At 43.3% G+C, this 144,179-nt stretch overlaps 2 protein-coding genes across 2 annotated transcripts in view; both read left to right on the forward strand.

The window, feature by feature from the left end:
• Positions 1-24,565: 24,565 nt before the first annotated feature.
• On the forward strand, positions 24,566-93,565 carry Ednra (endothelin receptor type A). Its single transcript, XM_052166888.1, has 8 exons — positions 24,566-25,034; positions 28,906-29,389; positions 63,539-63,666; positions 80,216-80,414; positions 83,832-83,984; positions 88,166-88,299; positions 89,224-89,332; positions 91,445-93,565. Exons 2-8 carry the CDS (start codon positions 28,937-28,939, stop codon positions 91,583-91,585), a joined length of 1,317 nt encoding a protein of 438 aa, XP_052022848.1. The 5' UTR covers positions 24,566-25,034; positions 28,906-28,936; the 3' UTR covers positions 91,586-93,565.
• A 39,000-nt stretch (positions 93,566-132,565) lies between these two features.
• Positions 132,566-144,179, forward strand: part of Tmem184c (transmembrane protein 184C) — a 14,515-nt gene continuing 2,901 nt past the window's right edge. The window contains exons 1-7 of the mRNA XM_052166668.1: positions 132,566-133,100; positions 136,467-136,597; positions 136,700-136,736; positions 138,320-138,525; positions 140,138-140,212; positions 141,891-141,984; positions 143,575-143,687. Coding sequence (XP_052022628.1) covers positions 132,978-133,100; positions 136,467-136,597; positions 136,700-136,736; positions 138,320-138,525; positions 140,138-140,212; positions 141,891-141,984; positions 143,575-143,687 — 779 coding nt within the window. The 5' untranslated portion in view covers positions 132,566-132,977. The remainder of the gene's footprint in view (positions 133,101-136,466; positions 136,598-136,699; positions 136,737-138,319; positions 138,526-140,137; positions 140,213-141,890; positions 141,985-143,574; positions 143,688-144,179) is intronic.

Here is a 144,179-nt window from a genome sequence, read left to right on the forward strand (position 1 = left end):
TCCGCTTCCATCCAGACAGTCTTCACTACCCATCTGCCATCTGTCTGCCTGTTTCACTGATAGTCTAAGGCTCATTCTTGTCAAAGCCGCCAAGACCTTCCTCTTGCTTTTACCGAGATCAGTTTAGAATTCCCACCAGTTTCTCGGCAGCACCGGACATAGCAAATTACTTCTTTCTTGAAATGTATTTTCTGAGACACGTACTGTTCTCTTTTACTTCAGAGACTGCTCCTCTGAAGCTTCCCTCCATTGCTCTGTACCTCCATGGTGTGGAGCCCAGGCTGGCTTAGGCTTTCTCCGTTCTTCACCTTGTTACACTCTCCATAGAAGACTCATTTTTACAGATTTAAATTAAATTACACAGATGAAACCTAGCACATACTCCAACGTATCCTTTCTCTAGACTGGGTAATTCCTCTATAATTTACATGGACATCTGGCATCCAGCTAGATACCACTCATATATCTTGTTGGTATTTTAAACTTACATACAGACATAAAACTGGGCCTTGAGTGAACTTGCCTTTCTGAATGTATTCTATCTCCGTGGATGAGGACAAACATCCTTACCTCCTCTTGTATCTTAGCTCCGGCTCCAGATTCTCCCAGAATCTTGTCCTGTCTCATGATTTTTGTTGCTTCTAATGTAGAACAGTCTTTGTGTTTGCACCCTGCAGAGTCTTACTAAGTCCTCTGTGTTTCACAGAGGAAAGTTGCATTTTAATAACCAAGTCAAACCATCTGTGTCTCTTCAAACCCTTCCAAAAGCAATTTGCAACCCTTTTCACCATGCTATAGGATATACCACAAAGATTTTTCAGCCATAGGATCATTATGGCCCAAAGACCCTTGAAATACATTTGAGGTTCACCTCTGTTTGCACTAAACCCACCGTTCCTACCAGATGATTCCAGACAATGACCAATACAAAGCAGATCTTGGGGCATATATAAGTCCTATGCTGGTCATGGGCTCAGGAATCGCTGATGACCTTACATACCTTCCTGCACAACAGTCTATTATACACATGCTCAGTTGTCTTAAACTAATCTCCTTTTATCAAAACCTTTACCTTCAGTGCATATCTATAACTAAAACTATGCTATGAATATATTTTGTTCCCTGGGGATTAATCTATAGTTAGTGTGCATTGTCTGCTGCCTAAGACACAGCAGAAGGTCAATTACACAAAATTGGTTCTATAAAATATGGGATATTTATAATTCAATCATGCAATGATTAATACGTACTTTAACTTTATAGCCTTTAGCTCTATTTGTCCTCAGCCAAAGTACATGTGCTGTAATTAAGATGTCATTTGATACACTACTACTGCTACTGTTGCTACTACTGCTGAGGCTGTTGCTGCTCCTATAGTACTCCATTGAAAAATTCTGACCCTATAGCCTAGTAATGATTTGTACAGGTTATCAATGAGGTGAGAAGAGCTCTGGCTACTGATATCTGGCGACAAAGCATCTGGAAAACCAATGTTGCTGGAGAAAGTTAAGTTTCTTCTGACTGGTGTCAGTTATAAATTGCATTTGTAACTGAATGAATTGAAGATGTAAGAAAGAGTGAACTTAAAAATCTTTAAGGTGGTGTGTGTACGTGTGTGTGTGTGTGTGTGTGTGTGTGTGTGTGTGTACACAGACAGGATCTCTTGACAAAGCTAGAGCTCACCAGTTTGCCTAGGCTAGCTATTCAAATGAATCCAAGGATCCTCCCATCTCTGCATCCCAGTACTGGAGTCAGAGGTGCTCCCAGCCTACCTGGCTTTATGTGAGTACTGGGCAGTGAACTTAGATCTTCACGTTTGCCCAGCAAGCACTTTACCCACTGATCCATCTCCCCAACCGATAGTCTCTTTTTCCCAAAGAATACTGCTATGAGAAACTAGTCTGAAACATTAGTCATGTCTGTGACTAAGTTCCTACTACACTGCTGAGAGAGAGAGAGAGAGAGAGAGAGAGAACAAACTTTTTGAAATGTTAGCTGTAAACACATTGTTAAAGCTGTTTCTTTCCTTTAGTGTGGTAAATGAATTAAAGACTTCTCTCCAGAAATATCAACTAGTGCAGCAAACTAATCAACTCTGAAAACATTTCACCTACAGCCTGCAGCCTGATCAACCAGTCATTTAGCATTTCCTTTTCTTGGGTCCAGGGACTATTCCTACTGGCTTTTTGGGGTGGTGGTGGTGGTGGTGGTGGTGGTGGTTTGGTTTTCTTATTAAAAACCCTAATGAGGAAAGGGAGTTATAGTTAAACAAGCAGTTTTAAAATCTAGGGGAAAAAATGAACACCCTGGGGCCCAACGTCAGTGGAATTCCAGGGTGTGTCTAGAAATAGCCCACTAGAGCATGCGTCAGCTGTGAGCGGATCGTGAGAAGGCACTGCTGAGAAGGACACGGGCAGGTGCTCAAACTGCTGACAACTGAAAGCTTGACTCCAGGGCAACAGGTAAAAGGAGAGCGTTTATGCAAAAGTGGTCAAGTACATTTGCCCATCTAAGCTCAGAGAACAGCGCAGGCTCAATACGGAATGATACCTATGCCCCATAATTAATACAAACAGTGGGGTTTTATTTTGTATGGATGAGAGAGAGAAAGCAAAGCCTTTGTTTGGTGGTGTTCAAGGGAGGAAAAGATGGAATGGGGTGTTCGTCTTCCTGTTTGTGTACCCCTACTATCTCCCACCACTTCCTGGGTTGAATTCTCATGGTAATACATTGTACTAGGAAGTGGGGCGTTGGGAAGGTGATTAAACCGAGGGGGAGAACCACTCATTGATAGGATAAATGGTCTTTCTGGGAGTGGGGAGCCAGGAAAGGGGAAATCATTTGAAATGTAAATAAAAAATATATCCAATAAAAAAAAGAGAGAGAGGCCCAAGGGAGCTTTTGTCTTCTACAACTTGGCGACTCAGGGGACAGCTCTGTCTATGAACCAGGAATGGAGTCCTTGCCAGACATCAAATCCAACAGAGAGAGGTTGGCCCTGGACCTCCAGCCTCTGTCTTTATAAGAAATCTCTGTGGTTTACAAGCTGTCCACTTTACACTATGTTTTTGCAGAAGTTTAAATGGACTAAGTTGTCGGCACAGTGGTTCTGTAATGAAGACCTAACTCAGAGAAAAGACAGGAATAAGGGATGGAAATAATCTTTCATAATGAACTCTTCTTAACTTCTTAACTCCAATAAGATATTAAGAATAAGGACAATAGATGTTCTGGAAAGTCATTAAAATATCTGAAACATCTCTAAGAAGCAAAGTAGATAAGAGTAAAAAATAAAATTATGTCTAAAAGTTAACAACCTTAAGATATGACTGATTTTCAATCTCACAGAGACAGAAACCACAGTACCATCTTAGTAAACTTCCATGGGGGGGGGGTGGTTCTGTCTCTAAAGCAACGAGTACAAACACATAACTACTTCCTCTAGACGCACATACATCAGCGTGTCTCAATATTCTCTAAGCACTATTTAGGAACTGTGATGTGCTGATGAATCACGAACCTAGAGTCGTGATACAGATGGAAGCTCAGAGCTGGGTGACATCACTGCTGGGGAAACACCCAAACTGAATACTTGTATTTGAGAAGACACAGGCGTGAACACAACCAAATAAAGTGGGAAATACTCTTGTATTTTACAGATACAGGAAATCAAGTACTTCTTGTTGGTGTGACTTTACATTTATTTTAAAAATATTTCAGTAGAAATATTTTTATGTTTATGAAAAGAAATATATACACTTATGAAACAGATAAAGTAAACCATAAATTTTTTTTCTGTTTTGATATTTGGCGTTTTCTTTGTTTTATTTTGTTTTCAAGAAATGGATTTTTTGTATAGCTCTAGCTATCTGGAACTCACTTTGTAGACCAGAGTTCTCCCTGACCCTGCCTCCTAAGCAGGGTGATGACACCCAGCCATGAACATTTTGAGGTCATTAAAGCCCAGAGGTCTGTAGAAGAGGCAGCAAACCATAGCAGAGCTATGGGGCCTAGAGTGTGATTGGTGTGCTATGTATGTCTCCAAAATACCACACAAGGCCAAGTACAAGTGTAGACATTGCTTAGGATTGAGTTGTGTCCCTGTACATTTCTCTTTTGAATTTTTAAATGCCAATCCCTCAGAGCACAGCCATACTCACAAAGAAGACTGTGTGTGGTCCTTTAAGTAAATGAGATCTTGAATGGTGTGACTTGCCAACCTGACAGCTGTCCTTACAATGAGAGCAGAGCACAGAGACACAGACACCTGCAGGACAGACAGACTTCCCACAGAGGGAAGACCCTGTGAGGATGCCAGAACCAAGATCCATCGGCAACCCACAGAGGAGACCTCAGAAGAAAGCTGACGGTTTGGAATTCCAACCCACAGAAAGGTGAGAAAGCCACTTCTGCCTGGTGACCCACACAGCCCGTGGGGTTACGTTGCAGCATCCCTAACAAACTCCTAGGTATGTCTTTCCAAGGACAGTCAAACCAGAGCACTGTAAGCAGAGGCCCTTGAGATGCTGTTGAATCTCTCTAACATATTTTGACAAGGATGCCTGAGGTTGGGGAGCTGGGGAGCGATGGGGTAAGAAGAATGTGTGGGAGGAATAGCTAATACCCTTGAAAGCTGCAGAGGTGTTGGGAATAGTACAATGGAAAGAGGATTCTGAAATCAGAAGTCCTGACTCTAAATTTGTTTTGTCTTCTGAGACAGAATCTTGTGTGCCCCAGACTATGTGTCAAACTCACTATATCCCCAGTGATCACAACAGTCTGAATGAAAGCAGCCCTATAGACCCATGTTTGATTACTTGGTTCCCAGTTGTTGGAACTGTTTGAGAAGGATTAGGGTATGTGACCTTTTTGAAGGAAGTGTGTTATTGGGCTTTGATGTTGCAAAAGCACACGCCAATCCCAATTCTCTCTTTCTCTCCTCTCCTCTCCTCTCCTCTCCTCTCCTCTCCTCTCCTCTCCTCTCCTCTCCTCTCCTCTCCTCTCCTCTCCTCTCCTCTTCTCTTTCTCCTCTCCTCTCTCCTCTCTCCTCTCTCCCCTCTCCTCTCTCCTCTCTCCTCTCTCCCCTCCCCTCCCCCTCTCCTCTCCCCTCCCCCCTCTCCCCCCTCTCCCCTCTCCCCTCTCCCCTCTCCCCTCTCCCCTCTCCCCTCTCCCCTCTCCCTTCTCCCCTCTCCCCTCTCCCCTCTCCACTCTCCCCCTCTCCCCTCTCCCCTCTCCCCCTCTCCCCTCTCCCCTCTCCCCTCTCCCCTCTCCCCTCTCCCCTCTCTCCTCTCCCCTCTCCCCTCTCTCCCTCTCCCCTCTCTCCCTCTCCCTCTCCCTCTCTCCCTCTCCCTCTCCCTCTCCCTCTCCCTCTCCCTCTCCCTCTCTCCCTCTCCCTCTCCCTCTCCCTCTCCCTCTCCCTCTCCCTCTCCCTCTCCCTCTCCCTCTCCCTCTCCCTCTCCCTCTCCATGTGTATCCAAATGCGAGTTACTGCTCCAACAACACAACCTACCTGCTCCTCGGCCTGAGCGTCATTGACTCATTATCTGAAATTCTTCTATAAGTTGTCTTGGACACGGTATTCTATCACAGCAATTGAAAAGTACTAAAACATGACCTAGAATTCTTTCTTTAAAGAACTATACAGTGTTTAGTGAAATAGTGATAGCAACTGAGACTTCAACCTTTTCAGAGAATACCATTTGAAACAAATGATACAAATTTTACAAATTCTTCACTATACCCAATTAAAGTATTTTTTTATTGCTTATTTGTTTTTTTGTTTTGTTTTGTTTTGTTTTTCGAGACATGGTTTCTCTGTGGAACCCTGGCTGTACTGGAACTGACTTTGTAAATCAGGCTTGCTCGCAGAGATCCTCTTGAGTTCTGGAATTAAAGGCATGATTCACCATGCCTGACTTACTAAAATATTTTTTATACATGAGTTCCAATTTGTTTCTAGTGCAATCTACTCACAATAAAAAATGTATTTCATACACACTAAAAAGATCTTATTTTAAACAACTCTCAACAAAGCATCTCTTCAAATGAGAAAAAATATTATTTCTCATTTGCATTTTTATTAAGCTTAATATGAAAATATTCTAAAATTCATAGTTGGTACTTACATCATCTAAGTAAATTTAGATGGTATAAGTCTAATGCCAAGTGTTATTTATACTAAAGAATAAATGACAGTTACCATCACACAAGAATAAGAACTTGTAATTTTCCTTTACAAAATCAACTCTTATAATTTGAAATGAGAATCAAAATATAAAAACACAAGTAGCTAGAATCTACTCTAAGTTTATGAGTGGTTAGCTATGGTAAGATAGCATCATCAGTTGGGTTATTTAAATCTAAAGTTTTCATTCACTTAGCATAAGCTTGCATGGCTTTACCTCTACTTAAGGAGAGCAATTTTGAAAACAAGTGATGTGAAAGATGGATCATTTAAGTAGAGGCATAACTTCAATCCTTTTAAAGTGAATGTTTTCTAAAACATAGATTTTTTTAGTGTAAAATATGAGAGGATTCAATTAGTAAAACCTTCATATTTTAAATTAATAATAGTTAATTCCTTTTTGCTGTAAAATACTTCTGGAAAAGATATGCAGCCATATAGTACACTGGTAATGTATAATATGGCTTACCTAAGTAATTTCCAAGAGAAAATTAGTAAAAAAAAAATTATCTTAGTAGAAAATTGAAAGAGCAACACTCTCTTAAAGCTCTATCCCAGCATTATTCTAGGTGATGTCAGCTTTCAAATTCACACAATGATTTCAAATCAGCTAATAGTTATAAATTGGCTGTTGTTAATTATCTTTTTTATGTTTTTATTGCATATTTTGTTTATTACATTTCAAATGTTATCCCATTTCCTGGTTCCCCCCCCCCCCTCCGGGAAACCCCCTGTCCCATCCTCCCTCACCCTGTTTCCATGAGGGTTTTCCTCCACCCACCCCACTCCTGCCTCCCCACCCTCAATTCCCCTACTCTGGACCATCCTATCAAGCCTTCATAGGACCAAGGACCTCTCTTCCATTGATGCCTGACAAGGCAATCCTTTGCTACATATGCAGCTGGAGCTTCGTGTACCCATTGGCTTAGTCCCTGGGAGCTGAGAGGGGTCTGGTTGGTTGATATTATTGTTCTTACTATGAGGTTGCAAATATGTTCAGCTAATTCAGTCCTTTCTCTAATTCCTCTACTGGGGATCCCACTCCGTCCAACAGTTGGCCGTAAGCATCCTCCTCTGTATCTGTAAGGCTCTGGCAGGGCCTCTCAGGAGACAGCTATATCAGGCTCCTGTCAGCAATCATTTCTTTGCATACACAACAGTGTCTGAGTTTGGTGACTGTATATGAGATGGATCCCCAGGTGGGAAAGTCTCTAGATAGCCTTTCCTTCAGTCTCTGCTTCATATTTTATTCCATATTTGCTCCTGTGAGTATTTTGTCCACATTCGCAGAAGAACCAAAACAGGAACATGTTGGTCTTCCTTCTTGAGCTTCATGTGGTCTGTGAATTGTATCTTGGGTATTCCAAGCTTCTGGGCTAATATCCACTCATCCGTGAGTGCATACCATTTGTGTTCTTTTGTAATTAGATGATATCATCCTCACTCAGGATGTATTAGATGTATCATCCTCACTCAGGATGATATTTTCCAGTTCCATCCATTTGCCTAAGAATTTCATGAATCCTCAATCATTCATTTTTAATAGCTGAGTAGCACTACATTGTGTAAATATACAACATTTTCTGTATCCATTCCTCTGTTGAAGGACATCTGCATTCTTTCCAGCTTCTGCCTATTATAAATAAGGCTGCTATGAGCATAGTGGAGCATGTGTGCTTATTACATGTTGCAGCATCTTCTGGGTATATGCCCAGGAGCGGTATAGCTGGGTCCTCAGGTAGTACTATGTCCAATTTTCTGAAGAGCCGCCAAATGAATTTCCAGAGTGACTTTCAATCCCACCAGCAATAGAGAAGTGTTCCTCTTTCTCCAAATCCTTGCCAGCATCTGCTGTCAACTGAGATTTTGATTTTAGCCCTTCTGACTGGTGTGAAGTAGAATCTCAGGGTTGTTTTGATTTGCATTTCCCTAATAACTAAGGATGTTGAACATTTCTTTAGGTACTTCTTGGCCATTTGATATTTCTCAGTTGAAAATTCTTTGTTAGCTCCGTAGCCTATATATAATAGGGTTATTTGGGTCTCTGAAGTCTAACTTCTTCAGTTCTTTGTAAATACTGGATATTAGTCCTCTTTCAGATGTAGGATTGGTAAGATCTTTTACCAATCTGTTGGTTGCAATTTTGCCCTATTGACAATGTCCTTTGCCTTACAGAAGCTTTGCAATTTTATGAGGTTCCATTTGTCAGTTCTTGAGCGTAGAGCACAAGCTATTGGGGTTCTGTTCAGGAAATTTTCCCCTGTGCCCATGTGCTTGAGGCTTTTCCCCCACTTTCTTATTAGTTTCAGCGTATCTAGGTTTATGTGGAGGTCCTTAAGCCACTTGGACTTGAGCTTTGTACAAAGAGAAAAGAATGTATCGATTTGCATTTTTTTGCATGCTAACCACCAGTTGAACAAGGACCATTTGTTAAAAATGCTATCTTTTTCTCCCTTTAGCTCCTTTGTCAAAGATCAAGTGACTATAGCTGTGTGGGTTCATTTCTGGTGCTTCAATTCTATTCCATTGATCTACCTGCCTGTCACTATACAAATTCCATGCAGTTTTTATCACTATTGTTCTGTAGTACAGCTTGAGGTCAGAGATGCTGATTCCCCTAGAAGTTCTTTTATTGTTGAAAATAGTTTTCGCTATCCTGGGTTTTTTGTTATTCGAGATGAATTTGAGAATTGCTCTTTCTAACTTTATGAAGAATTGAGTTGGAATTTTGTTAGGGATTGCATTGAATTTGTAGATTGCTTTCAGCAAGATGGCCTTTCTATATAAACCCTGCCAATCCACAAGCATGGGAGATCTTTCCATCTCCTGAGGTCTTCTTCAATTTCTTTCTTCAGAGACTTGAAATTCTTGTCATACAGATCTTTCTCTTACTTGGTTACAGTCACACCAAGATACTTTATATTTTTTGTGACCATTGTGAGAGGTGTTGTTTCCCTAATTTCTTTCGCAGCCTGTATATCCTTTGAGTATAGGAAGATTACTGATTTATTTGAGATTATTTTATATCCAGACATCTTGCTGAAGTTGTTTATCAGGTTTAGTAGTTCTCTGGTGGAGGTTTTGGGGCTCACTTACGTATATTATCATATCATCTCCAAATAGTTATAGTTTGACTTCTTCCTTTACAATTTGTATCCCTTTAACCTCTTTTTGTTGTCTACTTTCTCTAGATAGAACTTCAAGTACTATATTAAATAGAGAGAGAGAGAGAGGGTAGCCTTGTCTAGGCTCTGATTTTGGTGTGATTGCTTCAAGTTTCTCTCCATTTAGTTTGATGTTGGCTACCAGTTTGCTGTATATTGCTTTTCCTATGTTTAGGCATGGGCCTTGAATTCCTGATCTTTCCAAGACTTTAAACATGAAGGGATGCTGAATTTTGTCAAATGCTTTTTCAGCATCTAATGAAATGACCATATTTTTTTTCTTTGAGTTTATGTAGTGGATTGCATTGATGGATTTCCATATGTGAGCCATCCCTGCATCCCTGGGATGAAGCCTACTTGATCCTGCCTGGTGAATGATCATTTTGATGTGTTCTTGGATTTGGTTGGCAAGAATTTTATCAAGTATTTTTGCATACATATTAATAGGGAAGTTGGTCTGAAGTTCCCTTTCTTTGTTTGGTCTTTGTGTGGTTTAAGTAGAAGAGTAATTGTGGCTTCGTAGAAGGAATTGGGTAGTGTTCCTCCTGTTTTCATTTTGTGAAATAGTTTGAAGAGTATTGGTATTAAATCTTCTTTGAAGGTCTGAAAGAAAGCTCCACTAAATCCATCTGGTCCTGGGCTTTTTTTGTTTGGGAAACTATTAATGACTACTTCTATTTCTTTAAGGGTTATGGGACTGTTTAGATGGTTTATCTGATCCTGTTTTAACTTTGGCACCTGGTATGTGTCTAGAAAATTGTCCATTTCATCCAGATTTTCCAGTTTTGTAGAGTATAACCTTTTGTAGTAGGATATGATAATTTATTGAATTTCCACAGTTTTTGTTGTTATGTCTCCCTTTTTATTTCTGATTTTATTAATTTGGATACTGTCTCTGTGCCCTCTGGTTAGCCTGGCTAAGGGTTTATCTACCTTGTTAATTTTCTCAAAGAACCTGATCCTGGTTTGTTGATTCTTTGTATACTTCTTTTTGTTTCTATTTGGTTGATTTCATCCCTGAATTTGATTATTTCCTGCCATCTACTCTTCTTGCGTGTATTTGCTTATTTTCTAGAGCTTTAAGATGTGGTCTCTCCAGTTTCTTTTTGGAGGCACTTAGAGCTATGACTTTTCCTTTTAACACTGCTTTCATTGTGTCCCATAAGTTTTGGTATGATGTGTTTTCATTTTCATTAAATTCTAAAAAGTCTTTAATTTCTTTCTTTATTTCTTCCTTTACCGTGTTACGATTGAGTAGAGAGTTGTTCACTTTACATGTGTATGTGTGTTTTCCATTGTTTTTGTTGGAATATAAGGCCAGCCTTACTCTGATAGGTGATCTGATAGGGTGATCTGGTAGGGTGCATGGAATTATTTTAATCTTCTTGTATCTGTTGAGGGCTGATTTGTGACCAATTTTATGGTCAATTTTGGAGAAGTTACCATGAGGTGCTGAGAAGAAGGTATATTCTTTTGCTTTAGGATGAAATGTTCTATGCATATCTGTTAGATCCATTTGGTTCATAACTTCTGTTAGTTTTACTGTGTCTCTGTTTAGTTTCTGTTTCTATGATCTGTCCATTGATAAGAGTGAGGTGTTAAAGTCTCCCACTATTATTGTGTGGGGTGTGATGTGTGCTTTGAGCTTTAGTAAAGTTTATTTTATGAATGTGGGTGCCCTTGCATTTGGAACAGAGATGTTCAGAATTGAGAGTTTATCTTGGCAGATTTTTCCTTTGTCAAGTATGAAGTGTCCTTCCTTATCTTTTTGGTAACTTTTGGCTTAATGTCAATTTTATTCAATATTAGAATGGCTACTCCAACTTGTTTCTTGGGACCATTTGCTTGGAAAATTGTTTTCCAACCTTTTACTCTGAGGTAGTGTCTGTCTTTGTCACTGAGGTAGATTTCCTGTGTGCACCAAAATGCTGGGTCCTGTTCATGTATCCAGTTTGTTAGTCTATGTCTTTTTACTAGAGAATTGAGTTCATTGATGTTAAGAGATATTAAGGAAAAGTCATTGTTACTTCCTGTTATTTTCATTGTTGGAGGTGGAAATATGTTTGTGTGGTCTTCTTCTTTTGGTTTTGTTGAAAGATTACCTTTCTGCTTTTTCTAGGGTGTAGTTGCACTTCTTGTGGTGTTTTCTATCTAATATCCTTTGTAGAGCTGGGTTTGTAGAAAGATTTTATGTAAATTTGGTTTTGTCATGGAATATCTTGTTTTCTCTGTCTATAGTAATTGAGAGTTTTGCTGGGTATAGTAGCCTAGGCTGGCATTTATGTTCTCTTAGAGTCTGTATGACATCTGTCCAGGATCTTCTAACTTTCATAGTTTCTGGTGAGAAGTCTGTTTAATTCTGATAGGTCTGCCTTTATATGTTACTTGACCTTTTCCCCTTACTGATTGTAATATTCTGTCTTTGTTTAGTGCATTTGGTGTTTTGATTATTTTGTGACAGGAGGAATTTCTGTTCTGGTCTATTTGGAGTCCTGTAAGCTTCTTATATGTTCATGGGCATCTCTTTCTTCAGGTTAGGGAAGTTTTCCTCTATAATTTTGTTGAAGATATTTACTGGCCCTTTAAGTTGGGAATCTTCACTCTCTTCTATCCTTCTATATTATCCTTAGATTTGGTCTTCTCATTGTGTCCTATATTTCCTGGATGTTTTGGGTTAGGAGCTTTTTGACTTTTGCATGTTCTTTGACTGTTGTGTCAATGTTTTCTATGGCATCTTCAGCACCTGAGATTTTCTCTTCTATCTCTTGTATTCTGTTGGTGATCTATGACTCCTCATCTCTTTCCTAGGTTTTCTATCTCCAGGGTTGTCTCCCTTTGTGATTTCTTTATTGATTCTGTTTCCATTTTTAGATTCTGGATGGTTTTGTTCAGGCCCTTCACCTGTTTGATTGTGTTTTTCTGCAATTCTTTAAGAGATTTTTGTCTTTCCTTCTTAAGGGCTTCTAGATTTTTACCTGTGTTCTCCTATATTTCTTTAAGGGAGTTATTTATGTCCTTCTTAAAGTCCTCTATCATCATCATGAGAAGTGATTTTAGAACTGAACCTTGCTTTTGTTTGTGATGGTGTATCCAGGACTTGCTATGGTGGGAGAATTAGGTTCTGATGATGTCAAGTAACCTTGGTTTCTGTTGCTTATGTTCTTATGCTTGCTTCCCACCATCTGGTTATCTCTAGTGCTACCTGCCCTCACTATATCTGACTGGAGCCTGTCCTTCCTGTGATCCTGGTTGTGTCAGAACTCCTCAGAGTCCAGCTGTTTCTCTGGTCCTGTGATTCCAAGATCCTGTGATCCTGAGATCCTGGGAGTCAAGCTGCCTTTGGGGCCCTGAAATACTGGTGTGACCAAGCTCCAGGGATCCTGGGATCCTGGGCATGTGACATCGCCTAGGTGTTACGGGACTGGCTGCAGAGTTCAAGCCAAGGTCTACCTTGAATTCTTGATCCTCTTGCCTCAGCCCCTGAAATTCTGGGAATATGGGCACACTGCTATGTCCAGCTTACTGATTCAAAATCCTTCACATCATAAAGCATATCTACTTCAGAACTGTCGTCTAAAAGCTTTAGATAGCAATAATGAAAAATTAGTAAGGATTTTCTGTAGAGCACATCCTATATTAAATGCTTTTTTTGATTAGAGTCTTTAAGTATACATTAAGAACTAGAAGGCTCAGAGCTAGAGAGGTGGCTCAGGTGTTAAGAACACATCCAATATTGCAGGTTCTTGTCCTGACTCCTGTATCAGACAAGTCAACAGCAGCCAGTTCAGGGGATCCAATGCTCTCTTCTGCCTTCATTGGCCCTTTATACTCATGTGTGTGTGTGTGTGTGTGTGTATGTGTGTGTGTGTGTGTGTGTGTGTGTGTATGTGTATGTGTGTGTATTTTTTGTTGGTTGTTTTTGTTGTTTCTTTTTGTTTTAGAGGCACAGTTTCTCTTTGTAGAACAGGCTGGCCTAGAACTCACAGAGATACATCTGCCTCTACTTCCTAAATGCTAGGATTAAAGGTGTGCACCGCAACCACTGGCTAAAATTTAAGGAAATAAAAATTAGAACTAGAAGGATCCATTATTATATTTTTAACACAGACCTTGGAACTGACAACCTGAAGGTAGAAGATTGTTGTGTGTTGCAGAGACAGGTCTGAAGAACACATGTGTGCTGCATGCAATGATAACACAGAAGCTTGTGAAGAAAAATATGTGTTAATAAAAAAGAACTCATTCAGGATAACAGAATACATCTGGAGATTCTAAAAAGGTAAATTAGACATTAGAAAAGGGCTTTTGCACACACAAGACCTGCACAGGTTCAAACCAGACAAAATCCCAGCATTGAGAAGGACAAGACACCCCTAACCATGAAGCTATTTGAAATTAATAGATGCTAGAAAAAGGAAAAATCAGCTTTCTCCAGCGGAATGTTACTGAGTATATCAATCATATTCCAAGTCAAATCTCATGCCCAGGAATAGTTGGCCAACACAAAATAGATTCCAAGGTAAGGGTTGTTGTTTGGTTTGTTTGTTTGTTTGCTTGCTTGCTTGCTTGTATTTGCTTTGTCATTTTTATTTTTCATTTGTTTATTTTGAGTTTCATTTTTGGGGGTGATGGTGTTTAGTTTGAGAGAGAGTGGGAGAAGAAAGGGGGCAGCAAAAGGGTAAGATTTGTGGGGGGAGTTGTTGGAGAGGAAAGACTGTGAACTTTTATTCATATTTTGAATAAAAACAATTTTAATTAAAAAAATAAAGAAAAAAAGAGGTCTTTGCTTTAAATCTTATTTTATTGTCTCTTTTCTCTCTCCTCCAGAAAAAAGTATAAGGAGAATGTTTCCCAATAAATCTTTTCCCCAAAAGTTACCAATAATTCTTTAAAAGCTTAACGCAGATGCAAATTATAAAGGGTGTTGACTTTCCTCTTCCAGATGACAAATATAAATCTAGTGAAAGGATTTATACTCAAACAAAGCAATGAGGCTGTGTGTCTTTTGGCACTGTTTCTAATTACTCGGTTATTTTGAGTGTGTGTAAAGCAGCAGAGTGTACCTAAAGGCTAAGCCTGGCTTGCTTAGAACAATATTCTCCACTGGCCATATCCAAGGCCACTCACTCTTCCCTTCCCTGACCTCTCAGGACCACCCGTATTTTCTCCTTCCTCCATGTCTCAGATGCTGCCCTGCCCTGACTCCTTCTCTGGTGTCTCTGTTTAGGGGTAAGCTTTTAGCTGTTGCTGCAGTAACTGAAAACTTGGCACAGGGCTCATTCTGGTCTCTTTGCCCTTTTCTTTTTCACAGTCTGTCTCCAGATGAAATAAATTTGACTCATGGCTTCAGTTACTAATTACCCTGCTCTCCTGTTTCAAGCCTGAAGCCTTTACGTAGACCCAGGTCTAAACGGGTATCAGCCCTCTCCATTTGACTGTCTGCAAACTGTTTCAGGATTGAATTATTCCTTTATAATCCCCTGAGACTTCCAAACCTGGCTTCCCTTTGCATGACTCTTATGTCCTCATAATCTATCCTTCTTATCCACCACTCAGTATAAATACAGTCCATGGCACGTTTATGCTGTTATAGAAGTGAATACAGTAGTTTTAAGAGAGACCAGATCATCTTCAAAACCAAAAATATCTTCCTCATCAAAAGGAATATCCACATGTAGCTATCAATTCTAGAGGCAAAACCTACACATTCTCCCAGTAAAGAATGTGCAGAGTCGGGGTGGTTATGAAGACTAGAGGCAGAGCATTTACTTAGCCTGCACTAATCTCCAACACCACACACACCCTCCAAAGAAGGAACACCATTGTTCTTCATGGCCCTGTTTTAAAAGTAAAAACTGAAGAACTTCAACATCTGGACAGTGTAAAATGGTTCCCAGAGCCAGCAGGGTGTAAGCCTTCAAGAGTGTTGACAGTTGCATTGGGCATAAGGCTTGTTTGTGTAATAATGTACATATTTTCATGTTCCTCCTTTGGGGGTCTGCTCTCTGCATTTATGTTAATGACTTCAAGATAATCAACCCATGACAATCAGAGATGGCATGAGTCCAGAAGGCAAGGATGTGGCTAATGTCTCAGCAAAATGGTAAAAGTTGAGACCTTGAGGACAGCCCTTAAGGCTGTGGGAAAGAACTCTGAAAACATGAGTTCAAAAATAAATAATTTCTCAACCATGCAAAATATAAGGATGCAATATGAATTGCATAATGAGCTTCACAGATCTAAAGGAACAGAGGCAGCTGCTTGGTGAGCAAGCTTGTCAGAAAGATACTAAAGAAAGAGATAAAGAGATTTAGGTAGTGCTTATCTTAGAGCAAGATCCTACCCAGCAAAGTTTTCTTGTTTGTGCTTAGAAACCTGATGACACCTTCTATTTTAGTACCCTTTCTAGAAGGTATTGATTTAACACCTTCATAGTCACTGTGTTTTGTATTTGTTTATTTGATATAAACAAGGTTACACTACCTTATTTGGTAGAGTTATCTTTTAATCTCCACTTAAGTATGTATCTTGGCACTGTGTTTTCATGTCACAGGTACAGAACTGCCAAGGACAAACTTTAGCTTAGAGAGGGGTTCCTGAGAGAAGGGGTTTCTGGGAGTGGTGAAACTAATGACTCAAAGTCAAGTCATGGGAGGATAACAGCCTATGTTCCACTTGAGACAGCTTTTCAGACTGCTCTCTATATGTTCTGCTCAAGACAGCTTTTCCTTGAAATTCTAAAAACTCTCTGGATAGTTCATCTCTTGCAGATCAAAAGCCCAGTTTCTTATTTACATATCAATTCAGGCATTACCCCAAGTTCCCTTTTGATTATTCCATGAATCAGCATTTCATGACCCCAGCCTCTTGATTCTTAGAAATAGCAAGCAAGCAAGCACTTAAAAAAAAAAACAAAAAACATTCCAAATGAATTCAGAGATCTACATCCAGCTGTTTTACGTGCATGCTGGGAATTCCAAGCCCAGGTCTGCAGGCTTGTACAACAGATGCTTTAGTGACCAAACTTTATAGACCAAGGGGGTCAAATGAAGGGTTCATGAGCTCAGACTCCTGGCTGATCTCGCTCTGGCTATGCTCTAATCAATTTAAACGACATAAACACTGCCTATAAAAGCAAGACAGATGTCAAATAAGTCTTTTTATTTTTTTCACAAAGTTCTTGCCCAGTACTTTACTTTGTTTTAAGTGTAAATGTAATTTTCCCTTTTTAATTTGGACAGTTTTGCTTGGATTCCATTTTCTCTATCTCTAAGCCAAAACATCTTGTTTCTTGTATGAATTGAAAAGGAACAATTGATCTTCTGTGGCTATGGTTCTCAACCAGCCACAGATTATAGGTTCTGTTTTGTGTTCATTAAAGAAGAGACTATAGATTTTTAAATTTTTCAAGGAATTACTGCTATTAGATTTTAAATATTCAAAGTAGTTTGAATTGATATGTATTCCTATAAAATGAAGGTAAACAAAGTCCCTACTCTCTTGGCCAACAGAATAAACCAACGGAATTAGGAGACAGTTTCCTGCAAGTGTGACAAAAAGCAAGCAGATGACAGAACCTGACATGGAGCTCGCTGTTGGGTGCAGAAGGCAAGAGCCTGAAAGTTCACCAGACAGCTCAACAGACATCCCACCAGACTGCTCACCAGACCTCTCACCAGAAAGCTCACCAGACTGTTCACCAGACAGCTTACCAGAAAGCTCACCAGACAGCTCACCAGACAGCTCACCAGACAGCTCACCAGACTACTCACCAGACTGTTCACCAGACAGCTCACCAGACAGCTCACCAGACTACTCACCAGACAGCTCACCAGACTGCTCACCAGACCGCTCCCTAGACTGCTCACCAGACAGCTCACCAGAAAGCTTACCAGACCACTTACCAGAAAGCTCACCAGACTGCTCACTAGAAAGCTCACCAGATAGCTCACCAGAAAGCTCGCCAGACAGCTCACCAGACCACTCACCAGACAGCTCACCAGAAAGCTCACCAGACAGCTTACCAGAAAACTCACCAGAAAGCTCACCAGACAGCTTACCAGAAAACTCACCAGAAAGCTCACCAGACAGCTTACCAGAAAACTCACCAGAAAGCTCACCAGAAAGCTCACCAGACAGCTCACTAGACCACTCACCAGAAAGCTCACCAGACAGCTCACTAGACCACTCACCAGAAAGCTCACCAGACAGCTCACCAGAAAGCTCACCAGACAGCTCACCAGAAAGCTCACCAGAAAGCTCACCAGACAGCTTACCAGAAAGCTCACCAGACTGCTCACCAGACAGCTCACCAGACAGCTCACCAGACAGCTCACCAGAAAGCTCACCAGACAGCTCACCAGACAGCTCACCAGACAGCTCACCAGACAGCCAGTCTAGCCAGTTAATTGGCTCCAAGCTCGGTTAGAAAAGCTGTCTCAAAAAAATGAGGTAAGGGGACTGGAGAGATGGCTCAGCCAAAGAGTCCTTTTTTCTCTAACCAGGGTTTGCACACATGCAAGGTAGCTCAAAACTACCTGGAACTCCAGATCTAGGGGATCTGGTGCCTTCTTCTGGTCTCCTCAGGTATCTACATACGTGTGTACATGCTAATACAAAGAGGCACACACACACACACACTCACTCACACTCACAACCACCACCAACAACTAAAATAATCAAAGAAAATAAGGGAGTTGGTATCAATGATAGAATTCCACCCATCAGTTAATAGCTTGGTTCATTTATGTTGTGATAACAAAAGCACACCTAAGCCTAGGCATTTGTAAAAAGCAAATTACATCCCACAGTTACAGAGGCCAGGAAGCTGAAGGTCAAGCACGTGTATGAGGTCTGCTCTCTAGACCCAGGTAACGCCTGTCCCTGAATGCTCCAGATGAGCAGATAGACAGAAAGGCTTCAAGCCTCAGTGGCTAGTTTCTCTAGCCTCTTTCAGAAGAGCATCTGTCTACTCATGAACACATTGATAACTTAATGACCCACCTCCAACAAAGACCTCATCACTTAAGGCTACCATGGAGATTAAATTTCAACATGAATTTTGGAAGGGGTACACTCAAATGGCATGACCTTGGACAAACTGCTCAGCCTCTCTAATTTTTGGTTTTACCAAAAGCAACGTGAGACTATAACAAAACTTGTTCTACAGAGATGTTGTCATAGCAGCAGAAGACAACACGCACAGAATATTAAACACTGCATGCATGTGCAGTGCTATTAATAGTAATTCATAAAGACTCATTACACTAAGCAAGTATGCAAACATAAAAAGGGCCTCAAAACAAATTGGAAATCAACTGCAGAAGGAATAGGACCACAACAAATACAGTCAAAAAGACTTTAAAGGAAAGTTCAATAAACCCACCTACAACCAAGGGTGTCCAACTTTTTGATGTTTTAATATGATGCTATCATTCCAAATTGGCCACATTTATATCTATCCTGGTACTCATGAGCCTATGACCTCATACCCACAAACAACCAGAGAGACTGGATAAAATTTACATATAAATTTACATATATGTACCATATACATATAGATATATATGGTGTTATCTATAATAACAAAATAACTTAGACTAGATTTCCAAGGTAAAACTAGAAATGTATCTTCCTATAATTCTGGAAGCTGTGCAATCACGATTTGCATGACAGTGTGGTCAAATGCTGATGAAGACTCCCTGGCATGCAGATGGTCACCTCCGTGTGTCATCGATGGTAGAGAGACACCTAGCTCTCTGCTGTCTCTTGGAATGGGGCTAATCTTCCATGAGAACCTGGGCCTCAAGACTACACTGAGCTCTAATTATCTGCAAAAAGCTTGTTTCCAAGTATATCAGATCAGATGCTAAGAGATGAATAGATGAATGACAGGGAACACAAAAACTCAAGCCACAACTTCCTGCCCTGTTGCCCCTAAAAATCCATGTCCTTCTTACATTAAAATTTCTTTATTCCTAATAGGCCCCAAAGTCTTAGCTCGTTTAATAAAAAGTTGAAGATCATTTAAATATCATCTAAGTCAGAGTTAAATGAAACCAAAAGAACACTTGGTCTTAAGGCTAATTCCTGTGCAGTTGAGTCCCGGTAAAGCCAGACTAGCTGCATGCTTCCAAAACACAGCCCTGCAAAGGCACAGAACACAGCTCCCATCCAAAAGAGATGGCAGCTTCCAAGTACAAAAGGTAGTGAGGAGAATTCTAAAGGATCTCAAGGCGAAGTCCTCTAACTTTGGTTTCATTCTTTGTCTTCCAAGGCTTCTTTCATATCAGCATGATCTCAACACCTCTGGAGGCAATGGGGCCCAGAGGCAGCAGAAGGCATCACAGAGGCCTGCTCAAATCCAGAGGCAATACCAGTAGCTGACAATGAGATGCTCACAGACTTCCTTGGGTCTGTGGTGACAGTGGTGGCTCTGACTTGATTAATGGTCTCTGCATCACCTCAGGGGCCTCCCTCCCTTTCCTTGAACAATAACTCACAGTAGCTGCTGAATAGCTCTACTGTCCTTCAGTGCCACCCTTTGGCCTGGGAATAGTCATACGTGTGTCAACCTTGGTAGTTCTTTGTCCCCTCTCGCTTTTAACAACTCACATTGCTTTGTTTATGCTTTAGTAGTGAAAACAATCTATAAAATATGCAATTATTTTCCTAACATACTAAGACAGTATTTTAACATTTAATACATTTCAGAGTGGGCCTGTGTATGTCACATGAGTAGAGGTCAGAGGTCAGCAGACAATCTCTCAGGCACCCTCTGTCTGTCTGTTTGTTTGTTTGTTTGTTTGTTTGTTTGTTGAGATGGGATCCCTCGCTGGCCTGTAACCACTAGTAGGCTAGGTTAGTTGGCAAAACTTCCCAGAGATTTCCTGATCTCTAATGTCCCAGCCTTGGGAAATATACCTGTCAACCCATCTGATATGTTTCTTTCTTTCCTTTTTCCTTTCCTTTTTTTAGTTCTTCTTTTTTAAAACTGTGTTGTCTGGGGCTATAACTCAGATTCTTGTCTTTTCAACACATTGCTGACTATGCCATCTCCCCAGCCGAAAGCCAGTAAATTCTTAACACTATATAAGACTGATTTCAAGTGTCCAAAACAAACAAAAAGGCTGACCTTTAGAATTGGTTTTCTAAACCTGGCCCTAATCCAAGACAATGCAAATGTCCTGATCCTGTCCTGTTGTTCTTTAAATCCCTTTAGCTTGGAGAAAGGACTCCTCTGTCCTGACTGGCTTGCTGGCGGTCCTGGTTAAAGTCACACCTTCGAGCTGTTTGCTCCCTCACGTTATTTATCGCTCCTCCTGTTGCCTCTTCACTCTCTCTTCTGGAAACAGACAGCTGAAGCTTGATCATATTCAAGTTCCTGCCCTTAGAATGGTACCACATAGAATGGTACCGCCCATACTTAGGGCGTGGCTTTTTCTTCATTTGCTTTCTAGAAACGCCCTCTAGACACGCCAAGAGGTAGGTTTCCATGGTGACCTAGTCAGGTTGACAATTCCCTGCCACCATGCCCTTCCCACAGAGAAGCTGGCACAACCTTCCTTCACGAAGTTGCTTCTCTCTCTCTCTCTCTCTCTCTCTCTCTCTCTCTCTCTCTCTCTCTCTCTCTTTCTCTCTCTCTTAAAGATTTATTTATTATATGTAAGTACATTGTAGCTGTCCTCAGACACCAGAAGAAGGTGTCAGATCTCTTTAGGGATGGCTGTGACCCACCATGTGGGTGCTGGGATTTGAACTCATGACCTCTGAAAGATCAGGCCGTGCTCTTATCTGCTGAGCCATTTCTCCAAGTTGCTTCTTGTCAAGCATTTGGTTACAACAATGAGAAAGATAACTAAAGAGGGAAGTTCTGTCCCAACTCCTAAGTTGTTTGTCAATTGTATTTGCCTTTGAAAACAAAGCACTTCTGGACAATTCTATTTCTTATTTTTTTATTTTTATGTTTGTTTGTTTGGTTGGTTGGTTGGTTGGTTGTTTGGTTGGTTGGTTGGTTTTTCAAGACAGGGTTTCACTGTGTAGCCCTGGCTGTTCTAGAACACACTCTGTAGACCAGGCTGGCCTCGAACTCAGAAACCCACCTGCCTCTGCCTCCCAAGTACTAGAATTAAAGGCATGTGCCACCACTGCCCTGCATGAACAATTCTAAACAACTCGTCTCAGGCCAAAGGTGCTGCCTGGCTGTCAAACCCTGCTCTTCACAGGACTCAAGATGAACACCATGGTAGTAGCTGCCAGCTTCTTGTTGCCTTCTCCTTTCCTTCCTTTGTCTTTGTGGTTCTCTGAATCCTTCTTGTTCTCCTCCCTGCCGAAAAAAGAAAGAAAAAAGAAAACATGCATATTTTATTCTCAGATAATGCTCAGACTTGGGTGTTTTACTGTGGGCTGAGTTTGAAGATCCTGGAAGTTTAGCAACTGTGAGATGGATTTGCAGATCTGAACTATGAAATAAACGTACGTGAATATACGCCTTAGGAAACAGGAGCGGTTGGTTCATAAGTGCTGTCTTGAGTATGTCTTAATCTATGGTTGTTTATCAAATCAATACAATTCCCTGCCAGGCAAAGTCACTGTAAGTGCCAAGACAGGAATGTTCACTCAACAGGCTGGTGGAGGCAGAAGGAACACAAGTTTCCCTGAAGTCTAGAAAACCATCAAGCCTGAATGTACCTTTTAGGAAAAACAAGCAACGTTTGAAAGTCGAGCTTGGAAAACTTGGCAAAGATGTACTAACTTAGGATGTACTAAACAGGAAGTACAGAGCAGTAGGCAAGAATATTGTCTTGCTGCAGAGAGGGGGAAGCTGGAATAGATGTCAATTTGACCAAAGAGATTAATTAGAGTGGGGCCATGGCCCTCAAAGTAAAACAGAGAAAAGAAACTAAATTTACAGCCACAAGGAGAGCCTCCGGGGTCTCACCCATAATGAGGCAGGGTTAAGCTTTCTAGCTGCAGGTCTGTTTGGAGGCTTCCATCAGCACGTTTATTGGCTATGAAGATCTTTCTTAATCAATTCACTTTATAGATAACAGAACATACAGCAATGTGGGTTTTTATCTTGACATGAAGAAGATTTGTTTCCTCCTGGCAAACCAGGCTTAGTGATTTTCAAGTGCACAGTTCATGAGCACTAAGCATGTCACCGTTGCTGTGCAACTCCCACCACTGAATCCCAGAGCCTTGGCCTCACTCAAGCTAAACGTCTTAGACACACAAAACAGTAAACCCCCTTCTCCATGCCCTAGGAGTCACTAGTTTACCTTCTCTGTGGTTTTGGCTCTTCTAGGTCCTTTCTATCATGGTGTTAATTAAAACAAGCGAGCAACAACAGAACAGGAAAGAAATGCATTTGAAATAAACTCACTCAAGCTAAAGTCCCTGTCACTAAGCAGAAACTAAGCTGTCATCTGACCTTTTGGGGAATCAGTTAAAAGTCACAGGTTCTTAAGATAGCTCAGTGGGTGAAAGCGCTTGCACTCTTGCCTCACACCCAACTTCCTAAGGTTCCCTTTCACTTTCACATACACACTCACACACACTCACACACACACATACATACACAGACACACTCACACACTCACATACATACACAGACACACTCACACACTCACATACTCACACTCACACAGATACACACACTCACACACACAGACACACTCACATACTCACACACACTCACACAGACACACACACACACTCACATACACACACTGACATACACACACTCACACAGATACACACACTCACACTCATAGTCATACACATATACACACACTGACACACTCACACACTCACATACTCACACACACACAGATACACACACACACTCACAGTCACACACACACACACTCACAGTCACACACACTCATACACACATACTCACACACACTCAAACACAAATAAACACACTTTCCTAAATAGCAGCCCCACCAATCCAGCTTATTTTCTAGTTTTATTTGACTGTCCTAAAAGGAAATTTTTAATGTTTAGTTCATACCACAGTAGGATCAGCAAGAGGTAGGGGAGCCTAGGGATTCTGTTACAAAGGCTAGCCTGACAGACATGTGTACAGATGGTACGCTGCCCTAGTGCCTGATCATGGGGTGAGCAGGGCCTGGGATCCAGTACATTTCGCATACCAAATCATGAGCAGTCTTCTGGAAGAAGGCAGTGACTTTTCTTCCTGGAAAATAATGTCAGCTTGCCAAGCTGTCGCCACAAAAGCTTACCCCTTCAGAGCAGACTGAGACAATTATTGCGGTCCGTCCTGGAGAAACTCTAGATAAACACTAGATTAGTGGACAGGGTAATGCCTGCTCCAAGAGTACCAGAAGAATATTAAAATCCTTTCCACCGAGGTGTGCTGCTGATCGCTGTGACAGTTTTATAAAATGGCCCCTGACGTGTGGGGTCTTGTGCCCTCCCCCTTTGAACTGGGATCGGTGGCTAACAGAATTGAGCAGAAGCTCCTCTGAGCCACTATCTAGACCTAGGCCTTAAGTAGGTGACAGTTTCTATTTCCTCTCTCTTGGGACATTTATTCTTGAAATCTAGTCACCACACTGTAAGGAAGCTGAAAATTCTTTCCCAGGGGGGAGATATAAGTCCTGTCTCCCTCTTCTCCTAAAGTCCCCGAACAAACTGAGGTTCGATTCCATTATAGATACGGTAGGGAACCAATGCTGTTCTAGGACGTCTGTACACCCAAGAGCCCTGGTGTTTGGCCCTTATCTCTCCTCCCATTCTCCCATCTTACTATGACTTGACACAGTGAATCATAAAGACACTGTCTTCCGAAGGGTCTCCCCATTGTCATTTCAACTTTCAGACGTGATCATTTCTCTGAGCACACCCTAGACCCTTCCGCAAACTCCCTGATCCCCTCTTTGCCTTGGGCTAAGGCTTTGCGGTCTTACAGGGCACACTTGAGTCAAAGACTTGCTGTCCACCTGGGTTCCATAACTTTCTCTACGGTGAGGTGTACTAAGAAGCTAGGCAAAGTTGAGAGGGGACAATGGAGACGCAGCCCACGTTCCCAGGCTTCCCCTGCTGATCAAGCTCTCCCGCATTCACTGCTCAGAGTGAGTGCCTAGAGTGTCTTCCTAAAACCTGCCACACCCTTGAGTCTGGTTTGTTGTTCTCTGCTTTCAACTTTGCCCCTTCTAGACTAACCCCCAACTTCTCAGGAAGGAAATAGTTAAAGATCCCTGCCCTTCGGGGCCTGGCGGGGGCAGCAGCTTTGCAGCTTGGTGGCTGCTCCCCTGAGGGCAGGCGGGATAGCTCTGCTGCAGTTCGGTCCCGGAGTCGAGAGGAAGGTCTGGGAGCCTGTGGAGCCAAAGGAAGATCGCGGGAGGCGTGTTCCTCCGGAGTTTGCTTTTCCTTAGGAGCCTCGCGCGCACACCCATCCCCTCTAGTCTGGCAACTGTGTCTAGGAGGTGGGGAGCCTCTCTCCGATCCACTGGACAATCGCTGGAGCTTGGAAGCTGGGCGAGATCTCCCCTAGAGAAGACCGGCGATCCGGGGAAGTTTCCCCTAGCCTAGACTGCGCTGCAGCCCCGGTCACCCGCCACCCGGCGCGCCGCCCGCCCGGTCCGTGTTCTCCAGCTCAGGCTCCGTGTCTGGCCCGGGCGCAGACCTGGCGCCGTTTGCGTCCGAGGAGTTCTAAGGTCGGTGCAAGTCTTTTCAATTGGGAACCAGGGCTGGGACTAGAGACAGTGTTGCTACCCGGGCAATCTGCTGGGAGGAGCAGGGGTGTCGTGCAGAGCCTGCTGAAACACAGCAGCCCGGCCTGGCACGTACCTGCCCAGACAGACCGACGTCCAGTGTGGGGGCGCTTTCCTGGGAGACTAGCGCTGGGGGGTGGGGGTGGGGGACATCGGACAAGACGATTGAGCTTTGACTCTTTGACTCAGATTTTTAGGAAAAGGGAGCCTGGGCTTGAGGAGATGTCTTTTCCTCCACAAGAGCTTTCAGGAGCATCAATGCCCAAGGCGCTAAAGCCTCCTAGTGAAGTTGCTCTCTTCTCTTCCTCACACACGTCCTGTGTATGTAGCCAAGGACACTTACTGTGAAGAGCCAACCTCTGTGGAGTCCTCCTCACACCACAATGGTAGCTGGAGTTGGAAATAGTGCTGCTGTTGGAGGTCTGGGCCGTTTGCTCTGTGCTGTCCTGTCCTTTAAAGGGCACTTGTTGCCTTTCATGTGCAGAACCCTGGAACTGTTTGTAGATAACCCACCTCTGATTACACCACCCTAATGGCCTCATGCAGACCAATGACTTCTGCAGACCTGGGGCGAAGGCATATTAAAGTCAGAGCATACCCCCAAGGAGAGTGAATAATTTGTCTTATCCAGAGAGCAAAACCACAGAGAACTTGAAAAAAAAAAGTTCTTAGTTTAAATTATTTCTCTACTTGTAGTTGTTTCTGGTTCCCACACAGCCACCAACTCATCTGTTTTTAAAGATTGGCTAACTGTGAAACACCTTGGCAACCATATCATGTAAATTGCCTGCCCTAAACATGTGCAGTCTGGGTGCCGTTGGAATTTCCAAATTACTAATGGCAAGTGAATATTTGTCCTGAGAATCTGATGCATTAAATAGGGACAGCAGAGTAAGGGATCAGCTCTTGTGTGCCACCAAACTCTAGACCCACAAAAGGAAAAATGCTGACTCCCTAGACGTGTCCTTCTGGTCTGAATGTGAGCTGCTTCTCTAGAGCTCTGGCTCACTACAACAGATGATACCCGGCAAAGCTTGACTAGAATCTACCCAAATGAGCGACAGATCTGTCCTCGGGAAAGCATGTATTTGAAAGCGGTTTCTTTTATTTGGTTTTGTGTTTTTCACTCTGTGACAATATGTCATCCACATGTTTTTGACAGATGTCCCTTAGATGTGGTTAGCTGACAGAGGTGCCATGAGAAATGAGTTCTTGGTAGTGTCTTTGTTGGAGGGAAGTAAGGGAGGGAGGCAGGGAGGGAGGCAGGGAGGGAGGAAGGAAGGAAGGAAGGAAGGAAGGAAGGAAGGAAGGAAGGAAGGAAGGAAGGAAGGAAGGAAGGAAGTTTTAATGGCAGCTGGCTCACACCATGTTAGGAAGCCATGGCTGTAGCTTTCTCAGTGCCTGTAGCATTGAGGACCACTGAGCTCTCCTTGAGTTGTGCAGTGACTGTGACAACCCAAGTGGCTCCTGAAGTCCCCTCTCGAATGATTCTAATAGACGGTGAAGCTACTCTGTTTATGGGAAAAACCTCTGTCTCTCATTTTTAATAAAACTATTACTAAATATTCCATTCCCACTGGGAAACTGGGAACCATTAATCACAAAGCAATCAAGAAATTAAAAGAATTGTGCCTGCCCTCGCTATCCTAAGAGGGATGCAAATTGTAATAAGCTTTGTGCTTGGCATTCTGGTTTCCATCTGGGAAAGGAAATGATGGTATCTTGTAGGCCTACTAATAATTCAGCCAGTTATTCTGGACTATAAGAGATGGGAGAGGAAATACGTAACTACTTACAATTAAGGGTGAGCAGAAGTGACAGGGGTGACAGGGGTGACAGGTAAATGGCAGGTCCATCACCTTGAAATCACAGCAGCAAGTGAATGCCTCCAACCCAGCTGTGAGATAAGGCGACTGTCCAGCCACCTCTTGGCTGTGAAACCATAGTCACCTCACTTATTCAAGACTCCTTCTGGCATGTTGTAGATGTTGTCCTGTCTGTATAAATGGCGATGCTCAAGTCAAGAGCCTGTGAGATGTGATGTGCTGATTGGGAAGGCAAAGGCATGTGGGACTTGCAGCCGCTCTTCCCCTTACACTTCTTCCGGCCTGTCAGGATCTCTGATTTGGTCCACCTATTGACTAAGCCTGAACTTAATAATGTACCATGACAACTGGCAAGACTCCTAAATATGCTCCGCCTTGAGCAGAGTCAAGAAAAGTTGAGTCTTAAAATTTAGGATTAGGTGTATATACCATAGGTACACAGACCACTGCACATAAATTAAGTTTCAGATTAATAAAAGAAAGATACAAATACCCAAAGGAGAGGAGCAGTCTACCTTAGGTGGTTATTCTCTCGACACCAGCCTTCCTTCCATTTTCTACGTGGCTTTAAGCATAAGAGGAGAAATGTAGAGTTACTGAGCACCACGAACCACGTGCCCTTAGAAAGTGATAAAACATATAAATTCCAAACAGTCTTTGATAATACCTGAATACCCGACCTAATCTGCTGCCTCATCCGAATTCTGGAGACATCCTCACTATGTTGTTGGGGTAAATAAAGCATGAAACTGAGAGAGGCGGGGTTGCCCAGGGGCTAAAGCTCAGTTTTGGAGTCAGATCAAGCTGCCTCGGAGCTGTGGACTCACCACGTTTGGCCTTCATGAGCTACTGAGCCTTCCTCTCAGCTTCCCTGTCCTCCTGAAGGATCTGTGGAGGACTTGATTGTATCACTGCACTAGACAGCAGCAGCACATGAAGTATTTGGCACACTGTCTGCTCTGTCCTAACTAGTTAGGAGACTCGCAAGATACTAAGACACCAGATAGCTGTTGGCAAACCAATATGGCAGCCTGAGAAAACCTGTCACCCACAGGACACCATTGACAAGTATCATGGTGGTTTCTGAGGGACAGAAGTGGGGACTTAAAAATATGTGGATTTAGCTGGGTGGTGGCAGCGCACGCCTGTAATCCCAGCACTCTGGGAGGCAGAGGCAGGCAGATTTCTGTGTTCAAGGCCAGCCTGGTCTACAGAGTGAGTTCCAGGACAGTCAGGGCTACACAGAGAAACCCTGTCTCGAAAAAAACAAATCCAAAAAAAACCCCCAAAAATGTGGATTTTGCAGGGTTTCGAGGGTTTCCAACTAAATCTCTTCATCAGTGATCTTTTCTTTCCCTCTGTGATGCTGGAGATGGAACAAGTGTGAGTTTACTGAGCTAGGCAAGCGCCACTCCTGCGGCAAACCGTTGCTTCACGTTCAGTTAGAACTTGGAAAGGTAGATGTAGCTACAGTGCTAAGCGGACAGTTGGCTTTAAATGAACACTTAAAAGCTATAGACAGCACCACCACCACCACCCCACCCCCCACCCCCACCCCCCCCCACCCCCGATCCTGCCACATGCAACCCAGCACTCACAGGGGAGCAGGATTTTTAGTCAGAGAATTAGATTCCTGTATTTTGTGCCTCAGTCTGAAGCAATGTTTCCTCTTACCACAGACTTTTCTGTCTCATGTCTGGAAGATTGGGGCTATCATTGGACTGAATAAAGAGGAAAAAAAAGCTGTTATTTTAAAGGAAAGCTGACATATCTTTTTTCCATATTATGGTCTATACAGATATAGCTGTGGATACAGCCAGGCCTGGGGAGATTTCTTGCTTTAATAGATTTTTGGTCTTTTCTATTTTGATCTGATTGGCCTATATTTTTATTAAATCAGTAAACATTCATTAACTACAATCTTTTAGGGCAGCTAGATTTTGTAGCTGAAAATAATAATAATTTCTCCTACTTTTTTTTTCCTCCAGGTGAAAAAAAGAGAGGCGTGAGACCACCATAATGAGGCAGATGTCTCTTCAACTCCACATGAGGAAGGATGTCTTTTGCCTTGCGGCGTCCTTTTGGCTGGCCCTGCTGGGAGGCGTAATCGCTGACAATCCTGAGAGATACAGCACTAATCTGAGCAGCCTCACGGAAGACTTCACCCCTTTTCCGGGGACAGAGTTCAACTTTCTGGGCACTACCCATCGACCTCCTAATTTGGCCCTGCCTAGTAATGGCTCAATGCACGGCTATTGCCCAGAGCAGACTAAAATCACGACAGCTTTCAAATATATCAACACTGTGATATCCTGTACCATTTTCATCGTGGGAATGGTGGGGAATGCGACTCTACTAAGAATCATTTACCAAAACAAGTGTATGAGGAATGGCCCCAATGCACTCATAGCCAGCCTGGCCCTTGGAGACCTTATCTACGTGGTCATTGATCTCCCCATCAACGTGTTTAAGGTAGGGAACTCCTGGGGGCTTTTTCGACGGCTGACTCTCCCCTGTGCTCTGGCTGGGAGGTTTACTTCTGCTGTCTTTCAGCTTGTTGATGTTTTAAGAGTTTTACTGTTGTGTATTAGACTATTTTCCAACTTAGTTGTTTATGAAACAGAATTTCCAGGGCCACCCTTAATATGCTCCTACTGCCCAAAGTAGGTCCCCACGCCAGGCGTCAGCTTCCTGGATCCTTGGTGAGTCTTGGGGCAATCCATGACTGGAAACTGTTTGAAACACAGTTTTTAAGGTAAGACGTACCAAGCTACCAAAGAACGTAAGGTAAATAGACTTGCGATTTCAGTTATCTCTCCCTGAGGTGCTGCTCAAGGCAGCTAGCCACAGCAGAGCTGACAGCTTCTATTTCAGTCTCTGGGTGCGTGGCTAAAGCACACGGCCTTGCCAGCTTCTCTCAGACTCGGAGATAATGAAATCCATCGATAGCAGGCCAGGACTGAAACACTAACTGAAGCCATTCAAAATCGGCCTGATAACCCCTTCCCGCTTTGAGCTATAATGTGTGCCCAGCCCTGAGCTAAGCCACAGGGCCCCAAAGACAATGGAGAAAAGTTGGCGTTTTCATGGGAAAAGACGTGGACAAACGTGGCCGGGATTGCCTTGCCTTAGAGACTCTTTAACCAAAATAAACTAAATCCGATGGGAACAAAATATTCCATATTTGCTGTAGTCATTGTGAAGGGAAAAATCCTTGAGAAAAATTTAAGTACAGTGAAAGTCAAACAAAAATTGGTATATGTGTGCCACATTTTAAATAATGTCTTCACCCTGAACCAGAAATTGCTTTTCTCAGGTTTTCCTCTCCCCCTTCTCTTCCCCTTGTTCTCTCCTTCCTCCTTGCCTTCCTCCTTGCCTCCCTCCTTCTCCACCTTTTCCTCCTCCTCCCACTCTCCCTCCTCTTCCTTTATCCTCCCCTCCTCACTCCCTCCCTCTCCTTCCTCCTTCCTCCTTCCTCCCTCTCCCTCTTTCCCTCCTCCTCCCCTAACCCCCCCCCCCCCCCGTTCACTATCCCCCTCTTTCTCCTCCCCCTGATCCCTCTCCCTCCTTTTTCTCCTCTTTCTCTCCTTTTTCCCCCAGCCTCCTCTAGTCTCAAGTCAGGCTCCTCCCCTTCCTCCTCCCCATCCTCTTCTTTCTTTCTCTTCTTTCTCTTCCTCTCACTCTTTTCCTCCTCCCTTGCCACAGGAACAAATGATTCTAGGTCAGTAGTTCTCAATCTAGGTGTCTTGGTGTCTCATATCATATATCCTATATATCAGATATTTACATTGCAGTTCATAACAGTAGCAACACTACAGCTATGAAGTAGAGACAAAATAATTTTATGGTTGGGGGTTAATCACAACGCGAGAATTAAAGGGTCACAGTATTAGGAAGGTTAAAAAAAACTCTGTTGTAAGTAACACAATTCTGAAATATTACTTTAAACTACTTTTGTCAGTTAAATTATGAGATGCAGAGCAGCCTGGAGTAGCCTCCCCTGTTTCTAGAAGACGCACTTTAATCATAGTGAAATCACTTGAAGTTACCACAGGCACCAGCATCCTAGCACTAAAGATGACCGCATGGGTTTTGTTGTTTTGTTTTTGAGACTGGGTCTCTCTATGTAGCTCTGGTTCTCTTGGAGCTCCCAATGTAGACCAGGCTGGCCTTGAACTCACAGAAATCTTCCTGCCTCTGCCTCCTGAGTGGTGGGATTAAAGGCATGTACCACTACACAGGATTGATACTTTTTTGAATGTTAAAAATCTTTCAAAATTGTAGGTGTACTTTTTGGAAAGCTAGAGACAGTAGACGAGGAACAATCAAAAGACGACACAGTATTTCTTCCCTTGGAATACGTATGAATGCCCAGGAGTTCAGTTTGAACATAAAAACAGTTTCAAAACCAAACTGTGAAGCACAGTTGAAAATGCATAATTAATTTAAAATGTTGTTTATCATCAAAATTCGCCTTTTCTCTTAAAAAGTTCTTAATTTTCCATTTATGAGTTGTCGTGAGTGCTTACCACTTCATTTTCTAGTGGTTTCCTTCTTTAATGAGAGATTTTAAAAGATTTTTATCGCTTTTGATCAAAATTTGACTCTTTAGTTTCAACTGATTATTATTATTAATTCTTGATTTTCGATGCTTCGGCACTGGTTAACTAGCTCCTCCTTTTTCAAGAGAATAATTGACCACCCCTGAGCAAACTCCCTGCTTCTGTTCCAACTGAAACATTTTCTGTACATTCCCAACCTGTGCAAAGCAATAGGTGCAGCTGAGCGAGGGGGTTGAGGGTGGGGGATGGGTGGGGGAGCTGGGGGCAGGATGGGGGCTAGTTATCTTTGAGTCACTCCTGCCAGTCACCACTCTAAGTCTCCTTTCTACTCCATGGTTGAGTCACATTAGCTGAGAGACTTCTGAGTATTGTGGAAATCCAACTATAATTTTCTTTGCGTTCACATAGCAGTAGACGGACATCCATACATGGCGACCCAACTCCGCAGTTCTTCACTCTGGGGACTCTCACGATTGATGTCACTTGTTATCTGTATTGAAGCAATATGGGCATTTGATCATGGTACTTTCGTATCCCGTGACTACAGTTGTTCAATTCCTGTTTTTTTAAATGTCGTGAGTCACTGGACCAATATGTGTTTTAGATATTAAATCTCTCAAACTATTTAAACTTACGTAATTGCCTCAGTCCTCTTCAGAGGAGAGTTCTGAGCTTGGAGGCCACAGCAGAGAAGAGTTATCTCCCTGTTTGCCTGCCACACTCTTCTTTAGGTCAGAATATGTGACCTCTGGCTGTTGCTCTGAAATTCTACCCAGGCTAGTCAGGAGAAATCCTTCCAGACAGTGTGAGGCTGGCCGCTGCTCTCCCCCTCCTGCCTCCTGCCTGAAGGATTCAATTTTCTCCCATATCAGACCTGGATGCCTCTAGGTTCATCTAGTTCACTAGGTCAGCGCTGTGTCTCTCTTAATTGCTGCATTTACATAGCCAGGAAGATGGCGAAAAGGTTTCACGGAGGTTGGATCCCTGAGCTCTTCCTCAGCCTCATTACCAGAAGAATGAGGTTGAGGGGAGAGTCCCTGACAGACCTGCCAGGCTCTTTAACTAGTTGAGTTTTTCAGGGCTGAGGATGAAGTGCCAGGACCCATGTTCAAATCCCCAGCACATGTGCAAAAGCCAGGCATGGCGGCGTATGTCTGTAATCTCTGTGAGGTAGAGATGGGTGGGTCCTAGGCACTCGATGGCCAGTCAATTACACACACACACACACACACACACACACACAACGTGAAGTTCAGTGAAGATCCTGTGTTTGAAAAGAGTTAGAGATTCAACTGAGGAAGACAACCTAATATCAACCTTTGATCTTCCTTTGTACCTGTTATGGGCAAGCTCACCCACATACCCACTTACATACGTGTATATATTACACACACATATACATACACTTACATACACACATATATACACACTTGCACTCACACACACATATACACACACTCACACACATGTATACACACACACACATACACACACAGTAACACACACTATTCTGTTTAGCAGTCACATCAGATACATTTTTTAACCCACCACTCACATTTCATTAAATAAACAGATTTTAAGTTGTAGGATTCTTTAAATGCTTTCTGTTGCTTAAAAGTGAGTCAACCGCTCTTAGGCCTTCAGTTTCACTACGTCTGTTTAACATAGGGGACACACATGTGTGGGGTAATCAATGTATGTCTTCATCCAGGAATCACATGCTTCAAACCCATGTATGCAAAGTCTGCTGCACCTGTCCCAGTGTCCAGTCAAGGCCCAGCCACCTCAGACGCTACACACACACACACACACACACACACACACACACACACACACACACACGTGTGGACCCGGTAACTGTCTCCCTGGGGAAGAAGCACTGTGTAAATGCTTCTTTTATCCATACATTTTACGTTTTTGTTCTTAGGCCTTTCAGTCCAGCATGCCCTATGTGATGCACCAGAAGGTTTCTTCTGCAGAAAGTTGATATAGCTAAGCTCACAGCCTGCTTTGAGGCACTAACCCTCGATTGGAGGCTACTGCTTGAATTAAGACTGTACTTCTTAGCCAGGCGGTGGTGGTGCATGCCTTTAGTCCCAGCAGTTGGGAGGCAGAGGCAGGCAGATTTCTGAGTTCGAGGCCAGCCTGGTCTACAGAGTGAGTTTCAGGACGGCCAGGGCTATACAGAGAAACCCTGTCTTAAAAAAACAAAACAAAACAAAACAAACAAACAAAAGACTGTAGTTCTTGGGCTGGAAGGATGGGTCAGTGATCAGAGCACTTAAGAGAACCTGGGTTTGTTCCGCAGCACTCACGAAGCAGTCCACAGCCGGGGACTCCACCCAGGGACGCAGCACCTGCTTCTGGTCTCGGCCGGTGCCTGCATGCACATGGTTACTGTCCTGTTTGTTAGCGTTGTGCCTCTCTGGTCTCACTTAGGAAGGGTCTGTAGAGGAGTGTCCCAGCAAGCAACTGCTGGGAAACAAGTACCACATATCTGAGCTGTTCCCATCTGCACCGGCCAAGCACGTGGCCGTGGTGGCTTCCATGGTCTGTGGACCTGAAAGAGGCCACTGCACAATCAAGTTTTAAAAGTTCCTTAACTGTTCTCACTCTCTTCAGAGTTCTTCCCACAGCATCTCCTTAGCTTTGTTCTGCCATCACTTCTTCCAGTAGGCCAGTGAACTCGCATTGGTACCACTGAGGCCTGTGTTCTCAAGGCTCCCAAACTCTGCCATACAGTACCTGCTTATTAGCACATATGTATGCAGAGAGGGGGTGAGGGAGAGAAATTATAAAGGATATTCAACCTCAGTGAGCTTGGACATATCATATTACATATATATGTGTCATATATCATAATATGCGTTATATTATATGTCACACACACACACACATATCAGTGAGCCTGACCCCAAATTGTCAGTTTTTGTCAAGACATTTAAAGATCTTAAATAAAAAGCTGGGTTCGGTCTGGAGTGGAGCTGTGTCATTAAAGGAAAAAATAAGTCAAAGACGTTAAGAGAAATGGCTCCAGACCTTGCTTCCGTGCACACACTCACCCGTGAGTGACAGGAGAAAAATCACAAAATCTAACAAAACAAAATGAGAAGCAGATGGAACACAGAAAGCACACGGACGCCAGGCGCCTTCTGGATTTCAGACACACAAGGCAAGTGGCACTGATGAGGGACAGCTACGACAAACTTCAGCAAAGGACAACTCTAATTTTTAGTTGCTCAAAAATCAGATATCATAATTGAAGAGCAGACTAATGGGATGGAGAGAGGGAGGGAGGGAGAGAGGGAGAGAGGGAGAGAGGGAAGGAGAGAGGGAGAGAGGGAGGGAGGGAGGGAGGGAGGGAGGGAGAGAGGTAGGGAGGGAGGGAGGGAGAGAGCTCTTCTGCTCTTCTGTAAGCCCAGGCTTACAACCACATGGGGTACACTAGAGATGGATTCAGAAGAATCTATTGTCAGAAGAATGCATTGTCTAATATCCCAAATTCAGGAAATAAAACATGGCCAAGTGCATTAACAGTGTTCACAGAGCATTTGCATCTTAGGGTGGCAACACAGTACAAACACCTTCTCTGCAGCCGAGGAGCAAACCTAATCCCCAGTTAACGTATTGGATAGAAACACGGAGTGTAATGATTTTTTTCCTTTACTTGTGAGATTGTATTTACATCAGGTAATGTAGCCTGTCAGGATATAAGTTATGATTTGAAATAAAGTAGAAACCTCAAAAGTGAGGTTTGTGGGTGGGCTAAAGCTTGGCAGAATGTAGTTTCTGGATAATAATTTACCCAGATGTTCCCATAAGCCACTGCGCCTAGCCTTTTAAGTAGAAAACATATGTCCGAGAAAACCTGGGTAAAATGGATGAGAGTTATGGTCGAGAAAATTGAAATTGGTAGCACAGGTCCTCTGGTAGCAACAAGCTGAAACTGGGCATGTTCTTCAGGTGAAGAACCCCGCCCCACCCTCCCCGCCCCCACCCCCGCCCCATTTAGCACACAGCAAAAAGTAGATTGGTGAGGATCTCAGGGACAGAATGCAGTAACTGTGGTGAGTACTGACTCTGCGGCATTCAGTGGGCCACCCCTTCAGAGAGCAGCAGCCAGGGCGAGCAAACATGGCTTCTGTTTGAAATGTCAAGAGGGCTTGTGATGAGAAGCCCAGCTCCCAGGGTGTCTCTGGCAGAGGGTGTGAGTAGGGTGAGGACCCAAAGCCACCTTCTCTCCAGATTCCCCAGCTCCAGCATCTTGTACTCATGGAATCCATGTCATTTCACAGCACAGTCGGTCCCTCAGAAAGAAGTTGTCATGACTTATATATCAGCTGCCTCAAACATAGATGTTCAGTAATGCTTGTTCTGAATTGACGTGAGCCTCGGCTGTTGAAATTAGCTTCTAAACAGATTTCTTCAGATGATGATCGTGATATTGAAAAAATGATGGTGATGATGATAATTGTGATGATGGTGATGTTGCTGTTGTTGTTGTTGATGATGATGAAGATGATGATGATGATTTCACAAAAGGATTCTTCATTTATAGACTAGGCACCTGTGGTCTACACATCCAATTCTCCAAGTTAAATTCCCTGTGTAGTAATCATTCTGTTTCTCTTTCACTGTATCTTCAAACAAATAGAAGTAGTTTTTCCATTCACTGCAGTTGTAGTGTTATAAACCATGAAATTAGTTTTATAGAGAAAACCAATTCCTTTGGTGAAGATCTTTGTCCCTTGCTGGTGTACAATATCCCAACCATACATGTCTCCTGTCCAGCATCTCTCCCTCCTGTCCAGCATCTCTCCGTCCTGTACAGCATCTCTCCATCCTTTCCAGCATCTCTCCGTCCTGTCCAGCACCTCTCCCTCCTGTCCAGCATCTCTCCATCCTGTCCAGCATCTCTCCCTCCTGTCCAGAATCTCTCCCTCCTGTCTAGCATCTCTCCGTCCTGTCCAGCATCTCTCCATCCTGTCCAGCATCTCTCCCTCCTGTCCAGCATCTCTCCCTCCTTTCCAGCATCTCTCCCTCCTGTCCAGCATCTCTCCCTCCTGTCCAGCATCTCTCCGTCCTGTCCAGCATCTCTCCGTCCTGTCCAGCATCTCTCCCTCCTGTCCAGCATCTCTCCGTCCTGTCCAGCATCTCTCCATCCTTTCCAGCATCTATCCGTCCTGTCCAGCATCTCTCCCTCCTGTCCAGCATTTCTCCGTCCTGTCCAGCATCTCTCCCTCCTGTCCAGCATCTCTCCCTCCTGTCCAGCATCTCTCCGTCCTGTCCAGCATCTCTCCATCCTGCCCAGCATCTCTCCCTCCTGTCCAGCATCTCTCCCTCCTGTCCAGCATCTCTCCCTCCTGTCCAGCATCTGCCATCCTGTCCAGCATCTCTCCATCCTGTCCAGCATCTCTCCGTCCTGTCCAGCATCTCTCTGTCCTGTCCAGCATCTCTCCCTCCTGTCCAGCATCTCTCCGTCCTGTCCAGCATCTCTTCCTCCAAGCTTCAAGGACCTGACCTACCCAAGATCTCAAGGTGGTCCATCCACTTCAAATAATGTTCCTTCGAGCCTCTTCTGGGCTTCTTACACTTTGTATTTCAGAACTCAACTTAAGCATCTCCCTGTCCAGCTGCTGTTCATGACCCAGACTAGGTCTCCTGCCCTCCATGTGCTCCCACACATCCTCCATTATCCCCATGTGCCCCCCCACAGCATCCTCCATTATCCCTATGGGGACATCAAACGCATGCTCCCTTTATGCTCGCCAAGCTATTTACTTGCCTGTGAGCTCCTTCAGGCAAGATGCCTTCGTTCAAAACATCATTGCCCCTCCTACATCTTGCTTAAAATATTTGATGAATGAGTGTGTGTGTGTGTGTGTGTGTGTGTGTGTATGTGTGTGTATATATATATATATATATATATATATATATAATTTTGTAATGAGATAAAATGGTTTATAATGAGGATAGATGATAGATAGATAGATAGATAGATAGATAGATAGATAGATAGATAGATAGATAGAAAGATAGATAGAAAGATAGATAGATAGATAGATAGATAGATAGATAGATAGATAGATAGACAGACTCTATTAGACTTTTTCTCCCATACCTAAAAGCAGACTTGTTTACTAAATATCTTGATTTTCTAACTCTTCTCCCCACGTCTGCAAATCAGCATGACTTAGGGCTCATAAATCTGAGAAAACTTTGTGAGAAGCACGACAGCACACTGTGTCAAGACAGACCCCATCCCTTTGTTTCTGGAGGCCAAGAACTCTTTCCCTGTGATTCAGGAATTATGTTATATGATTTCCTCTCTCTTTTGGGTTGTATAGTCAGTCCAAGGGTCTTTCCACAATTACCATGCAATAAACATACTTAAACTTAGATTTTAATTAAACATATTTGTGATGTGATTTAGATAAATATATTAAACCTACAAGTGATTTAGAATATTAAAATCAACATTCACATGACAAAACATTTCGTTTGCTCTTTGGAGAATAGAGAATGAGTTAAGTTTCTGGCAATGTGAAAACATGCACATTGCAAAACTCCATCTAAGTGGCTTCTATAGGAATAAATGTATGAAACGACAGAGTGATAATTTATTAGCCAATTTCTGCTGGTTGTGAGGAAGTTGCTGTCTGGACAGACTTCAGAACCCTGCTCCGTTCTGCCTCCCCTCTCACTGTTCATTTCCTGTGTCTGGGAACCTCATTGCTTTCTCTCATGGTCACGTTACATAATTATTCTCATGTGGGTCTGCTCTGCTAATCCTTGGCATTTGCCTCACAGCACAGCTTTCCTGTTTCAACTATGGGGGATGGAAGCCATCCGTAACTGCAGAACGTTCCCCTGGCCAAGGAAGGGAAGATGGTTCCCATTACTATTGGGAAATACTGAGAGGTAAATGGAGTCCTGCCTTATGGGATTCCTCCATCAAAGAGTTCACCTCATTACCAGAGTTTGCTTTATTCCATACTAAACATAAAATACACATGTGGAACCAGTCTAGAAAATAATTTGCACATAATGTACCATTTGTGGTATGTGTGCATGTGGTGGTGGGGGGGGGGATAGTTGTGTAGTTAGTGAGGGAAGTTTTTGTGTGTAGTGTGTGTATGTGGGGAGAAGGATGGAGGAAGTGTGTGTGTGTGTGTCTGTGTGTGTATAGGGAGTGGTTGTGTGTGTGTGTGTGTGTGTGCATGTAGGGAGTAGTGTGTGAGGGAGGTGTCTATGTGTGGTGTGTGTATGTGGGGGTAGAGGTGTGTGTGTAGTATGTGGGGAGGTTTCTTCTGTGTGTGATGTGTGTATGTGGGGGAGGGGTGTGTGTGTGTGTGTGTGTGTGTGTGTGTGTGTGATCTGCTCTGCCTTGATTCCAGTGTTCTCAGTAAAGCCTGTGGCCTGGCTTTCTCATTCTGATGCGGTTTTGCAGTGCACGCTTACATGCTGCTTACGGTGTTGCTTAGAATGAGTTGTGCACAGTGAGATGCTGGATCCACCACGATCCCTTGGGAGTAATGATGGTGAGTTTCTCTATCTACAGTTTTGTTTTTAACTAGGACTAGTTGTTGTAGAGAAACTGTTCTGCACTAAGAAGTTAATTGCAGAAACTAAACACAATACTAAATCTATTGCTCAGTGTAAATTGTTGGTGGCCTTGCAATTAAATTTGAACCCCAAAATTTCTCATTTGAGTTTGAAGAGTCTGAAGCTCCCCCTGCTGTGGCCTGTGACTTGGGGAACCAGAATCAGACACACCCACAATGTCTCATCAGAATCAGACACACCCACAAAGTTTCATCAGAATCAGACACACCCACAAAGTTTCATCAGAATCAGACACGTCCACAAAGTCTCATCAACTGCACATCTTTTAGTGTAAATTTAGGTCCTCTAGCTTTCTGATTTCTTAAACAGCTTACTTTAGAATAAAAGCACAAATAATGGCAGCAAGCCTCAACACTTTAGTAACTCTTACTCAAATACAAAACTTGGAGTGGAGAGATGGCTCAGTGGTTAGCAGTAATGACTGCTCTTGCAAGGGACCAAAGTGTGATTCCCAGCACCCACATGACAGCTCACAGCCATCTGTAACTCCAGTTTCCGGGCCTCCAACACGCTCTTATGCCCTCATTGGACAGGCGAGCAGGCAGGCAAGACACTCTACACATAAAGTGGGCAGAGGAGGGGCCGGTTAAAACTAAACAGGACTCCAATTAATTCAGGCTTGTATTCACAGGCAAAAGATAATTAACCATTTGATTATTGCTTTTCATTAGGGCTTTCTTCCTTAATTTTTTTTTCATTTGCTATATGATAAAGACATCGGGGAAAGTAATAACAAACATCGCAGATAGACACTCTCATCCTCACAGAGCTTAGACATGACAGGAAACAGAAGAGGAATAAGTAAACGTGTATGCAGGGCAGATGCTGAGGAGGGGAGAGAGAAGAAGACATTCATTAGGAAGTGGGTGGAGGACAGGGCTCCAAATAAATCACAGTTGGACAAAAGTTTATCTGGGGAATGGAGGATGTGATTTACGGAAGGTCTTGTCTGGCATGCCCGAAGGTCAGGATTTGTCTCCAACACCACATTTTTTTTCTTTGGGGGTATTTTATTTTGTTTTCTGGGCTTTGGAATTTTGTTGTTGTATTGTTTGGGGTTTGTTGTTTGGGGGGGATTGGCTTTTGTTGTGATGTTTTAAGAAAGAACTTGAAGTTGGGTAGATAGGGAGAGGGAGAGGATCGGGAAGGACTTGGAACAGGGAGAGATAATGATCAAGACACAGTTAAATTTAAATGTTGTTTTAAATAATGGATAGGTTGATGATAGATAGATAGATAGATAGTAGATGGATGAATGATAGATAGATAGATAGATAGATAGATAGATAGATAGATAGTAGATGGATGGATAATAGATAGATAGTAGATAGATAGATAGATAGATAGATAGATAGATAGATAGATAGATAGATAGATAGATAAACTGTGGAGGCACACACCTGTGGTCCTAGCACTTGGAAGGTAGAGGTAGAGGCTCTGGGGTTTAAGGTCTTTCTCAACTACATATAGAAAATTAAGGCCCAGCCTGAGCTAAATGAGACCCAGTCTCAAAAAAGAATAAAATAAAATAAAATAAAAAATAAAAAAGTTAAAAAAATAAGAAAGGAAAAGAGAAGAAGGGAAACATGTGGGGGTGAAGGAGCAAACCTCGCTGACTGTAAGACAGAAGTATTCAAGGCACAAGCAACAGCAAATTCAGAGGCCCCAAGATAAGCTTGTGCCTTGAAACTTAAAGGAAAGCAAGGATCATGATGGCTTAGTGGGAGGCTAGAGTGGTGCTGAGGTGACAGGGATAAGAGAGGGTGACAAGGGGTAGGTAATAGTCATAAATCAGGAGTGCCCTGGACAAAGTCGAAGAAAAGCCATCCGTCTGTCTTCTGCCACGCTTTGTAAAGCCTGGGGCTTTTCTCTCCTAATGAGCTCGAAAGTTCGAGACAGTGTGTATAGGTAAGGAATGGTCAGACTTAGGCTTTACCAAGGACATCCAGCTGCTATGTTAAGTAGCTTCTCCATATTAATAAAGCGGAAATGGGCTATTATGAAAGACGGTCCATGTGCCCAACTTCTCACAGCCATTTACTTGCATTTTGGTTTGTTTGATTATTTATTATGTGTGGTCTCGTACCATTGCACAAGTGTGGTGGTCAGAGGACAACTCGAGGAAATCAGTCTCCTTCCACTATGCGGGTCACCAGGATCAAACTCAGGTTGGCAGGCTTGGCCGCAAGCAACGTTGCCTGATGAGCCGTCTCGCAGGCCCATATACTGAAATTCATTCTGAGAATGACATTGTCTAAAACGTAGTGTTTTCACCACTCTCTGTTAGGCTCACTAAGGTGTTCTCCCTAAGAAACTTGCGATAAACAACTGTTAGATGACAAAATAATGCCCAGAATGTTTACGTAAATCTCCTTGAGTTCAGGTAATATGCAAGCAGCAGGGTCGGCCAGCAGCAGTGTTCTTGTCCTGGAACTTCCTGGGATGAGAAGTGTAGCCAGTGCCACCACTGTCCCCTAAACATGGCTCTGAAGACCACAGTGACAGAGGTCATCTATCCTCCTTCTCAGGTCCCGTTTTTAAACTTTAATTTCTTCACTTATCTACTTGTGGCACCGGGAATGGAATGGAGGGTCTCAGATATGCCCGACATGTGTTCTACCTCAGTCTGAGCTGCAGTCCACAGCCCCCAACAGTGTAGTTCTCTATTTAGAATGGAGATAAGGTGCTCTTAAGGAAAATGTGAACTATGCAGAGATTTCTCCGCAACACTGACTCTGTCGCAAGGCTTGTACACTGCCTCCGAGTGCCGAGTAAGCAGGATTCACGCATCCCGTATTCATTGTCATGATTGTGAGATAAACTGACAGAATAAAACATGGAAAATAAGATGTAAACGAACAAACAGAGAGAAGGCTGAGTTCTTGGATGGATTCTTGCCTAGACACATTCTCAGTGGAAAACTTGTGGCCAAACTAATAACTAATGTCTTATAATGTTCCATTTAGCAGCTGAAAGGCCAGGCAACTTGTCCCTAGACACAATGCAAAAGTGTGGGTGTCTGTGGCTCACCCATCACGTCCGCTGAGAGAGAGACACCGCGCTGGGCCTGACACAACTGAACGATGTCTGTGCTGACTTCCTTCCTTAGGCTTAGGAATGCACTGGAATTTAAAGGAAAACATAGAAACATTTACAGGCAGAGGGTAGAGAAATGTCTAACCTGATTATTAAAGTAAAATCAAAAGTCCTGCGTTTTAAAGGACCTTTACGTCGTCGTGTGGTTCCTGTATGCCTTGACGCAGTGGAGAGGTGCTTCAGGACCCACGCGCACACATTGTGTGATGGTTGAATCCCGTTACCTGCATCCATCACCCTCGAGTGTTGTCGGCGTTCAGAATCCTCCCTGCCTGCAACACTGGCCTCTCACTTGAGGCCCACAGTTAAATGTTGTCGGACGCCCTTAGGGTCCAACACGTTACACGTTGCTCATCCCCAGCTGCCTCTGTACCCTTGGTCCCACTCTGTCCCCCATTTCTTGGTAACCACTCTCTATTTCTGACTTCATCTGAGATCATCATTTTCCAGATTCTAACATGATAAAATGCGGTACTTACCTTTGTCGTAGAATATTTTGCTTAACTTTGCACCTTTAGTTCACCTATGAACAATGGGACGAAATTTCCCATTCTTGTAGGGTTTACACATAAAGTATACCCGCTACGAAATAGTTCCACTGAATCAAACCGACGGGGAACTTTATTATTTGTCTTTACCTTTAACAATAAAAGTCTTGAGCATGTTCACACTGTCCAAATTCATTGCCTGGATGCATGTGCATTTTCCAAGTATGGAATATTGTACCTCCATATCATATATATATTATGTCAGATAAAGGAATTTTGCAGCAAGTACAAAAAAAAAAAAAAAAAAAAAAAAAAAAAGGACCTGATCCCAGTGAGGATTTTGGGTCCCAGTGAGGGTTTTGCTCACAGTAAGTTTTGTGTCTTTATGTCTAGAATTCACTAGTATTTTTATTTTAAGATGCTTCTCAGCCATCCAAAGTTCTTCAGATGAAAATTCTTTGTTTAGCTCTATACCCCATTTTTAATAGGGTTATTTGGTTTTCTGGGGTCTAACTTCTTGAGTTCTTTGTATATATTGGATATTAGCCCTCTATCTGATGTTGGTGAAGATCTTTTCCCAATTTGTTGGTTGCCAATTTGTCCTTTTGATGGTGTTCTTTGCCTTACAGAAACTTTGTAATTTTATGAGGTCCCATTTGTCAATTCTTGATCTTAGAGCATAAGCTATTGGTGTTCTGTTCAGAAACTTTCCCCCTGTACTGATGTCCTCAAGGGTCTTCCCCAGTTTCTTTTCTATTAGCTTCAGAGTATCTGGCTTTATGTGAAGGTCCTTGATCCACTTGGAGTTGAGCTTAGTACAAGGAGATAAGGATGGATCAATTTGCATTCTTCTGCATGCTGACCTCCAGTTGAACCAGCACCATTTGTTGAAAAGGCTATCTTTTTTCCACTGGATGTTTTCAGCTCCTTTGTCGAGGATCAAGTGGCCATAGGTGTGTGGGTTCATTTCTGGATCTTCAATCCAGCATTGATCTGCCTGCCTGTCACTGTACCAATACCATTCAGTTTTTAACACTATTGCTCTGTAGTATTGCTTGAGGTCAGAGACACTGATTCCCTCAGAATTTCTTTTGTTGTTGAGAATAGTTTTAGTTATCTTGGGTTTTTGGTTATTCCAGATGAATTTGAGAATTGCTCTTTCTAACTCTATGAAGAACTGAGTTGGGATTTTCATGGGTATTGCGTTGAATCTGTATATTGCTTTTGGCAAAATGGCCATTTTAACTATATTAATCCTGCCTATCCATGAGCATGGGAGATTTTTCCATTTTTTGAGGTCTTCTTCCATTTCCTTCTTCAGAGTCTTGAAGTTATTGTCATACAAATCTTTCACATGTTTGATAAGAGTCACCCCAAGGTACTTTATTCTGTTTGTGGCTATTGTAAAGGATGTCATTTCCCTAATTTCTTTCCCATCCTGCTTATCCTTTGAGTATAGGAAGGCTACTGATTTGCTTGAGTTGATTTTATAACCTGCCACTTTGCTGAAGTTGTGTATCTTCAAACTATTCCACAAAATAGAAACAGAAGGAACACGACCCAACTCCTTCTACGAAGCCACAATTATGCTGATACCAAAACCACACAAAGATCCAACAAAGAAAGAGAACTTCAGACCAATTTCCCTTATGAACATCGATGCAAAAATACTCAATAAAATTCTTGCCAACCAAATCCAAGAACACATAAAAACGATCACCCACCATGATCAAGTAGGCTTTATCCCAGGGATGCAGGGTTGGTTCAATATACAGAAATCCATTAATGTAATCTACTACATAAACAAACTCAAAGAAAAAACCACATGGTCATTTCATTGGATGCTGAAAAAGCATTCGACAAAATTCAGCATCCTTTCATGCTTAAAGTCTTGGAAAGAACAGGAATTCAAGGCCCATACCTAAACATAGTAAAAGCAATATACAGCAAACAAGTAGCCAACATCAAACTAAATGAAGAGAAACTTGAAGCAATCCCACTAAAATCAGGGACTAGACAGGGCTGCCCCCTTTCTCCTTATCTTTTCAATATTGTACTTGAGGTACTAGCTCGGGCAATTAGACAACATAAGGAGGTCAAAGGGATACAAAATGGAAAGGAAGAAGTCAAACTATCATTATTTGCAGATGATATGATAGTCTACCTAAGTAGTATTTTTATTTTAAAGGGTCTTTCCTCAACCATTTCTATAGATTTTTTTATTTGCTTATATAAGCCAACCCTATAAAAATTACAGTAGTATCCCATCAGCTAAGTACCATAATTCAAGCTAGATATCCTGTAACAGAATAAATACTGAAAAATGTGCTCGGTGATGTCTCTTGGATCACATCCACAAAGTGAACAGATGTGCATCACTATAACCAAGAGAGAATGTTTTCAGCTCCAAGACAGCCCCAGTCACCAGCCTAACTCTGAAGAAATCCCCTTCCTGACTTTTAACCATGTGAACGTGTTCTTTGGTGTCTCGTTTCTGTAGATTCCACTCATGTGACCTATTTTGTGCCTGCCTGCTTCATCTCAGCATCACACTCCAGAGTCAGCCACACTGTGGTGTTGGGTTGGAGAGCATCTCACTCCATGAAAAGGCACTGAGATAGCTTTCAGCTGTAATGAGAAGCACCCCTCTGTGTATTCTCACATGCATTCTTGTGCACACATATATACACGCCTGTTGCATGTATATAGATAAGTATATACTAAATGGACACTTTTAACATAATTCTTCATAATACATTTATATTTTAATTAACAAGTTTGGAGCAGTATACCAGAACATAGTACTAAACTATAAATGAGGCAGAATTTGCTAAGTAGAATTCTTTTTCTAATTCAACCTTGGAGACACATGTAGCCTATTATAAACTGCCCATTACACTTCTTGACCTTTCAAGAAAATCCGTTATTTCTCTCCATCTGGATAATTTCTAAATCAACTCATATGCTGGCTAAGCATCTGAGAAAAGAGAGAGAAAGAGAGACTGTGGGGAGCCGTGACTTCAGGTTACACAGATTCTCTGCTGACAGGCAAGTGATAAAGTTAGAATCCCAGGGGAGTTTTTTAATCTGTTTATTTGTTCATTTGTTTGTTTGAGACAAGGCCACATTACATAGTTCTGTCTAGCCTGGAACTCACTGTGTAGACCAGGCTGTCCCCTAGCACACAGAGATACAACTTCCTCTCCCTCCCAAGTATTGGCACTAAGGGCCACCTGGTTTGTTGAACTTTTTGAAATCATAGGACATGGAAAAAATTACTACTTTTTAAATGTAAAACACCTAAAAACATTTCTTTGAAAACATCTCTTTCTCCCAGAATAATAGATCAGGCTAAAATTTCAAACAGTCAAATTAATCTCAAAATATACAGAAAGAGATAAAGTTTGGCTTCAGTATTTCCCCACTGCTGATATACCAGACAGCATTCCTTGTGGGCCGTAAGGCACACTATCAAATGTCGGTTTAGAAGCACTGATTACAGATACCACATTCTCTAGCAGTTGGAACTGGGTTGGTGAGGTTCTCCAGACAATCTCTCTGAGATTATTTTTGTAAAGTGATATGTCCCAAGTCTGCCCGTTTCTAGGTAAACTGGCTAGGTTTATCTGTGATCTGTTCACCATCATGGTAATGCAAGATGACCACGACCAGGAAGATTAGGAGTAGAAACTTTCTAAATTGTTAAAAAAAAAATTAGTATGAATCTGAAAAGAAAAATTCTTTTTTAACAACCAACAAAATTTACATCACAGCATCCACAAAGCCCATCTCTCAAAATGCTGGCCACACCATAATTGGAAGTATCTTGAGATACATTTAGTAACTCGACAAGATTGAATGAGTTTTCGACACTTGGTCAACTACTTAGCTGTGTCCATTTCAAGTAACTGGGAGAGCAGCACACCAGATGGCCAGGGTCTTAGGTAGGCATCCATGATTCAAGTAAGGAGGAGAATGGCCCTTGGCTTTAGAGAAGCTTCCAGCTGAACTCTAAAGCTCTTCAAGGATGAAAAATAGACTGAAGCCCTCAGGATGAAAATTGCTATACTTCATATTTTTTCGTGTGGGCCAATTAAATTACGCGGTCATAATTAAAAGAACTGAGTAGAACTGAGTTTTCTTCCACCAGTGCTGAAAAGGTAAGGGACTACTTACAAGGCTGCAGGAAGGCCAAGTGACAGACAAAAGGGGCGTGGCGTGGAGGTGAGGAACGCCTGTGTTTCATTTGTTTAACACTGTGTGCTCATGCATGCTTAGAATTCACTGATGCTGATGTTCTTGCTATACACACACCTGTCCAGACCACTGGGGAGAAGGAAGGGAATCTACAGGGGATGGAGGGAAGAACGCAGAGGCGGGTGATAGACAGATAGCTGTCCTAGGATTCGCCTCTGAGATGCAAGCACTCAAAAGCAGCCCGTGTGGCTATACAGAAGGTCAGGTGTGGGGTATGAGTGTTGACACACATGGTTCTAGCTACAAAAGGAACTTGAAGAAGCAGAGCATGTGCGTTCCATAATGACACATTTATAATGGTCGCAGAGGTGGCCATTCCCATCATCCTTCGCCTTAGTTACTTTACTATTGTGATGAGACACCATGACAAAGGCAACTTAGAGAAGAAAGTTTATTTGGGACTTACAGTCTAGATGTCATGAGTTCATGACATCACAGCAGGGAGCATGGCAGCAGGAAGGCAGGCACGGTGCTGGAGCAGTAGCTGAGACTTTACATCTTAATCTGCAAGCAAGAGGCAGAGAGAGACTGGGACTATCTTGGGCTTTTGCAAACTTCAAAGCCCACCCCAGTGACACTCCTCCTCCAACAAGGCCACACCTACTAATTCTTCCCAGTCAGTTCCAGTTCTGTCAAATGGGGAACAGGCCTTCAAATACATGAGTCTGGAGCTGGAAATATGGTTGCATCTTTTAAAAGTAAATAATATTTTAAAATTATATGTAAGTATGTATATATGCATGTGTATATATACATTTTATTTGTGTATATATATGCATACATGTACATATTTACACACATGTGTATGTGTATGTGTATGTGTGTATGTATATGTGTATGTGTATGTATATGTGTATGTGTATGTGTATGTGTATATGTATGTGTGTGTATAATGAGCCTTTGGGAGCCATTCTCAAATCATCACAGTCATACTTGCAAGTGTAGTAGCTCAGTCAGCCTCCAGTTGCCGCACCTTCCATGTCTCCTGTGAATGTGAAATGCCTTCCTTGCTTTTCAGGGCACTAGTGAACTGTCTGAAGTGAGGAACATCTAATTTCCTTGCTAAATCTCAAAGGAGAAAGCAGATTCTGGAACTAACGGTATCTGAAATGTCCTTTCTGAGCCAGCACTGTTGGAGAGCCGATGAAGACAGTGTTTGCCACCAGGCTGCGGTTTAGGGTCTGTGATTCTTGGTCCAAGCCCATGTTTGGTTCAGTCTCCTTTCTCTGTGAATGCCGTACACTTTCTCTTCTGCTAGCCGGTGCTCTCTTGTGCATGTATGTCTTCTCATCAAAAGAAATTTTCAGAGAAGATTCTAATTTTCTTTTTACAAATAGAAATAAGGAATACATTCACACACACACACACACACACACACACACACACACACACGAGAATGGTATGTACATTGAGAAGCAACCAGTCTCCTCATTTCAGTTGTTTTTACATAGTTAGCAGTAGTTTTGTTTGTTTGTTTTTGTTTCCTTTTGTTTTGTTTGCAATGGGTTCTTACTCTGGACTTAGATTAGGCTTGACTTGAACTCATGGTAATCCTCCTGCCTTAGCTTCCCAAGTGATGATCTACCATGCCTGCCTGTCCTGTGTTTTAAGTTAGTTAGTTAGTTAGTGTGTTAAACTACCCCATACGTTTAACATTCTGTATTCCTGTTTCTTAATCAATATTCAGCATCTTGGTCTTTTCATGTGTCATTATATCTCAGAGATCTTTGAGAATATATACATCCTACTTTATTCTTTTTAGTTTCATACTTCCCCAGTATGAGAGAGAATCATAGTTTATATAATCCTTTGTCCCAGTCTTTTCCTTTAACAGACAATACTATGGCTATATATGTAAGTATGTGTGTATATATATATATATATATATATATATATATATATATATACGCCCTACTTATCAGTATAGTATGCGTAGGATGACTAGATGGGAAGTTTCCTCCCAGGATTCCTGAAGCCAAGGGTTACCACACAAATCGCTTTGGCAGCTGTCTCCCTAATAGCTATACTTTCTTGCACTCCACTAGAACGGAAGGGTCTCGCTTCCTAAACTCTGTTTTGTCCTTTTGTTCAATGCCAAAAAAAGTATTGGGAATATAGGCCAATAAATAAAACACTTGCCTCAAGTATGAGGGTCTGAGTTGGAATTCTCAGAACCCACATAAAAACCAGAAACAGCGGTACACATCTGTAAGCCTGGTGCTCCCAGGATGGGTTGGGAGGGGGAGACAGGAAGATCTCCAGGACCTGTGGGCTGGCATACACAGCAGAAACACAACAAAGAAACCTTGTCTTAAACAGGATGTGAGACAAAGACTTGCTCTCTGAATTCTAAATTCCACATGTGAACTGTACCGTTCTCTCTCTCTCTCTCTCTCTCTCTCTCTCTCTCTCTCTCTCTCTCCCTCCCTCCCTCCCTCCCTCCCTCCACCCTCCCCCTCTCTCTCTCACACACACACACACACATACACTAGTGTTGCTTGTAAAAATAGTAAAATAAGTCGGAATAATTTAGTAAAATAAGTCGGAATAATTTTGGGAGATATATTGGGTCTTAGAACAAAATGTTCAACATGTCATTTGCTTATGCTTAAAAATGAAAAAGATACTAATTCAAGAAAATATAGTATAACAATAGACGTTTCCTACTCTGGCGCAATCAGTAATGTACATTCAAGTCAGTGAATTCTACACTCTTGTTCTTTCAGAATTCATTCACCTGAGAATTGTCAAATCCATTTGTCCTTGTACTAGATTATTGTTATTAGAAAAAGCATCTTTGGCACATTTTCCAATCCAGTGCATATCATAAAAATGTTAAAAATGGAACCAAATTACATCTTCCTTGAAGAGATTTTTAATTTTGGATTGAAAGTAAGGTGAGCGTGCACACTAGAGATAAAAATTCAGCCTTTTTTTTTTCCTGTAAACTACTTTGTGAATTGTCACAACTATTTCCCAGGCAGTTGTCACTTGCATTTTTGACAGAGATCAGGAGAAATCCCAGAAGCCCAGTATCAAACCCAGTGCAGACCCTCCTGGCGGCTGGGCCAGGACCAGGCAGGAGCAGAGGACTAATGAAGCAGCTGTCAGTCACCTGTGGTAACAGGTTATGGCTGATGTCATGTGGTAGCCATGGGTCCTCTGAGTACCATGACTAGCCTGACTCTGGGTCTCACTGAACTGAGCCAAGTGACAAGAAACCCCCAATGCACCCGCTGGGTACACTGAGGCCCAGAGCAAGCACAGACCTCAGGAAACAAAACATGACCAGGAAAGCCTTCTGTTCCCATGCAGAGCCCTCTGTATCCGTGAGCCCAAAGACTCAGCTGCCTTTACTAAGCTGCCCCTATGTCTCCCCTTCACTGCCCACTACCGAGTCCTGTTGAAAGTTGGTGGATGCGTCAGACTGTAGCCGTGTCAGTTAACACTGTAAGATCATTTTCTTACTGTGACAACAAGGAAAATAAAATATGGCCAAGGTATTTATGTAATCTTGGACAAGTTATGTAGCGTGTCTATCTGTCTGAGTACTCTGGTCTTTCAGAATCGTGAGAGCCAGCAAGACGACTCAGTGGATAAAGGTACTTGCCACCAAGCCCAAGTCTGACAATAGGAACCCACGTGGTAGAAGAAAGAACCAATGTCAGCAAGTTGTCTTCTTGTAGACAGACCAGAAGCATACCACACACACACACACACACACACACACACTACACACACACCATAAACACACAAATATACACATTCATACATGCTCCATACATACACACGCTAGACACACCACACACATCACACACACACACACACATATTAAACACACACAGCGCACATACCCCACACACCATAAACACACACATACCATACACATACATATACTCCCAGGTCTCAGGACCTTTGTATTCTTACCGGTTGCTGAAGGGGCTGGAGAGATGGCTCAGCAGTTGAAGGTGCTTACTGTTCTTTCAGAGCGCCTTAGTTCAGCATCCACCTCAGACAGCTCACAGCTCTGGAACTCCAGTTCCAGGGGATCTGGTGCCTCCTTCTGGCTTCCTCAACCACCTGCCTACATGTGCGCATGCTCACAGACACAGGCACACATTAAACAGCTAGCTTATGACTATTGCTATGCACCATATTACCAGTAAAAACTGGGAATTCAACAGAATATATGGGCATTAATTCACAAAAAAGTAAGGTACCCATTAAATATTAGGTTATTTTTATAGAGAAAATGATGTTTTAAAGCAAAAAAAAAAAATCCTGAATGAGAAGAATAGCATTAATTTGAATTTTAATACACCCCTCTAATGTCTACCTTAATAAAATGCATTCCAGGTTGGCTCCACTGTGTTCCATTTTTATGGTTTAAATTCGTGACCACATCTGGCTTCCCTCCAAGAAGTAGTTAGAGAAAAAAAAGAGAACATTGATAGCTTTTTCATATAATTATGGCTATTCCTTGGTATGTGACTGCCATTGGCAATCTTTAAAGATTGGCTCTGACATTATGGCTGGGGAAGTGCTAATTAGCTTTCCAGACACAATGCACTGAAAACGGGTCTTTAGAAGCGCATGGCTTTGTAACCTCTGTCAGTCGGCAAAAAGAGTTTTGATTCATACACATCTTCTCAATGTCGGCCTATTTGAGATACAATATCAAAAAATGCATCCACCACTCTCACCAGCCTTTGTCAGCCAGGTTAGAAGGCTCACACTCTCCGCAGAGCTTGAAGACTGCAATCAGGCTGCCCTGTCCGTGACCCGTGTGACCTTGTTATTTCCCAAAGATGTTAATAAAACTCATTTTCAAAACTTTAAATAGGTGTAATGGTATAAAACAGATCCTCGACTAGGAGCCTAAAATTAGTAATTGAAATTTTCTTTCAAGTCACTATCATGGTTACACTGTCATGTTTATAGCCCACTGAGTTAATTTACTGTATAGTTTAGCTTTCCCTTTGAAAGTCATAAAATAGCCTTCACGCATTCAAAACATACTGTCTTCTGGCTTCATCTGTGGCATTTCCCAAGTTCTGACAACCTGGATTCTTCGAGGAGAGGAGAAAACATAGGAATAAAAGACTATCGCAGTCAGTAGGAAGGATTAAAGAGCACATGGGGGGAGAGGGTTTGGGGGAGGAGGTGGTCAAGCTAAGAGGACGGACACGTGAGTTTCAGAGGAACCTATCCCAGTGGGATGTGGAAGTAATATACAGTTTAAGAGCTTCCTGAGAATTTTGAGGGATCTGAATCCAGCCCAGCCAGGTTTCCCCCATCCTCCTCCCTCGGTGTTAAGAGGCCTTCAGTGCCTCTGACATTCCGTACACGGCACATAGTTTTTAACCAGGCCCCTGAAGCTGGATCGCGGGACGTGTTAAAACACATATCACTCGCTCGCGGTCACTTCGTAACGAAGTCCTCATGAACAGTTCCTTGTAATGCCTCTGCCTTTAGAACCGTGTGATTTTATTCTCTAATGAGCTCCGGTTGCTAGATACACCACCTCCATCTTCCTCCCCACATCAGCCACAGCACCAGTGGGCCTCCTCTGCACACATCTGCCATCGGTCTCCTTCTGCCACATACAATGTCCTTACGGGCTCATTGTTCCCACATACACACAAGATAATTGTGACCACATGGCACACTCCACAGTGGGCGCTAACTCAAGCTCTAAAGAATTTGCACATTAAGTCAGTGCATCCCAGCATGTTTTCAAACATGCTGCATGGCTTCCGTGTTTCCTGATTGCCACCTCTGTCACTGAAAAGTTTTGGGAGATGACTGCCTGACTCTACACCGTGGATCTCTGCAATCACAGACTTTAATCACAGGCTTATGATTAAGCTAAAGTCTAAGGTTTCCCATCGGGTTCTAGCCTTGCTCCATGTCCTTATTTCCTGTCGAGGACACTGCTTGCCTTTTGTCCCAGCAGGCCCCAGGCATTCCGTCACAATGTGACATCCTCTCTCCATCCAGACAAAGGCAGGGCTCACTCTGCAACATGAATCTGTTATGAACTAACCCTCCAAATACTAACCCATGCATTAGCTGCTGGGTAGTAAAATTTCAACGCTGACATCTTGGTTTTCTGCTTTAAAATTATATTCTTCCCATCCAATGATCTTTCCACATTATGTTTGCAGAACTAGGAAGTCTCAGGCCCTTTATTTAATTTCTGCATCAGTTTCTTTGAATCAGTTATTCAAGGAAACATCCTGGTTCCCACCCCTCTGGTGCCTGAAGCTCAGTGATTAGAAGATTCCTCCAGAGAAAGAAATCCTCTAGCTCTCAAACTCCTGGTTTGTTTCGCTAAGTGGCCCTGGCTTTCCTAGAACTCACGCTGTAGACCTCACCCAGACCTCAAAGCCATGAAAATCTGCCTGCCTCTGCCTCCCAAGTTCTGGGACCACCACATCCTACACTGGGTCTGTCTTTAAAAATTATTTTCTTTCTGTTCCATTCTCTCTTCCCCCTCAGTTATTATTAATATCTATGTGTTTTAGATTCCAGAAAGTGAAGTCCTCAGCCAAAAACAAAAAAAAACAAAAAAAACACAAAAACTGATCCACTAAATATTCAGAAATAAATGATGTGTCAATTAGTTAAATAAAAACAGTGGCAGCGATTCCATGCTTTGCAACACAAGTTGGAGGAATAAGGCAAGTCCTCAGCGTCTGCTGTTGCAGGACCAACGTGTACCCCTTGCTGTATGCTGTCGGCCGACCCCGTAGGACTCATTGGTTCTATCAGCTTATTTAAGACATCAGCCACATAGCGCGGATAGTCTTTTATCTGCACTTTACGCTGAGGAACAGGGTGTGTGCTGGTGGAAATAAAACCACGTGGTCTCTCCCTCTGCTAAGGTTCTGGTGAGAAGCTTAGAGCTTTGGGTGCCAATTGACTGTCTTCTAGACAGTAAATTCCTTGAGATGGCGGCGGCCTTTGTTCTGTGAGGGCTGCCACCACCCGGTACTGGATACCTGCGAGGTGTTGTTATACCATGGGCTCTAGTTTGGATCTTAAATGTCCCTCAGCGGCATTAATGCCTTAATTCCCACGGCACCCACGGCATCTACTGTAGGGTAGAACAGCTACAGTAAAAGTCTACTAGAAAAAGTTCGGCCATTGGGTCATGCCCTCAAAGAAGATTGCGACTTTGACTCTCCTCTTCCTCTGTCCTTCCGGTGGGTCATGGCTTCCGTGGAGTATGCTGCTTCCTCCAGCACATACCCCCTGCCGTGAAATGTTGCTTCGCCTTAGGCCCAAAGGCAATGAAGCAGAGTAGCCACTGCCTCTGCAGCCCTGAGCCACCGGAAACTTTATCCCTTCCATTCGTTCTCTCCGATATTTTTCTTTTTTTTCTTTTTTTTTTTCTGTACACAAGCAATTTCTTTTTTCTTTTTTTCTTTTTTTCTTTTTTTTCTGTACACAGGCGATTTCTTTTTTCTTTTCTTTTCTCTTATTATTTTCTAAATTCTTTGTTTACATTCCAAATGCTTTCCCCTTTCCCGGTTTCCCCCTCCCCTCATGTCCCAGAAGCCCTCTTCTCTCCAGTGACAGAAGCTAGCTAACCTCCTTAGCAAAATGAGGCCAAGAGACAGAGTTAGCCATAGGTTATCCATGGCTGCAGTTCACATTTCTAGACCTTTCCTTGTGCTAAGCTCTCTGTGCATTATCTCCAGTGCTGCTTGTGATAACCAGTTGAGGCAGCTACCATAGCATTCATGATTTACAGAGGAAGACCCAAGAAGACAAAGGAGTAACCCAGGGTCCTTAAGTCATGGGTCAGAAAGATGGTGCACCAGATCAGGTCCACAGTTGACATGAAGCTTCCTCTGTCCCATGTCACTGAGAGCGCACACAGTCAGGCCAGCACACGCACAGTCAGGCCAAAACAGCTCCTTCTCTGAATGTCACATACTACAAGCTCTTGGCCTGTTCAGGAGGCAAGAGGAGCCTGGCAAAGAAAACTGTGCAAATGCCACAGAAGTCAGTTTTGGTCACACTGGTGTGAAAGCTTTGCCTCAGGCCTGAAGTAATTAGAGCGGGATGCAGGAGCAGATCCCATTCCTGTCAGGAGATCAGGAGCGGGATGCAGGAGCAGACTCTATTCCTGTCAGGAGATCAGGATGCAGGAGCAGACCCCATTCCTGTCAGATCAGGAGCTGGATGCAGGAGCAGACCCCATTCCTGTCAGGAGATCAGGAGTGGGATACAGGAGCAGACCCCACTCCTGTCAGATCAGGAGTGGGATGCAGGAGCAGATCCCACTCCTGTCAGATCAGGAGTGGGATGCAGGAGCAGACCCCACTCCTGTCAGATCAGGAGCTGGATGCAGGAGCAGACCCCATTCCTGTCAGGAGATCAGGAGCGGGATGCAGGAGCAGACCCCACTCCTGTCAGATCAGGAGCGGGATGCAGGAGCAGATCCCACTCCTGTCAGGAGATCAGGAGTGGGATGCAGGAGCAGACCCCTTCCTGTCAGGAGATCAGGAGCAGGATGCAGAAGCAGACCACACTCCTGTCAGGAGATCAGGAGCGGGATGCAGGAGCAGACCCCACTCCTGTCAGATCAGGAGCGGGATGCAGAAGCAGGCCCCACTCCCTGTCAGGAGATCAGGAGTGGGATGCAGGAGCAGACCCCATTCCTGTCAGGAGATCAGGAGCAGGGTTGATTTTATAACATCTGACTTGAGATCTGCAATAGCCAGAACTCACGCTCTCACTGAAAGCCCTGGCCTGAGTGTCTTGGGCTTTGTTATCACCTCAGGCTGCACTGGTGGGCGTGTATTCTTCTTTTCTACAACTTTTACATCCCACTTCTCTACAAGAATGAAGGGAGAGAGTAACAGAGCAAGGAGGGGAGGGGAAGGGAGGACAAGGGGGGAGAGGAGGGGAGGAGAAGACAGGAGAGGAGAGGGGAAGGGAGGGGAAAGGGGAGGGAAGGAGAGGGGAGGAGAAGGGAGGGGAAGGGAGAAGAGGGGAGGAGAGAAGGGGAAAGAGGGGAGGGGAAGAGGGAGGGGAGAAGAGGGAGGAGAGGAAGGAAGGGGAGAGGGGAGGGGAAGGGGGAAAGGAGGAGGGGGAAGGGAGAGAGGAGAGGGGAAGAGATGACAGGAAAGGAGGGGGAGGAGAGAAGGGGAGAGGAGAGGAGGGAAGGGGAGAGGAAGGGAGGGTAAGGGAGAGGAAAGGAGGGGAGGAGAGGGGAGGGAAGGGGAGGGGAAAGGAGGGGAGGATAGAGGAGAAGAGGGGAGGGCAGGGGAGGAGAGTCAGAACCCTGCTCTTTGAAGACTATCTATCTGGTTCCAAGTGACCCATAATCAGGCATGTTCCAGAGAAGAGCACATTCTTTAAACGTTGAGGCTTTTAGCTACTGCAGACTATATTCATAAATCCTTCATTGCTGTCTGGGATGGGCGGAGGGAGACAAAAGGAAAAAAATCTCTAGGCCTTCACAGAGGAGTGGAAGGAATCAGGACAAAGAAAAGCCTGCTGCTGGTTCTCTAGTGACGGTTTTAAGATGTGGGGACAAAGGCAGAAACAATGTCAGCGTGATGAGAATAGGGAACTGCAGATGCTAACATCTGGAACAGGAAAACACTGGCACAGTTCTGCATCTTGTCCTCATTGAAGTCATACATAAATAAATGGTGCGCACCTTTCAACTTGGGTTTACAAATTATAGCAAACCAAAATAACAAGTATGGTATGTATGTGTTCCGCTGGCAGGATTCTCACATTGTCCTGCGTGAGCCTCCCAAACGGCCTTCACCCCACTGTGGCAGGTGTCAGACCACCCCTATTTGAAGAGCATAGAAAAATGGTTCTGACAGGTTAGGTAGCTTCCCCTAGGTCACACAGCAATAGTTACCCTCTTCCGCCTGTCCTGAATTTAGGGAATGGATACATAGCCTCAGGCCAGTGGGGCCCAGACACCAGCGTCCTTACTGTTTTGTTAAGTCTCTCTGTGCTCACGTCCTTGGACAGTGAGGGAAATGAGACGGGAGCTTCACAAGCTGCTCAGTCCCAAACTTTTGTGACGGGTTCTCCCTCACGGATGGAGTGTGTGCTTGCTTGGTTGATTTGGGCGGGGGGGGGGGTTGTTTGTTTGTTTGTTTCCTGCTCGTCCAGGTCTAACTGGATACCAACTCTTACTCCCGTTGTCCGAGGTACCTCTAGAGTAATGAATCTCAGAGCAGCAGCAGAACCTCTTGTGAGTTGTTAGGAATGCCAATTCTTAGGCCCATCCGCAGAGTGTCTGAGTCACAAGCTCTGAAGATACAATACAAGCAGTACTGTCAGGAGCCCTTAGGTGCCTCTGATGCTGCTCAGTGGCTGAAACCCCCCCCCCCAACCCTCCTCCATCTTCTGTTTCTACATCGGTCCTCCAGAATTCTGGTGCAGTCTCAGGGATGCGTGTTTCAACCTCAACAGCCTTAATATCTTGCATCCTGGTGGTTATTCGGGTGGATATTAGCCACACCCTTAGCCTCTACTCCCCAGATGCCAGGAACAGCCCTACTAGTTAGTCCTTAATACCCAGAAGAATCCAATATTGTTACATATTCCGCAAAAACCACATAACCCCTAGTTGATCAGCAAAGGGTTGTGGATTATGCTCTAAATGCTGGATTATTTTTTAGCTCCCTTAATAATCCTTATTTCAAACCAATATTGAGATCTCTCTCTCTCTCTCAGAAGTGTTTCTGCTGGTGATGAACTTGAATCTGCAGCAAGTTAAAGAATAAAACCTAAGCATATAGCATTGGACATAAGTAACAATAAGGCAACCTATAACAGAGATTGTTTACCTACCATGACTAGAAATCACCATGGCATAATTTCATATCATCTCTCCAAGTCTAGACTTTTCCCTTGCTGTCTGGTTCTCAGGCATGGTCCAACAGCACTGACATTGTGCATGGTGAATGAGGCACCACTTTGCACACACACACACACACACACACACACACACACAAAATTTACAGACGTGGACATAAAAGGAGCCTAGGGGCGGTGGTGGTGCAAGGCCTTTAATCCCAGCACTTGGGAGGCAAAAGCAGGTGGATTTCTGAGGTCGAGGCCAGCCTGGTCTATAGAATGAGTTTCAGGACAGCCAGGGCTACACAGCTACACAGAGAAACCCTGTCTCGAAAAAGCCAAAAAAAAAAAAAAAAAGAAAGAAAGAAAGAAAGAGCCTGGGGACGTAGCCATTCTGAAAACAGGCCCAGGTGTGGTAGCAATTGGTGCAAGTTTGTAGGTAAATCCATGACTGGCAGGGTTAAGAAAGAGACGTCCTTTGTGGTGTTGGTTTGTGATGTGGACTGTGCAATTGGTTTAAACAAGGCAAACGTCCCCTCTGAGACGAAGGTACTTGGTTGTCTCCAGTGCTCTCTGAACTCTTCTAGAGACAGATAAAAGAGATGAGGGTTTACCTGTGGGACATCTCCTCTCCAGGCCTTCCCTGGACCTCTTCGGAAGCTCTGCACCTCTCATCCAAAGCAGGGTTTGTGGCAGACAACCCGGCTTGTGCCCTCGGCTCTGGTGATAAGAAAATCAAGGCAGGAATGGCTTTCAGAGCCTGTGTACTGCCATCGCAGACCATGAGAGTGCGGTCCTGAATTCCTGAGTTAGAGTCCGTGACTCTGGTGATGGAGCAGCCGGGGCCTCTCTCTCTCTCTCTCTCTCTCTCTCTCTCTCTCTCTCTCTCCCGTGTCTCTCTCTCTCCCCCCTCTCTCTCTCTCCCCCTCTCTCTCTCTCCTCTTTCTCCTCTCTCTCTTTTCTCTCTCTCTCCCCTTTCTCCTCTCTTTTCTCTCTCCTCTCTTTTCTCTCTCTCTCCCCTCTTTCTCCTCTTTTCTCTCTCCTCTCTTCTCTCCTCTCTCTCCTCTCTCTTTTCTCTCTCCTCTCTCTCCTCTCTCTCTCCTCTCTTTCTCCTCTCTCCCTCTCCTCTCTCTCCTCTCTCTCTCTCCTCTCTCCTCTCTCCTTCTCTCTCTCCTCTCTCTATCCTCTCTCCTCTCTCTTTTTTCTATCCTCTCTCCTCTCTTCTCTCTCCTCTCTCTCTGCCCCCTCTCTCTCTCTTTCTCTCTCTCCCCCCTTTTTCTCTCCCCTCCCAGGTACCACACAGGCTTCTCAAAGAGACATGAGTATGAGGCTCTCATAGCACAGGCCTTTTTAGGGCAATGAAAATAACCTGGTTCCTCGTGCTCCAAAATGATCCTTTGAGCCAGTTTGACTTGACAGATTTCCAGAGTTGTTTGTTTATTCTGTCATGGAATCCATTATTGCTGTTAAGATTAAAGAAACCAGCAGTCATTTTTCCATGGTCTAGATATCATACTACACAGCTGCTAAGCAAGTGTGGTCATGGTTTAAACTGTTTCATCAAAATGATTTTAAAGACACGACCTTTTGCTTAGACAATAGTGCTTTCCATAAAATTACTCCAGAAAGAGAACAGAGTAAACTTTTTAAAGTATTTTTTTACATATGTTCCCATGGGTTTAAAAAGAAAAAGGACACTGTACAATGTAAGTTTCCTAAAAGAAAACATCACCATCAGCAAGAGTGGCTTTTGGGTGGGAAATCTAGGCTGTGAAGACTCACTGTTCAGTTGTTGTCGTCATTATCTAAGCATCAGATGGATTCAGTTTTACTATTTCAAAACATTGTAGTTTTAATTTTAAGTGTTAGTAAATAATAGGAAAGAAGTGCCTCAAGAAGAAGAAGAAGGAGAAGGAGGAGGAGGAGGAGGAGGAGGAGGAGGAGGAGGAGAAGAAGAAGAAGAAGAAGAAGAAGAAGAAGAAGAAGAAGAAGAAGAAGAAGAAGAAGAAGAAGAAGAAGAAGGAGAAGAAGAAGAAGAAGAGGAGGAGGAAGAGGAAGAGGAGGAAGAAGAGGAAGAGGAAGAAGAAGAGGAAGAAGAGGAAGAAGAGGAAGAAGAAGAAGAAGAAGAAGAAGAAGAAGAAGAAGAAGAAGAAGAAGAAGAAGAAGAAGAAGAAGAGAAGAAGAAGGAGAAAAGGGAGGGAGGGGGGAGAGAGAGAGAGAGAGAGAGAGAGAGAGAGAGAGAGAGAGAGAGAATGAGAATAAATAAATAAAAAATGAAATTTAAAGAGAAAAATCTGTGAGTTAGACTGTTTGCTTCCATTTATACCTGATTTATTGCTAGAGACAGAAAAAGCAGGAATATCTCCCAAGTCAGCTCACCATTCACCCTAATACTGCTTGGGAGAATGAGATTAGCATGCAGGCCTTTCTTAAGGTTGGGTGGCTAAGACAACAGTTTGGGTTCCCAGTTTCAGGAGTCAAACCTGTGGTCAGTTCACCTCCCTGCCTTGAGTTGCTAGTGAGGCAGCATTTTACAGCGGCAGGGCATGGAGAAGGGACTGTCCACCTCCAAGCAGACAAGAAGCCAAGAGAGGAGAGGCTCGCTTTCAGGATCCCTTCCAGTGGCCTAGAGGACGTGTGTGTGTGTGTGTGTGTGTGTGTGTGTGTGTGTGTGTGTAAATGGCCAAATCACACCTGGGACACTGGAAACTTGCCCATTATTCAGTCCATGTGGCTGCGTCCTCCATAATCCTACTCTGGTGTTGGATCCCAGGGACATTCCTGGAGTGCTGCTGGCCTCCTGGCAGAGGCAGCAATCACAGGGTAAACCAGTTGTGGTGGGGGTGGGGGAACAAAAATGGCATACTAGCAAAAGATAAGAATTCTGAAAAATGCTTTTTCTAAAATCTGGGTTCCTCAACCTGGAAGTGTTAGAAGAGGTGAGCCTTCCATCTCAATCAAGGCAACAGAACAGTTCCTCAGTTGAGGCCCTCTACTCAATTGACTCTAATTTGTGGAAAGTCAACATAAAAAAAACCACAGTCCTTGTCTTGATTAGAGTGATTTGCCCCAAAAAATTGTGCCTTGTGCCTTTACTTGCACCACACAGAGTCATATTATTTGAGTTTCAGGAAGATTGTCAGCATTCAGAGTTGTATGTTAGCGGAGAACCTGCTGATAAAACTTATGTGAAAATTTTGATAAGCCCATTAGGACTGTTCATTGTGACATGATGAAGAGACAAAGTCAAAGAAAAAGATTCTTTCAAAACCTATTCAGTATGACAAGAACTTCAAGTCTCTGAAGAAAGAAATCAGAGAAGATCTCAGAAGATGGAAAGATCTCCCATGTTCATGGATTGGCAAGGTTAATATAGTAAAAATGGCCATCTTGCCAAAAGCAATCTACAGATTCAATGCAATCCCCATCAAAATTCCAGCTCTTCTTAGAGGTAGAAAGGGCAATTTGCAAATTCATTTGGAATAACAAAAAAACAGGATAGCAAAAACTATTCTCAACAATAAAAGAACTTCTGACAGAATCACAATCTCTGACTACAAGCTGTATTACAGAGCAATAGTGATAAATAAAAAATAAAAAATAAAAACAACTATATGGTATCAGTACAGAGACAGGCAGTTAGATCAATGGAATAGAACAGAAGACCCAGAAATGAACCCACACACCTATGGTCACTTGGTATTTGTCAAAGGAGCTAAAACCATCTACTGGGGAAAAAAAAGGACAGCATTTTCAACAAATGGTGCTAGTTCAAATGGTGTTCAGCATGTAGAAGAATGCAAATAGATCCATTCTTATCTCCTTGTACAAAGTTCAAGTCCAAGTGGATCAAGGATCTCCACATAAAACCAGATACACTGAAACTAATAGAAGAGAAAGTGGGAAAGAGCCTCAAATATATGGGCATGGGGGGAAATTTCCTGAACAGAACACCAATGGCTTATGCTCTAAGATCAACAATCAACAAATGGGAGCTCATAACTTTGCAAAGCTTTTGTAAGGCAATGGACACTGTAAATAGGACAAAACAGCAACCAACAGATTGGGAAAAGATCCTTACCAATCCCACATCTGATAGAGGGCTAATATCCAACATATACAAAGAACTCAAGAAGTTAGACTCCAGAGAACCAAATAACCCTATTTTAAAATGGGGTACAGAAGAAAGAATTCTCAACTGAAGAATACCAGATAGCTGAGAAGTACCTAAAGAAATGTTCAACATCTGTAGTCATCAGGGAAATGCAAATCAAAACAACCCTGAGATTCCACTTCACACCAGCCAGAATGGCTATGAACAAAAACTCAGGTGACAGCAGATGCTGGCGAGGATGTGGAGAAAATGGAACACTCCTCCATTGTTGGTGGGATTGCAAGCTGGTGCAACCACTCTGGATTTTAGTCTTGCAGTTTCTCAGAAAACTGGAGATACTCATAATACTGGAGTTTCTCATAATACTACCAGAGGACCCAATCACAAAAGAACACACATGGTAGGCACTCACTGATGAGGGGATATTAGCCCAGAAGCTCGGAGTGCCCAAGATACAATTCACAGACCATATGAAGCTCAAGAAGGAAGACCAAAGTGTGGATGCTTCAGTCCTTCTTAGAAGGGGAAACAAAATACTCACGGGAGGTAGAGGGTGGAAGGGCCTTGGAAGGAGGAAGGGGAGGGGGAAAGGGGGCAGGATCAGGTGTGCAAGGAGCTGGGGATGATACACAGTGGGTCAGGAATTTGAACAGAGGTGTGTAGCAATGGGGATGGGGGACTGTGGGTAGCCACCACCAAGTCCCAGATGCCAGGAAAGCAAGAGGCTCCCAGGACCCAACAGGGATGAGATTAGCTGAGATGCCCAACAAGGGGGAGGGAGAACCTATAGAGACCATATCCAGAGGTTAGGCATGGCCCCTGGTTGGGGGATGGGGCCACCCACTCATCTCCAAATTTTTAATCCAGAAGGTCTGTCTAAAGGAAATAAGGGACAAAGAGTGGAGCAGAGACTGAAGGAGAGGCCATCCAGAGACTGCCCCACCTGGGGAACCATCCCATGTACAGATACCAAACCCAGACACTATTGCAGATGTCAAGAAGTGCTTGCTGACAGGAGCCTGATATAGCTGTCTCCTGAGAGGTTCTGCCAGAGCCTAACAAATACAGAGGCCGATGCTCACAGCCAACCATTGAACTGAGCACAGGGTCCTCAATGGAGGAGTTAGAAAAAGGACTGAAGAAGCTGAAGGGGTTTGCAACCCCATAGGAAGAAAAACAGTATCAGCCAAACAGAACCCCCTGAGCTCCCAGGGACTAAACCACCCACCAAAGAGTACACATGGAGGGACCCATGGCTTCAGCCACATATGTAACAGAGGATGGCCTTGTTGGTAGAAGCCCTTGGTCCTGTGAAGGCTCAATGCCCCAGTGTAGGGGAATGCCCGGGCAGTGAGGTGGGAGTGCGTGGGGGAGCACCTTCATAGAAGCAGGGGGAAGGAGGATGGGATAGGGGCTTTCTAGAGGGGAACCAGGAAAGGGGATAACATTTGAAATGCACATAAATAAAATATCCAATATAAACAAACAAACAAATAAATAAATAAACCAAAAACAATATTCAGAAGCAGAGTGGTGACTTGAAAGCTAAGGATGTGGTCGTGTGTTCACCCTGGGGATACAAGCAGGCTGCACAAGTCTTGCCTCTCCTTGTCTTACCCCTATTTCCTCTTTACAGCTGTTGGCGGGGCGCTGGCCTTTTGACCACAATGATTTTGGAGTGTTTCTCTGCAAGCTGTTCCCCTTTTTGCAGAAGTCCTCCGTGGGCATCACCGTCTTGAATCTCTGCGCTCTCAGTGTGGACAGGTAATGTGGCTCTCCTTGGCTCTTTAGTGGGGTTTAGAAAATCATTTTTCTCAGAAGGGAGAGAGAGAGAGAGAGTCTTGCCAGACACAGCTATTAACCAGTGTCAAAAGAGGCTAAGACCATACCAGTCCTGCTCCCCACCCTGTGTTTAGAATTGTTTTGTACATTTGCTAATTAGTATTGATCTGAGACTCTTCGCAATATGCACCTTAGCACATGTGGCCAGTGACACACAGCTGGCTTCCTTAAGATGGTAGAAAAAAAATGATAGAATAAACTTGATGAAAGTAAGAGACCTAGAATATACAAATACTGGACTTGAAATGGTATTATTGTTATTATTTAAAAAATAGCATTGAGTTATATTTCAAATGCTTGAGCCAAGCAATAAATGTATAACGTTATGTTTTTCACTATACCTCCTGAAATGCCAAACCGGTTCCATGTTTTTCAAAAGAGGGCAGCAAAATAAACAACTGTATCAAGTTCTGAAAGACCCATAATCCTCACAAATGATTTTAAGGGAGAGCTTCCTGAAGGGAGGGCTGCAGCCCCAGGTGGGTGGGCGCCAGGGGAAGCCCCAACAACAACAATGAAGGAAGCAGGAAGGGTTTCTGAGCACTTGATGGCGAAAGGTTCATTCAAAATCAAATGCGGAGTGACCCCAAGATGTGCCCACACATTGCTCCAGGTGGCTTGGCGGTAGCCTTGGTTCTGAACACATAGTGGGACTTTACAGTGTGTGTTCATGTCCTCACGCAGTGGGACTTTACAATGTGTGCGCTCATGTTCTCACCACACAGTGCCAGTAACGCTGTCTGAAGCATCCTGGCCCAGATTCAAGACCACTCTATGTAGTCAATTGCAGAGTTTATTGTACATATTAAACATAATGCTTTGGTTTCAGGAGACGAAGCTTTATACAGTCAAACACTGCTTTGACTTGGGTTAAAATATTTGATTTTAAGATTTTTTTAAGAGTCATTGACTTGAATTTCATTTTAAAATATCTTTAAATGAATTGGGATTAGAATAGACTTTCCAATAATTTCTGAAATGGCTCTAAACATTTGGCCATTTTGTACTATATATTATACAAGGACATACCTTCAGCATTGACAATTATAAAACCAAAACTCAGTTGCTTCTGAAAAACTTTGAAGATGGGCCGGAAGAGGGCATCCAATCCCTTGTAACTGGAGTTAACAGGTCATAAGCTGGGTGCTGAGGATGGAACTAGGTCTTCTGCAAGAGCAACAACAAACGTTCTTAACCACTGAGCCATCTCCAGCCCCAAAGACAGTGTTCTTTATGTAAAAATAAAGAATTTCCATGCCATTAGTATATAATTTTGCGTTAATTTTTAATAGATGATGAAAGTTGAGCCAATGAGATGATAAAAACCACTAGTTGTGGTAGCCAGACCACCTGAGCTCAGTGTCTGGAACTAACATAAAAGTGGAAGTAAAGAACTGACCCCATAAAATCGACCTCTGACCTTGACATATGACGATAAAATGCCATACACTTACCATGCGCACACACAATAATAACAAGCAAATAAGATTTATATATATATATATATACTAAACCATTGGCTTCATTTATCTATGATATATTATCAGTAAATGTTTGATCTATATGCCTATTTTATGTATCTGTTACATGGTGGCTCATAAAACTTTCCCAGTCAAGGTGCTAGAGAAATGGATCTGCGTTTAAAACAATGCACTGCTCTTCCAGAGGACCAGAGTTTGGTTCCTAGCGCCCGCATCAGGTGGGTCTCAAGCACGCATCATTCCAACTCCAGGGGATCACTGCTCTGGATCCATAGACAGCTGTACATATGCCCACAACATAATTAAAGATAATTTTTAAAAAGCTTAGCGATAGAGAGATAACTTGGGAGTCAGAGCACTGGCTGCTCTTACAGAGGACCTAGGTGAGATTCCCAGAACCCGCATTGCAGTCCAAACCATTCTGTGACTCCAATCCCAGAGGATCCAACACTTCTTAGGTATCCAGGAATGCACAGGGGCACACACATTACACAGGCAGAACACCCACATACATTAAATAAAATGAATTCTTTTAAATTCTCGAGCACAAAGGGTCACGAATGGAAAAAAAATTTTTTTCTGTTCTTTTTTTTTTTTATTCGATATATTTTTTATTTAGCCCCCCACTCCCAGAAAGTCCCGTAAGCCCCCTTCTCTCCCCCTGTCCTCCCACCCACCCCTTCCCACTTCCCCGTTCTGGTTTTGCTGAATACTGCTTCACTGAGTCTTTCCAGAACAAGGGGCCACTCTTCCTTTCTTCTTGTACCTCATTTGATATGTAGATTATGTTTTGGGTATTCCAGGTTTCTAGGTTAATATCCACTTATTAGTGAGTGCATACCATGATTCACCTTTTGAGTCTGGGTTACCTCACTTAGTATGATGTTCTCTAGCTCCATCCATTTGCCTAAGAATTTCATGAATTCATTGTTTCTAATGGCTGAATAGTACTCCATTGTGTAGATATACCACATTTTTTGCATCCACTGTTCTGTTGAGGGATACCTGGGTTCTTTCCAGCATCTGGCAATTATAAATAGGGCTGCTATGAACATAGTAGAGCATGTATCCTTATTACATGGTGGGGAATCCTCTGGGTATATGCCCAGGAGTGGTATAGCAGGATCTTCTGTAGCTGTCTTCAGACACTCCAGAAGAGGGAGTCAGATCTCATTACCGATGATGATTGTGAGCCACCATGTGGTTGCTGGGATTTGAACTCACGACCATTCGGAAGAGCAGTTGGTGCTCTTAACCGCTGAGCCATCTCTCCAGCCCCCTAGCAGGATCTTCTGGAAGTGAGGTGTCCAGTTTTCAGAGGAACCGCCAGACTGATTTCCAGAGTGGTTGTACCAGTTTGCAACCCCACCAGCAGTGGAGGAGTGTTCCTCTTTCTCCACACCCTCTCCAACACCTGCTGTCTCCTGAATTTTTAATCTTAGCCATTCTGACTGGTGTAAGGTGAAATCTCAGGGTTGTTTTGATTTGCATTTCCCTAATGACTAATGAAGTTGAGCATTTTTTAAGATGCTTCTCTGTCATCCCAAGTTCTTCAGGTGAGAATTCTTTGTTTAACTCTGTACCCCATTTTAAATAGGGTTGTTTGGTTTTCTGGAGTCTAACTTCTTGAGTTCTTTATATATTGGATATTAGCCCTCTATCTGATGTAGGATTGGTGAAGATCTTTTCCCAATTGATGAAGATCTTTTCCCAATTTGTTGGTTGCCGATCTGTCCTCTTGATGGTGTCCTTTGCCTTACAGAAACTCTGTAATTTTATGAGGTCCCATTTGTCAATTCTTGCTCTTAGAGCATATGCTATTGGTGTTCTGTTCAGAAACTTTCTCCCTGTACCGATGTCTTCAAGGGTCTTCCCCAGTTTCTTTTCTATTAGCTTCAGAGTGTCTGGCTTTATGTGGAGGTCCTTGATCCATTTGGATTTGAGCTTAGTACAAGGAGACAAGGATGGATCAATTCGCATTCTTCTGCATGCTGACCTCCAGTTGAACCAGCAACGAATGGAAAAATTTTTAAGAAGCCTTTAAAAAAAAAAAAGACCCAATTTAAAGCCGGCATGGTAGCACTTGGGAGGCAGAGGCAGACAGATCTCTGAATTTGAGGCTAGCCTGGTCTACAGAGCAAGTTCCAGGACAGCCAGGACTCCACAGAGAAACAAGAGGTCTGACTATATGATGTCACCTGCAACTTCTAACATTATATATAGATGCATATACCTATATCTAATAATTATATAGTATAATTATTATAAGGAATCAAAGTCAGAATGTTACAGCACATTTTGTGGCACACCTGCATATTTAACATAGTGCTGTGTGGTTGATGTTCAATGCACCACTGCTGTGTGGTTGGTGTTCAATGCACCACTGCTGTGTGGTTGGTGTTCAATGCGCTGCTGCTGTGTGGTTGGTGTTCAATGCACCACTGCTGTGTGGTTGGTGTTCAATGCACCACTGCTGTGTGGTTGGTGTTCAATGCGCTGCTGCTGTGTGGTTGGTGTTCAATGCACCACTGCTGTGTGGTTGATGTTCAATGCACCACTGCTGTGTGGTTGGTGTTCAATGCACCACTGCTGTGTGGTTGATGTTCAATGCGCTGCTGCTGTGTGGTTGGTGTTCAATGCACCACTGCTGTGTGGTTGGTGTTCAATGCACCACTGCTGTGTGGTTGGTGTTCAATGCGCTGCTGCTGTGTGGTTGGTGTTCAATGCACCACTGCTGTGTGGTTGGTGTTCAATGCACCACTGCTGTGTGGTTGGTGTTCAATGCACCACTGCTGTGTGGTTGGTGTTCAATGCGCTGCTGCTGTGTTGTACGTGCACCACTGCTGTGTGACTGTACCACACACCATTGCTTTGGCTCACGTATAACTAGAAAAGCTTTCATTATTTAGGTCATCCCGCTGATGACCAGAGAGTCGCTCACTCTCATAAGGAAAAGCCAAGTTCTGTGGATACTTGGCTATGATTTCTAGTTTTCAAATAAAATTATTGCTGTGTTTAGACATCAAAACACATTAGCAGTTATAAATTGTAATGGTGTCCTTTTAAAAGAAACCATATGTCTCTGATGCCTGAAACACAAAATAAATGAAATGTTTTGGACTCTTATGTGAAATAAATATATTTGCCAAAACTAAAACACAAAAGATAGTTTTATCGATAGTTTAAAATACAGTCATATGGATAATTTAAAATGTCCACATTTCCGTGGTTAAATGCAAAGATTAGAAATGGCTTTACTGCCTATTAGAATCTGCAGCAATCTGCTGAGAAACAAGCTGTGAAAGCGAGATGCTAAAGGCTGTGCATTAAGTCAGGGAGATGTGCCTCAAGGTGGGGCCCAACAGGCCTGCAAACCTGGTGATTCCCAGTAGTCTAGAAATGGAAACGCAGCCTAAGAGGCCACTGCACAGTCCCCACCAAGTAAACAGAAGATCCAGTGTGTTGGCCATTTCCCTAAGACACTGAGCAAGCACCAACCTGATTGAGTCACCAATAAATTCTCACTGTTGTTCCCTACATGAGCACACCAATACAATTTCCTCCTTCATCTAAGTGCTGTATTTTTCAAGCATTGGTGGGGTTGTGGCGGCATAGCTGCCTCCTAACGAGTTAGAAGATCTGAAAATTAGAGGTTTTAAATGGTACCTCTTACACCACTGATATAGAGATGTGTTCTCATTACATTATATGGTCAGAATGTTTAAAATAAGTCTAAAAGTCTTATTTTAAAAGTGAGGAAAAGATATAAGAAAATAATTATGACAGTTGACAAAAGGAACAACGTTTTATTTCCATGTACCTTGTTAGATGTTTAAAAGCTATAGTTGTCTATCAAGATGATAGAGAGGCGGGGTTATGGTTAGGGTTAGACAGAGTTAGGGTTAGGGTTAGACAGGTTAGGGTTAGAGTTAGACAGGATTAGGATTAGGGTTAGACAGGGTTAGACAGGGTTAGAGTTAGAGTTAGACAGAGTTAGGATTAGGGTTAGACAGGGTAAGACAGGGTTAGGGTTATAGTTAGACAGGGTTAGAGTTATAGTTAGACAGGGTTAGGATTATGGTTAGGGTTAGCCAGGGTTAGGGTTCAGGTTACAGTTAGGGTTAGGCAGGGATAGCTTTAGGGTTAGGGTTAGGGATCGGGTTAGGGTTAGGGTTAGGGTTAGGGTTAGCCAAGGATTGGGTTAGTGATCAGGTTAGGGTTAGGATTAGGGTTAGGGTTAGGGATCGGGTTAGGGTTAGGGTTAGGGTTAGCCAAGGTTAGGGTTAGGGTTAGCCAGGGTTAGGCTTCAGGTTAGAGTTAGGGTTAGCCAGGGATCGGGTTAAGGTTAGGGGAAATTCTGACACATCATTGGGCCGACAGAGTGGGTGTTAGAGTTACAGAAATGTAATGCATGCTCCCATCACTGCATAAAGTGAAGAACTGACCCTTTTATAAGCCTGCTATTTAGCTCCCTAAGAGGAAAACTTAAAAGTCTTACTTATTCCTGTTTACAATAGTAAAATATACAATTACCATTTATCAAATATGTATAAGAACTAGACACATTATAGTGTATAGAAAATATTTTCTCTGTGTATTGCCATAATGATTCCCATTTTACAGATGTGAAAGATAAGGTTGAACAGTTTAATCGAGTACATAGAACTCTTAAGCTTAGAAGCCAGTGATCAACTGGGTCGTCTTTGTTCTTAACCCCTACACTTAAGCAAAACCTCAAACCACAAAATAACAAAGGAAAATAAGACATTTGATCTCTGGAGTGAAGAACCTTCTCAGAGGCTGGAGAGACGGCGTCAAGGTTAAGAGCACACACTGCTCTTGAAAAGGACGGGGTTCAGTTCCCTGAACCCATATGGTGGCCCCGAAACCACCTTTAGCTCCAGCTGCAGGAGATCTGATGTTCTTCTCTTCTGGCACCTGCATGTATGTGGTACACATAAACTCGTGTGTTATACACATGTGATAAAAAAAATACATAAGTAATTCTCTAACAAGAAAATAAACCTAACTAAAACAAACAAACAAACAAACAAAAAAACAATCTAGCTTAATTATCCTCTGGGGAGCTCCACCCAGAAACCAATGGGAAACAAATGCAAAGCCCCACAGCCAAACATTAGACCACACTTGGGAAGTCTTGTGGAGGAGTTGGAGGAAGGATTGGGGGACCTAAAGAGGACAGGCACTCCACAGGAAGACCAACAGTGTCAACTAACCTGGACCCTTGGGGCTCGCAGAGACTGAACCACCATCCAAAGGTCAGTCTTGTGCAGGGGGCCGTGCCCGACTCTGTTGCCTGCCTGTGGATCCTGTTCCCCAACTGTGCTGCCTTGTCTGGCCTTGGTGGAGAGGTTTGGTCCAGTCCTGCAGTGACTTGATGTGCCAGAGGGGGTGATACCCATGGGGGGGGCTTCCCTTCTTCTCTGAAAAGGGGAGGGAAGGAAGGGAGAGAATCTGTGTGAGGGGGGAGTGGGAGGAGAGTGGGGATATTGGGATGTAAAATGAATAGACACAATTTTTTAAAAAGAAGACAAAAAATAATAGACATTCTGAATGTAATCACAAGCATATTTTAAGAGGTAAATATTTAAAATTCAGACCAAACATAGGCAATATCTTAGCTACTGAAAACCCACTGCCAGCAACATGCCTCCGCCATCCAAGACACGCCTCCTGATCCTTCCCAAACAGTTCACCTGGGGACCAAGCGTGTGCAAACATGAACGTGTGGGCTCACTCTCATCAAAACCAGCACAGACATTAAGGCCACAGGCCTCCAATCTGAAGCGAAGTCTGCCCCGCTGCAGACGCGGCCAAGGGTTGTTCCCTGATCTCAGAGCCTTCTTCCCGAGCTTCCGCCTGCCCAGCACGGGAAGGGGGTGGCTTAGTTCACCGACTTCTCTCTCTGGGGTGGGGTACCCTCCCCAGAGCCCTTCCTCTTCTCATCCCATTCTCAGAGCACATGATCCGTGTTAGTCTTGAGTCAAGGCCCAAATAAAATGCCATTCTTCATTTAGAAAAGATAATAATAATAATAATAATGCCAATTTTTTTTCATTCAGATATGATCTGACTTTTAAATCAGGGAGGTAAGCCATTTTAAAACACCATTCTGCTAACATGACTTTCACTCAGGAGAGGCCTCCTTGGAAAGAAACTCACAGTCTTCTGTTGGTGGCCTTTTCCCTTGTGTTTCATTTGATTCTGAATCTGAGCTTGAGGATCCACATTAGAGGGGCAGATTTGACGTTTATATTGCAAACGTTTTCATACTGGAGAATGAACACCACGTTCACACACAATTCCTTTAAAATTTTTTTAAAGATCATTTTATTTTTAAGTATGTGCCTATGTGTGTGCATGTGCATGTGTGCCTTGTGTGTGCACATGTATGTGTGTATGCATGTGTGCATGTGTGTGTGTGTGTGTGTGTGTGTTGTACACATCAGCGCCAGTGCCTAAGGTGGCCAGAAGCATTGCATCCCTTGGAGATGGAGTTGCTGGCAGTTGTGAGACAACTGACATCAGCGCTGGGAACTGAACTGTGTCTCCTTCCCTCCTGAATCAGTGTTCTAATCCTTACAATTAATCACTGCACATAGAATATCATTAGCTTGGAGCCTCCCCATGAACTCACTATATTCCACTGGAGAGAGGAACCACTTTTTTTTTAATGAGACAGCAGTAAGAAGGGGGAGTCTGGAGTCCTTTAAAAATAATTTTTAGTTTTTAAAACCATATTTTTCTTGTCTGAACCAGATTACCACCCAGGAAGAGTTGCCATGGTATTTTAATGATATTTTTAAAATATGATAATCATCTTTGGTTTTGGAGCAGTCCTGAGAGAAAGCGTATGTCTAGGCACTTTTGAATTTCTTCTCTAATTACTTTCTGAAATGTAGAATGCTAAAACCAAAGAAAAGTCCCAGCTTCCTTTCCATGGCACAGAGACGATGAACAAGCAGAGAGTCACAGTCTGCACCCGGCTGATGAGCCTGCTTGGTTCAACTGTGGACTTGCCTCAGTTTAACCCTTTTACTAATTCCTCCTCAAATTTAACTATGATTTATTTACTTTAACTATATGTTCTTATTCTCTTAAGAGAAAGATAGGAGAAAGTTTTCAGAAATGGAGAGAGAAATTTCAGAACAAGCTTTGGCTTCTATCCAGCTTTATCAGTAAAGTTTATAATGCTGCAGTTAAGTATACTTTTACAAGGGATGAACTTTTCCCAGAAAAACTATGAACAATCAACTGTTACCAACCATAAAATGTCTTTTCTTGTAGCTGTGATGAGTTTCAAATGTTACTTTTACTTTATTTGGGGGGGGAACAGAAGAAGAAAGGCGACTCGATGCTGCTCTTTGTGAAGTTAATAGTCTTGTTTAAAGTACGAGACGATGACAGGGTCACGCTATAAACAAGCCCGGGTAGAGATCCAACTTGTAGTTAGAAGATGTCTGGGGAAAGAGCCTATAAAAAGATAAAACTCTCTTAACGACTCTTCCAGAGCGGAGTATAATTAGATACCTGGAAACGCTGCAAAGGTCCATTAGCTTTGCTTTGTGTGCCTGGAGCTTCAGACATGATGCCAACACCTCCAGTTGTTGATTGGTACCCTCCCTGACCATCTCAGAGACGGATCCTAGGTCGGGGAGTGTCAGGTGGTTTTCTGAGGTATACCTCTTTAGACATGTTCTCTCCTTGTTGTGCTTGTGACTTCCCACTGATGTATAATAAGAGGGAAGGCACATACGTGGTTGAGCCGAAGAGATGGGAAGTGGACCGGGTCACATGCTGGCTAGAGAACTCAGGATCTCGTTTTGGGTCTGTTCCCTGCAGTGCACACTTAAATCCTCCTTGATCTTACTCCACTGTCAGAATCAGGCAACTGGTTAGTTTTGCCAACCCTGCTTCTCTTTAATAACCAGGTACCCTCAAATTCAGTCATTTAAAATAACCACTTTATCAGCTCTCACTATGTTATGAGTCAGGAATTTGGCCACCTCAGTGCCCTGTCACCTCGGCTGGGTTCTCTAGTAGCTTGCAGCTGGCCCTGAGCTTGTCTAAAGTCCCCAACTCACTGGTCTGGCCCCTTGGCAGGGTCAGCTGGGAGTCTTGGGGCCTCCCAGCCTGGCAGGACTGTGGTGCCAGTCTATCAGAGGCCAGTCCTGGAACAGGGGAGGCCTACGTCAGAACCTGCCACAGAAGTGGCCACATTCGCCTCTCCCATTCACCCAACTCTTGTGGTTTCTTACGAAAAGTTTCTCTGATCAGGATTTTCCCTCCAACCCTCTGTGTGGCAATGGGTTTGTCCATCATGTGACGATACAAATCAGAACTAACCATCGCAAATGACCAGTTGCTCTTAATTAAAGACAGCAGAAGTGCCTCTTTACCTTCCTGAAGTAGCAAAATTGAAGAAAATGGGTTGTGCTGTGAACAAGCATCTGCCAACAGCCACTTCCTAGATACTGCATTTTCAATCACATGACCCAGCATGCTGAAACACAACTCTCGAGCGACTAGCCAGGAGATTGAGGCAGGAGGATCATAGAAGTTAGAGGCTAGCATAAATTCCAGGCCAGGCTGGACTGTACGGTGAGACTGTGTCTCCAGAATCAATGTGTTTTGGCTACCTCTCATTGTCTTGATTTAACAATGCTCCTGCTAATAATTCATCCAGGAAAGTTGCTAACAACAAGAAAAAAGTCTCTGTGTGCAAATGTGTTCTTCACTCCTGTGAGATGCTAAAGGTGACTCATTCATGAAAGAAAGATTGATGGAAATGAGATCGATAGCATGTATGTAGCCATGTCTGTGGGACAGGATTCCCATACAAACAGAGCAAAAGTACAGTTATAACTGATACGTGTAAAGGATACATTCAAATTACACTCATGGTAACAGCAATGGCCAGGTGATGGTAGTGCACACCCTTAATCCAAACACTCTGGAGGCAGAGGCAGAAATCTTCGAATTCAAGGCCTGCCTCGTCTACAGAGGGAGTTCAAGGACAGCCAGGGCTACACAAAGAAACATTGTCTCAAACAACAACAACAATAACAACAACAACAGGCAAAGGATTTTAAAAGTAAAAAGATTTTGTTGAAGTGATATCTTTTTAATTTAACTTTTATTTTATAATGTTTTTAAGTTCATTCAGCCATAAAGTTTATATAATGGAACAATGACTGTCTCCAGTCTTACCCTCAAAATTCAACACACAAACTGGACAAAGTGATGTGCTTAATGCTCTTAATGCTCCTGATGCTCTTAATCCCAGCACTCAGGAGGCAGAGGTAGGCAAGTCTCTGTGAGTTTGATACCAGCCTCGTCTATATAGAAAGTTCCAAGACAACCAGGACTACATATCAAGACCCTGTCTGGAAAGAAAAAATAGTAGTACTCACAATACAAATAATAAGAATAACAAAAATTCAGCACACTGCAGGAAGCACCTCTAGCCTTGAAGACATTTTAAAATCTACTTATTGGTTGGGACTATAGCAAACAACTTCACCTAAGTAAAAGACAGTTTCTCCTTTTCTTCTGCTGTCACATGTCAGGGCACAAGGTGATATGGTGGGAAGACTCCACTGTGGGGCAGCAGACCTAACTCCTGGCCCAGGCTCCCCCATTCACTGGAGACTGCTGTGAGGTGTGACAATACCCAGCCCTTTCTAGTTCTTGGGGGTTCCCATATTGAATACAAGAGCAAAGGTGAACAGCCAAAAGGTCCCTCCTTGTTTAAAAAGTATTTGATTCTATGCTTCAAAAGGGCGGGTAGTTTTGGCTGGTGTGACCTAATCCGGGGCTAGCTTGAGAAGCAGGGAAATGTTCACAATGTAAATTGCTCTGTTCAATAAAGTAAAACAATGCATGGTAAGGAAGAAAAACCATAGCAAGAGAAGGGGGAAGACCCTTCCTTCAGCAGGCCGCTCTCTGACACCTAGTCCTCCATGAAAACACTCAAAGTGCCTGACTACGTGCTGGTGATAGGCTTGGCATAGACAACCAACAAAATACATAAGGAAAAGACCCGGTTGGTCCCTGTGATGGTTTAAGTATGCCTGGCCCAGGGGAAATGGCACTGGTAGGAGGCATTGGGTCTTATTGGAGGAAGTGGGTCACTGTGGAGGTGGAACTTTGAGGTTTTATATATATATATATATATATCCTCGAGTCTGGCCAGTGTGACAGTCCCCGTCTGCTGCCTTTGGATCAAAATGTAGACCTCTGGTTTCTCAAGCACCACATCCGCCTACATTCTGCCATGCTTCCCAACATGAAGCTATGGACCAAACCTCTGAAACCCTGATTAAATGATTTCATTTATAAGAGTTGCCTTGGCATCTCTTCACATTAAAACCCTAAGACAGTCCCATAGTGACAAATACTGTAAAGAGAAAATTAAATATAAATGGAACAGGATATTCAGAAGGAGGACGCAGGAATTCTAGTAGGTTCCATAAAAAGTCAGCTGACCTGGAGGTAGGGGGGAAGGTGGTACATTATCTGTGATCCTGGCACCCAGAAGGATAATGTCGGGAGTCAGAAATCCAAGGCCAGCTTTGGTTATGTGTTGGTTCCAGGCCAGCCTTGGATGCACGAACCTAAATTTAAATTTTAAACCTAAATTTAAATTTTAAAAAATGTTTTTAAGCTACAAGTGAGTAAAGACCTGGGAACAAGTAAAGGCAGAGAGCAAGCCATGGGAGGTCCCGGGGGTGTCTGGAAGGTGGGCGCTCATGGCACAGCTGCAGCAGAGGATGCCGGTCGCTGGACCAAGGAAGGCTGTTTCAAGGCAAGATGGGCACAAGCAGCAGTTAGAAAACTGTCAGCATAACTTAGGCCCTGTGAGGATGGGGGGAGTAGTACTGAGCACCCTAGAGGGTGAGCACCGTGGGATGGGAAGTGAGCACCCTGGTGGGGAGAGTGAACACCCTTGAGGAGGGGTGTTTTGTTGAGGGTTTGGGGGCTTTTGGTGTTTTGTTTTGTTTTGCGACAGTCTGTATAGTACTGGCCGTCCTGATACTTGATATGTAGACCAGGCTGACCTCCAACTCACAAAGCCGCTCCTGCCTGTGCCTCCTGAGTGCTGGCACTAAAGGCATGCACCACCAGGCCAGAAGTGGGCTCCGGTGAAGGAAGACATTAGAAGGTTTGCAAGAGGACTGAGAATGTGGAGGAAGGGGAGTAAAGCTAAGGCTTGGGGCCAAGGTGGCAAGAACGGGTCCAGGGCCGTTTGGGGCTGTTTGGATGCTCCTCGGATGCCCAGTGAGACGTTCAAGTTGGCAGCTACCTATTCAAGTCCAAAGTCTGAGGTGGGTTCCAAGTTATAAATTTGAACATTATCAACACATAAGTTGTTCAAATGGTACTAATTCCACAGGATGGAGGAGATCACCAGGGCAGAGTTCCAAGAACTGGTGCCTGGAGAAATCCAGTTCTAAGCATTTGGGGATAGAATGGCTAAGGAGATGAGGAGTAACCAGGAGAATGTGGAGGTAGCCAAGTGATGGAACATTTTCAAGAGGAAAGATGAGTTGGTGGTGATATGACTACTAAAGATATCTTTCAGACACACACATATACACACACATCAATTAGAACAAAGGCTACTCAATAGTAAGATAAGCGAGTGTGTGTGTGTGTGTGTGTGTGTGTGTGTGTGTGTGGTGTGTTAGAAAATAAACTTCCAAGAAAAAAAGCTCAACGTTGCAACATTTAGGGTTTCATAGTTTCCACAACTTCCCTGTGTCTGTTCCTCATCATAGGGAATTGTTTATTGTTGCTCCTGTCGTCATTTCTTCACAACATCTCACAAAGATGTTAGCAAGATCAATGTGATTACAAGTGGAAAATATTCTGATTCTTTGTAAGATGAGTCAGTAAAAGACTGGACTGGTTGTGAGTCATTTAGTGAACTACCTGCTAAAAAACACTTCTATGTATAAAAGAGATCTAGATCAGCTTGTGTGTGTGTGTGTGTGCGCACACGCATGTGCACACGTGTCAGATTTTCTCATAATACTGTATAAAATGAAGCTGATTTATAAACATATTCATCTCATTGTCATACTTAAACCATCTGCTTCCCTAGGCACCAGCTGAGACACCTGGCTTCTTGCTCTCTTGTGAGCGAGGGTGTTTTGTTTGAATCGCCTAACTGAGGTTAGCGAAGGGGAAGGGAGGCAGATGCATCTTAGCTGAGAGTCCTGAAACACAGACATCTGGTCTCCACTCTAGCTTTTACTGAACACTGGACTGGCAGATCAATAAGCCACAAAGAAGAGAAAATAGAACTGGAAATCAAAATAAGCACCAATCTTTATCTTACTGTGAAAAACATGAATTTTAGGATACAGTTTATGCCATATAAAAGGGTTTTCATGGTCTGTTGATAGAGCTATATTTTATTTCACTCTGAAAAAAAACCTGGAGTTTTTTTCCCACACGCTCTTATGCATGCAAATCTTACTTATCCTAAAATCATTTTGCAAACCAGTTTTTTTCAGCAAATTGAGATGCACATATGTCATGTAGTATCATCCCATACAATATATATATATATATACGTATATATATACGTGTATATATATATATATATACTATAGAAGTTTATAGGTTCTAATCTATAAGGAAGTCTGGTAAAGAATGAGGCATTGCCATGCTCAGGTGCTGTGTTTCACAGATACGCACTGTTCAGACACGAAGAAATGGTGAGCTAAGTATAAAGGACAAAGAGCTCGTTTTGGTGACCAGGGGCGACTTGTACCCAGCCGTGGCTTACCGGTTAATCGTCAACAGCCAAATGCACATCCTGCAAACTAAGTGCACCTGTATCCAATGCTTTGGTCTGCTTACAGCCTTCTTCTGTCTGGTACTATTCAATGAAAGCTATAAAAAGAAAATATTTCCTTTCCATTACAACAGGAAGAAAAATTTCAAAAATAAAACCACAAAAGCACATGCCATTAAAAAAAAAAAAAAAAGAGCCCGGCATGCCCCAGGTCTTCTCTTCATAGTAAGTCTGAAAGCAGCATCCAACCAGCCCATCAAATCAAAGGCATGGACTTCCTTCAGGCATTTAAGCATGATTGCTAGAGTAAAAATATCAAAGAGCCCGGCACAGTGGTACACAATTGCAATACCAGCACTTGGGAAGCAGAGAAAAGGGATCAGGCACTCCAGGTCATCTGAAGAAACATTGTGATTTCTAGGCTATCCTGGGCTACATGAGACACTGTCATAATTCAGACACATACCAAAAATATTGAAGTGAAAAATAAAGCAAGATTTCTTAACGCCAGAGGGTTGTTTATATTCTATTTATTATTCATTCATACTTATATCCTATCATCCAGGTGAAATATTCTTTTCTGTTGGATTGTTGATCTGAAGGTTAGGAAGGAAGATGTTTGAAACTCATATTCTCTGGCACAGGTCTATAGTTAAGAACCCTTCAAAACTTACCAAATGGTGTTGTTGAACCTGCTGCCTGGTAGAGCCCAGTCTGATGGTATCTTGTAAAGGAAGGGAGAAAACAATGAAATATGTGTGATCAGGATTCACTCAAGGATCCAATACTTCATTGAAAATGTTTCAAGTTTTGTTAATAGATAAAGAGAAGTCATACCCAGGCAGTGGTGGCACATACCTTTAATACCTTTAATCCCAGCACTCAGGAGGCAGAGGCAGGTGGATCTCTGTGAGTCTGAGGACAGCCTGATCTACAGAGTGAATTTCAGGACAGCCAAGGCTAATAGAGAGATCATGGCCCCACAAATCAAGTATATACAGATATAGATAGATGATAGATAGATAGATAGATAGATAGATAGATAGATAGATAGATAAACAGATAGATAGGTAGATAGATAGATAGATAGATAGATAGATAGATAGATAGATAGTAGATAGGCCGGGCGGTGGTGGTGCACGCCTGTAATCCCAGCACTTGGGAGGCAGAGACAGGTGGAATTTCTGAGTTCGAGGCCATCCTGGTCTACAGAGTGAGTTCCAGGGTAGCCAGGGCTACACAGAGAAACCCTGTCTCTAAAAAACCAAAAAAAGAAAAAAAAAAGAAAGAAAGAAAAGAAAAAGAAAAAATAGATAGGCACACACACACACACACACACACACACACACACACACACGCACACTGCTATGAATGTCCTAACAGCCCTCACTACCCTGCCTGTTTCCTGTCCCCCACCTTAAAGCACACAGGCACACATCTCCTGGTGCCACTTTCTAAATGCGCTAAGATTTTCTTTTTATTTTACTATTATTTATGTACTTACTGGCTTACTGACAATTTAATACAAATACACAACACTTTATGAAAATATTCAAACCCCCCATTACCCTCTCTTGTCCCCTCTCCCTGAACCTCTTCTTCCTGACCAGTGTCCTGTCTCTCACCTGCCCCTCAGTTCAATAAATGTTGCTTATGAGCTTGGGCAGATGATTGGGCAGATGGACAACTCATCAGTGGCCACACTACTGAAAAAAAATGAGTTGCCTCCCTCTGTTACCACTAATTGCCAATGATAGCTACTCAGGAAGGGGTGGAGCCTCATGGGTTCCACCCCTAGATGGATTGCTAAGTCTGCGAAGGCCTTAAACAGGACTCCAGAGCTGCTACATGTTCACGGTTGCCACATCCACATCATATCTGAATGACAGTGTTGTGTAGCACTCATAAATTTTAGTTCTTTGTAGATTTTAGACTTGGGCTTGGAAGGCAGTTTCCAAATGGGAAGCTGGTTTGCTTTGTTTTGTTTTATTTCCCATCAAGGCTTGCTGAAAATTCCTCGAAAGCCAATAGTTGTACTTCTGCCCAGGAGAGGCACTTTCCAGTCAAAATTAGTTCAAAATATACTAACGACATGATTTCCCGCCCTTCTTTTCTCCTCCTCCCCCCACCCCATCCCCCCCCCCACGCACACACTCCCACTCAGGTACAGAGCAGTGGCTTCCTGGAGCCGAGTTCAAGGAATCGGGATCCCCTTGATAACCGCCATCGAGATCGTCTCCATCTGGATTCTTTCCTTCATCCTGGCCATCCCAGAAGCAATCGGCTTCGTCATGGTGCCCTTCGAGTACAAGGGCGAGCTGCATAGGACCTGTATGCTCAACGCCACGTCCAAGTTCATGGAGGTATTGATCATGTGCACAAGTCACTAGCCGTGCCAAGTTCAACATTTTAATTTTAAAATGTGCTAAAGCTCAAAATGAGTGAGTTGGGGAGGGAGGCCTGCTGCTCTCTCCACAAGGCTTCTGTGCCGTCTGCCTGCAAGGTGACCCTGACCTGTGTGTCGCTTCTTGACTAGGGCCTCTCGGTTATCTCCGCCTCTTGCCTTAGAGCACAGCTACAGACAAATTTGGTTTTCTGTATCAAAGAATAACAAGGCAACTTTCTAAGACTACCTCTATATATGCACAATGTAAATTTGGTTTTATGATTAAGAGATACACACAAGACATTCCATCCGACAGACAGATAGATGTTACTTGAAGAAGTATATCTGGCTCGGTGATATTTCTGGACACAAATCTTATTCGCCCTAAAAATATTACACAAAACATTTCTCTAGCAACATGAGCAGAATATATGTCCTGTGAGGAATCATTGTACATACATGGCACTGTAGGTTCTGATCTAGAAGCAGATTTGGTAAAGAATTAGACCCTGAGATCCCAGGGAGCTGGGCTTGCTCACTGCGCATGTGCAGCAGTGCTTACATGGCTGACGGGAATGTAGATGGACTCAAAGGCTAACATCCGGGAGCACATCAGCTCTGCGCATCCCTGAACACTAAACAAACAAACAAAAACAAACGATAGAGCTCAGAAAAACTGGCAAACTGGCAACCTCAAAAATCAAGGTCGATTTCTTACTGCCTACTTTTAAGTAGGTCAGGTTTCACCACGGAAAACCAAGACAGGAGGATGACAGCCCATGCTTCGGGGATGGAACTGGGAGAGGCAGACAAGCTTTCTAGACTGTCGAGGAAAGCGTTAGAAGAGGGCCGGTCCTATGTGAGGGAACTTGCTGATCCGTAAAATGGACAAAATCAAACCAGTGGTGTCATGGAGCCTGAGGTCCCTGTGTAAGGCTTCGAGGACGGCCGAGGGTGGCAATCAAGGCTGTGCGTCAAACTGGTGAGATTTCAGGGTTCATCCCAAGTCTAGAATACACCTACCTTTTTTCTAACGTAACTTTCACCTTCTTTCATGCTCTTTGTTCTCCTTTAGCCAAGGCCCTCTCCGATCCCTAGCTGACCACATCAGTTCAAAAACAAAATTACAGTGCCTTTCTCAGCAGGCCTCTCTCATAGGGAAGGGGGAGGGGCGCTCCATCCTGCCCTGTCCTGGGTCACCATCCGCTCAGCCCAATTCTGTGGGAAGAGGCTGCAAACACTGCGTGGGTGAGGGAGGAGAGGGGAGCGAGAGCCTCAAAGGATTTTGTACTGTATTTCCAAACAAGGACAGAGGCCAGATGCTGAGATCCTTCTGCAGTGGGGTGGACTAGGAAGATCCGTTAACAAAAAGGAGAAACTAATTGCTTTGGGAGTTCGCACTTAATCTAGGAAAATGTGTACGCTTAACCTAGGAAATTTCACAAAATTCCCCCTGAAATGGATCATTTCCTCCGACTTTAAATCTAGATTATAGTCCACTATAATCTAGGATACCATGGCCTTTTTAGAGAGAAAAACATTCGTGGACAATCCTAAAACATTAATGTTCAACATCTTGGTAGGTGTTTTTGAACTATTATATTACTTAATTAGAACTATATATTATGTAATTTTTCAATGAAGTCATATCTATCAGAATTTTATTTTCAGTGTTTTGCTAGTTCCATTTTAGTGTAATTGGCTTCCATTGTGACCAGATATATTTAAATTTGTGATTATTAAAATATAATATTGAGGTCTGGAAAGTTAGTTCAGTTGATAAAGTGACAAAGTGACAACGTTCAGCCCCCAGAATCCACGTAAGGAGCTGGTCACAGCGGCACAGGCTTGTAAAAGCCAGTGTTGGGAAGGAAGGGGCCTGGCGGAGGCACAGGCTTGAGCCGGATTGCCAAACTAGGCGGCCCTAGGTCCCCGTGTGAGACCCTGCCTCAAAAAACCAAGGTAAATGGCTCCTGAAGAATAATACCTAAGGTTGTTCTGCCCTACACACATGCACGCATGAACAAAAACATGCACATACAGGTGCACACAAATGCATGAACATGCATCAACACACACACACATGGGAACACATACATACATACACATATATACACATGAACATGCGTAAACCCACAAAGAATTGTTCTCAGAAGGAATTCTCACTCTCACCATTTCCAAGGGCATCCGTGCCAGTTAAGGAGCCTTGCCTGGGCCTCTGTCTTCTGGAGCTGTTCTCAGATTCCTTAAACAGCCATAAAGGTCTGTCTTCGATACAGAAGCTGCCAGTATTCAGGGAATGGGGTGGTCATATCTGTGGGAACTGGTCAAACTATGACAAGAAGACTTGTTATCCTCCATAAATAATCTGGAGAAAGAACAGAAGGAAGTGAAAAGCATGTCTTCCCAAGTCTGAGGGAAATGTATTCGAATAAAGAGTTGAGTATCATTCTCCAACTTTGATTTTTATCCTCCATTAAAAAGACAGGAAACTGGACATTATGGATTTGTATAAATCCTTGCCCTCAGAGAGAGAATGTGGTGTCAGCTTTGAGCTACAGTGCCTCCGATCAGTAGTTTCCAGGTGGCAAGTACTAAGAGAGGGAGGGAGGTGTCAGTGCTAGCTGCTGGCGACTCTGGGGGCATATAGCACACATACCAGGCAAGGGGCTAGCTTCCACTAACTGCAGTTACACAGACAAGACACTCATTGATAGCTAGCCTTCACTGCCCCTAAATGACACCCGTGGTAAGCACACTTTAAACACAACAATCAAAAAGCCAGCCGATGCCGGGTGGTGTTGGCGCATGCCTGTAATCCCAGAACTCTGGGACGCAGAGGCAGGTGGGTTTCTGAGTTCGAGGCCAGCCTGGTCTACAGAGTGAGTTCCAGGACAGCCAGGGCTACCCAGAGAAACCCTGTCTCAAAAAAAATCAAATCAAAACCAAAAACAAAAAAAACAAAAGACAATCTTATCAAATGCTGAGGCTCATCGATAAACAAGGGTGGAAGTGTCTCCAATCCCGTGTAGGCGCTCTGTATAATCCACTGTGTAGTAGAAATCAGCGTTGGCTTCTTAGAAACATCCTTGAAGGGATAATTAGACCATTTTCATATGCATTTTCATGTGTTACAGCTCAGCAGCACGGCACTGGCCTAGCGTGTGTGAAGCTAGCTGGGTGTGATCCAGTGGTCATGTGATAACATGTGAGCCAGTGATTAAATAAAAAAAGGCTGAGCACAAATGCAGGGTATTCACTGCTGTCACAGCAGGGGTGGGGGTGAGGGTGGATATATAGACTGTACCCACGAGCACAGAGACTGGGTGGGGTGAGCCGGGTGCCACTCAGATTTCATTTCAATGTCCCGTTTTCCCTCTTCCTTCCTGGACAGTTTTACCAAGACGTGAAGGACTGGTGGCTCTTTGGGTTCTACTTCTGCATGCCCTTGGTGTGCACAGCAATCTTCTACACCCTCATGACCTGTGAGATGCTCAACAGGAGGAATGGCAGCCTGCGGATTGCCCTCAGCGAACACCTCAAGCAGGTAAATACAGTTCCCAAGAAGGTGGCTGGGGCCTTTTTAAATCAGCAAGCCATGGAGTGGCATTGATCATTTATTTGCACAATTCACTAACAAGATACAGTTGCCTACAGTGTGCAGTACAGTAATATGTTATACAGATGTGTATTCTAGGAGCAATAGGCTAGACCACACAGCCTACCATGAGATGGATAGTACCATCCAATTCTATGATGTTAGTGCAGTGTTGAAATTGCCGAACTACACATTTCTCAGAGCCTCTCTGTCATTGAGCTGCACATGACCATGTTGTATGTAACAAATTTACCCTGATTTTCTAAAAATAAAAATGTTCTCTTGGATCTGTTTCTTTATATAGCCGTAGAAATTCCTTTGGGGAAGTGGGCTACTGCCTGTGAACCAGATGGCCTGGGAAGGCTGGGCTTGGAGATGGTTAACTCTTGGTTATTTTGCCAAGAGTGTATTGAGCATGTGTGTGTGGATGGATTGAAATGGGCCTGCGACTGTGCCAGAGCAGAAAGGTCCATGTGGCCTTCTTCTTTTGTGGGGTCTGAAGTCTAGTCGTAGAACAAACTACAAAGTCAAGCATTTAGAGAATAGAGTGATAGAGTGCAGCACAGGAAGCCGTACAGCACACAACCATACTACACACAGCCACACAGCCGTACAGCACACAACCATACTACACACAGCCATATTGCACGCAGCTGTACAGCACACAGCCACACAGCACACAACCGTACTACACACAACCATACAGCACACAGCCATACAGCACACAGCCATTCAGCACACAACCATATTACACACAGCCACACAGCACAGCTGTAGTACACACAACTGTACAACACACAGTCATACTGCACACAGTCACACAGTACATAGTCATACTGCACACAACTGTACTGCACACAACCATACTACACACAGCCACACAGCCATACAGCACACCATACTGCACACAACCATACTCCACACAGATGTACTACACACAACTATACAGCACACAGCTGTACTGCACACAGCCCTACAACACACAGCGGTAGGTACTGCACACAGCCCTACAGCACACAGCGGTAGGTACTGCACATAGTCCTACAGCACACAGCAGTACTGCACACAGTCAAAGCACACAGCCCTACAGCACACAGTGGTAGGTACTGCACACAGTCCTACAGCACACAGCGGTAGGTACTGCACACAGTCCTACAGCACACAACGGTAGGTACTGCACACAATCCTACAGCACACAGCAGTACTGCACACAGTCAGAGCACACAACCCTACAGCACACAGCTGTAGGTACTGCACACAGCCCTATAGCACACAGCGGTAGGTACTGCACACAGCCCTACAGCACACAGCGGTAGGTACTGCACACAGCCCTACAGCACACAGCGGTAGGTACTACACACAGCCGGAGCACACATGAGATATGCCTGTAGAGAGCCTGTCATGGATGCAGTGGGAAGGAGGCTGTGTGTTATTTGGTAGGAGAGCAGAGGACAAAAGCCGCTTCAGCCAGAGGGGAAGCCCTGGGAGAACATGGAACGAATGTCAGGCAGTCGGGAGAAGGAAAACAGACATAAATTTGATTCTAGGAGCATCTCAGAGAAGACCTGTGATGGGAAAGTTAACTGAAAACAGCAAAACGGGGCGAAATCTTGGAGGCCAAAAATTTTAGGAGAAATTTGAACATGCCAGTGGGAGCAGTTGTGCATACTTCAGGCCTTTAGAAGGGAAAACCTCACTCTTCCACTTCCTAGTCATGTAACCGGGGGCAGATTACCTCATGTCTCTAAGCTTCCAGTTTCCCCTACGTGTATAGTAATAGATGTGTAGGTTGCCAACGGCACATAGGACCTAGTAGTGTCCATTTCCTAGTAGACAGTCAGCAAACAACTAATTTATGTTGATTCATAGAGTTAGAGCAGGAGTGCGCGCAAGTTCTTAGTAGCAGTGGGAAAGTAGGTACAAATATTCTCTCGCACCCACAAGCAGCACCAGCAGTCTGTGGGGTTCCTACAGCTTGCCTGTGTAGTTATTGCACACGGGCACACAATAGCTAGGCGACTTCCTCAGGTCCTCATCTGCAAACCGGCCATAACAGGACTCTGAGGAACTGATGTGCGTATGTGTGCCCTGTAAGTTCTAATGTGTTACAAATGGTAGCAATTACCTCTGACTGACAGGAGTGTTTGCTTTGAGAAGCCTTAGCCTAGCGTTGTTCAGGCATGAATGTTGCAGATACTTCAGGTGCAAAATTAACCCTTGAAGGCCAAGGTTCACCCTGAATTTGGGTCCAGCCTGGTCTATATAGTAAGCCCCAGGCCAGCCAAGGATAAATAGTAAAACCTTGTCCAAAAAAAAAAAAAAAAAAAAAAACAGCTTTACAAATTGAAAGACTTTATGTCTTTCCTCCAGACATGTCTCTGGAACCATACCCCAGCTGGTCTCATGACTGTGGAAAACTAAGGACTCCAGGTCTTTGGGCTTCTGCAGCAGTTTGGATAACAGAATCTCGGGAAGGGATCAACTGGAAGGGTTTATTGCAGGCTTCCTGAACTTAATGTTAGATGCCTTGGATTGAGCCAACATTATTTTCCAGAATTATTTCCCCAGCCTGTTTCCCATTGGTTTTGACACTGGTTGACCCCCATTACAGACAGGTTGCATTTTATGTTTCTAAATGTGAGTACGATGATATACCTCAGCAGTCTGAACCCAAATAAAGGGATGCAGATAATTCCTAAGCTCTGGCTGCTCGCTCTGAGTAGACTCGGAGTCTGTGAGGCTTCAGTTGGAGTCAGCCGTTCATCAACATGTCAAGTGCCTCCAACCATTACTGCTGAAAACCCCTCCCTTTATCCTTCTGTTTGCAAACAGCAGATCTTTGAAAACTACACATCACTAAAAAGGAATTTTAAAATTAGCCACAAATCTCAACTCAGCATGGTGGCATATGCCCATAATCTAAACACAAGAGAGACTAGGGCAACAGGATCTCTTAGGCACAGGAATTCAAGGCCAGCCCGGACAAGAAAGTAAATAGTAAACAAAAGCAAAACATTTTCATTAGTAGCTTCAAAATCAATGATGAGTGAAACGGGCTGCTTTTTCTACACACGTGTTGACTTTCTTGCTCTGTCCAGTCTTCTTGGATGTCATGCCATTATGGAGGCCAGATACTTAATACTCAGCACTAGCTAATCCCTAAGTGCTCACCTCTAGTCATCTGTGCTCCTTGAAAACACACGAGTGCCCATGCTTAGACTCACAAACACACATGGCCACATGCCTGGACTCACAAACACACATGGCCACATGCCTGGACTCACAAACACACATGGCCACATGCCTGGACTCACAAACACACATGGCCACATGCCTGGACTCACAAACACACATGGCCACATACCTGGACTCACAAACACAGATGGCCACATGTATAGACTCACAAACACACATGGCCACATACCTGGACTCACAAACACACATGGTCACATGCCTGGACTCACAAAAGCACATGGCCACATGCCTGGACTCACAAACACACATGGTCACATGCCTGGACTCACAAACACACATGGCCACATGCCTGGACTCACAAAAGCACATGGCCACATGCCTAGACTCACAAACACACATACCCCCATGCCTAGACTCACAACACACATACCCCCATGCCTAGACTCACAAACACACATTGCCACATGTCTAGACTCACAAACACATATTGCCACATGCCTAGACTCACAAACACATATACTCCCATGCCTAGACTCACAGACACACATGGCCACATGCCTGGACTCACAAACACACATGGCCACATGCCTAGACTCACAAACACACATGGCCACATGCCTGGACTCACAAACACACATGCTCCCATGCCTAGACTCACAAACACACATACCCCCATGCTTACACACGGTGTTGACTGGCCAGTTCCTGCTTTCCTCCTAGCATAGGCCTCTACTGTTGTCCTCGGGACATTTCAAAGCAGGCAAGTTCCCAAAAACATGGTTAATGCCTCTCCCGTCAGATAGTCGCACTCTGGCTCTTCAAATGTGACGTCACTCTCCAGACTCTTCCATGGCATCTCCTCCCTCCTCGTGAGCCGCTGTCCCTGCATGTGACAGCACTAACCTTTACCCTTGTTTGCACACCCTGGCTCCTAGCGTCGAGAAGTTGCGAAGACCGTGTTCTGCTTGGTTGTCATCTTCGCCCTATGCTGGTTCCCTCTTCACTTAAGCCGCATTTTGAAGAAAACCGTGTATGATGAGATGGATAAGAACCGGTGTGAACTGCTCAGGTACGAGTCACGGGGCCCATTTCCTTAAGAAGGCTAGAGTTTTGCAGCTTTTTGCATTCATACATTCTGAAACTTAAAATTGTATACTTAATCATATGTTTTTAGCTGATACGGCCTACCACTGATCCCAAAGTTTGTGTGAGTCCTGCCTATAATCTAGCCACTTCCTTCCTGAGGCAGTGCACAAGGTTATTCCGTTAACCAAGACATTGATCCTACAGTGCTTCTCATAAAATCCTAACTGCTTTCGTTCTTTTTTTTAAAAAAAAAAGATTTATTTATTTATTATATGTAAGTACACTGTAGCTGTCTCCAGAAGAGGGCATCAGATCTTGTTAAGGATGGTTGTGAGCCACCATGTGGTTGCTGGGATTTGAACTTAGGACCTTTTGAAGAGCAGTCAGTACTCTTAACCCCTGAGCCATCTCTCCAGCCATTAGAAACAATGAATTCATGAAATTCTTAGGCAAATGGATAGAGCTGGAGAACATCATACTAAGTGAGGTAACCCAGACTCAAAAGATGAATCATGGTATGCACTCACTAATAAGTGGATATTAACCTAGAAAACTGGAGTACCCAAAACATAATCCACACATCAAATGAGGTACAAGAAGAAAGGAGGAGTGGCCCCTGGTTCTGGAAAGACTCAGTGAAGCAGTATTCGGCAAAACCAGAACGGGGAAGTGGGAAGGGTTGGGTGGGAAAACAGGGGGAGGGAAGGGGACTTTCGGGGAGTGGGGGTCCAGAAAAGGGGAAATCATTTGAAATGTAAATAAACATATCAATAAATTAAAAAAAAAATCCTAACTGCTAGCCATAAGGCATTGCTTCCAGCCAGGAGAGATGCTGACCTGGTGGTAAACGCCACACAGCAGATTCTAAAGCAATGTGTTCTAACGATCGTGTTTTCTTTTGCTCCAGCTTCTTACTGCTCATGGATTACATCGGCATTAACCTGGCAACCATGAATTCTTGCATAAACCCAATAGCTCTATATTTTGTGAGCAAGAAATTCAAAAATTGTTTTCAGGTAAGACATTTGCTCGCTCTCTCTCTCTCTCTCTCTCTCTCTCTCTCTCTCTCTCTCTCTCTGGCAACCAAATCAGAGTACTCCATAGCAAACAGACACAGCCAATTCAATTTTACTACTGCTTTGATCAGATACCCTCCTCTTCATTCAAGAAGTGAAAATCACTTTTTGTTACCTAGAAAGAAGGTCAAGACTGTCATCAGAGCAGACAAGCAGTACATAGTCAGGTGACACTTTAGAGGACTGACTTAATTGAATCTAATTTACTGCCTCTCTTCAAATGGAAGGCTCAGATATAAACACAAGGCATCGTAAGTCCAGAAAACCAGTTCATGCCTTTCATTGTCATAGACATTGGCTGCTCTCAGACAGAAGTCAGCTCTGGGGTTGAGAAGGTTCTCACTAACAGCAATGAAATGGTGCATTTAATAACAACCTTTTTCAGAGTTGGAGAGGTGGCCCAGCAGTTAAGGGCATTTGCTGTTCTCGCAGAGAACTCAGGTTCCATTCTCAGCATTCATATGGTGTCTTAGAACCATCTGTAACCACAGTTCCAGAGGATTCAATGCTTCCTTAGACCCCAGGCGTACTCCTGGTGCATGTACAGGCAAACATACAAACTAAAAATAAATCTTGAAAAATAATAAATAACAGTCTTTCCAAGGAAAGTGAATACTTACCACTCTGGGCATCTGTACTCCTGGGGTTTCCCTTGTAGTCATCTTTCTTGTTTCAGAGTTCCTTCCAGACCCACCCACAATATCGGTAGGAACTCCTCTGTCTTAGTGACATCTCAGTTTCTAGTTCTGGAATGACTTTAGCACAACCCTAATGTTTCCTGGGTTGTGTTATCTTGGACCAAGATATTTGACTTTAGCTCACAGTACATTTTATGCATAACAGAGTAGAGGTCAGGGGAACCTTTGCTGACAGTACAGCTCGACATCTGCTAATGATTTCACTCACAGGTGGTCAGTGCCCCCTCCAGCTCCCTCAGTTACTTCACCGTAAAAATTGATGAACCAAGTAATCATCCAGTAAGTAGAATTCAATGTGGAAAGATAGACAGACAGACAGACAGACAGACAGACAGACATGTAGACAATAAGTACCCAGTATGAGTGAGCTACTCTGTAAGATTAAAAAGGAGAGCTGGAGAGATGGCTCAGTGGTTAAGACCACTGACTGACTGCTCCTCCTAAGGGTCCTGAGTTCGATTCCCAGCAACCACATGGTGGCTCACAACCATCTGTAATGGGATCTGATGCCCTCTTCTGGAATGTGTCTGGACAGCTATAGTCATATAAATAATAATAAATAAATAATACTTTTTTAAAAAAGATTGAAAAGGAAAGCCAGTAACTGCCCTCACAGAACCCATGATCTAAGCAGACACACACGTATTACCCAGAAGATGGCACAAACAGGTGAGAGCCGAAAACAGAGTTTCAGGCACCATGGCCTTGAGGTCTCCTTGGAAAGGCTATAAACCACAAAGTGCTGGTGCTAAAATGGGTTCACTCACACCCGGGGCCTAACCAGTATACCCACACGCTGCACTTGATGTCACCTGCTGATTACTTTATATATTAATTACAGGGCAAGGAAATATTCCCATTAAAAATCCTCAGAAATTAAACACTCACCCAAGGGAATGGTCAAGGGAAAGAACCCAGTCTTGAGAAGCCTTGCTTCAAATTTGTGTTCTGCTTTCCCTAGCCTTGGGCCTCACGATGGTCCTTCATAAAGAGATGGCCACAGTACCCGACGCTGGGGTTGTAGTGAGGGTCAGCTGAAGTGCTGACAGATGCCAAGCACCTCGTAAGAGATGCACTGATGAAGAGGCAGGTCCCCCGGGGTCTTTTCCATATGCCCCGTTCACTGGAATAGCCCCCCCCCGCCCCCTCCAACCAGCACTGCTTAAACGTGAAGAACACAAATGAAAAGCAAAAGATCTCTGCTCCTAACCTCTGTCTGGCTCTGACAAGCCATGGCAGTCCACAGTCGCCCATGCGCATACCTCACTGGAGGACCAAGCTTTCATGTGTGACTCAAAATGGCTGGGCAGACCGGCGAAGCAATTTACACTCTCTCTTTCTTCCCCACTCGCAGTCATGCCTCTGTTGCTGTTGTCACCAGTCCAAAAGCCTCATGACCTCGGTCCCCATGAATGGAACAAGTATCCAGTGGAAGAACCAGGAGCAGAACAACCACAACACGGAACGGAGCAGCCACAAGGACAGCATGAACTAACCCTCCGTCAACACCGTGCAGTGTGCCTTCCAGTCCTTGGACGGAAACGGTCACACAGCAGCTGCGCTCCCAAAACCTCCCAAGCGTCTCCCCTGCTCCTTTTCAACGTCCAGCCTAAGAAAAGCTCTCCTGCCCTCCCAACAGCACGTGGTGGACTGGTCCCCGACACAACCAATGGGTCTTTCCTGAGTTCTGTGTATGATTTGCATACTACGATTGTCATCTCCAACGCTTGAAAACTAGGAGAGCTGAGGGAGAAAGGAGATGGTTCGAGGAAGCCACATATCTACCACCTTTGCATGAACAGAGTTTCCAAGTTCATGACCAGCTTCCGTGCAGTTCTGTAGAACTGTTCCTCCTAAGATTCCAGAGCAGTGCTTCCCAACCTTCCCAATGCTGCAACATTTTATACAGTTCCACATTTTCCAGTGACCCCCAACCATAAAATTATTTTTGTTGTTACTTCATAACTATCATTTTGCTACTGTTGTGAACTGTTATAGTTATCTGATATTTCTGATAGTCTTAGTCTGCCCCTGTGAAAGGGTCATTGGCAACCCACAAGGTAAGAACCACCACCACGCCCTAGAAATCATGTTGAGTTTGATGGCCCATGCTTATAATCCTAGAATGGGAGAGGTGCAGAAAGATGACCAGGTGTTCAAAGTTAGCTTCATCTACACAGTTCAGAAAAGCTGGGGCTACATAATCTCACAAAACACAAACAGACAAAAAGTATTTAAAAGTTATGACAAGATTCGTTATTATTATTATTTTATAACCAAACACATTGTGAGGTTAAAATACTCTTAGAAATGTCACTCAGTGTTAGTCTTTTGTGACTGTGTGGTAGTCTAGAAATGATCGTTTCATCTTCTTTACATGTATTTTGAAAAAGAAGAGGAAGAAGAGAGGAAGAGGAGGAGGTAGGGAGAGCATCTGATGAGGATTTTGGTTATGTTTCTACAGTACTGTTTTGTTTGGAAAACATGATTTCCAAAGCTGACACAGACACAGACCCATTACCTCCACAGCCGCTTAACAGTTGCCAGCCAAAGAATTTTTAAGAACCTGTATTTTCTTTTTATGTTGTTGTTTGGTTGGATTTGGATTTGTTTTTCAAGACAGGGTTTCTCTGTGTAGCCCTGGCTGTCCTGAAACTTGTTTTGTAAATCAGGCTGGCCTTGAACTCACAGAGATCCTCCGGCTTCTGCCTCCCAAGTGCTGGGTTTAAGGACATGTGCCATGACATCTGGCTTGAGCATATTTTTATGTTAAATTAAAAATAACAATAGTTGGGAGCTGGGCAAGATGGCACATGCTCCGTGCTTCCCACTCAACAATGGAGCTGAGCAGGGGTGGGAGCAGGAGTGGGGAGAGGTACCTGCACTCAGTCGAGGGACTCGCCTCCAGGTAACAATAACTCACATAAAACTTGGATCAAATGGTTCTATTTTTCATAAGCCCGGTCTTTTTTGATGTATTTTTTAATGTGAAACCATGTCCCGCAGTTTAAATGTGTCACTGCAGCATGGCTGAGACTTCCAGCCCCATGTCTGAAACGTGCCTAGGAAAAATCTGCTGGGGGGCCTTGGAGGGGCCTGGACGTTTTCTACAAGTTTCCCAACAGTCGCACATATAGATTGCATGTCTCCTTTGACAGTGATGACTGGCTGCCAGGTTTCCTGCTCATTCCTTTTTCTAGACAGGAAACAATTTCAAAGTGGCCAAATGAGCTGATTGTGTCAAGTAAGATGTACTTACACCTGCCGTGAACCTTTAACTCTTTGCTCCTTTCTGATTGTTAGACAAACTTAAATTTTCATCCTGTCCCAACTCCTCGGTGGTCACTATTTCAAAGGGCCCATGGTGACTCTGCTGGGCATTTTCCCAGATGTTTACAGACTGTGAGAATGACAAATGTCTTTTATTTTATGTGTATATAAATATATAAATAATTGTACATTTTGTTTAGCCAAATTCTCTGTGGTTGTCTGTGTATATATTTTATACATATAGATTTGGTATAATCTTAGAATGCCCTGTGTTTGTGCCAAAACACATAATGGGAGAGGATTCAAGGTGATTGTTCATTATACAACCCACCATGGTCAGTTCTTACACATGAGAATCTCAGGCTTTCCATACTGGCAACTTAGCTACCACTACAAATTCCGGGAGATGCCGTGCCTGAGAAGGTAGCTACAGGAAGGATCTGTTAGGTTGGATGATTTGATGAAGCAGCCTTGTCCCAGCTGGAGCCAAGAGTCCTGCACTTGGAAGTGTTATACTTTTCTCTTTACTCCCTTAGGTGTTCTTTTGTTTGTGTGTTTGCATTTGTTTGTTTGTTTGTTTGCTTGCTTTGCTTTTACTGTTTGCTCTGGATATTAAGCCCAGGACCTCTGATACGCTAGGCAAGTGCTCTACTGTGGAACCACACACAACCCCAGGGCAGTGTTATTTTGCTCTAGTCCTCAGCTATAGGGCCACCCACAAGTCAGCTGGAGTTTCCGTCAGATAATTGGTGAAAAGCTAGCTATTTTAATTATTTGCATGATATTTTATTACACTTAAAAATGAATTAAGTATCAAAATCAAGATTAAAAACTGCATCAAGTTCCAGTTGTTTGAATTTCTGGACTGAGAAATACTTGCCCCTGTGCGTCAGTGGTCAAGTGCACTGCTGGGTCTCACACACCCACACATGCCTGGGTAGGACATAAACACAGTTTTGTTCGTTAGACCACTGTCTTTTAAAAGATGCATTTTTTACTTATAAAATGTAATTTTTTTATTCAGAACATGATAGGTCTGAATACACAGGCTTCAGTGTGTATTTTGTTTATGGACTGGCAATAATTTACTCATAGAAACAGTTCTAATTTCCACCTTCACCACATTTCCAACAAGTACTTCATAGAAACAATCCAGAAGCTAAGGTCTATGTTGGCCCATTAAACAGAAAATGAAAGTTTACAGAATCTTAGCAAGTGTCTCTTCTTTTTTCTTTGTTTTGTTTGTTGTTTTGTTTTGTTTTACTTTGCTTTGTTTTGTTTTTCGAGACAGGGTTTCTCTGTATAGCCCTGGCTGTCTAGAACTCACTTTATAGACCAGGCTGGTCTCAAACTCACAGATCCACCTGCCTCTGCCTCTTGAATGCTGAGATTAAAGGTGTGTGCCACCACCACCTAGCCTGTCTTCTCATTTGAAACAGCTCTTTGTAGAATGTCTGTTGTATTATAATACAACAAATTTTTCTTTAGTAACTGCCAGGCGGCAGTTTCCTCACTCGGACATATTCCATGGTAGAGTCTAATCCATCACTCTCCTTTAGTTACTAAACAACTCTCTCATCCATCCTTGATCTTTCTGGCAAAATTTTGCAGCCTGATACTGGATATACAGCAGTGAACAAAACAGGTGAAGTCCCAGGTCTGATGGAGCCTGCATTTCAGAAGAATCAGGAGCCAAGGAGCAGTGTGCTGCATGGCTACCAGAAGAAGACACACACCACACCCATGGAAGACACATACCACACCCATGGAAGACACACACCCATAGAAGACACACACCCATGGCCTCTGTTTACTTGGCAGTCCCACTCAGGTGGCTAATAGACTGTAATAGACACAGAATGAACAGGATAATCCCACCCTGTGCTGCCATAATAGTCTTCTATTCTGTTGAATATGGCACTGTCTTTTGGCTGTTCAGGACAAACACTCTGAAGTTATTTCTATTCTTTTGTCACGCTTCCCACCAACATCTCAATAATGAGATTGTTGAGTGTATCATTTGCCCCTCTGCGAATCGTGCAGAAGACGGTGGCACTTTTCTACCCACCTCTGCCTGCTGTCTCTGTGCTATCACCTCTGGTCTGTGTAACTGTAGTAGGTTCCCATCCTGTCAACTTGTTTCCTGCCTTGCACACAGCCACACTCATGGGAGACTGCACTCCATCTACACTGATTGGGTAAAGCCAGGGCAGCCGGCATCCCTGGGTGGCGGGGAGAGTTCTAAGAGAGCACTAGGTAACAAAGAGCCCGGCCCTAATGTGTCCTAATGTAAAACCTGGTGTGCTGAGGTGGCACACCCATGGTTGGAAATGATGAAGAAAATCAACCTTATCATGTCATAAACACAGGAAAAGGTGTTTGGGTCCCCAGTTGTGGAGTCTCTTAATGCTTCCCAGGGTTTGTGGAAACAAAGTTCATTTACCTTTGGACCTATTCTGGTTAGATCAGTTTCCTGCCTAAATTATCTTGATTCATCTTTTTCTATAGCTGGGTTGTTTGTTTGTTTGTTTGTTTGTTTGTTTTAGAGCAGTTCACAAGAAAAGCAATCCAAAACTGTATTAGTTCTCCATGCCCTCTTTCCTCTCTCTCCATTCAGTTTCCCCACTGTTTGCATTTGGCATCAGTACAGCTCTCTTGGTGCAGGAATGAACCAGTGCTGCTGTAGTTGATCACTTACGTCCATAGTTTTCATTAGGGAATCCCCCTTTGGATTTTTGTTTGTTTGTTTGTTTGTTTTGTTTTGTTTTGTTGTTGTTTGAAAAGTATGTTCTTTTATTGAAAAAGGAAGTAAAAACATTTTATGATAAAATTGAAGATTTATGTGGAAAATTTTTCTGATAAGATAGAAGACTTATATAGAAAAACACCTTAAAATTGACAATTTTCAAGGAAATTAAAGAGTAAAGTCGTAGACATAAAAAACATTGCAAAATTAATTGAAAAATAAAATAGAAACATTTTATGATAGAATTGAAGATTTACATGGAAAATATTTCTGAGAAAATTGTAGAAAATGTAGAAAACATGGTAAAATTGAAGATTATTGTGGAAAATTTTATATAGATATAATAATGGTAGGCATAAAAGTATTCCTAAGTTGATTGAAAGTGGATTTATAAACATTTTCTGATAAAGTTGAAGATTTACATGGAAAATATTGCTGTTAGACTATGTCTTTTTATTGGGGAATTGAGTCCACTGATGTTAAGAAATATTAAGGAATAATGATTGTTGCTTCCTGTTATTTTTGATGTTATTTTTATGTTTGTGTGGCTATCTTCTTTTGGGTTTTTGTAAGAAGATTACATTCTTGTAGTTTCCCTCCTTGTGTTGGCATTTTCCATTTATTATCCTTTGTAGGGCTGGATTTGTGGACAGATATTGTGCAAATTTGGTTTTATCATGGAATATCTTGGTTTCTCCATCTATGGTGATTGAGAGTTTTGCTGGTTATAGTAGTCTGGGCTGGCATTTGTGTTCTCTTAGGTTCTGTATGAGATCTGCCCAGGATCTTCTAGCTTTTTTCTCTAATGAGAAGTCTGGTGTGATTCTGATAGGTCTGCCTTTATAAGTTACTTGCCCTTTTTCCCTGACTGCTTTTAATATTCTTTCTTGGTTTACTGAATTTGGTGTTTTGATTATTATGTGCCAGGAGGACTTTCTGGTCTGGTCCAATCTGTTTGGAGTTCTGTAGGCTTCTTATATGTTCACAGGCATCTCTTTCTTTAGGTTAGGGAAGTTTTCTTCTATAATTTTGTTGAAGATATTTACTGGACCTTTAAGTTATAAATCTTTGTTCTCTTTTATACCTTCTCATTGTGTCCTGGATTTCCTGGATGTTTTGGGTTACCAGCTTTATGCATTTTGCATTTTCTTTGACTGTTGAGTCAATGTTTTCTATGGTATCTTCAGCACCTGAGATTCTTTCTTCTATCTCGTGTATTCTGTTGTTGATGCTTGAATTCGTTCCAAGGTTTTCTATCTCCAGAGATGTCTCACTTCATGATTTCTTTATTGTTTCTACTTTCACTTTTAGATCCTGGATGGTTTTATTCAGTTCCTTCACTTGATTGTTTGTGTTTTCCTGTAATTCTTTAAGGGATTTTTGTATTTCCTCTTTAAGGGCTTCTGCCTGTTGACCCATGATCTCCTGTATTTCTTTAAGGGATTTTTGTGTTTCTTCTTTAAAGGCTTTACCTGTTGACCAATGTTCTCCTGTATTTCTTTAAGGAAGTTATTTAAGTCCTTCTTGAAGCCCTCTATCAACATCATGAGATACTATTTTAAATCCAGCTCTTGCTTTTCCAGTGTGTTGGGGTATCCGGGACTTGCTGTAGTGGGAGAACTGGGCTCTGATGTTGCCAAGTAGCCTTGGTTTCTCTTGGTAGGGTTCTTGTGTTTGCCTTTCACCATCTGGTTATCTCTGGTGTTAGTTGGTCTTGTTGTCTCTGGCTGGAGCTTGTCCCTCCTGTGGGTCTGTAAGCCTGTGTCCATACTCTTGGGAGACCAACTCTCTTCTGTCTGGGTCTGTGCACAGAAGGCTGTGGAGCCCCCAGCCTCCCTGATACAAATGGCAGCCTGAAGTCCTCTGTCCCAGCTGTTCCATTGATCTTAGGCCCTGTGTGCTCCTAGCTGTTCCCCTCCAGAGAGGAGGTGGAGATCTCACCTCCATGCTCAGAAGTGAAAGTGCTGCTAGGAGATCACTCTCTCCTGGCGGGCTGTGCACAGAAGGCTGTGGAGTCACCTGACCAGACATAAATGGTGGTAGGAGGACTTCTGTCCCAGCCGCTCCACTGATCAGGCCCCGTGCTCCAGGGTTCCCCCTTTGTACTCTCCATCTTGCGGGTTTTCCCAGCCACACACTTGAATGTCCCTCTGTGATATCACCCTTCTCTTCCTTCTCCCTCTTACCCTCCCTCCAGCTCAGACCCTTTGGCTTAGCTTTTCACTCAACACAAATATAGATGTGCTACCTACTTTTATGTCAGCATCCACAAGCTAGAGTCCTTTGAAAGGAGGGGATTTGAATTGAGAAAATGTTTCCATAAAATCAGTCTGTAGGCAATAAAACAGTGATAGATTGGGAGAGGGTCCAAACTACTGTGGGTGGGGCCATCCCTGGGCTGGTGGTCCTGAATTTTATAAGAAAGCAAGCTAAGCAAGCCACAAAGAGAAAAGCCACTTAGCAGAACTCTCCAAGGCCTCTGCATCAGCTCCTGCCTCCAGGTTCCTGCCCTGTTTGAGTTCCTGTCCTGACTGCCTTCAAAGATGAACTGTGGTATAGAAGCATAAGCCAAATAAAACATTTCCTCCCAAAGTTGTTTCTGGTCATGATGTTTCAACACAGCAATAGAAACCCTGACTTAGATGGTGAACACCCACCATGTTATATGGTACTAACTTCCAGAAATATGACACGAGATGTGTAAATAAATAAATACAATGGAATAGTGGTGGTGACTCAGCAGACCAGAACTAAGGACTCTGGAGTCAGAATTCTTTTGGTGTCAGTCGGTCAACACGTTGTTAGGCCCTTCTTGCACCTGTTCAAGTCTTAGTCTATGGAAATAAAATAGAAGTCTGGCATCATAACAAGAAATAGCACTGTCACCTCTGTTGTAGTTTTGTAAGTCAGTAAATATTACTTTTCATTTAAAAGTACTGGAGGTACTTTGCTCAGGGGTAGTCCATTTACCTACCATGTGAGAGCACTAGTTTCCATCCCCAGCACAGCAAATAATAATAATAATAATAGATAGATAGATAAAATCTACTCAAACGTCTTAAAGTATTAACATAATGAACTAGTTGGACATGTGCCAGTAGCTGTGATACTAGCATGCATGTAGGTTAACCTGCTATCTGCCTTGTTCTTACCACTGTTGCTAGCCTCTGACACAGTGGCTGTACACAGAAGATGATGATCTGTGCCTAGAAGAGGGGTGCACTGCAAGGCCCCTAGCCCTTCCAGGCTGGTGATGCCGAGTTCTTGTGTTTGTAATGGGCTGCACCACCTCTGTTGTTTTTATGACACACTTGAAACAGGCAAAGTTACATCAGAACACACACACACACACACACATACACACACACACACACACACACACACACACACACACACACATACCCCGCACACACACACCACGTGCACTGATTGGTCCTGAAATGTTAATGAGGTCTTCCCATTTTAAAACTCCCCAATGGTTTTTGAGCATTCCTCCAATTGTAAGTGCCTCTGATGTGCTTTGTCTCTGAGCAGTAACAAAAACAACCCGCTGTCTGTATTTGGGCTGCACTGGGGCTCTGTGGCTTTTTATTTCTATAATAAAACTGAGAAAAACATCAACTCCTAGAACTAGAAAATAATAAAGGACAGATAAATAAATGTTTGCCTTTGCAAGGCTGGTCTTCCTGAGGAGGCAGGCTAGCAGGACCCCTCTGTCTCCCTCTGTTCCTACGCTTTGGCATCAGAATGATTCAGTAGAATCTATCAAATGTGTTTATGCCTGGGAGAAATTAAATTAAGAGCAGTAATGCCAACTCTAAATAGAATCACAAGAATCATGGAACCTCCCTAGAGCAATGGAGAGAATTCCAAAGATTTTTTCCTTTTTAGTTCTAAACTGCCGTCCCCTTATCTGGTCGGTGATCAATGCTTATTTCAACATGAAATGTGATGCTATAACAGTAGATATGTGTTTGGTTGTGGGATTGATTTGTCCCAGATGGGAGTCATGACCTTGCCCAGACTATGGATTATCCCACTGTCAGCCAAGTCGCTGGCCCAGGTCCCTTCAGGGCACATCTCTGATTCACTCCATTTACGTATTTTTTTTCCAGAGTAGAGCCACTTCTCCGTCAACTGTAGGTCTCTGCTTGTTTCAAGCTAACTATCAAGTCCTAAGTTTGAAAAATCTACCAACTCAAGCTCACACACACACACACACACACACACACACATGAGAGAGAGAGAGGGGGGGGGGAGGTAAAGGTAAAGGTAAAGGTTTAGGAAACCAACAAGTAGAGAACCAGGCTTGAGAGCAGTCGGGAAGAGGAAGTGCATGCAGCTAGCATCAGCCACCCAGCTGATCCCAGAAAGACCGTTCATGAGGAAAACATCCTATGTGTGCATTTATGAAACTGAGATTAGTGAAAGGAAGGGACCACACATGCGGGTAAAACAAAGAGAACTGACAGATCAAGGTCTCAGAGGAAGTGAGGGCACAGCAGCCTCATTTCCAGATTCTCCTCCGACTGCAACAGGGCCTGCTCCTAAAACCAGGCTTTCTTGACCAGTCCCTTGTTCTCTGACTATATTTCATGTCTAAGGACAAGAAAAGGATTTATCTACCTTTGAAAGCCCAGGCCAGGGAAATGGCTCGGATGGTAAAGGCAATTACCATGCAAACCTGACGAGTTCAATCCCAGGAAGCCTTGTAAAGAGAAGGTATCACCTCCTCAACATTGTCCTCTGATCTCCATACACACCGTGATATGTGCAAACCCATCCCCTGTGGGGCACAAAAACAATAGTAGCATCAATAATTGTTTTTAGGATAAACCATTGGGAAACTAACCAACTAAGTCACCCATATGAACATTTTGCCTGAACCAACCCATGGCAGGGTGCATGGGCACCACAGGAAATGACCAGATGCTCTGGTCTATGGTGAGTCATATGGTGACCAGAAAGTCTGCGTGCCTACACATATGAGCACATGTGTGTGATTTTATATGAAGATGAGTCTCAGCTTCACTCAGCTTTGGCTTGGGATGTCGCTCAAAGGCTCCCACATGCTAGGCAAAGGACTTTACCAATGAGCTACGTCCTCGACTGAATACTTCTCAACAGTTAGCTTACAAACAACAAAAAAAAAAAAAACGTAAGAGTATTTGATTATACATGAGTATTTTCTCACAGAACCGAGTGGGGATGATAAGCTCCCAGTTTGCAAACACCTCCAGGCAGTCTACACTAAAACCCCTTCTCAGGATTCCAAGCCCAGCTGTAATGGCGACATGAGAGAGGCCGCTCCAGTTCAGGCCTAGCTGCCTGCATCTGTCCTAGGAAAATTTGCCAGGTTGTAGGTGGTTTCCTAACTTCTTTTCTCCTCCTCGGTGGCAGATTCCCCAGAAGCTTGAGGCTGATACTCCTTAGGCTGGAGGGATTCTGGACTTCTAACTTTCTCTAGCCTGCTTCCTAGAGTCTGTATTTGTAGATACCCAATAATTCCATTATAAATTGCAAGCTGCCTTGGACCCTGCTGGGTGGGACAGTTGCACACTTCTGTAGTCCACCTGATATTCAAGGGATTATTTTCAACCAAACCACAGAAGTGTCAAGGGAGCTGCAGCCACTGGACTATGACTCTGTCAAGGCAAAATGATGGTGTAAATTCTGACCATGACCCATTAGCCTACCAGTTTGTCTCAGAGTTTTGTGATTATGTAATCTCAACCAGGAATTATAATACACAACATACAATTTTACAAACTCCTGCCTCTGTTGTACAGGATGAAACAAGAAAAAGGTGGTCAGTTTAAGTGTTACCTCCCCCAAAGGCACCTTATCTGAGTCACCCAGTCACTCTTACATCACTCCACTTTAATTCTCTGCATAGCACATTACTGCTCATGAATATCTTTCTTGCTCACCTAATAGTAGGTGTGCATCATTTATCTCCCTCATTAAGTCAAAGATCTGGTCTGCTTTGTAGTTTATAACAGGGTAAAACTTATTATACTATGCCCACTGTATAGGGGAATTCTGGGCAACACATAGTATGTCCTCAGTGTGTCCTCGGTGAACTTAAATCAGGAAGACACACTAGAAAATGACTAGGAAGCTACCCAGGCATTCCCTGAAGTGACCTTTAAGTAAGGTTAAGTATTCCTTATCCAAAATGTTTGAGGGCAGAAGTATGTCAGATTTTGGGGCTTGGAGAGCTAAGCATATTTGCATAGAATTCTGTAATAATTATAAATTCTTGCTGGCCCATAGAAAAGACACATAATCCAAGTACTTTATTTACAAGCCGTAAGCCTAGATTGGGCAGGTTTGGAGCTATTCTAATTTATTTCCCAGCCATGATGTCCGTCCTTACTTGCTGTTTTTCCTGGCTACATGTTTGTACTGGCTGGTTTTGTGTGTCAACTTGACACAGACTGGAGTTATCACAGAGAAAGGAGCTTCAGTTGAGGAAGTGCCTCCATGAGATCCAGCTGTGGGGCATTTTCTCAATTAGTGATCAAGGGGGGAGGGCCCCTCGTGGGTGGTACCATCCCTGGGCTGGTAGTCTTGGGTTCTATAAGAGATCAGGCTGAGCAAGCCAGGGGAAGCAAGTCAGTAAGGAACATCCCTCCATGGCCTCTGCATCAGCTCCTGCTTCCTGACCTGCTTGAGTTTCAGTCCTGACTTCCTTTGGTGATGAACAGCAATGTGGAAGTGTAAGCTGAGTAAACCCTTTCCTCCCCAACTTGCTTCTTGGTCATGATGTTTGTGTAGAAACTCTGACTAAGACGATGCCCATGGTCCATCTCCTCACATAGCAGCTTCCTCCTCTCTTGGTCTCCTCTTTTCTTCTCTCCCTTTGTCTCTCCTTAATCCTCAAATCCCACCTTTCTCCCTCTATCACCCAATCACAGGCTCTAGCCTTTTATTAACCAGTTAAATTGGGGAGCAAGTTTTACACAGCATCACGTGGTATATGTGAGGGCCTGCTCGTTGAGGGACAACCAGACCTTAGGAGCCAGTACTTAGAATTAGAATACACCAGACCAGCCTCCTACATTTCCCTCTTTTTGTCTAAATAAAAAGGCTTTCTCTTAAAATAATAAGCAATAAACAATATACAGTAGGAACAATTATGAAACAGTAGTGAAAACTATTAGGTAAGAGTTCAAAAAGTTCAGTCTGTTTGTATTTGGGAATCTTTAGATAAAGTATTCTACCATCTACCTGTCTTGGTGAGTTCAGAGTTCTCTATCTAAACCATTTTTTACTACCATCTTTAGCATTTAAATCCTTTAATTTTCATGATTTACAATTACCAACCTTAAAACATTAATTTATAATTTCCTTTAATCTTCATAATTTGTATATACCATCCTAAAAACATCTCCTTAGATCATAAAACATTTTCCTAGATCCTTTATGTTTAATTGTGAGACTATGACTATCTAGTCTTCAACCCCATCAGAGACCTGAGAAGGAATAAATATTACCTAAGTATGTAGGAAGTACATATAAGTAGCTTCCGAGATTTATAGAAATGACAGAAATAGCTGACCACCTGGACAGTCCCCAATAACCTTTATAAAGTCGGAACATCCATATTCTTCAGGATATCTGACGGATGCGTTTGTGTAGCAGGAATTATGAAGGACTTGCTTACCCTGTCTTGCAGAGCTTGGCAGTTGACCTCTCTGTGCTCATCTATCCTCTCTGAACAGCATTCTGTCTGCAGATAAAGTTAGGGCATTTTCTTTGCCCAGTTGCTAGCTTGCCACAATTGAAGCAACTCCATACTGAGATTTTCTGATGCTGATCATCTTCTTCCAAGCCAAATGGGGAACTGCCAGGAACTGATATGTCTTATTGTCAAAAAGGCCTTAAATTAATGAAATTATCTTTAAATTCCATATTCTGTGAGTCTCTGACGTTTTGAAGACCATCCATTCATAGCATATCTGAACAAGCAAACATTGTTTCTAACTATTTATTATCTGTTCACTCAGGATGCATATTTCTGTGATAATCCAGACTCGTATCTGACATGACTCTGAGTTTGACTGTCTGACCATTAATTTGCATTTCTCAGCCGTCCTTGTTTGCAACACCACCTATTAAAAGGACTGATTTTAAACCTTGCATTTTCACATGAGCTGCATAGTCATAACATCTATATAAGAATTGAAGTATGCACACATTATGTTGTAACAAAATTAGCCTTAAATTTTGTATCAATATATAGAAATATTTTACCAATGGAAACATTAAACCTGTCTCAATATACAATAATCACTAACAATGAAAACAAACACAACCATATTTTATAATAGCAATACCTCTAAGTTGAACTTCCCCAATCCAAAATTCTGAAGTTTCAAAAGTTCCAAAATCTGAGACCTGGTGAACATTCTGTCACCAGGAAAATGTTTTATGATCTAAGGAGATGTTTTTAGGATGGTGTATACAAAGCATTAAATGTTTTGGGTTTTCCGAATTTCTGGTTACAGAAACCCAACTTGTATCTGAAGAAGTAGTTCTGGAGTGATTTCTCCATGATAAGAAATAAATAACAGGAAGAAGACTTTGGTTATTACACTGACTTACAGGCGCTCCTTGTTGGTATGTTACTGTTCTGTTCGTGTGAATGAAGACTTTTTTTGCCTACTAAGTTATAGTTATTGTTGTTTTGGTTTGATTTAGGGTGCTTGGTTTGTTGGCAGGTTGGTTGTTTTTGGGGTGTTTATTTGGTTGGTTGATTGGTTGGTTGGTTGAGATAGAGTCTCATATAACCCAGGCTGGCCTTGAACTCAGTAAGTAGCCAAGGATGATATTGACTTCCTGACCCTTCTTTGTCCACCTCTCAGATTCTGGTGTTATGGTCATGTGCCACCATGCCCAGTTTTATGCACTAAGGATAGGAAGCAAATCTTCAAGCCCACTGAGCAAGCACTCTACCAATTAACTGAGCTGTATGGAAACCCAACAGAGACCTTCTAGCTGTTGCAGAGTAGCCAGAAAAACTGTGAGCTTGACCCCACATTTCAACAGATCAGGTACCCAATTACACTTACAATGTGAGTTTAAAAGAAGTAATCAGGCTGGAGATAGAACTCAGTGATGGAGAGCTTGCTTTGCCGAGTGTGCTCAAGGCTCTGGGTTCAATCTCCAGCCCTCCAGTTCCTCTTTATGTGACTTCTAGCTTTCACTGATTCTGTATTTTCCTCTTAAGTTTATTTATTTGTTCATTGTCCTTGGACTTTTTTTTTTTCAGAGGAATGAAAATCACTTTGTTCCTTTATTATAAAATAATGTATAAAGTCTTTGTTCTAGGCCTCCCCATCTCCCATACAAGATTTATCTTTTCCCTAGGTAATGAATTCTAGGGAGAAAATCATCTTTCCTTGGGCCAGAATATTAAAGCTAAAGCACTTGCCTAGAGTATCCAAGGTCCTGTGTGTGTGTGTGTGTGTGTGTGTGTGTGTGTGTGTGAGAGAGAGAGAGAGAGAGAGAGAGAGAGAGAGAGAGAGAGAGAGAGAAAGAGAGAGAAAGAGAAAGAGAGAGAGAGTCTGGAGTGTTATTAGAACCTATAGTTGCTGGACTGGGCATATACCCATTGCAAATGACAAAAGCATGAAGGCACAAGTTCTTATCCACAGCATTACATAAAGCTGATTCCAGAGGCACAAGTTTGTATTAGTCCACCAAAGGATCCCTGCAGCTCATTAGACAGCTGGTCTACCTGAAGGTAGAGAGCAATAGTGGAAGACACTATCATTGACCACTAGCCTTCACAAAAGCATACACAAGCACATGCACACACAAGCACATGCACGCACACGCGGGCACACACACACACGCGCACACGCACATACACTGTGAAGGGGAGCTATGGCTGTTGAGACATCTACTAATCATGAATTTCTTACTTACTTGAGATCATCTATTATTTTGCCCTCTGTGTACATATTTTTGCTTTGCTCCTTGACCTTGGAACTTTAAAGATGTCTAAGATATTTTCATCATCTTGTTCATTCAAACTCATTCAACAAAGGTCAAGTAATACGGGAGTGCAAAGATAGTCTGTGAATAGAGTTCAGATGCCCTGCCCCACTTTGGTTGTGTTTTATTACTCCACATGATTGGACCACTAGCATCCCTTTCCATCTGGAAACTCTGAAGTAATTTTAATCCAGGGAAAATGTATTAACTATTACCTGTTTTCATTTTTACTCTACTGAAGACAGTGAGGTATAAAGGTCTCTCAAATCTTCCAGTGTCTTTCATTCCACTCTAAACTCGAAAGAGTGACCTTGGTTTTGGAGTTATCCATTTGAACTTCGTTCCCTTCATTCTTTAATTCATTCACCAAATATCTTTCTGTGTGTGTGTGTGTGTGTGTGTGTGTGTGAGAGAGAGAGAGAGAGAGAGAGAGAGAGAGAGAGAGAGAGAGAGAGAAAGAGAGAGAGATGGACGGTTTCCTTAAGTCACTCTGGGGATCACATTTACAATTTGTTTTCATTCTCTCCCACTCCAGAACACTGTTCCTCCGGGACCTCCAGTGACCCGTAGTGACCTCTAGTGACCTCCAGTGACCCCTTTCATCTGCCATGCACACTGGCTCTCTTCCTCCTCTGTCTGGCGACCCACTCTCTGTTCACATCCCTCAGCCCTGGGTGAGGTTATTTAGCACTGTGAACCGAGACAGCTTCTCACCAACTGTGAGAGGCAAACCAACTGTTTCCCATGAAGGCAGTAGATACAGTGGGCAGAGCCGGCCGTGTTTGTAGGCAGCCAGTGTGAGTTGGGAACCACATCCCTTTCAAACCTCACATTCTGAGAAGCATTTTTGTGCCCTTCGCACTAAGCACTTTCTCCTTTCTGCCCTGCTTTTCCTCCTGTGCTTTGTGCCTGTGACCTGAGGAGCTGAGTCTTCATAAACGTTGGACTGCTTTCCTCACAGGCTTGAGTAACCTCTAGGGGCCCTAAGCAAGCCAACTCTTCTTAGTCAAAGCCTGTGAAACCATCAATTCCAGCAGCACCCCATTCAGGGAACAGGGAGCGTGCCCAGTTAGACCAGGGGTCTAATCTACGGGCACTGGTGTCAAAGCAAAATGCATGGTCCCTTTTTGCCTTTTACAGTTTATTTTGCCTTTATTCACATGTATGTCGTGGCCCGTTTTAACTAATTTCTTAGCTCTAAATGGTATAACTACCCCTCACCAAAGCTGAAGGAAGGCTTAAGGATCACGGGAGAGGAGGGACAGAAAACTTATAACAACTGGAGAGTGGACACTTGCATTGGAACTGTATTTGCTGAACATGGCAGGGTCGTTGCACGAGACGACTGACAGCTGCTGTGACATAATGCATAAGACCTGCACAAGGGCAAGGCAGCCAAGAGCCTAGCATGGGTGGCAGATGCTCACAAAGTCCCATCGATCACTGAGGACACGTTAGCAACTGATGGCTGCTAGGGAAGAGGAATCGATTTCCTTCAGGGACCCCCATGCTCCAGTAGATTGTCCCACAGCCTGAGTGGCTTCCCTGGGTTTCAAATGGAACACATGAAACCGGGAGGAACAGCAGTGTGTGGGGATAAGGAAAAGATGGGGAGGAAGGGAGAGGAGATTTGACCAAAATGCATTCTGTGCATGTATGAAATTCTCAATAGTAAAGTTCACAAATCTCAAAAGCCACACAATTTCTTATATGGGCCCATTTAAAAAAACAAATAACTCCTTGAGTCAGGTGGTGGTGGCACATGCCTTTAATCCCAGGACTCAGGAGGCAAAGGCAGGCAGATCTCTAAGTTCTAGGCCAGCCTGGACTACAGAGCCAGTTCCAATACATCCAGGGCTACACAGAGAAACCCTGACTCAAGGGGTGGCGAGGGGATGGGGGTGCTAATGATGACTTGATCATCCAAGGGAAAGGTGTTCCCATGTGACCTCCTGACAGCCCTGGGATGTACACTAAGATAGAAGGATAAAACCACCCCCTTAGAGTTGTGTTCTGACCTCCGCATGCACACACACACACACACACACACACACACACACACACACGCAGACTCACACACAATATGTATAAGTGTATAAGTATAGTTTTAAAATCAACACTAATAAGAGGATAGCAATCTGGCTGGGCAGTAGTCCAGCAGGTAAATGCCCTTAGCATATAGCCTGTGGATTTGCCTTGGGTTCTCAGAACCCACACAGAGGAGGAAGAGAACTGACCACACAGGTTATCCTCTGACCGCCACATGCTGTGCCTGCATTCACACTCCGGCACACATTCACACACGTACTACTTTTAAACTGAGAAACGTCTAACAAGCACAACCTTTGACAAATTCAATCCTCTCTCATTCTATTCAAAGATTCTTCACTAGCAAAACCAGCTTACTGAAGAGGCAGGCTGAAGTGCCCGTGCCTAGCATGCAGTTTCAGAAAGACCTCCACACTCAGCAACAGTGTGCTCGCCCTCAGCTATGCCATCCCAGACATCACTTCATCCCAGACATTCAAGAGGAGTTGCAAACAAAACCAATAGCTACGTCCGAAGGCTCACTCGGCTAAGAAGAGTTTCTGAGAGAGCACTGAGAAAGGCTACCTGTAGGCTCACGGGAGGAGAGGGTGTCATGGTGAAGGAATTGTTAAAGGTTTGCTTTCATTCCTCAGGGCCACCATACTTAAGACCACACACTGGATGGCTTACAGCCCTAGGGACTGACTTAGACACTAGAAGTGGGCACAGAGGCTGAATCAACCCAACCCCTTCCAGGCTCTTCCCGTCCCAGTCGATCCTTGTCGGTCACTGGTGATTGGTGAAGCCTCACTTCCATCTCTGATTCTGCCTTTGCATGGCGTTCTCCTGTGAATCGCTTTGTCTCTGTCTAATTCCCCATATTCTTACGAAGCCACAGATTTTTTTTAGATTATAAACCACCCCAATTCATCTGTAAAGCCCCTACTTCTGCTCTTTCTCTTACTTTCTCAATTTCTTCTGTCTCTTGTCCCCTGCCCCTTCTCCCCATTTCCTCTCCCCTTCTTTCCACATGGCCATGGTCAACTTATACCTCTCTACCTCCCCTCTCTCCCTCTACTCTTCTACAATAAAGCTGAAACGCCAAAAACAAAAACAAAAACAAAAAAAACCTGCTTCCAATTGAGGTCACATTCTAAACTTCCTGATAAACACAGGATTGTCGAAGGGACCATAGGCGTCCCAGTTATAGGCTCCGATGGCATGTTCCTATCCCCACACCTCTGTGGGCCATACATGGAAGCGGCTTCAGGGGTCAGGCTTCCCAATATATGAAAGACCAAAGTACAGTGACAGCATATGCCAGGAGCAGTGGAGAGTTCAGCAGTTTCCAAATCTTCATCCAAGATATGATTTGTTCAAGTGATATTCTGCTACCGTAGACATTGTTCTGGTAGAAACAGCTTTGACAGGATAGAGCCTCTTCCTGCATCAGATTAAGTCAGACTGTTTATGACTGGAAACTGCTGTACTGACTCTTCTTTTTAGCTCAGGGAACAATTGCTAAACACAACACACAGCACATTATGCAAAGGGATCAGAGGCAGGGAAAGAGCAAAAGGGATGGAGAGACTGGGAAGTGAGCAGCTGTCTCTGCAAGTATTCAGATTAAGAAGAGATGGGGAAATCCTCAGAGGCCTTCTCTGTGAGCTCCTGTTGTTTCCAGGGGTGAAATGAAGGATGGGAAGGGAGGGAGGCTCTGAGCAGCTCAGCAGGTGACTGCCCTCAAGACCAAAGACTGCCCCTTGAGTTTGATACCCTTGAAGCATTTGTTAGAAAGAGGACCAATTCCTGCAGCTGTCCTCTGATTTCCACCTGCATGCCATGGCTGTGTACACCCACACACAAACACATATGTGTACACACACACACACACACACACACTAACTGTTTCTTAAAAGGAAGCTAAGCTCTCTGGAGTTCCCTGGATCACAACTGAGGCAACTGTATACAAGGAGCAGGCAAATGCACACTCAAGGATCTTCTGTTTCCCAAAGAAGCCATAAACAGAGACTTGAGTCTCCAGACTCACTAATTCAGTACTGTCTATGAGCACTAAGCATGAGCCAAGGGTCAAATAAAAGAACTCAAAACATAAACACATCCAAAACAGCACATCTTTAGAACTGCCCAAAGAGAAATAAATGAAATGGCATTTAAGGAAAGAAATCCCTCACCTCTTAATACACTGGCATGCCTTTGAGAGAAAGAGAGAGACAGACACAGAGACAGAGACAGAGGCTAAACCATCAGATGAGCTTTTGTCTCCACCGGGGTTAGGGGTGGGCTTGTCAAGATGCCAAGACCTGTGAGATCAATTGAGTTCTTCTATTTAGCTACCTGAGAAAGCACTCTATAATGTGTTGACTGAAATAGCTTAGTAGTTTAACCTAGTACATCTCATGCTTTAGAATGAACTGACCTTTCTGATACCAGTGTTGAGCCATGTCCTGAAGAGGCCTGAACCCACACCTCTGCTAATTTTCTTGGAAGCCTGTCCTTTTACAGGGCTTTTCATCTCTTTTTTGGCCATTGACCTTTTGGGGAAAGCCTAGTGGATAATGTTCTGCTGCTACTTGGAGTGCAGATCTGCATGCCACTGTACCCAGCTCTTGTGAATAATATTCTAAAATATGTTTTTTAAATACACAGAAGTATCTGAATACTAATAATACTGAAATATAGCCAGCAAAATAATTTTAAAAGCTAATTTGTAACAAGGCAATGTAAGACTTCTTGACTGACACATGAGATAATAAACTGTAATATCAGGACCCTCAACTACCAAATGAACGTAGGTGGCATTTGGGGATATCTGCCAGCAATAATAAGATAATTTGAAAATATCTATGATGACTGAGACATTTCTATGCAGAAGCTGAAATACTGACCTCATAGCTGTGGGGTAGAAGAGTGGTCTCCACAGCCCAGGAGGGACAGCAGAGGGTGACCGACACCGAGTGGGAGATGAGCACAGGATGTGACTAGATAAGAGGAATCTCTGTATGGAGCACAGTTGAATGGCTATGGCTGCAGCAACTACTCCAAGAGAGAGAACCAACCGATAACCAAGAGAGGATTTTCAATATTCCTACATAGAAGTAATAAGGGAGCTGATAAATATGCTAATGGCCTGATCTGATCACTCCTTTGTATCTAACACATGTAATATCCAAATACCTTGCTGCTTCCTGTAAGTTCTAGCAGTTATTAACAGTTCATTAGAACTAAAAGTAAAAGCATGTATTTTACATGAGTCTGTATGTGTGAACATATTTGCATATGTGTAAACAGCTATGTTCATGCTAGTGTATATGTGTGTGTGGGGGGGGGGGGTGGCCCAATGTTGCTGTCAGAAGTCTCCTTCCACTGCCCCGGTCAGTGACCCGAGTGCTCTTAGTTAGGTCCAGAACTCACAGGTAACCTAGTACAGCTAAATAGCTTAGTCCAGGGATCCCATCTGCACCCTTGGAGTGTGGGAATAGCAAGGAGGTTGCCCCTCTCCTCAGGCATTTACACAGGTGGAGGGTTCCAGCCAGACTCTGGTCTTCACACCAGCACAGACAAAGCTTCCCACTGAGCTATCTTATCTCCTCGGCCGTGTGTGTGTGTGTGTGTGTGTGTGTGTGTGTGTGTGTGTGTGTATGTGTATGTGATTTATCCCTAACCAAATTCTGCTCCCCAAATTCTAACCACCTCCATGAAGATCTCTTTGATTTCCGAAATTCTTATTTTTTTTCACTAGGAGGAGGGGAAATGGGCCTGCATGGAGCAACCACTTCAGACACGCCCACTCCTGTAGCTCCTCCCACTCCCACAGCACTGATAAAGGTTCTTATTACTGAAGTCCTAGTGAAGAGCATGAAAATACCCAAGAGACCCTCAGGATAATGAATAAGAAAGAACAGGGCCTGCGAAAGGCTCAGTTGGTGAAGTGTGTACCACACAAACATGAGGGGCTGAGAAGGCAGAAACCCAGCATTGTAGCTCTCCATGTGCATCTGAGACAAAGCCAGAAATCACTGTTGTTTACCCGGCTCCTTTCTCAGCCGGTAATAAGGCTACTAGTGTTTCATATGTTGCTTTTGTGTCCCACTCCTTTGCTAAAAGTATTTATCAAATCTACACATCTTCCTGGTGTATCAGCTAGACGGCAGCATCCTCTGCAGACAGGGATGGTTTGATTTCTACCTTTCGTGAGTCCCAGCACCACCATGGAAAGGACTGGAAAGCACAGGCGTCTGTCTCACACATGACTGAGGAGGAAGTGTTTCTCAGCATCCCGTACAATGCTGGCTTGGGCTGGTCATATGCAGCTTTTATTTTGTTGAGGTATACCCCTTCCATTCCCAGGGACTCCGGGGCTTTTATCATGAAGGGATATAGAATTTTGTCAAAGCGGAGTTCTTTTTCCCCCTTATACATTTGATTTTTGTTCTTAATTCCATTTATTTGCTATGTTATGCTTATTGATTTGCATATATTGAATTACCCTTTCACTGCTGGCATGAAAACTAATTACTACACTGTGTGAGCTTCTCGATGTGTTGTTGAACTCAGTTTAGGAAGTTTTTGGGTTTTGGTTTTGGTTTTGTTTTAATCTGTGTTTACCAAGGAAATTGGTTTAAATTGTTTTGTTTTGTTTTGTTTTGCTTTTATGACTATGTCTGTACCCAGACTGGTATCAGGAAATATTGGATTTATAGGGTGTTTATTTTATGGAATAGTTTGAAAACCATTGGTTATAACTCATCTTCAAAGGACTAATAGAGCTCAGCAGTGAACCCCTCCAGTCCTGGGGTTAGCTTTGTTGGAAGGACCTATCACTTGCTGCGAGCTCATCACTCAATGCAGCTGTTCAGCTTTCTTGTCCTCTCACTTAAGTTTTGGTAGACAAATGGTCTACAATGCTTCCTTCCAGGTCTTAGTTTTCAAATATATTGCCAGTGGGGTGTAGCACATGCCTTTAGCCCCAGCACTCAGGAGGCAGAGACCAGCCTGATCTACAAACAGAGTTCCAAAACAGCCAAGGCTGTTACATGGAAAAATTCTTTCTCAAAAAACCCAAAATAAATTTTACTGGAGTTTAATATCTCAGAGTGTTTTCAAGATTTTATTTGTTCCTGTTGAAGGGTCCCCCCTTTTTCACCTCTAATTTTATTGATACAGGTTTTCCTCTCAGATATCAAATTAAAAGTGGGGATATGAAAGTAAAGGAGGGATTGTTGGGGATGCAGGAGAAGAAAGAGTGTGGGAGTCCCAGACAGAGTAATGGACATGTGGATCCCTCCCTTATGCCTGTGTGGCAACGGCACAATACGATCCATTACTTTGTACAGTTAATATGTGCTAAGGAAAGGGTTTATTGGCCTTACCTGGTTTGTTTTGTTTTGTTTTGTTTTGTTTTGTTTTGTTTTGTTTTTTGTTAACGTTCTAGTCTACAGACAGGCAGAGAGAAAGAATTCTTCCTTACTTGTCCTGTCATTTGCTCCAGGCCTTGACCAGATTAAGCAGTGCCCACCCATGTCAGGAGAGACTCTGACTTACTCAGGCCACAAGCTCATCCTTACACACACACCAGAAACATTATTTACATGAACATTTGTGCATCCCAAAGCTCAGGCCAGTTAATACACAGCATCACCTCACCATTTCCTCACAAGATCAGCCCAGCTTCGCCTATTTCTCATTTACAGCATCTTCTTCCTCCTGTTCTGGGGCACACCAGAAGACCCTTCATTACTCTGAACTTCTCCTGAAATTGGTAAATTATGCAAATGACTTAACAATTAATGTCTCTGATTGGCCCTCGCCTGTGACTTACCTAAGAGGAATGAGTTTAGGGAACATAAATAGCAGGGTAAAACTTACCATTTTAATCATTTTAAAGCATCTAACCCAGTGGGCTTAAACACCTCATGTTCTCAAACATCTAGTTTGAACTGTCTAGCAGCATAGTGACTCCTATTACCCCACAACGCATCTCATATCCATTAAGTAGACACTCCTTATTCTAATCCCTAAACCCTGACTACCACTCACCTCCTATCTACCAATCAGCTATTCTAGTTATTTCAGACAACTGAATCACATAGCAATATGGTGTTTAAGAGCTGGCTTCCTGTGCTTTACTGTGTAAAGATTTAACCTCCATAGTTAGGAAAGGGAAGGCAGAGGAATCACAGCTGCTTTTGTTATATAAGTAATTGCGGGGTGTCATGAAAATCTCATCATCACTCATCTCCTTCAGCTGCTCCAGAAACCCTGCTCTGTGAACTTAATTCTTTCTATGAAGTTCCAAGCAGGCTAAACCCAGCTGGGCTTCAGGTCAGGACTGAGGATGTGAGGATGTCAGAGACCATTCTCTCCTCTCAGGGAGGGCCTCTTCCCAGAAAGTGACCTGGCCAGACCAGGTTAGTCTTAAGGTCACATAGCCCGAGGGGCCCAATGACCTTTATCCCCAGACACTTAATAACAATAAAAACAAGCCATCTTTGGCAACAATATAAATTATTCATGGGTTTTATTTTAAAGGAGACAGATTCATTAAAAAGAAAGAAAGGAAGGAAGGAAGGAAGAAAGGGAGGGAGGGAGAGAGCTAGGCAGAGAGAGAGAAGAAGAAGAAGAAAAAGAAGAAGAGGAAGAAGAGGAAGAAGAGGAAGAAGAAGAAGAAGAAGAAGAAGAAGAAGAAGAAGAAGAAGAAGAAGAAGAAGAAGAAGAAGAAGAAGAAGAAGAAGACAGCCACATCAATTTCAGGAATCCTTTCCAGAGGAAAAAAATTGCTGCCCCATTGTGAGTTATTTGCTGCCATACTCAAGGCCTGAGGAGCACAGCTACTGGGATTTCTTTCTAAGTTCCCAGGTTTGTTCTGATACCAGCTGCTACACAGTGGATACACAGAATGAATGCTTAGCTTTGTGGGTTGCACTTTGTGGACAGGCCCCCAAGACTTCAGATCTTCTGCAGTTGGAGCAGGGAGGAGGAGGAGCTTGGCAGATCTGAGGGTCTGAAGATGGCTCAGGAGCATGCAGGCCCAAGGACCAGCACTGCCACCCTTGCAGGCAGGCTCTTCAGGGCCTTTCGCCTGTGTCCCGGATCGCATCTGCTGTGCAACCCCCACTGTGATTTGGTCTGAGGAAGGTCATTAAGCAAAGACCTTGGTGGTTTATTTGTTTTCTTTTAGTTTCTCTCTTAATACTAATCTCTGTCTTTTTAAGCCAATAGCCAGACACAAATACCCTGCAGATCATCTGAGTCTCTCCCTAACTGCTACTACTCAGATCTTGCTATCTTCAAGTCTGGATCCTTCCTCAAACAAGTTCATGTTGTTTTCCTGCTTCTGCTTCACAACGTGGTCCATGAAATCATCCTCCTTTACTCTGCAGTGACTGGCTTAGATTTAATCACATACAAAGGCACTGCAGTGGCTCACTAACCAGATCTGTGTGAGGGTGAAGGAGCATCGCAGGCTTGAGCTTGGTGGAAGACTGGATTGGTCTTCTCTCTTGGAACTTTCTGGACTCGCTAACTGAACACAGCAGACTCTGGGTGAAAACCTCACAATGGCTTCATTTTAAGTAACTGCATCTATCTGTTTGTGAGGACCCTCATTTTATGGCATAAACATTTACATTTAAAAAATGACTACCAACAGTGTCACTTCATTTGAATAAGTCTACCTGAATTTGTCTACACGTATGAATGATGTCCAACATAAGCAGTCAGAAAACTGTATGGATTTTTAAAACAACTCTAGATTCCAGTTAAGAGATAAAACAACTTAGCCTAAATATAAGAAGACTGATATAATCAGATCCAGCTTTTCTTTTTCTTTCCTTTTGTTTTTTGTTTCTCTTTCTTTGTGTGCACACATGCATGTGAGTGTGTATACAGGGATATTTATGAGAGTGGGGAGAAGGAGATGGGGGAGGGGAGAGGTGAACATGGAGAGGGGTAGGCAGAGGCAGGGGCAGGGGCAGGGGCAGAGGCATGGTCTATAGTCCAGGTTTTCTTGAAGCTCCTTGTGCTTCAGCCTTCTAGGTGCTGGGACTGTGGGAACATGGTCAACAGGGTTACTTAGCAAATACTAAAACTAATTCTAAAAGAAGACCTTAAAAGATCTGGAACAACAGCAGGACCTGTGGAAACAAGTGTCTAATCTTCCAAAGCAACTCCTTGAAAAGATGCCATTAATTTGAATATATGGGTTTTTCTTTCCTAAGAAAAACGGGCTATTTTTAACCTTTCTTGAGTTTCACACACTATATCATTGGTAGTTGGCTAAAGGGAGTTGGCTCTTTTTCAGCTTAATGTAGAATCAAATTTTATGTAGTAACTCCATTTTTGGGCTGAACAGAAAAAGAAAACCTTCAAATGCATCCTTAAAACATGCATGGGCCTGTAATCCCAGCACTCTGGGAGGCAGAGGCAGGCGGATTTCTGAGTTCGAGGCCAGCCTGGTCTACAGAGTGAGTTCCAGGACAGCCAGGGCTATACAGAGAAAAAAAACATGTCTCGAAAAAACCAAATCCAAAAAACAACAACAAAAAAGAAAAAAAAAACATGCATGGGTATATAATATCAAATCCAAATCATACACAAGTAATACACAGAAACATAGGATTCAAATAAATCCTTAAATATACATATGCACAAGGACAAAATATTCACATATAAACTCTAGCCAACAGAATTCTCATGCGTGCTTTCCGAGGTTTGTCTCCTGTACTGATTCTGTTAAGCATGTTGTGACTGGGTTAAAGAGGCAGGAAGTGCAACCCATGGAAATGTTGCTGGGATGCCTTCTGACTTTTTTCCAGCTCCCAGGTACTTGTGATCACTTTGACAACAGAGCAGAGTGTAGAAGAAAGACTTGATTATAAGGTGATGTGGAGCAGGCTCAGGAGTGAGAGTGTACAGTGACCAGAGACCATTGTGCTGTTTTCAAAGGACTCTGAAAACAGAGGCCAGAGAGATGGTTCAGAGCTTAAGAGCAGTTGCTCTTACAGAGGACTGGGGTTTGATTCTCAGAACCCACATGACAGCTCATAACCTGTATATCAGCTCCAGATCTGACATCTCTTCTGACCTCCCTGGGCACTGGGCATGCATGTGGTGGACATACATGCATTCGGGCAAAATACTCACATATACATCTTAATTTTTTTTTTAATTAAACACAGACCATGTGACTTAACTCCCCAAGGGAGAGGGCAATGGTATGTCATTGTTCTTTCCCAGAAAGCCTCCTGCTCATAGAAATCTTACAAAGTGTCTGGCAGTTCAGAATGTCATTCTCCCCACAGGACAGAGGTAAGAGTCGAACTCTATCCTTCTCACCATAATCAAAGGCTTGCAGGTTTTGTCCCTGGCTTTGCAAGCTGTTGGGTATGAGGGATAGATCATTCCCCGTTCTCAGAATGGCTGACTGGTTATGGAACAGCATGTGTTAGCCCCTAGCTCCGCCACCACCCATTTACAAAGGAAGGTGGACATTATGCAATGCTAAGGACTGAATCTGTTACAAATCCCGCAGCCTCTACAGCTCTGGGCTAAGTGTTTCCAAGCCCTTTCCAGATGAGGAAAGCCAGGCTGGGGACTAGAACTGCAAACAGTGGCAAAGGGAGAGAAAGCCATCCATGAAGAGCCAATCACAGGGAGGGAAAAGTCAAGGCCACGCCCATGTGTTTAGGAAATGGAGAACTCTTTGCTTCCCCAAGAAGCAGAGGCTTCTAACTGCTTCTTTGTTAATCTCAATAATTCTTTTGACACTTTTCCAAAAAAACGAAAGAAGACAATTACTTCCTGACCTAGGAAAATAAAATGTTCTATGTTTTATCTCGTTGTTTATACAGCAAGCTTTTTGGATACCAGTTAAGTGTTTTGGCGGAACATTTAAAATAAAGCAAGCTAAATAAAAACTGCTAAAGCACATAGAACAAAGAAAGAATCATGATTAGTAATTAGAGAACTGACACCAGGAGACTTAAATATTTGAGGGGCAAAGGGTTATAGATTTAAATGGAAAGAAAGAATAAGGGGGCAGCCTTATGTAAGACAGGGGTGGTGCTGGGACCATGGCACGAGTCTTCATTTGATCTGAGAGATGGTTGTTGGGAACCAGAGAGCTTGGCTCAACGCCCCCAGCTGAGCTGTTTGCACAGGTTTCTTGAGAGCAAAACATCCCGTGGCTTAGCTTGATTCCTGCCTTCCCGCCCGGTGTGGTACGGACTTCCCAGGTGCCTGACCTATGACTATAATTGTTTTCTCCTGTTCCTTCCCTGGCCTCTAGTATATATATTGCTGGTCTCTCAGTAAAAATTTGGCATTCTCCTTGCAAAATGACCCGTGTCTGTGTTTTTTGTTAATCCCCAGGCCTACGCCCAATACTCGGTACCGTGGCAGCGCGGGCGCTGTCAGATGGTTTTACTGTATGACTTTTGCTTCTAAGTCTCCCTTCCTTCCTTCCTTCCTTCCTTCCTTCCTTCCTTCCTTCCTTCCTTCCTTCCTTCCTTCCTTAATTCCTTCCTTCCTGTTTTGTTAGTGGCTCTCTTGAATCCCATCTATTTCCTATTCTCATTCTGCCTAGTGACATTTGCCTACTTGTGGCTTAATTTCTATATCAGAACCTAGCAACTGGCAGCAAAAAGGAAACAAATTATTCAGATTAAAAATAATGTTCTTCATCATACTAAGTGAGGTAACCCAGACTCAAAAGATGAATCATGGTATGCACTCACTAATAAGTGGATATTAACCTAGAAAACTGGAATACCCAAAACATAATCCACACATCAAATGACGTACAAGAAGAACGGAGGAGTGGCCCCTGGTTCTGGAAAGACTCAGTGAAGCAGTATAAGACAAAACCAGAACAGGGAAGTGGGAAGGGTTGGGTGGGAAAACAGGGGGAGGGAAGGGGACTGATGGGACTTTTGGGGAGTGGGGGGGTCTAGAAAAGGGGAAATCATTTGAAATATAAATAAAAAATATATCGAATAAAAAAAAGAAAAAAATAATGTTCTTTGTTCCCCCATCATCTCAAAAGGAGAAAAAATTCTCAAAGTAAATATAAGCACCACAATTTACTAATATTTCATGATTTGGGCTCACCTTTGTTGAGTATTGTCGTGGCCTACACAAACGCTATGCAGATCCTCATGTAGTATTCAGAAATTCAGGAGTGTGGACCTTAGCGGAGCCGCCACATTCACTTGTATAGGCGCTGGCCCTGCCAGTGCAGTTTTTGCTGTCCCTACGCTTGTTTTTATAGCACAATGATATACAGAAACTGACAGCCATTGCTGGTCTTGAGGTGTCCGCATATGAAGTAGAAAACATAATTTCCTTCTACTTCAAAGAGTTCACCACAGGGTGCCAAGAAGGAAGGGCTAGGTCCCTCCAGCCACATACTGCCCTCTGGCACTCAGGCTCAAGTCCCCAGGGACAGACAAGACAAACCCTGGCTTCTCCAATGCTAAGTAACATTTCCCACAACCCCTAGTTCATAAATATTGACATTTTGGAAGAAAGAGAAGGAAGGAAAATGCTTGAGAAAAAAAAAAGTTGAAATGTTTGTTTTTTTAAATAAATATACCCTATCTTGGAACTTTTAAAAATAGTATTATCCATCAAAAACTGGATAATATAGGAAACTAACTTTCAACGGGATTTTCTAATCTTTTCTTTGTCCAGCAGGAAAGTCCTTTCACCCAGCAAAGCAGAGAACCCCACCCTGGATTTTTTTTTCCCCCTGAAAATCCGATCTCTAAATCACAGTAAATTTGGGACTGTTTTCAACAAACTGTTTTCGGTTTTCCCGTGAAATTTTTCCTCCCACCAATCTTTAAAAGCAGAAAAACCGCGGCCACCCAGAGACTCACAAAAGCCTCTGAGCCCAGCCTGATCCCGCTGCTGTGGAACTACAGCGCACCCTGGTGGTCGTTTCTGTTTCCTGCCGTGGTTCAGTGGGGAGTGGGAATAAAAGGTAGAAACCAACAGCCAAGAGTCCACAGTGCCTGCCTACAAGCACACCCATCACACATGGAATTTTAAGGTGTTTAACAGCAATATTCCTTTTAATAATACTTCTGCGAGGTTGCTGGTGTATTGTTACCTCAACAGAATCCTGAGCCTTCCTATTCATTCTTAATATTCTTCTATTTTCTTTTCTAGACCAGGAACAGGGTATTATTCACTGTGTAGCACAGGCTGTCCTGGCTATGTAAACTAGGACTCAGAAAAGATGCCCCTGCCTCTGCCTCCTGGGTGCTGGGATTAAGTACATTTGTCAATACTCCTGGCAAACACATCCCCTTTTTCTGAGTTTAGTGGTTTTCAACTTCCTTTTTTCTTTCTTTCTTCTTGGTTTTTTGAGACAGGGTTTCTCTGTGTAGCCCTGAGTGTCCTGAAGCTCACTCTGTAGACCAGGCTGGCCTTGAGCCTAGCGATCTTCTGCCTGCCTTTGCCCCCTGAGTGCTGGGACTTAAGGCATGAGTCACCACTGCCAGGCCTTGTTTAAAAACTTTTTTTTTTTTTTGGATTTGGTTTTTTCGAGACAGGGTTTCTCTGTGTAGCCCTGGCTGTCCTGGAACTCACTCTGTAGACCAGGCTGGCCTCGAACTCAGAAATCTGCCTGCCTCTGCCTCCCAGAGTGCTGGGATTACAGGAGTGTGCCACCACCGCCCGGCTTTTTAAAAACTTCTTAAACAAGGACACAAAGAAGTTACACTAAGTAATTTGTCAGCTATGGGAGGAGTCTCTTCTCTTTGTTTACAAGAAAATGATCAAAAAACAATATGCCTTTAAGACTTTGTTGTAGTCTTCAAATTTGAGATAATTTGCGAAGCACGTATTTTCTTGCTGCTGTGGTTATTTGAGACAAGGTCTCTCCATATAGCCCTGGCGTTGCTTGGAACTGAGGATTCTGTCTGTGACTCCCAGGGCTGCCTTATAGTTATCAACACCCAGTACTGGGAATTCTGTGGGATTTGGTCTCAGTTTTTGTAGGGATAAAGACAAAATTCAAAACCATGGACATAGGAAACAATGTATCACAGAATAGCACACCCAACCCTTGGTTTTGTTTGCTTGTTTGTTTGTTTGCTGTTTATTGACATAGGGTCTCTGTATCTAAGCTTAAAGACTTTGAATCCTAGAATTCAAAATCTTTGTGCCTCTGCATCCTGAGAGCAGGTTTAGAGGCATTCACTGTCCCTGCAGGAATGAACAGTTTTAAAAGTTAAGTGCCTTCACATGTATTCACTTGCCAGTGGAATTTGAAACACACCAGAACGTTGCCTTGCTTCAGATTAAGTGTTTGAGCATGGGAAAATATGATTATGTGCTCCTGTTGTGAGGTATCCACCAGGGAAGACTGCTCGGCTGTGGGGTTAAGCCATAGAAAGTTTGTATTAGCTTTGTGGTGGTTGTGCTGGGTGTTCAGGATCCTAGTGTACCACTGAGCCTTTCTCAGGTTGAGCTTTTAAGCATAGAAGCCACATTCAGTTAACATAAACAGTAAGCCGGAAGTGAAAGCTGGGAAAGCAAGCTAGAGATGCAAGTTGTGAAGGCATGCTGGGCACGCATGCGGGCTACAGGGCATCTGCTCCGCGCCTGCTCTGTGCTCTGCAGCCAAGGACCTGGCTGGACAGAAAGGAGCCGCTTCTGCTGGTTGGTAATCAGCTGGTCTGTCAGGAAGAGGGAAAGTACGCTTAGCCACCACTTCTTATGGTAGACTATGGCCAATCCATTCCAATTCTGCATGATTTATTAAACTTCTCGACTTCTGTAACTCACAGTGCTTCTCTTTTGTAGAGCTAACTCTTCATTCTTCTTTAACCAAAGCCAGTCCAGCCGGTGTTGCCAGGGTTTTTTTCCCTCCTCCTCCTCCTCCTCCTCCTCCTCCTCCTCCTCCTCCTCCTCCTCCTCCCCTTCCCCTTCCCCTTCCGCTTCTTCCCCTTCCCCTTCCTTCCCCTTCCCCTTCCTTCCCCTTCCCTTTCCCCTTCCCCTTCCCCTTCCTTCCCCTTCCCCTTCCTTCCCCTTCCCCTTCCCCTTCCCTTTCCCCTTTCCCTTCCCCTTCCCCTTCCCCTTCTTCCCCTTCCCCTTCCCCTTCCCCTTCCCCTTCTTCCCCTTCCCCTTCCCCTTCCCCTTCCCCTTCCCCTTCCCTTTCTTCTTCTTCTTCTTCTTCTTCTTCTTCTTCTTCTTCTTCTTCTTCTTCTTCTTCTTCTTCTTCTTCTTCTGGTTTTCTAGACAGGGTTTCTTCAAGTGAGCCCTAGCTACCTTGGAACTCCTCTGTAGATCAAAGTCAGGAACAAATAGAGGCTCACCCACCATTCAAACATGGTGACTGTCTTAGTCTCCCTCTGTCTTTATAAATCTCATTTTTACTATAACTCAGAACCATGCATAGAACATAATTCACAGCCCAACCAAGCATCCAGAGCAGAACACCGTACACAGCTTATTGCAAAGGAATTCCTTGTAAGCATCCTGGAGTTGTCATGGAATTGAGGACAAGAAATGAGAACCCAAACAGCACCCAGGTCTCCCCTGCTTTCTTCTCCCTTACTCATCACCCTAGAAACTGGCCTGTCCCACTGAAGAGGACACTTCTGGCAACTCCCAGTCTCTACCTCAGAAGCTCCTTCAGCTACATTGCATAGAGAGAGAGACTCCTAGCTCTGTCTCTTGGTGCCTAGTCCAGGAAATCCTGAGAAAAGGACTCAGTGAGCAGGCTTTTGGGTTGCACAGGATCATGTTTACTCCTGTTGTTCCATCTGGATAAGAAAGGGTGGAGCAGTTTCAGAAGAACGTACAGTGGTGAACAAAGACCCCCACTATGTGAGGAAGATCACTGAGTTATCAGTACTTAGAATATAACAACTGTACTAAAGTTGTCACTGAAAGCTTATGCCAGCTTTTCAAGATTGCTGCCTTACCTGTTCCCATTTTACAGAGAAGAAAACAGAGGCTCAAAGACATATCTTCCCTAAAGCCCTAGAGCTATCAATTACCAATCTTGGCCCGGCGCCTGGGGTTTCCAATGTTTCCTCCCAGTAGCTCTATTGGATCTGTTTGCCAGTATGTAGTGAGCTTTCCAAGAACACTACATTTCATACTTCCAAAGGCATTTGGGAGCTAACTGAGGAGATGGCCTAGTGGGTAAACTATGTGCTGCTCCAACTGAAGACCTGAGTTTCAACCTCAGGAACACAAACACAGTACTATCCACTTTTGATACCAGTACTACACCAAGACATGAGACAAAAATAGGAGACACCCCAGAAGGTCCCAGAGCAGCAAGCCTGGTGCATTCACCATATAACAAGAGATCCAAACATAGTGGATGATATAGATGAGCAACAGATTACCAATAACCACAGAGGACTCCATGGATCTCATCGGGATCAGCTTGGATGAGCGAATTTATGTGAAGCTGAGAATTGACCCAGAGCTCCCAGTGTGCCACACGCCTATGTTCACCATTTAAATATGATTCTGGGAGATGTGGACGAAGCTGTGATGATGACAGAGACTGATGGGAGACATATGAAGAGACAGATAAATCCACAAAACAGAGCAGCCCTATGCTCTGACAGGGGAGGTGGTGTTGGAAATGAGACGAGGTCACCCTTCCATTGAGAACTGGCTGAGACAGAAGATGGATCCTGTGTAGCAAAGTGGAGTCTTTGCCTCTTAGAGATGTACAGTATACTCACAGAGATGCTCACACACACTCTGACCCCTCCACCCTCAAAGTTCACTTGCAAGTGCCTTACAAGCTCTCCAGCTAAATGCCATGTTCCCTTCCTCCAGCCCTCCAGCCACTGTGAATGCCTTGAGCTTTGCAGAGTTGGTTTTCCCATTGTTCTTGCAGTTACTTCCATGTTGTTCTTCTACAAATTAAATTTGATGTTTCCTTTAGAAAAGAAAAAGAAAACAAGAGACACTGCCTCAAACAGAGTGGAAGGCAGTGGTTGGCACCCAATCGTGTCCTCTGACCTCCACATGTGTGCTGGGATGCCTGTACCTGGCAGAGAGTGGGGGCAGGGGAGGAGAAACAGGCAGTCAGGGAGAGAGACTGGGGGGGGGGGGACTGAAGAGAAGGGTAAAAATAGTTTTCTTTTTAGACGTTACTTATCCACCAAGACTAACAAACACTGAGCATGCTCTTAGAAATCACCATGCCAGGCATATTGAGTTGAATTGGGTTTGCCTGATGCAGTTCCAGTCTGTTAAAAGCTGCTTCATTGGGTAGATTTTAGATGTAAAATATAAACAACCATTATGCTACCCTGTTCCAATCACTAAAATTTTGAGTCACAACAGTGTCGTGGGAGTCAGAAGATAAATATGAGCCCCCACACACACACATGCACACCCGCACACACATGCACACATGTCCCCCACACACACACATCCACACATGGACACACATACTGACACATGCACACATGCACACACACAACACACAAAATCACAAAACCATTAAATTTCCCAACTTTAAAATAATCTGCATACAAAAATTACAATCTCTTCCTAAAGTCAAAATGCTCTAAATCCTGAATAAAGACAATACATAAACAATGCAATATGAACTAGTATAGCAAATAGCTCATTATTAGAAATATTAGAGATGAACTATTATTGGAAAGAAACTAGGCCACCAAACTTTTGGGGATACTACATATTCTTATACAGAAGTCTACTTATTATCAAGGTCAAAATTTGCTCTCTCTCTCTCTCTCTCTCTCTCTCTCTCTCTCTCTCTCTCTCTCTCTCTGCCTTACTTCACCTCTTCCATAGAAATATGTCTGGAATGGATGCAGCCTTGCCTCATGGTCAGTGTGGTCGGCTTGAGGTTACTGTAAACTTCAGATCTATATATTGTCACTCTTGTGCTCTTTCCAGAAGCACACAGCCCTGATTTCACGACATCTGTCATACTGTATCATACTTTTTAAAAAGGCAGTGACAGTACAGCTGAAATTCAAATGTAATGAATTGGAATGGGTCAGCAGCTCCCTTGCAGTGACTTTTAACTGATTTTTGAGGCAGACATTTCTATGTTGGCAAGGTGACCAACTATGCAAAGCTGAGCCTATTGAGGGAAGGCCTGAGTGTTGATGGCCATTCAGTTCAATGAAGCTGAGCAGGCGGAAACCAGTCATGAGGATGGCTGAAATAATTGGTGAGTCTGCACCCAGCACAAATGAGGGCATATTCAAACATCAGAACAGATGGTATTCTCTCTGGATAAACTGGGAATGGGGACTGCAGTGCCTCAACCAACCTCAGAAGACACTAGCAAGTAAAATGCAAATCAGTGTGTACAGTAAAAATATATAATACAGTGTAGTATAAGGGTGGGCAGAGGTCTGTCCCAAACACCTGATTTCTAGCTCATTCATTCTCAGAATAATCATTTTTAAGAAGTTGGCCAACAATGGAAGCCGTATGGAGTATGAATATTTAGATTGAAGATTGTTTATAATACCTGTGGCTTTCCTGTGTGGGATTGCTTCCTTCTATTTAACAAGTTGGGCCCAGCCTCCCCTTCTCTGCTCTGCCCCAAGTCCAGTGAAGCTGGCCCTGGCTTCCACTGGATCTCACCAGTAGAGGGCAAGAATGGTTGGCAAGGAGAGGAAGATAAACTGTTTCTGCTCCCCTGGGGGCATGCCCAAGCACATATCAAAGCTCTGTTCAGATGACCTTACACACAGCCTGACTCCATAGCCTAGCGGTGCATTGCAGACCTGTCCCAAATGGCTCTGCGCTCCTTGACAACACCGTGTGTAAACAGCCCTGGCTTTGAACTCTTCTCTATTCACTTGATTTAATTTAGCATGAGTTTTTAGCTGGAATTGTGAATACATTAGGCAGAAATCATGTTTAGGATTGTGTGGCAATTAGTGTTCCAACAATGGTCTGACAATAACACAAAGTGTGACTATTTCTTTTTACCCTGATAATGTTTCCTTGACAAGCCTAAGGTGACTGTACCTTTGAGATTATTTCTCAGATCTCCCTTCAGGTTATATGGCCTCACTTCTGTTAAGATGACTCTTGGTCCATGTGCTGTCTTGAGGAGTGGAGAACAAAGAAGCAACTTTGCCACATTGGCTCAAGGTGGCCCTCTATCCTCCAATTGTACTTTGTGTAAATGAGAGAGACAGACAGACAGAAAGACAGGAAGAGACAGACAGAGAGATGCAATTCACTCTGGTTTTCAAGTTTACTATTTTAGCTCACATATTACAAGTTTGATTGGGTAGACTCATAAATTTTAGGACATTAGGCATTGGTCAAGTACAGCAGAATACACAAGGCACAGAAAACAGTTGATCTCATGGCCAAGAAGCAAAAGATAGAGGAAGGGGCTCATTTGAGAGCTTTCCCCTAGAGACCTAAGGACCTGCCTCCACTTCCCACCATCCTAGAGACCAAGCCTTTCAACACACAGGCCTTTGGGGGACACTCATCACTCAAACTACTCCAGCTGCATGTAGGACCAAACCTTGCAGCCTTCCATCCTCGGCCAACTAACGGCTTCCCTGCACACTTTCCATCCTGATGTTGGGTCCTTCTGAGTCAGGCTACTTTTTACATCTGTATCCACTGTCCCTCTGGATAATCTGGTCCAGGAATGTTGATACTTGTTTGTGTCTGAGTCTCTGCTCTTCAGTAGCAGCTACAATGACAGGAAACGGCCATTGAAGCAGTGTGGACACAGGGGCACTACCTTTATCAATGCTTTTCTCTGGCACCCTTTGGGGAAGGTCCACACCTGTGCCCCTCCCTTCCAACTCTCTAAATTCTTTCCTGTAGGGCTGAGGAGATGGCAGATAAGAGCAGAGCACTGGCTGCTCTTCCAGAGAACTTAGGTTTAGCTCCTGGTAACCACACAGCAGCTCACAGCCATTCATAACTCTAGTTCTGAGAGACCCCAACTCAATGTTTTTAGACCCCTAAACAACTAGCCCAGCACAGAGTAACTTGTTTTTCTGCTTTCAGCTTGAGAAAGATAGCCCACCCTGTTCTAGTTCCAATGTTTAATGTCCCCAAGGACGTTTGCTCCAGATAATCTCTAACCTTCCTTAAGGCAAAAACTATTGCCTGACTTCCTCATTCTGTACTTCCCCATTCCACGCATAATTTGTCCTCCACCCCTTGCCTTGTGAATTGTGACCTCCACCCCTTGTTTTGTGATTTTTCCCACTTAAATACCCCTGATTTCAGTTGCACAGGGTCCCACAGTCCTCTACCCCTGTGCAGTGTACGGCTGTGGGCCCCAGAGCTCTGGAATAAAAGAAATCCTCATGTTCTTGCATCAAGACCATTTCTTGTGAGTGATATGGGTGTCGCCTTCCAAGGCGTGGGGTGCTGGGGCGCCCTCGGTTTTGGGGGGGTCTTACAGTTCCAGGGAATCTGATGTCCTCTTCAGTCCTCCATGGGCAGCAGACACACTCATGATGGATGTATATTCATGCAGATCAGAGAGAGAGAGAGAGAGAGAGAGAATAAAATAAATTCTTTCCTCCATGTTATGTGAAGGAAATGTCAGTTCTTGACCACTCCCCGTGCAGAGGCACCCACTTTAGTCAACATGGCTTGCCAGAGTGAAGGAAGAGGTGCTGGGAGGCTCTCTCAGTTATTTTTGCCCCTACTGTGACTGTGAAGCCTGACAGAACTCGCTTCAGGGAAGACATATTTTGGTTCATAGTCTCAGGGTTTCCAACAATCAGGGCACAGAAGGCATGGAAGAACAGCTTAGTTCATGGCATCAGAAGTGTGTGGTGGGGACAGCACAGGATAGGGCAGGAACCAGCAGCAGGTATAACCTTCAAAGATCCTCCTCTACGACCTGCCTCTACCAGGGTGGCTCCACAGGTCCCCAACAAATAGCACTACCAGCTAGGGAAGAAACAATCAAAGCTGAGGATTCAGATTCACACAGTGACAGTCTTATACCAGTAATTGAGAGACCCCCAACTCAATGTTTTTAGACCTGTAAACAACTATCCCAGCACAGAGTAACTTGTTTTCTGCTTTCAGTTTGAGAAAGATAGCCCACCCTGTTCTAGTTCCTATACAATGCCCAAAGGACGTTTGCTCCAGATAATCTCTGACCTTTCCTTACTTCCTCATTCTGTACTTTCCCCATTCCTTGCACGTTTTGTCCTCCACCCCTTGCCTTGTGATTTTTCCCCTTTAAATACCCCTGACTTCAGTGGCACGGGCTCCTCAGTCCTTTACCCCTGTGTGGGGTATGGCTGTGGAACCCAGAATTCTGGAATAAAGAAATCCTCATGCTATTGCATCAAGTGATTTGGGTGTCGCCTTCCAAGGCGTGGGGTGCTGGGGCACCCTCGGTTTTTGGGGTGTTACACAATGAAACATTTTAGACTGAAAGTAACACGTGTCCTTCTCCTCATTTCCTGGTCTGAACCACACAGCAGGATCCCTTCTGGGAAGGAAGCATCAAAGTGTTATCTCTTGAGGAAAGAACTGGATATTTGGGGATGGAACACCTATGTTGGTTTGAATAAAAATGGTCCCATAGGCTCATAGGTGAGTGACACTACTGGGATGTGTGGCCTTGTTGGAGGAAGTGTGTCACTAGGGGTGGGCTTTAAGGTCTCAGAAACTCAAACTAGTTCTGTTCTGTTGTCTACCATCCAGATGTAGCATCTTAGCTCCTTCTCCAATGCCACGCCTCTCTACATGCTGTCTTGCTTCCTGCCATGATGATAATGAGCTAAACCTCTGAAACAGTAAGCAGGTCACAATTAAATGTTTTCTTTTATAAGTTTCAAACGTGTGCCCACATTAGCACAAAACTCTTCAGCTAATCCTCCATGACAGCCAAAGTTATGTTTTAAGTTTTAATTACTGGGCCCAGGAGATCCATAAACAAAACCACTAACCTGCAAGCCCTGTGGGCAGGGACAGAAACTTCTGAAACCATGAAGGCTGTTGGGTTTTAGTTGGTTGGTTGGTTCATTTTTACTGATTCCCTGGGAGCCACATCATGCACCTTCACAATCCCTTCCTGACACAGTCTTGTCCAGCTCCCCTCACTGTGACCTCCCCCTCCAAAGAAAAATTAATAAATAAAAATGAAAATAAGGAGAAAAACAAGTTCACTTTGTGTTATCTATATAGTCACTGAAGAACATGATCAAACTCTCAGTGGCCTGTCCCTTAAATGGAACTGAGCCCTTCCTCTCCCAGACATTTGCCAGAAGCCATCGATTCAAAGCTGTTGCTTGTGGGAGATAACAAGCCACAGGCTTTCACTCCTGCTGAGGGAAGAGACAGGCAGGTTCGAAGGCAGTGCGTTATCTCAGTTGACTGTTCACAGTTACAGATTGAACCCCTGAGCTATACTTTCCCCTTCTCACTACTGCACTTGACTAGAATAAGACAGAGCCCACCTCCCGCAGAACTGCCCTAATGTGCTTTAAATTTTCCTGTGAGCTCACTGCAGGGTCTCTGTAGCTTGGTAATGGGAGACCCCAGCACGCTGGGCTTCTGCAGAATAAAAAACACTTTTCATTTACCTGCTGTTTGAGTCTGGGGAATCATTCTTCAGTGAATCATGGACCTTTACACCCCACCAAGTGTGTCTGACTCAACTGCACCAATGTGCTTGATCACATGCAGGCAGGAGGTACATAAGCAGGTCTAAGATTTCTTTGGGGATCATCACAGTTTGGCATGCAATGCACAATTAATATTACATTTTTATTTAAAACTGTAAAAATGTTTCAGTATTACTTTTCTATTTTTCACTATTTATAAAATATCCAGAATCATCTGCCTTGTGACAAAAAAATTTTCTCTTGACTTTTCTAGGTAATACAATTTCTATTATTTGAAGTTACCCAAGTCAGATATGATGGCTCAAATCTGCAATTCCAGCCCTCCGGAGGCAAACTTTGGGGCCAGCCTGAGATACAGAATGAGACCCTATCTCAAGACACATACACACACACACATACACACACACACACACACAAGGGGGCTGTCATTTTCATTCCTTTTAGCCTGCACTTTGATACTCCAGAAGTGTCACTTAAACTGATCTGAAAACAAAACATGTTGGTGGAAATAAATAAGAACTGGGCTGGTTATGAAGTACTCAGTTGGTAGAGTAGTCGCCCAGAGTACATGAAGCACCAAGTTTAAATCCCAGCCCTGCACAAACTGCCCTGGATACTTCAGGCCTGTAAGTACTCTGGAGTCATAAAAGGGTCAGAGAGTTCAAGGTCAACCTTAGAGATGTAGCAAATTCGAGGTAAGCCTGGGATACAAGAGGTGGGGGTGGGGAGGACCAAAGGAAAAGGGAGAGGGGCAGGAGGGGAGAGGGCAGAGCAAAGGGAAGGGAAGGAAGGGAGCTTCCCTGTCAGATGACTGACTGGAAAGCTCCTCTGGGGAGCAATGACTTTTACATGAGGTAATTTTTTACTGCACAGGTTGTTTACACCTTCACAGTATTTCCTCCTCCATAGCTAATCGCCGTTATTACTGAAATCTCTTGGGTGGCAGAAGACACTCTGTCACTTTTCATTTGAGGAAACTAGAGAACACCACAGTCAAGAATCCCTCAGCTCTGGTGACACACCTTTGAGGGTGGGGGCAACAGCAATTTAAATATTTATCTCAGTGGTTTAAACTCAAAAACAAAACCCAGTACTCCTGCCTTTCCACAGCTTCCCCAAACTTGATTCCTCCAGTTCCCATCTCCAATCCCCATCCAGACCCCAACCCTACACGTGCCCCACACCCCACTTCCTCACCTTGCCCACCTGTGATGTCAGTTCTGTTTCCCCTTCTCAGTGAGATTCATGTTCCCGCCTCTGCCCCACCTGTCACAGCCTCTTTGGGACTGTAGACTGTAGCACAGGAACTCTCTCTTTAGACCTTGACCTCAAAGAGATCTGTTTGCCTCTTAAATGTATGTGCCACCACCATCTAGCTAATAGTCATTCTTAATGGTTCATGAATTTTAACTTTTATAAGAGAACTGGACAAACATTTACATTCTAACAAAGCATGAAGGTTCATGCTAGAGTGCCAAGGACCAGCCACAGCTTGAAGAGGGGTTCTGGGAGAAGGGGTATTTGAGAACAGCGAAAAGAATGACTTGAGGTCAAATCCTGGATTCAAGCTGACAACCTGTGTTCTATTCACTATTCTAAGAGGTCCCTCTGTTGTCCTGCTTGCTTGCTTGTGTGTGTATGTGTGTTGTGTGTGTGTGTGTGTGTGTGTGTGTGTGTGTGTAGAAATAGATTTCAGAGATTATGTAAAAATTGGAGAAGGAATGGGTAAGAAGATTCAGCAGCAGCAAGAGTGTGACTGGACACACAGAAACAAGCCCTGTTAGACAGCCTACCTAAAACGACTTCCATTTGCCAAGAAATAAGTGGTAGTGATAAGCTGTAACGCAAGAATTTTCCCTAATTTTCTCAACTTTAATAGTATACCAAGACTTCACTAATGGTCAGGAATTTCCTTAAAACCAACTATTTTAACTTACAGTGTAGACCAAACTAAAGTCCTACAGCCGCTTTAAGGAAAGTTGCAAAATGTCGATCACAGAAGAAAGCCTGCAGATGTCAGACTCCAGGCTCTGGTAACTGAGGGATATGTGATTTCATCTATATACATGTGAGACTCTGGCCAACGGCATTGTGCCCAGATGGATAATAGGCAGAATTCCCCTAGTTGTAGGCGATGGCAAATATTTAAACATCAAGCAGAGTCCAAAGTCAGAGAAAACAGCTCTATTACTTAATAGGTCAAATTTGGACAAATTAATCACTTGAAACTCTTTTCACCTGTGAAACGGAAAACTGCCCGTTACTACTCGGTGCTTTTATGCAGATCTACTCATACGAAATTGGTAAAGTTAGTACTAGATTTCAGAAAATAATATAGACAGCGCTCATGTGTCTAGTCGGGACTCTATTTCAAGTTCTGCACCATAGTGACTGCACCTCACTACGACTTTTCTTTAGATAAAGTCTCAGGGATGAAGCAGGTGTTTCTGAAACGTCCCCAGTTCCTACAACTTCAGGAGCGCTCTTAGGGCACCACTAAGAGGAGGTAAATTAGAGATACCAGAAATCCTTCTATACCCTCCTCTGCAGCCCTCGCCACGCCCTTCAGGTAACCTAGGTTACAGTTACGCCCTCCTCCGTAGCTCACCAATCACAATGTTTTGCCCGCCTCCATAGCTGACCAATCATAATGCTTTGCGTTGCCGGACAAGGTTAGTTCAACTTGAAACTCAGCGCAAATCATTGGCTGTTAGCCTCTGAACGGAAAAGGAAGTGGACCTGACATCTGAAGATGAGTTCCTCTACCCGGAAAGTTCCGACCAAGTGAGAGAGGAAGTTTTGGGGCGGGACTTCCGGGGGCGGAGACTAGCCTGCCAGAGCAGGAAGCAGAGAGAGGGCCGGTAGGGTACCAGTTGCAGGTCAGACCCCAAGTGCCCAGAATCCCCCGGTTACCCCGACTGTCCTCGGGGTCATGATGCAGCCGAGATTCTGGGCAACTTCCAGTTGAGGCGGCGGCGACGCCGCGGTGGCACCGGGTGCATGCGGGTTGGCTGGCAAGGATGCAGCCTGCACCTGCGAGCATCCCGAACGGCCACCGCTGCAGCAGCCGCAAGCACAGAACAACCCGAGATCGCGCCGCCAGCGGCCGCTAAATCTTCCCCTATTGGGCGCCCGTGGAGAAGACAACCGAAAAAGAGAACTTGCCAAAGTCTTGATTTAGTTCGTAAACTCGGCAGTTTAAACAACTGTTAAAAATGCCTTGGGCCTTTAATAGAAATAACTGGAGGAGATGGATCCGACCCCTGCTGGTACTCCTTTATGTAGCTGCTCTTCTGGTAGCTGTTCCTATTTGTATTTGGCAATTTCAAAAACCGAAGGTAAGAGGGTCCTGCACCGCCACCCTTTCTTAGCCGGTTGACAGAGTTTTTTGTCTGCCTTCTAATGCTTGAGGCCTGAAAAACATTTCGTCTTTGGACATTAAACCAACCTGTCTGGCTTTATTTAGCTGCTACAACTGGAGGTAGGTCCGGGTAGAGAAAAAAATAGTTAATGCACCTGCTTACGATGGTGGGCTGCTTACCCAATATCCATCAGCCCCAGAAAGAACTTTGTTCTTGAAATCAGATCTGCTGTGCAAATATCGGGCTTGACCAGACCAAACTACCTTGCAAACTATATTCTGGATTTTACAAGCTTTTAGCCGGCTTCCTGGAAACAAAGGATTCTTGTTAAATTGACTTTGCTAGCCGGGTAGTGGTGACACACGCCTTTAATCCCAGCTCTAGGGAGGTAGAGGCAGGCGGATTTCTGAGTTCAAGGCCAGCCTGGCCTTCAGAGTGAGTTCCAGGACCTCCAGGGCTATATAGAGAAACCCTATCTCGGAAAAACAAACAAACAAAAAAATTGACTTTGCTAATTAACTTTACATTTGAAGTGACATGTTTTCTTTCTTTAATGAGATAAAGTCTCATGTAGACCAGGCTGTTCTGGAATTCGCTTTATAGCCTAGAGTGATGCTTCTGTGTCCACCTTCGCAGTGCTCCGATTACAGGTGTATCCATCATTCTGTTTATTCAACGCAGGGATTGAACCCAGGGCTCTGTTTATTTGAGGCAAGCATTCTACCAACTGAGCTTCATTCCCAGGCCGGAATTTACTCCTTAAAGCAAAAATTTTACAACTGTCTATGTGTACTTCTCTCTATATATAAAAATGTAGTATTATATTTTTTAAAAAGTAGTATTTGTTGGTGTCTACCTGGGATGGTCCAGTTGTGGAGGTCTGAACGTGCACAGCTTGGGGAGTCAGTTCTGCCCTTTCATCATAATGAGTGCAGAGGATTGAGCTGAGGCCCTCAGTGTTGGAGACAAGCACCTTACCTGCTGAGGCGTCTCTCTGGCCCACCTTGTTGATGTCAAGTGTACAAGCTGGATACCTAACCGATATCTATAATATATCTGTAAAGTGGAAACTTAAAATTAACAATTCATAATAACCAGAAAATACTTTTATTGAGAAACAGTTATTTTGGAAGAGTTCTAGCAGACCAAATAGATGCCCCCTTGATTATGGAAAATATTTTAATTAGTGTGTCTAAATATATTTGTAGGATCTTTTTGTTCACTAAATTTTTGTTTATAGTCTATATAGATATTTAAGGGTATTATAATATGACATTAAGTATTTTCATTTGTTATGTTTTATGCTATTTGAAATTTGTCCATCCAAATTTAGGTCTAGCAATCTTAATTTAAATATAATTTCCTCACTTAGTATCCCTTGGAATATAGTATAGAACAGTAAATGAAATGCATGTCATTCTATCTACGACTTCTCTTAGTTGTGAGCATCACAAGTAGTCTTAAAGTACCACAAACCTCTAAGACCATTTCTAATGTGCAGTGTGAGCTGCCAACAGCGCAGGCCCCTCACTTGCTGATATGGATGTTTAATGGAGGCCATGCAGATGAGCATGTCAGATAATGCCCTTCGATATGCAAATGCAGGCTGCAGAATGGCTTACAGTACAGATGGATGGTGGGATCCTTTTAGTCTGCTCTGTCTGCCATAAGAAATCACATAGCCTGGCCTGTGGAGGTGGCTCACCAGGAAAAGGCTCAGGCAAGCCTGATCACCTGATCCATCTCTGTAAGCCATGCGAGGGGTGTCTATGGAAGATGGAAACAGACCTGCCTTCAAGCTCGCCAGCCAGCTAGTAGAAGCAAGAGACCCCGCTTCAAGGTGGAAGGAGAGAGCTGACCTCCCCAGTGGTATCCTCTGACTTCCACACCTGCATACCAGCCCTCACACACAGAAAAGCACACGTTTAACGTGTGTGTGTGTGTGTGTGTGTGTGTGTGTGTGTGTTATATCAATCATAAACAGTGCTTCAACAGGAATTCATGTTTTTACAGTCAGAAAACTATTTTGGAATCAAATATCATGGGGCTGGGTGGGGTTTCAGTCTGAGGAATGTCCTCAGGTTGCAGATGGCCGTGTTCTTGCTGGATCCCCACAGGGCTGAAACACCTCTTTTTGAGATCATTTTCCCTGAGACTATGACCTCATCTTACCTATGTCCCTTCCTGTCAGCCTTATCTCCAAGTATGGCCACTTGCATTAGGGGTTTAGTTTCAACATATGAATGAGGAGAGCCCAGCCTAGTTACTAGTGGTCAGACCTTACACAGTGTCCACAGTTCAAAGAACACTTGAGTTTAAGGACAGAAGGAACAGCAAGGACCTGGCACCAATATTTCACAGGAATTTACACAGAGGGTCAATGAACTAAACACCGGGTGGGGAGGGTTTCAGGGGGAACATTTGAAGTGTCCACACTTGCCACCCTATCTGTTGCTCCTCACAAGTAGGAAGGCCATGGGGGAGCGTAGTGATTTCACTGCAGCTGGAAGGGCCTAAGCCAGAACAGAATTGTTTAAGTAGGAATGTGTGCTAGAAACATAGAATCAGAGAATAAATGAATTTGGAAGATTTTTGACTCTGAAGGAGACTGAGAAATGAGAGGATATAGGTAGAGAGGGCCAGGGGTGAGGAAAGCTTTGAGTTGTGTGGTTTATTTTTAAGGTTAGAGGCATTAACTAGAGCTTATCCCCAAGATAGCTTTAATTTTTCATGTAACTATTAAGTAATTTAATCCTCTTAGAATATAGAAAAGTGTCCTTTTATATTGATGAGGACACTGAGGCAGAGGCAAGTCCCCAGAGTGACACTGTGCTAAAAGCTCATGCCTGTAGGAGAGACGTGAAACTTTCTTCCTCACGGCACTCTGGGGACACTTGGGCTTTGTGCCTGGTCAACACTCAAGCCCCTCACATATAAACAGCAGGCAAGAGTCAATATAGACAGTAAATAACACACTAGGAATGGGCAAAGATCTTGGAGTGATGTGCTTGTTGAGGGCTCTTTGGTGAGACAGGGGCTCAGTGTGCAGCTCTGGCTGTCGTGGAGCAGAGCACAGAGCTCAGTCTGCCTCAGCCTCCAAGGAGTCCAGGACCCTCCCACTTCTCACTTCAGCAGATGCCCACGCTCTCACATGCACAGATACATATAATTGTTTAAAAAGTAAATCTTTTCTTTTTTAAATTGTTACTAATCATTTGGGAAATAACCAAAGAGTATTACTAATCAAATGAAAATTTAAGAAATACAAATATTGATCTTTATAATTTTAATATCAAAATTTAAACAAACATGGGTTTGATTTTTTTTGTTTTTGTTTTTCAGGTTGGCATACACAAAAAGGCTTGGTTTATTGCTGGGATATTCCTGCTGTTGACCATTCCCGTGTCCATGTGTGGGATCCTTCAACATCTGGTGCATTACACTCAACCTGAACTTCAAAAACCGATCATAAGGTCAATTCCTAAGCTATTGCTAAGACAGTAATAGAATACTGGTATTGACTGACTTAATTCTTAAACAAACATTAAATTTTTTTTATATTTTACTTTCCATAGAATCCTTTGGATGGTCCCAATATACAGTCTGGATAGTGTACGTATATTTTATTATATTTCATTAAGAATTTTATGACATTGAAGTATGCCTTCTAGAGAATGCTGAATGAGGTAGTAAGCACACAATATTGGCAAAGAGAGATTAACAGTGAATTTTTTTCACTATTTTAGTTAACTTTTTTTGTTTGTTTGTTTGTTTTTGTTTTGTTTTCTTTTGTTCTTTTCAAAACAGTGTTCTGTAACTTACTCTGTAAACCAGGCTGGCTTTGAGATCCACCTGCCTCTACCTGAGTGCTGGGATTAAAGGTGTACTCAACTAAAACCTGGCTGTTTTGTATTTTTTTGAGGCAGGGCCTCACTATGTAGTTCTGGCTGTTTTGGAACTCAGTATGTAGACCAGGTTAACACAGAACTCAGAGAGAGCCTCCTCCCTCTGTCTCCTCTAAGTGCTGGGATTAAATGTGTTCGCCGTTATAACTGGCCAGGTTCACATGTTTTTTAATGTTACTAAGAAAGGTAAAATATGATTATGAAGAAAAATGCAAATATCTTAAGTATTTTTAGTGTGTAGCTGTTCTCCATGCTCAGTTGCTTACATTTTCAGATTAGTGGCTCTTAATCTTTTACAGACTGTAGTATTGTAAATTACCTTCAGCCCTAGGTAGGCACAAGGGAATTCCTCCACATCAGAGCCACCAAAATGTGCTGGTGCTCAGGTCCCTCATATAAATTGGGTATCATCATCATCATCATATGAATGAGATCCATCTCTCCTGTACTTACAGTCATCCCTAGGTGACTTATGACATCTGATAGAATATTGGTGCTTCGCATAGGTAAGAGGATTTCTTTGAGTTCAAGGCCAGTCAGGTCTCTATGGGGTTGGCTGAACCCATGCTTATAGTTTCTGATAAGAATGCTGATTGGTTGCAATCACATTTTTTAGTTACTAACTTTTATTTCTGCCAAAAGAAGAGGAGGATGAAGAAAAAGGGTTGGGTCAACTTTCCATAGCAGGTACAGCTACTGTGGCAATTAGATACACAAAGAAATGTCTTCAGCCAGATGACGTGGTGCATGCCTTCAATCCCAGCACTCAGGTAGAACTCTGAGTTGGAGGCCACTCTGGTCTATATTGTGAGTTTCAGAACAGCCATTGTATGTAGACCCTGTTTCAAAAAAAAACACCAAAAAGGAACAATGTCTTCAGTGGCTTTTCCTGTGGTCATACTTCTTCTTTTTTTTTTTTAATTTTTTTCTTTATTGATATATTTTTTATTTATATTTTAAATGATTTCCCCTTTTCTGGGTCCCCACTCCCCGCAAGTCCCATAAGTGCTCTTCCCTCCCCCATACTTCTTCTTAATTTCAAATTATTTCTGAGAACTCAGCTAACTTTTCATTTTACACTCATTATTCACCCCAAATGCTTATGTTTTTGTTTAACTGTATCAAAGGTGCTTTATTATACTTGAAAGCATGTTTGCAGGACCTGAACTGTAGCTTGGTGATGGAAGACAGCCTTGCGTTGTCTAATCCTCAGTGTTATAGTTTGAGTGGAATTGAGTGGGAATGTTATTCTGGCAACTGATCTTCTTCAACCTCTTTGCTTCTCCACAGTGGGTGGCTTTGAAATATCCCAAAATTGCAATATACGTGGACACCTGGAGGGAGTGTTACGAAGCTTATGTCATCTATAACTTCATGATATTCCTTACCAACTATCTGACAATCCAATTCCCAAACTTGATACTACACCTGGAAGCTAAAGATCAGCAAAACCACCTCCCTCCACTATGCTGCTGTCCACCATGGGCAATGGGAGAGTAAGTATGGCTGACTCTACAGAAGCAGAATTGTTAAGTATCAGTCAGCTCTCTGCTTGACAGTGCTGTGAACGCGGCAAAAGCAACAGGCACAGTTAGAGAACAAAATACATTTTATAATACACATGTTGGGAGGGAGTTGGTTTTATTTTTTCATTGCCCACTCGATGAAATGTTTGTCAACGTATGCAGAAGAAAACCTTAGAAGATACTTAGTCATCATCTTCTTTATACTTGGGAATTGGCACCTGCACATCTTGTACATAATCTAGTTAAACGACCTAGATTAGCTGGGAAGACAATATATGACAAGAAACAAAGGCAATTAAAAGCTGTGTTCTCTTCCTGTGTGACAGTAAAGGAAGGTGAGTAAGCTTGTGTCACTTACTGAAAGGCTGGAGAGGTGGCTCTGGGTTACGACTGCTTGCTGCTCTTGCAAGATGCCAGGTTAACTTCCCAGCCCCCAGGGAGTGACCCTTAGCCACTCCAGCAGTCCCTAACCCCAGTGTCTGGGACTCCAGCAGGCACAGGTGTGGAACGCACACACAGACATACACAAGTGCAGGCAGAGCATTCATACACAAAGTAACATAAATATGCCTTTTTAAAAAAGTGGGGCTGGATTGATGGCTCAGCAAGTAAGTGCACTGACTGCTCTTCCAGAGGTCCTGAGTTCAATTCCCAGCAACCACATGGTGGCTCACAAACATCTGTAATGGGATCTGATGGCCTCTTCTGGTGGGTCTGACAGCTACAATATACTCATACAAATAAAATAAATTTTTTAAAATGTTTTTTTAAAAAGTGGGGTTTTTTTGGTTAGCTGGTTTTTCTTTTTGTATTTTTGGGGTGGTATAACATTGGTTGTCCTGGAGTCGCTCTGTAGACCAGGCTGGCTTCCAACTCTCAGAGATCCACCTGCCTCTACCTCCTGAGTGCCGGGATTAAAAGTGTGGGCCACTGAAAGTTTTTAAAACAAAATTCTTAAAAGATTAAGATTGCATGTTCTGCACAAAGAACTTCAGTTCCTCGCCTGACTGCTGTGATAGAAACTGATAGAAGCCACTTACAGGGCACAGGGTTAGTGTTGGCTCCCAGTTTGAGGGTGCGCTCATCGTGGTGAGAAAGGCATCTAGCAGGCATGCCTGCTGTCAAGCAAAGACAACTGCATGATGCCGTCCAGTTGTGAATGCACAAGCGAGCAGTTCATCTGGGCCTCAGGTTTTCTCCTGGAGCTGTTAGTCAGCTTTCCATCACTGGTAAAATCCTGAGATGATCGGGCTTGTTTGACTCACAGATTCGGATCACTTGGGCTGGGATTTGAGGTGATTGTGGCAGGAGTAGGAGACAGGAAACGACCAAGGTCCCAATGTCTTCAGTTTGTTCTGTGTTGCCCTATAGTGGAGCTGGGGGAGGGTGGAGTCTTTCAGAGATATAAAGTTATTAAATAATTACAAAATGGGCTTCATGCTCCCTTGTTGCCATCTGTATTTATACCCTGTCTTTTAGAGCAGAGTTGGCAGAATTCAATAGAGTTGATATCATTTGTCAAAGTGATTGGTATTCTGCTGCCAAGGGATAGCTGAGATGCTGTGTTCTCTTGCCTTTACAGAATGTTGCTCTTTCGGTGCAAGCTAGGAGTGCTGCAGTACACCGTGGTCAGACCAATCACCACCGTCACTGCCCTGTAAGTGTGACTTGCCTTTCCTTTATTTTATTTTTGTCTTCATGCTACACGCGTAGGAATGTATAGAATGAAGTGTTTGTGTTGTATGCACAAAGCTCTGGGTTTAATCCCCAGCACCACAGAAACCAAGTTCAAGGCAAACAGTGGTAGTACTTGAAGGTAGAGGCAGGAGAGCTGATGTTTAAGGCCAGCCTGGGTCCGATCTTTAAGAACCTATTATATGGGAATAACAAGTAGAAAAAGTGTTGATTAACAGTGAGAGTCTGGTCTGCTATAAAACCACATGTATAAAAGCTGGCGAATTGTGCAAGAATTACCACACGATTCACACCTCTGAGACCTGGTATAAAACCCTTCATAAAAACAAACCAACCAACCAACCAAACAAACAAACAAAAAAAACCCTCCTTTAGTTGGGTTTATCACACAGATTTATCTTTTGTGTTGTTAATTTAAGAGTTTATTAACACATTCTTTAACTGTTGCACACATTTAATCCCAACACTCAGGGGGCAGAGGCAAGCAGATCTTAAACAGACACAAAAACTGATATCAAAATGTGAGGTATAATCAAACCGCCTGGGAATTTGTTCCCTAAAAATCCCAGAAAGTCAGTTTCTGTGCTTGTCTGTTAGATGTTGTATTGTGTTACTCACAAAATAAAAGAAAGCCACGTGAAGAAAGCAGTTGAACTCTTTACCCTGTTACTGAACCAGAATCATTTATGGAAGTGATTTATTTCTCTGCTGCTTAGAAACAGGGCGAGCATATAACTTAGTGCTTGTGGTAAAATGTCCGTGTGGGAAGGGGATCTGGCCCTTTAAATATTTACCTCCAAGATAATTTACAGGAAAGAGTGAGCTGTAGTCATGTTTATCAATCATGCTTTCCAGAATTAGGAAGATAATGACTATTCTCAGGCTTAATGGTTCTCAGTTTATACTTTGTGGGTTTTCTAAACTCATAGGCTTTCTAAAATAAACTGATGGAATTCTTAGACAAGTGGATGGAACTGGAGACCATCATCCTAAGTGAGGTAACCCAGTCTCAAAAGAACACTCATGGTATGCACTCACTGATAAATGGCTATTAGCCTAGAAGCTTGGAATACCCACGACACAATCCACATATCAAATGGTGCCCAAGAAGAAGAAAGGAGTGGCCCCTGGTTCTGGAAAGGCTCAGTGCAGCAGTGTAGGGGAATACCAGGACAGGGAAGTGGGAAGGGGTGGATTGGGGAACAGGGGAAAGGAAGAGGGCTTATGGGACTTTCAGGGAGTGGGGATCCAGGAAAGGGGAAATCACTTGAAATGTAAATAAAGAATATATCGAATTAAAAAAAAGAAGAAAAGAAAAAGAGAGTATGTATACCTGGGGGAAAAAAATAAACTGATGGTAAATTTTAAGCAGTGGTGCAGCGATCCCTTACATATGTGTTCAGGGCTGGAGGGCTTGCATGGTTAAGAGCTCTTTGGTTTCCATGACTGCTCACAGCTATTTGCTAAATCCAGTGTTCAATGCTCTTTCAGGCCACAGGGCACTGCGTGCACACCATGCACAGGTATATATGCAGGCAGAATACTCATACACATAAAATAAAAACTCAGTTTCTAAAGGATACACAGATATGGCTCTGCTTGGTTAGTCATAAAGTTGTCTGATTTTTGCCACTTTTCAGGATATGTGAAATTCTTGGAGTATACGATGAAGGAAACTTTTGTTTCTCCAACGCTTGGACATACCTGGTTATATTAAACAATTTGTCACAACTGGTAAGTGAATAATCATATTCTTAATTGTATTAAATTAGTTTCTGTATTTTTAGTTTCTAAATATTATCAGGCACTATTTCTTTAGAGAAATATTCTTTTAATTTTTACATAGAATCTGAGGAAGCTTTAATGTGTACCTTTATTCAAGGTACATATTAAATAAATATGCCTTCTAAATAAAACCTAAAAGAAACCTCTTCAGTAAGAGGAAAAAGTCTAATTGGCATATGATAGGATAGAGTTTAAATAAAAATGGAAAAATGTGATGGGCCGTGGTGACACACGCCTTTGGTCCTGGCACTTGGGAGGTGGAAGCAGGCACATTTCTGTGAGCTCAAGGCCAGTCTGCAGAGTGAGTTCCGGGACAGCCAGAGCTGCACAGAGAAACCCTGTCTCAAAACACCAAAAATAGAAGTTTATAGTGAAGATGAGTGGGACATGTCTCCAGGGCCTTCCTTCCTCATGGTCATCTTCATGACCATAGACCCTTTCCTGGCAATGTATTCCAAATAAATAGAAGCACTTTTGCCTTGGATGTAAAGGACTTTATAACAAACACACTGAACTATGTGGACATACTTTCGTCTTCCCGTTGGCATTTAGACAGTTACTAAAAGGAAACCCTCTGAAACATACACAGAAGTCAGCTATTTTCAGGTCAAAAAGATTGGGCAACAAACTTTGATTCCAATTCATGACAGATACTGGAAATTAGTTTAGGACATATGGGACATCTCTGGTGGAGTGTTTGCCTAGCGTACACAGCTCTGGGTTTGATCCCAGAATGAGGGTAGCAGTTCACAGGTACTACGAAATGGCTTCATTCTTGGAGTCCCGATGAGTTTTCTTTCAGCAGTACGATAACTAGAATATAGGGCCTCCTGCATGTTGGGTGGGCACTCTGCCACTGAGCCACAGCTGTAGTGTAGGCTTTTGGGTAATGTGGACTAATGTACTCCTCTCAAGGAAATGTGTTTGTATGAGACAGATCTGATGGTCAGAATTGTATTGAAACTGTATTTATTTAGTGTTGACTTATAAACTGCATGATCTGGGCAATGGTGGTGCATGCCTTTAATTCCAGCCCTCGGGAGACAGGGGCATGAGATCTCTGTGAATTTAAGGTCTACCTGGTCTATAAAGTGAGTTCCAGGTCAACCAAGGTTACATAGTGAGATAGTCTCAAGCACCCAAACTAATTAATTAATTAATTTAATTAAATAAACTGTGTGTATATGTGTGTGTGTTGTGTAAATGTTATACAAGAGACTTAACCAAATCCTTATAAAAGCAGTGGTAGTTTGGGCATAAAAGCATAATTGATGTGTTTGCCTTTTTTTTTGTTCCATTGTTGTTGTTTTTTGCTTTCCTTGAGTTCCAGGGAAAATGTTACATATCTCTCTCTGGACAAATTTCACTTCTATGCATTGGCAGCAAATCATGGAAGCCTGTTTTAATCTAAAACCATTGTGTAATTTGCAGTCATTCTGCCCAGAACCTTACTGTAGAGCAGGCTCTGGCTTGGGTTCAGCAGTTCTGTGACTGCCTTCCTCCAGCACAGTGTTTGTTGAGTGTTGCTTTTGTTTCTAGTTTGCCATGTACTGCCTGCTACTATTTTACAAGGCCCTGAAGGAAGAGCTTAAGCCTATAAAACCCGTTGGCAAGTTTCTCTGTGTCAAACTCGTGGTCTTCGTTTCCTTTTGGTAAGTATTGCTTTCTCATTAATGTTTTTATTTTATAAATACCAGTAAATAAAGCTGTTGATTAAGAGTGTTTGAAGATAATGTGAGTATGAGGCAGGAAAAGCTACAGACAAAACAAGTGTTAGGTCAGGAGGTGACCTAAAATGCCATTCTTTACCTCTTTTAAAAGCTAGTCCTGTGCCAGGCGGTGGTGCAAACACCTTTAATCTCAGCACTTGGGAGGTAGAGGCAGCCAGATCTCTGAGTTTGTGGTCAGGTTGGTCAGCTCGGCAAGTTCTAAAGCAACTGTGTTTACATAGAAAGCCCTATATATGAATGAATAAATGGATGGATGAATGAATGAAAGATAAAATCCTAGTAATTAATACATGTGAATACACTTGAGTATCAGACTATTACTTACAAGCTGTTAGAATTTAGAATCTAATAATTTGTACATGGCTTCAAAGCAACAAAAGAATATTTAAATCAAATGAAGAAGTTGTGAGAATG

The sequence above is a fragment of the Apodemus sylvaticus genome, chromosome 21 (assembly GCF_947179515.1).
Source record: "Apodemus sylvaticus chromosome 21, mApoSyl1.1, whole genome shotgun sequence".
NCBI lineage: Eukaryota > Metazoa > Chordata > Mammalia > Rodentia > Muridae > Apodemus > Apodemus sylvaticus.

Coding starts and splice junctions, on each gene's coding strand:
- Ednra (XM_052166888.1), top strand. CDS start 28,937: ATGAGGCAGATGTCTCTTCAACTCCACATGAGGAAGGATGTCTTTTGC. Junction 63,667..80,215: donor TGCGCTCTCAGTGTGGACAG/GTAATGTGGCTC, acceptor ACTCCCACTCAG/GTACAGAGCAGTGGCTTCCT. Junction 88,300..89,223: donor AACCGGTGTGAACTGCTCAG/GTACGAGTCACG, acceptor CTTTTGCTCCAG/CTTCTTACTGCTCATGGATT.